At 45.0% G+C, this 144,179-nt stretch overlaps 1 protein-coding gene across 2 annotated transcripts; it reads right to left on the reverse strand.

The window, feature by feature from the left end:
* Positions 1-42,646: 42,646 nt before the first annotated feature.
* On the reverse strand, positions 42,647-112,571 carry SOCS6 (suppressor of cytokine signaling 6). 2 transcript variants are annotated; one of them, XM_082259137.1, is made up of 2 exons: positions 112,531-112,571; positions 42,647-44,705 (listed from the first exon to the last, which is right to left on the reverse strand). In XM_082259137.1, exon 2 carries the CDS (start codon positions 44,580-44,582, stop codon positions 42,978-42,980), a length of 1,605 nt encoding a protein of 534 aa, XP_082115263.1. In that variant the 5' UTR covers positions 44,583-44,705; positions 112,531-112,571; the 3' UTR covers positions 42,647-42,977. The 2 variants fall into 2 exon arrangements, with proteins under 2 accessions (XP_082115263.1, XP_082115262.1); XM_082259136.1 differs by lacking the exon at positions 112,531-112,571 and adding an exon at positions 91,296-91,450.
* Between the last annotated feature and the right edge of the window lie 31,608 nt (positions 112,572-144,179).

Consider the following 144,179-nt stretch of genomic DNA (forward strand, 5'->3'; position numbering starts at 1 on the left):
CAGTGCTTTTTTGAGGACATGTTTGATGTCAGACATGACATCTGAACATGTGTATAGGGGGTATATATAGACATATATGTCTGAATATATACCCCTAGACATATATAGGTGTGATAGTAGCAGAAATAAATGCTTGCGCTAATGAAATCATTTACAGTAATATATTTCTGCTACTATCACACCTCTATATGTCTAGGGGTATATATTCAGACATATATGCCTATATATACCCCCTATACACATGTTCAGATGTTTTGCCTGCCTCAAAAAAAACCCAAAAAATGCCAAAAAAACGCTAGCGTCAAAAAAAAAAAATGCCCAAGTGTGTTTTTGCTGGCATTTTTTGGGGGGGTTTTGGAGGCAGGCAAAACATCTGAACATGTGCACAGTACCACTATACACAAGTTCAGATGTTTTTTCTGACTGCAAAGAACCCAAAAAAATGCCTGCTTTGAAACCGGCAAGGTGTTACAGCAGCAAAGCCATATTCCTGTGCTCAAAGTTTTCTAATACAAACAATCCTTTTTTTTTTCTGGTTCTGGACATGCTACAGAGCTGAAACTTCACAGGTACACCTTTTAGACCCCCCAGACACAAAATCACACAAAAAAAAGTTCTTAAAAATTGTCATTTTTGATAAAAAAGCCAATTATTGAAAAATTAAAAAAAAAATAATAAAAAAATAAATAGATTTTTTGATTTTTACTTTGGATTTCAGATCTGGGGGGTCTAAAAAGTATACATGTGAAGTTTCAGCTCTGTAGCATGTCCAGAACCATTAAAAAAAAGATAATTTGTATTAGAAAACTTTAAGCACAGGAATATGGCTTCTCTGCTGTAACACCTTGCCGGTTTAATAGAAGGCCTTTTTTTGGATTCTTTGCAGTCAGGAAAAACATCTGAACTTGTGTATAGTGGTACTGTGCACAAGTTCTGATGTTTTGCCTGCCTCCAAAAACCCCCAAAAAATGCCAGCAAAAACACACCTGGGCATTTTTTTTTTTGACGCTAGCGTTTTTTTTTGGCATATTTTGGGGTTCTTTTGAGGCAGGCAAAACATCTGAACTTGTGTATAGTGGTATATATACACACATACATATATTTATATACACACCTAGACATATATAGGTGTGATAGTAGCAGAAATATATGCTTGCGCTAATGAAATCATTTACAGTAATATATTTCTGCTACTATCACACTTATATATGTCTAGGTGTGTATATAAATTTATGTATGTGTGTATATATACCACTATACACAAGTTCAGATGTTTTGCCTGCCTCAAAAGAACCCCAAAAAATGCCCAAAAAAACGCTAGCGTCAAAAGAAAAAAATGCCCAGGTGTGTTTTTGCTGGCATTTTTTGGGGGGTTTTGGAGGCAGGCAAAACATCAGAACTTGTGCACAGTACCACTATACACAAGTTCAGATGTTTTGCCTGCCTCAAAAGAACCCCGAAAAATGCCAAAAAAAACGCTAGCGTCAAAAAAAAAATGCCCAGGTGTGTTTTTGCTGGCATTTTTTGGGGGGTTTTGGAGGCAGGCAAAACATCAGAACTTGTGCACAGTACCACTATACACAAGTTCAGATGTTTTTCCTGACTGCAAAGAACCCAAAAAAATGCCTTCTATTAAACCGGCAAGGTGTTACAGCAGAGAAGCCATATTCCTGTGCTTAAAGTTTTCTAATACAAACAATCTTTTTTTTATGGTTCCGGACATGCTACAGAGCTGAAACTTCACATGTACACTTTTTAGACCCCCCAGATCTGAAATCCAAAGTAAAAATCAAAAAATCTCTTTTTTTTTTTTTTTTTTTTTAATTTTTCAATAATTGGCTTTTTTATCAAAAATGACAATTTTTAAGAACTTTTTTTGTGTGATTTTGTGTCTGGGGGGTCTAAAAGGTGTACCTGTGAAGTTTCAGCTCTGTAGCATGTCCAGAACCCCAAAAAAAAGATCATATAAGTGTAAAAGAGGGGTCCCACCATCCCTGCTCTACTGAAAAATGATCTTTTTTCTGGTTCTGGACATGCTACAGAGCTGAAACTTCACAGGTACACTTTTTAGACCCCCCAGACACTAAATCCAAAAAAAGTCATGCCTGCCTCCAAAAATGCCCGATAAATGCAAGAAAAAGCGCCGTAGAGAAGCCGTATTCCTGTTCTAATAAAAATTATAAGAAAATGCTAATTTTTGGGGGGTTCTGGACATGCTACAGAGCTGAAACTTCACATGTACACTTTTTAGACCCCCCAGATACTAAATCCAAAGTAAAAATCAAAAAATCTCTTTTTTTTTTTAATTTTTCAATAATTGGCTTTTTTATCAAAAATTACAATTTTTAAGAACTTTTTTGTGTGTGATTTTGTGTCTGGGGGGTCTAAAAGGTGTACCTGTGAAGTTTCAGCTCTGTAGCATGTCCAGAACCAGAAAAAAAGATCATATAGGTGTTAAAGTTAAAGGAGGCTCCCGAACCACATCCCTGTTCTACTGAAAAATTATCTTTTTTTTTTCATGGTTCTGGACACGCTACAGAGCTGAAACTTCACATGCACACCTTTTAGACCCCCCAGATACTAAATCCAAAGTAAAAATCAAAAAATCTCTTTTTTTTTTTTTTTTTAATTTTTCAATAATTGGCTTTTTTATCAAAAATGACAATTTTTAAGAACTTTTTTTGTGTGATTTTGTGTCTGGGGGGTCTAAAATGTGTACCTGTGAAGTTTCAGCTCTGTAGCATGTCCAGAACCAGAAAAAAAGATCATATAGGTGTTAAAGTTAAAGGAGGCTCCCGAACCACATCCCTGTTCTACTGAAAAATTATCTTTTTTTTTTTTGATTTAAGAACTTTTTTTTTTAAGAACTTTTTTTTGTGTGATTAATAGTTAATGGGGCATGACCCAGAACCCTAGGCACTTTTTAGGGGCATTTATTGGGTTTTGGGGCTTCAAAATGGTGTTTTTTGATTACCGAAGTTCGGGTCCCATTGATTTCAATGGGGTTCTGAAATCCAGGCCGAACTTTCGGCAAGTTCGGATGTTCTGGCCGAACCGAACTTTTCAAAAGTTCGATCATCCTTAGTAGCCGTCACATACATGATGGCTTCCCAGTACAGACATGTCCCACTTTGAGTACTGGCAAATCTCTGTACGCTAGCTCAGAATTAGTCGTAATTATGGCTATTTTCCTAAATTGAGAACTAGTGCCAATTCTTAACGCATCTGTCTGCCATACCAACAGGCTCTTAAAAGGGGAGGTAGGAAGAACTACCTGAATTTGTTGCCGTGATTGCCATTTTATGGACACTGACGCCAATGCTTACCTGAATTAGGTGCAGGTAATTTCTAAGGAAATTACCGCCAAAAAAGTGTTGTAATAGCTTTATTGAATTCCCCAGACTATGCTTCTTCAATTTATTTTGAGCAAACAAGAATTGATCTTATACGCGATATGATTGCTTTTGCATTTGAATGCTTGATGTTTACTTTGATGCTTTATTGGGTTTCCATGATATATAGGGCTATAACAACTAATTGACATAATCGATTATAATCAATTATGAAAATTGTTGTCAATTATTTTCATAATTGATTAGTTGGTCAGCTGATTAGTTGACCTGCATACAGAATGCATTATTTGTTTTAGGGCTGCAACTAACGATTAATTTGTCTGTCGACTAATCTATCGATTATTTTTACGATTAGTCAACTAATTTAACGATTATTTTTATTTTATTTTTTTGGCTTGAGTGTTTTTTTGATTAGGTAATTAATACAGACCCCTCAGTAAGCCCCCTCCCAGTACAGACCCCTCAGTAAGCCCCCCTCCCAGTACAGACCCCTCAGTAAGCCCCCTTCCAGCACAGACCCCTCAGTAAGCCCCCTCCCAGCACAGACCCCTTAGTAAGCCCCCCCTCCCAGTACAGACCCCTCAGTAAGTCCCCCTCACAGTACAGACCCCTCAGTAAGCCCCCTTCCAGCACAGACCCCTCAGTAAGCCCCCTTCCAGCACAGATCCCTCAGTAAGCCCCCTTCCAGCACAGACCCCTCAGTAAGCCCCCTCCCAGCACAGACCCCTCAGTAAGCCCCCTCCCAGCACAGACCCCTCAGTAAGCCTTCCTCCCAGTACAGACCCCTCAGTAAGCCCCCCTCCCAGTACAGACCCCTCAGTAAGCCCCCTCCCAGTACAGATCCCTCAATAACCCCCCTTCCAGCACAGACCCCTCAGTAAGCCCCCTTCCAGCACAGACCCCTCAGTAAGCCCCCTCCCAGTACAGACCCCACAGTAAGCCCCCCTCGCAGTACAGTCCCCTCAGTAAGCCCCCTTCCAGCACAGACCCCTCAGTAATCCCCCTTCCAGCACAGACCCCTCAGTAATCCCCCTCCCAGTACAGACCCCTCAGTAAGCCCCCTCCCAGTACAGACCCCACAGTAAGCCCTCCCACCTAGTACAGACCACTTAGTAAGCCCCCCTCCCAGTACAGACCCCTCAGGCTCACCTGCTGCTGCAGGAGTGGCGTGTGACATCTCGTCTGTGTGGGACAGTGGGAGGGATCAGCCTGCAGCGGCCTCAATCAATGCAGCGGCCCAGCCGGCCATGCTTAAAGCGGCGCTGCAGAAACATCTTGCCGAAAAATCCAACTCTCGTGCACAGTATTCTCCAATGTGCACGGGCATCAAGGGCATTGCATTGGAAGTCTTATTGGAAGTCTCGTACTCACGGCGGAAGTGAAGTTGAAAGAACCGGCCGTATCTTTGGTATGCATGTGACGTCACGTGTTGACGCGTCGACGCCTTTCACGCACGTTGACGATTTTTCATAGTCGACGCTTTGTTGCAGCCCTAATCATACATATCAGAAAATAAAGTGCAGCACACATACAGTTCAGTACCCAGTCCATAAATGTCAGCATACACAATGCAGCATACATACAGCTCAGTACACTGTCCATACATGTCAGTAAGTGCCTTAAAATGTGTGAATGTGTGAGGAGCCATGCCTCATGAGGCATGTAGTCCTGAGCAAGAGAAGGAAGTGAGTGATTCTAAAGGCAGAAGTTTTTTTGTTTTACCTTGATATAGGGGCACTCAATACTATACAATACTTTGCGACTTGCTATATGGGCACTCTGAAGGCAGGAGGAGCCACAAGCGCTGGTGGAGAACCCCAGAAGAGGAGAATCAGGGCTGCTCTGTGCAAAACCATTGCATAGAGCAGGAAAGTGTGACAATTTGTGGTTTATTAAAACAAAACCCAACCTTTACAATCATTTTAAGGGTTCTGTACAGGGACAATCAGCATCTGAACTCAGAGAAACTGGAGGCTGATAGACTGGAAGTAATATAAGGCATTACAATAAAACTTAAAGTAATTGTGCATTATCTTTAAGATGATTATATCTATTAAAATAATTCTCAGACTTTAGCACTACTTTATCATAAGAGATTTGAATCCCCCCTCCACCCTTTATACAGGTGCATCTCATAAAATTTCATCCAAGAGTTCATTTATTTCAGTAATTTTATTCAAAATTTTATTTTTTTTCAAAAAGTTACACAAAACGCATTCTCCTGCGGGAACAAAAAGTCCCTGACCCTTTTCCAAATACGCACCGGCTGAAAAACGCATACATGTGAACGTGTACCTTGGGAAACCATGTTAAATGCACTGTAGTGCGTTTCTGCAAATTGCAAAACCCACCAAAAAGCACATAGGTGTGAACGTAGCATAAAAGCCTTATGCTGGCCATACACGTATCAATTTTCACACAAGAGTATCACTATCAATGACAACTCTTTGTACAATCAATGAATTAAAGAATGTCATTCGAAAATTTCACTTGCTTTTAACATTTAATTTTAACCTGAATGTCATTTCTGAACAAAAACCACATACAGTACATTGCCCAAATATTTGGCCGATCAAGAAAAGTTTTCTATTCTGCTCCTTTAAATTTTCCAGTCACTGTAATTGAAAACAAATGTCGATTTGACCCCACCAACTATTAGAAAATTGTATGAACTTTCTTAAAATTTAAATTTTTCAAAGGGAAAGTTTGTTTGTGTATGGCCAGCATAAAGCTGGGAAAACACAGTCCGAATATTGGCCAGTTCAACAGGAACCAGGCGACATGCAGATCATGTGTACTGCTGTTCTTCCGACAGAAGTTGGTCTAAGGATCTGACCTGTACTTGCAGCTAATGGCTGAGCACTGATTAGCGTGTTCTGTCGGAACAAAGGGCACAGCAGGAGAGATCGTTGAAATAACATCAATCTACCTGCCTATGACAAGGGACCCTGTCATGCATCATAATATATAACAGTACGCCTCCTGGGATATGTGATTTACATATCCCAGGAGGAACAGCCGTCAGTGTGCACATAGTTCATCTAGGTGAATGACATGCATGGGGAGGTGGGGCCAGAGAGTTTTGCTGTCTGAAAAACAGTGTTTTAGGTCTTATTTTTCTAAAAAAATTATTTAAATAAAAATTTTGATCTCGGAGTCTGATGATATGTTCCAGATTCAACCTCTAATAGTATATACATTCACGGGCCACCTTATTAGGTACACCTGTTCAATTGCTTAGTAAAACAAATTGCTAAACAGCCAATCAGATGGAAGCAACTCAAAGGATTTATGCATCTAGACGTGGTGAAGAGGACTTGCTGAAGTTCAAACCGAGCCTCAGAACGGGGAAGAAAGGGGAATTAAGTGACTTTGAACGTGGCATGATTTTTGGTGCAAGATGGGCTGCTCTGAATATTTAAAAAAATGTTGATCTACTGGAATTTTCTTGCGCAACAATCTCTAGGGTTTACGGAGAATGGTCCGAAAAAGACCAAAAATCCAGTGAGCTGCAGTTGTGTAGACAAAAATGTGTTCTTGATGTAAAAGGTCAGAGGTGAATGGGCAGACTGGTTCGAGATAATAGAAAATCAACAGTACCTCAAATAACCACTCATTACAACCAAGGTATGCAGGATACCATATCTGTATACATAACACATCAAACCTTGAAGCAGATGGGTTACAGCAGTAGACCACACCGGGTGCCACTCCTGTCAGCTAAGAACAGGAATCTAAGGTTACAATTTGCACAGGCTCACCAAAATTGGACATTAGAAGATTGGAAAAATATTGCCTGGTCTGATGAGTCTTGATTTCAGCTGCAACATTGAGATGGTAGGGTCAGAATTTGGTGTAAACAACATGAAAGCATGGGTCCATCCTGTTTTGTGTAGAAGGATCAGGCTGGTGGTGGTGTAATGGTGTGAGGGATATTTTTTTGGCACACTTTGGGCTCCTTAGTACCAACTGAGGATCATTTAAATGCAACATACTACTAGACAAATTCACTATCTCAGAAAATTTGAATATTACATAAGACCAATAAAAAAAATATTTTTGAATACAGAAATGTTGGCTTACTGAAAAGTATGTCCATGTACAGTATATTTCGTACTCAATACCTGGTCAGGGCTCCTTTTGCATGAATTATTCTATAAATGCGGCATGGCATGGAGGCGATTAGCCTGTGGCACTGCTGAGGTGTTATAGAAGCCCAGGTTTCTTTGATAATGGCTTTCAGCTCATATGCATTGTTGGGTCTGGGGTCTCTTATATTCCTCTTGACAATACCCCACAGATTCTCTATGGGGTTTAGATCAGGCGAGTTTGCTAGGCAGGTTCAGCAAAGTATCATGCTCTGTCGCTGTTTACGGGCACACGTCATTTTGAGCCATGGAAGGTTTGGTATCCATTTACTCAACTTAACCGCAACCTTTACATTTTACCAAAATTGGGTATTATATTGTCTTAGTGTGCATCAAAAAAATGTTCCTGAAAATATGCAACATAAAAAGCAATGGCCACCATTGAATTCTCTAGGCCCTCTGCTTTGAGAAATTGTATGATGTTTTATGGCAAAAAAATGCTAATTTTATTAGATGTGAAAAATTAGAAACTTGCCTGGGAGACAAGTAGTTAATTATGTGCAGATAACATTAGTAGACATAGGAGTTTTCACCTAACAATGTAATAATATGAAGTTAGGACAGTAAACATGTGCAGCTTAAATGTGTACTCATGGGTTTCTTTGGAGTTCTGCTTTTCATGAAAACATACTTTTTTTTGTAAAAGCTTCTATATCTTCTTGTATATATGCCAGTTTTAAACAATATTAAATCAAAACCATGACAGTTGTTCCCCATAGTGACCAGCCAGATTCCTTGTTTCATGTTGCCAGAGAAGAAAAAAGGTAAAACCTGACTGGTCACCATGAGCATCACCTCCACCAGTTTCGCTTTCCTTCAGATGCCTTCTTTCATGTAAACAAAGGAACTTCATGCAGTCACTCTCCCACTGGCCTCCGAACTTTCTCTGCATTTCCTCTAGTAACTTCAGTAAATTTTGCCTTTGCAGGAAACTTGAAGATACCAGGACTGCAAGCTATTAGGATGAATTCAAACAGATATTTACAATAGCAAAACACTGTGTTGCTTCAGGACAAAAGACCTCCATTCAAAGTTCAGCCTCAGAGAGGAAATTCAGGTGAACGCCCTGGTTGCAACAGAAGCATATGGAAGAAATGGACTGGATAGCGGCACTCCAAAAAATTAGTCCTTTATTGAAGGAAACAAAAATACATGAAGGATAATCATACCACAGTGGAGATGATGACACTGGCAGCTAACACGTTTCGCTCCCAAGCTGGTGCTGTCATAGCTGAAATAATGGGCAAATGTGCAGGTATATATATATACATACACACACACACACACACACATATATATATATATACACACACATACATATACACACACACACACACACACACCAGTGAATATCTCTAGAGATCATTCCAACTAGGCTCACCTGCACATGTCCAATTAGGCAAAATTAAGCAAAATTTGACAACACAAATTAACTATTAGCAACAGGACATGGCCATAGACAGTGAAGGCCATACTTCTGAAACAAATAGAAAATAAAACAAATTAATAAAATGCCAGAAAAATTACTTTGTAACACCGAACTCTCATCAATAAAGTGAAGTAAAATAGTCACACAACACATGTTCATAAATATAGACACATATAAACCCATCATCAACATAAAGGGATACCTTCAGATGAGGGAACAAAGAGTTCCAAAGCTGTCGGCCCCATTTAGGAATATATATATATGTCCTAAATCAAACTAAGGAACAAACAAAACAAACGAAGGAAACAAATAAACAAAGAAACTTCATGCAGTCACTCTCCCATTGGCCTCAGAACTTTCTCCTCATTTCCTCTAGTAACTTCAGTAAATTTTGCCTTTGCAGGAAACCTGAAGATACCAGGACTGCAAGCTATTAGGATGAATTAAAACAGATATTTACAATACCTGTTTAAACTCTCACTGGCAAATACAAAAAAAGACAGACAGACTTTAACTGTAGGTTTACTGTTTTTCTTTGTAAAACAAGACATCAGGGACACCACAATATAAATTGCAGAAACAATTCCATATCCAGGAGATACACCTGTAGTGAACATAGTAATAAATGGTTGTACACAGATATACAATGTGTTTGAGTAATCTCGCGCAGGGTTGTGAATCCCTGGATGCATACAATCTGCGTTTGGGGATTTACGTAGAAGATAGGTATAACTGTGCTCAAATAGTAGCTTCTACATGTATATAATCCATCAGGTGCTAAAGGGGTGTGACCACATGTTAACAACTTGTGTCTATCTTCCCCATATTAGAACTATATCCACTGGAGCATTTGCATTTTTGCGAGTAGGGATGGGCCATTGAGAGACTATTTTAAAACAGTTGACCAGCTTAAAACGGATCCCCACCCAAATCCCACCCCCCACAGTTTTTTCTTTATTTTTTCCCCACTTACTGTAAGGTGGTATCTGCATATTTCAGATACTCACCCACCCAGCATTGTCCCACTGAGATCCTCTAATGCCGTGCCACTTCTCTGTTCCATGCCGCCATTTTCTGACATCAAGAGGCCCACCGGCTATTTGGGGTTCGGCAGGTGGGCCTCCCGATGACGAGCTGATAGACCTGCCTGCCCCCCCCCCGCCCACCGCTCTATTGAATGAAAGTCTATGCCCCCTGGGATATGTGATTTACATATCCCAGGAGGAACAGCCGTCAGTGTGCACATAGTTCATCTAGGTGAATGACATGCATGGGGAGGTGGGGCCAGAGAGTTTTGCTAAAGAAAAAGTAAATAAAACTCCTTTGCAGTTTGCTAGAAAGGGTATACAGCATTGTGCAGAGGGTTCCTCCAGAATTTGTAGTATTAACATGTGGTCGCACCCCTTTAGCACCTGATGGGTTATATACATGTACAAGCTTTTGGGATTTGAGCACAGTTATATCCCACCACTATTGCATTGCAGGTTAGTGGCCAGACCTGAACCTTGTAGATCAAGAAGTGCCAAAATCTGCCCCATATTGGCACTATGTCCACTGGAGAATTTGCATTTCACAGAACAGAGTAGGATCTGTCTATTGAGGAAATACTTTGATGCAGTTGGTCAGCTTAAACATGTATTGCAATATGTGTGACCTAAAAATCCCTGTTTTTAGCAAATTTTGATAGAAAGGGTATATAGCATTGTGCAGCAAGTTCATCCGGACGTTTTGGGGATTTACGAAGACACAGTGTATACCCACATACAGCCATTCATTACTATGGCCAGGTGTACACTGAGGCAGTTTGCCAGCCACAGAAATATGCCCACAATTTATGCTGGATGCCCAAAAGCACCCACTTGCCCGACAAAGGGGCCGTCCTGCATGGCTCCAAAATATCACCATAGGTTTACCATTGCATCATGAAAATAAAGCGTTGGACCCTTTTGAGGAATCCTTGGTGTGTTGTTGACATTTTTTCACTTTCCAGCCTTTGGTCATTACAGCACCCAACATTACTGAATAGCCATGTTTAGAAACATGTGTGTAGGGAATATTGCGTATGGGTAAATTAACTGGTGTGTAGATCCAAAAACAGGGTGTCTAGCTCTGGGATTGAAATCCCTGTGTTCACACCAGGTAAAGAAGGATTTCCAGGCATGAGAGATCTTTCTGGAAGTGGCTTTTCTTGCTTTCAGCAGAGTAGGGATGACAAATTCTGAGAGCCCACTTTCCTTTAAGACCTAGGCTTAAACAGCCATGCTGTTAGGCCATCAACTGAAAAGCAGGATAGAGAGGCCTGAGACAAAGTCAGACTTGTTTGGAAGAGGCCAGGGATTGTTGCCTAGAAATTTTAGTATGTCTGCGTACCAGTTCCTCCTGGACCAATTTGGTGCAATGAGCATCACCAGTTTCTTATCCTGCTATATTTTGCAGAGAAGTCAAGGCAGAATTAACCCTGGGGGGGGGGGGGGGGAGGCATTACCTGGGATAGGGTTCAGGGACTTATAGTATCCAATGCCAGTTATAGTGGATCCTTGTTCTTGGCTACAAACTACTTGTACCTAGAGGCCAGGATGGCCACATCTGGGGTCCCCCATTTCTGAAATAGGAGATGGAAGATATCAGGATAAAAGCTCCAATCCCCTAGGTCCAGGAAGTGACAACTGAGGTAATCTGCTTTGTCCACTACTGGGATATGAACAGCAGAGAGGGTTGGACAGCGTTGCTTTGCCTATGAGATGACATTTATTTCTTTAAGGCTGCCTTACCTTATACACCACTGGTGATGAATACAGGCTAAAATCATTGCACTGTCTGAACAGTACCCTGACCAGGTGACACTGAAGAGAGGGAGTCCAATTATTAGGGGCTAGCTTTATCGCTCTCAGCTCCAGATGGAGAGCTTGGCTTTTCTGGGGGACTGTGGTAGACCACTCCTATAAAGCCCAAGTATTTCTAGACGAAGAGAAGGTTGGAGATCTTTTAAAAATTGATTACCTAACTGAAGGCCTGAAACCTTTGGACATTTGCAGATAGCTGAAGCAAAGAGAAGTCCTTCAAAAGAATATCATCTAGGTAACCTGTTACCAGAGTTCTTAAGAGGGCCGTGAAGAGGTGCAAGTATCTTTGTGAATACTCTGGGTTAAGAGGAAAAGGCCAAATGGGAGTATGACAAAATGGAAGTGTTTGTCTCCTACTGCAAAGCTCTGATGAGGTGGGTAATTGGGAATATGTATGGTTCATCAGCATTTTGAGATATCTACTGTTGCTAAAGTATTCTTGCCTTATGGAAGCAGAAGCTGACCTTACAGAGTCTATGCAAGTTTTTGGAACGTAAAAGTACTTGTTTAATCTCTTGACCTACCCCCCTTTCATGACCAGGCCATTTTTTGTGATACAGCACTATTACATTAACGAAACCCTTGCACGGTCACGCAATGCTGTACCTAAACAAAATTTGTGTCCTTTTTTCCCCCACCCATAGAGCTTTCTTTTGGTGGTATTTAAACACCTCTGCAGTTTTATTTTTTGTTACATAAACAAAACAAAAAAACACTTTATTTTGTTGCTTCCTGCTATAAAACATATCCAATAAACAATTGAAAAAAAAAAAATCAAAATTTATTTAGTAGTCTAGGGCAATATGAATTCTGCTACATGTTTTGGGTAAAAAAACTAAATCCTAATAAGTGTATATTGATTGGTTTGAGCAAAAGTTATAGCGTCTATAAACTATGGATTTTTTTTTTTTGCTAGTAATGGCGGCAATCAGCGACTTATCGTGAGACTATGGTATGGCGGCAGACAGTCCGAACACTAACACTTTTTGGGGACCAGTGAGACTATTACAGTGATCAGTGCTAAAATATTTGCAGTCACTGTACTGACACAGGGCAGGAAAAGGGGTTAACATCAGGGGCAATCAAAGGTTTAAATATGTGCATGACCAGTGCTTTACTGCTGTGGAGGAGGTGCTTGTACTAGGAGAAGGCATGGATCGGTGCCCCTGCTTAGCAGAGACACAAGATCCATGTCTTCTGTAGGTACAGAACGGCAATCTGCTTTCTTTACATATGCAGACTCCTGTTCTGCCTGTGTACCAAAGCATCAGAGGACATTGAGTCTGCTGTACCCGCCGATCAGCTTCCGCTGTGTCTAATCACAGTGAGAGCAGTCGCCAGTGGCACACATGCCCCAGACCTGGAAGTGCAGGATCACGTACAGGTACATGATCCTGCGCAGGAGAGCCGCCTTGTGGCTGTATATTTACAGTATACAGTTGGCAAGCAGTTAACCAGTTCAGCTCTTTGGACATACGAGCAGCCATCAGCTTGTGTGGGTTATGTTTAGCAGACTCCCAGCTTCAACTTGAAAGTAATGTGGCAGCTCGATAGCTGCTAATCATTTTCACAGTGCCAGCAGTGCGGTGCCTCCTCCCCTCCTGTGGTTGCCGGGCACTCCCGCTATTACCGATGCCCAGGAACACAGCCACTAGCTCAGGTAGAGAGACTGCAATGAGACAGAGGTAAATCCATGCCTCAATCTCACATGCAAACAATGAAACCAGTGACGTCACTTCCTGTTTCAGATGCACCATTTCTTGGCTAGTACACCCAGGGGACACATCTAAACAAGGCGATTTGTGCATGGTTACATAGTGTGAGGTGCAGGGGAGACATTTGGGTCTATTAGACCCCTAATATCGCCATAAAAAGAGTACCGGTCACCTGCCCAATACTATCACATAGGGGTTTATTACCCCTTGTGATCGCAATCAAATTAAAAAAAAAAAACAAACAAAAAAAAAGTTTTAAAAAATTAAATAAAATCTATTACAATAAAAAAAAAAAAAATGCCAAATCGCACAAACGTAAGCCCAGGGTGTGCACGCGTATGTAAACCAAGACCATCAGAGTGAGAACAATAATTCTAGCACAAACCGCCCCAGCTAGCGCTAACTGATGAGCTGTAAAATCTTTTAAAGAGTCACCTATGGTGATTTTTGGGCACTATGGCTTTTGTCGATTTTGCGGGCGCACACAATTTTAAGATATAGAATGTTTGGTATCTATTTACTTGATGCAATCTTTTTTTATAATTTATCCAAAAATGGGTATTATATGGGTTTTTTTTTTGCACTAAAATAAATTTAATGATACTTTTTCCTGAAAATGTGCATTTAAGAAACCGTTGCGCAAATATTATGTGACACAAAAATTTCTAACTATCACTTTTTTTATTGTACAGGGCCTCTGCTTTAAGAAAATAGATGCTGTAATGTTCTGGGGGTTGAAGAAATTTTATTGCCAAGCATTAAAGTAGACCTATGGGCAAAACTTAAAAAAATAAAAAATTGGATAGAGTAAGCGGGGGATATAAGCAGCCATATTTATTTTTTCACCATCTGTTTCATTGCAGGGATTTCCCTTCACTTTCTGTCAAATAGGCAAACAGGAAGTGAGAGGAAATCTCTGCAAATTAAGGGAATTTCTTGAGGACCCCAGGTCACCAGAACTAGTGTCCATCTTGGAAGATTTCCCCTCTATTATTTTTCTAGAGACATCCCAAAATTTGGGATTTTTTTTTTTTTATTTAGAACGATAATAGTAAAACAGGACAACTAGAGGGGGTGAATCTCCCTAACGGGGGGGGGGGGGGGGGGCACAGGCAGCAATGAAAACAGGTGTTCTAATCCCACTCCACTCCATCCAAAACTAAAAAAAAAACTGGATTTTTGACTTACCGTAAAATCCTTTTCTCTTAAGCTCATTGACAGACGCAGACTTCTTGATTAATATCAGTAGGGTTATACTGCCCCCTACAGGAGTAGGACACTAGGCAGAAAAAAAGTGCAGGCTACGCCTATAGGCAGTCCCAGGGGGTATACCCTTTCACTTCCCGCTATAGGATGCCAGTTCTGTAACAAAGCAGTGTCAGAGAAATCATACCAACCCAACTCAAAAAAACAGAGGGGCGGGTACTGTGTCTGTCAATGAGCTTAAGAGAAAAGGATTTTACGGTATGTCAAAAATCCAGTTCTCTGTCGCTCATTGACAGACGCAGACTTCTTGATTAATATCAGTAGGGACGTCCCAAAGCAGTGCCATAAATGAGGGGTGGGGCAGCAGAAACAAATCCACAAGGCTAAACATAGCCCACCAGGTAAAACAGGACTCATCGAGACCCATCTGAGAAACACAACCCCTCAAGGGAGACAAAGGGCCCCCTTAAACAGCAGCCTGCTAACTTTGCGGCAAAAAGAGGCATCCGCAGATGCCAGCACATCAACTTTATAAAACTTAGGAAAGGCGCGACCAGACGACCAGGCAGCCGCCTTGCGAACCTGAAGCACAGAAGCCAGACGGCGAAAAACCCCAGAAGGAATTAAGCGCCTGAGCAGAAAGCGCCTTCACAGGGAAAGGAGGAACCTGACCCTTATTGAACCATCCTGTACCACCGTCTGCCTGACCCATTCTGGAAACAGTAGCAGCAGACGCAGGCAACCCTTTCCCAGGGCCATCCGTGAGCACAAAAAAGGAATCTGACTTGCGAAAAAAAGTTTATAGTTGCCAGGTACACACAAAATGCCCGAACCACAACCAAAGCATGTATGCAAGTCTTCGGATGTGTAGGCTGAGGACATAAAGGAGGCAAATAAGACGACTTCATGCAAAGTAAAAAACGGAAACCACCTTCGGAAGGAAGGACAGTCCCGGACGAAGCATCCTGTATCCCTATGCACCATCAGATAGGAAGAACGACAGGACAACGCTGTCAGTATCGACACCCTGCGCGCAGCAGTAATAGCCACAAAGAAAAAAGCCACCTTCAGGGACAAAGTGAGCAAGGGAATCCCCTGAAAATTTGCAAAGGGAGGGGTCTGAAGAACCGACATCACCAAGTAAGGTCCCAAGGTGGTAACGGAGGTCGCACCGGAGATAGCAGGTGTCGCACCACCTGGATGAAGTATGCACCAGGGAAAAAAATGGCCAATAGCCTGAGTAATAATATTATTGCCAAGGCCAAGACATGACCCTCGATATACGCAAGGCCAACCTTGAGAAACTCCCCGTGGAAAGAAGGCAAACAATCGAGCCACGGAGCAAGAGCTTGGGGGAACCCCAAAAGACGCACACCACACAATATACGACTTCCACGTACGATAATCCATCGTTCTAGAAGTCACTTTCCGTAGTGTGAGCAGAGTAGGGATGACTGAAGTAGACAATACCCTTTTCTTCAACACACAGTTATAAACAGCCAAGCAATCAAAGCCATCGACCGTAAAACAGGATGGAAGATTTGGTCCCTGACAGCAGGTCCTCCCTGAGAGGAATTCCCCAGGGAGCGTCTGCGACCAGCCCAACCAGGTCGGCGTATCAAACGAGACCAGTCTGGAACCGCAAGAATGATCGGAATCCCTTCCACCTGTATCCCGCAAGCAGTCACAGTAGTAACCGGAGAGGAGTAAAGGCATACAGCAGCTGATACAGGCCCCCACGGGCCCACCAGCGCATCAGCGGCGTCTACCTGAGAATCCCGGGAGTGGGTCACAATCCGCAGTACATCACTGTTGATCCGGGACGCCAACAGAGCCACATCTGGAGTACCCCAACTTGGGCACAACTGGTGGAACACCTCCGGATGGAGAGACCATTCTCCTGACCGAGGAAATCCGCCAGCCCATTTCCCACTCTTGAAAAGGGAACAGCGGAGAAGGCTAGAACAAGCGTTCCGCCCATCGGAGGATGTCGGCAACTTCCAAGGCCCCAGGGGCAATTAAGGTAGCAATTGACACAAGCCACGGCCGTGGTATAGTCCGATTGAAAGCGCACTGGACAATCCCAAAGACGAGCAGTCCAGCAAAACAGGCAAGACTGATCGCTCCCAGTTCCAGCACAGAAACAGACCAACCTGGACACTTCCAGGGACCAGATTCCCTGAACAGAAAATCCACGAGAACCCCTCCACACCCGGATAGACTGACATCCGTGGTAACAGACCATAAATCGAAAAGGAGGGACTTCCCTGGAGAAGCAGCAGTGACTCCCTGGGCACCAGGCTCAGCTGAATCGGATTTGTCCAAGGAAATGTGAGTATTGTTCCACTCTAGAAGGGTGTCCTGCTGGAGGATTCTCATGTGCAATGAGTGAAAAAGGGTCGCCGCAAAGGATGACACCAGCAGTCCCAGAACACACATACCGGCCCGAAGGGAAGACCATTTGCTGGGCAGCAACAGCTGATTGCAGTCCGAAGCTTGTGGAGTGCGTGCGAAGGAAGAAACACCCTGGCTAAGGGCGCCGACAGTCCCCGCTGTCACAACAGCGCCAGAACCAGAGCCAACCACCTATGTGAAGACCTGAGGAGCAGAAGCGAAACCAAAGGGTAACGCCACAAATAGATAATGTGCCACTCCCACTGCAAAGCGCAGAAAAAACGGTGTCCTGCGCATAGAGGAAGTGAAGGCAGAATCATCGACAGCCATGGAGGCCAGAAAGGCCAATGCAGGGAGGCCAACACCATGTGATGGATTCCATCTTGAAACTTTGAACCAGCATGAACCAGTTCATCTCCTTAAGTCCAGTATAGGACGCTGTCTTGAATCAAGGAGAGCCACGGGGCCGGGAACCGGCAAAGACGTTCCCCCACCCCAGATATGGGTGGGGGTATCCTTCAGGCCGAAGCGGCCATATCCACAGGTCTGGAGAGAACTGATTCTCGTTTTTCCAGACCAGGGTCGCTTGGAACCCCCCGAGGGAGCCTTGAAGGACTTTGCCCCATCGACTGACCCTGAAGGACGAGAGAACTCCCTGTGTGCTGAAAGGAAGGGTCCTCACCAGCGACTGGGGTCAACACCCTTAGTAGCCTATGGGAGAAAGGTACTTTAACCCCCAGCGAGACTTGAAAAAAGTCAGCCAAGGAAGTCCAAAACAGACGATCCCCAGAGGGAAAGATCAGGGAAGCAAGCATCCAAGGCCGATCCGCAGACCAACACTTCAGCCACAACATGCGCCAGAGGACCATGCCCAAAAAGGACAAACAGCCCAGCATGGGAGCAGTGACCAATGCAGGAGCACAAACAACTGCAGCCCTTGCACCAGTTGGTCCAGCAGCTCTGAAACAGCAAGGGGGAGCAGCCTCCCCTCCAGGTCACGGCGTAGTCGCGTAGCCCATGCAGCCAATGTGTGTGACACCAGGGCACCCAGCAACACCAGTCTGAAGCAGGCCCCGCCACAGAGAACACAGTGCGGGACACAGATCCCGCCCTCTGATCCACCAGATCCGCACAGGATGGGGGAACCTCCACCGGGATCACACCAGCTCCATACAGTCTGCATACCGGCGGATCCACCGTAGGTGGCACAAACCACTATGTAATGAGGGACCCTGCAAAAAGATAGCGTTTAGCACCCCCTCAGGCTGGGAGCAGTGTCCAAACCCCAGAGGAACGTTTTGGATGGTCCTACTCTTGTTTGAGCATATTGCCAAGTACGCAGGAAAAGGAAAAACCTTTGCTGCTCTGGAAGGCACGTGAGCGACAATGTAGCCTGCACCTTAGTCGCAGCCGCGTCCTCCATCTAACAGTATCACGCACAGACACTAACAGCGCGTCCACCAGCGCCTAGGCTTGCGAGGCAGTGAAGGCAAAAAGGGGACAGAAGACCCGTGTCAGCAGCAACTGATGCAGACCCAGAGTCTGAGGCATCAGATGAGGAAGGGGTAGGCGGAGGGTGTTTATTAGCACCTTGTCCTTTAAAGGCCACCCCCAACCCGGACACGAATGAATCCAGGGCCACCAAAGTGCATCTATAGCCAGCCTGCGGCCACCTCGAGGGGGTCAGGAAGGGACTCAAGTTCAGCAGGGTCCATTTTACACTAGGGGGACCTGTTAGAAAAGTTGGAGAAAAAAACTTTTCTTTTTAAAAAAAAAAAAACGTCCCGCCACTCTATAGCGCCCCCAAGTGGCCAGGCAGCGCACACTAGAGACCCCCCACAAAGAAAGAGCGAGAGAGACCCCCAAGGCTCATCAACACACAGCCAGATGCACCAGAAGGCCCAGATTGTCGCAGCAGCATGCTGCAGAATATTGCGCCCTGTTCTGGGGAGGTCAGCAGCGATCCTGCTGCAGAGCATTGCGCCCGGGTCTGGGGAGGTCAGCAGCGATCCTGCTGCAGAGTATTGCGCCCGGGTCTGGGGAGATCAGCAGCGATCCTGCCGCCCGGGTCTGGGGAGGGGCTCTGCACGCCTCCAGGAACTCCCATACAATGAACCCAAGCACTGACATATGAGCCGGTGTACCAAGATGGCTGCCGCCATGCAGAGCACATGTAGGCTACAAGAAAATGGCGGCCTGCGGAAAAATGGCAGCCCCCCCGCGGTCCGCAGCGCTAAAGGGGACCCCCGGGGGCCACCCTCGTGCCTACTCACGATCGGCAGATGTGGCTGAAAAAACCCAGGTAGCAACCCCCCGCACGATTGTTCGGGTGTCACCGGCGGCGCACCCCCCGCCCCAATCTGCGGCCTGTAACCCAGATGCAGCCCCCTGGAGTCACCTCCCAACAACCACACTAGTGAGGGGGGGGAGGGGGGGCAGATTGGTGGGGGTGCGTAACAGGACAGAGGGGAACCCGGGATTGTGGGGGTTCTACCATCCCAGGGAGGGGCCCGCGTCCACCCCAAAACCCATCAAGGGGAGAGGGGGGAACAGTTTACTCACCATACCGGAACAGAGCGGGCGCCACTCCAGACAAAACCCCTTGCTCCCAGTGGGGGGGGGGATGTCGGCCAAAAGGGACGCTGCGACGCGGTCGCTGACCGGTCGTATGCGACTCGGCAGGACATTTAACCCGCGGGCCAGTCCCCGTCCAGTGGTACTATGTCGCGGCCGACCCAGCGCAGAGTTAGGGCCTTCACGCGCTCGTAGGCCGGCTGGGGTGACCACTGGATCTCAACATCCAGCCCGTCGCCCAGATCCGGCATAATTGCTTGTAGATTTCACAGAAAAAAAAAACTAGCTAAAAAAAAGGCTTGCCAGGACCAGAGATCCCAGCAAGGAACTTAGGTCCTTACTCCTGACTAGGCAGAAAAAAAAAACTGGCATCCTATAGCAGGAAGTGAAAGGGTATACCCCCTGGGACTGCCCATAGGCGTAGCCAGAACTTTTTTTCTGCCTAGTGTCCTACTCCTGTAGGGGGCAGTATAACCCTACTGATATTAATCAAGAAGTCTGCATCTGTCAATGAGCGACAGAAAACTGAATTTTTGTAAAATCTTACCGTAAAATTCCTTTCTCTGAGTCCTCTGACAGTCGCCGCCCCTCAGTAGTCTTCACCAATGGGTATTGACCTCTTATCCATAGGAGCAAGCTAGGCATAAGACTTGTTAAAAAAAACAAAAAACAAACAAACAATTTGCATAGATACATCTGTAGGGGGCTGTCCCACTGGTCCAATACCCCCCAGCTATCAGCATTCCCAACTCAGTTTGGTAGCAAGCAGTATATAGTCCAAAAAAAACCAAAAGAGGGTGGGGCGGCGACTGTCAGAGGACTCAGAGAAAGGAATTTTACGGTAAGATTTTACAAAAATTCAGTTTTCTCTTACGTCCTCTGACAGTCGCCGCCCCTCAATAGTCTTCACCAATGGGATGTCCCAAAGCAGTGTAGACATAAGGGGTGGGAAGCGCAACCGTCACAAAAGGCAACGCAGCACCCATGTCAGAGAAAGGAACCTTATCTGAACCAGAAAGGCAAACTCTGGGTAACAAAAACAGCTCAACAGGAGCAACAAACCCAGGAAAGCAAATCAACAAAGGGGGAAACAAACCCCAACAGATAGGGACAGGCTAAGCCAAGTCCCCCTCAAGGCACTGCCACGCACAGAACTTTGCGGCCAAAGGAGGCATCTGCCGATGCCAAAACGTCAAGTTTGTAAAATTTGGAAAAAGGTGTGCACAGACGACCAAGTCGCTGCCTTGCACACCTGGGCCACCGAAGCCTGATGTCGGAAAGCCCAGGACGCACTCACCGTTCTGGTAGAGTGCGCCTTTACAGGGAAGGGCGGCACCCGTTCCCTAATTGAGTAGGCCTGTACAATCGTCTGTCTGATCCATTTTGAAATGGTTGCCGCAGACGCAGCCATACCCTTTCCAGGGCCCTCGGGAAGGATGAAGAGAGAATGAGACTTCCTGAAGGATTCAGTAGACGCCAGGTACACCCTGATCGCCCGGACTACATCCAAGGAATGCAAAGCAAACTCCTTAGGATTCTTAGGATTCGCACACAGCGAAGGCAAGACAATATCCTCGTTAAGGTGAAAATCTGAAACCACCTTAGGAAGCAAAGATTGGTTAGGTCGCAAGACCACCTTATCCCTATGAACCACCAGGTAAGGGGAGTGGCAAGACAGAGCCGCCAACTCTGACACTCTGCAGGCAGATGTGATCGCCACCAGAAAGGCAACCTTTCTTGACAGCACAGGCAGAGAAATCTCCCTGATGTTCTCAAAGGGAGGACAGGACCAAATTCAAGTCCCAAGGAGGTAAAGGCGCTCTCCGAGGAGGAGCCAAATGACACACTCCTTGAACAAAGGTGCGTATCAGAGAGTTTGATGCCAAGGGGTGCTGGAAAAGGATTGCCAGTGCAGACAACTAACCCTTAATCGTGGTCAGCGCAAGACGTTGGTCCACACCAGATTGCAGGAAGGCCAACACCCTCGCCACTGAAAAAGAAAAGAGCGAGGATGGACGCCCTTGGACTCACACCAGGCAAAATAAGCCTTCCAGGTAGGGTAATCGATCTTACTGGACGAAGCCTTCCTAGCCTTGAGCAGGGTAGGAATGACAGCCGACGAGAGACCCCGATCTCTCGGGACCTGACTTTCAACAGCCACGCCGTTAAAGCCAGCGACTGTAAAGTAGGATGGAAGATTGGCCCCTGAGACAGTAGATCGTCTCGTAACGGGAGCTGCCGTGGAGGCTCGACGACCAGTTGCATGATGTCCGCGTACCAAGACCGGTGCGGCCAGTCCGGGGCCACCAGAATCACCAACTTCGGTTACGAAACCAACCTGCGAAGGAACCTGGACAACAACTGAATCGGGGGAAGGCATAGATCAGGCGATACTGATTCCGAGACACCACCAGCGCATCCGAGGCGTCTGCCAGAGGATCGCGCGTTCTAGCCACGAACCTTCCCACCTTGTTGTTTAGCCGAGACGCGAACAGATCCACATCCGGGGATCCCCATCGCGCACACAGCATCCGGTATACCTCTGGATGCAGGGACCATTCCCCCTGGTCCAGGGTCTGGCAGCTCAGATAATCGGCCTGCCAGTTCTCCACACCTGGAATGTGAACTGCCGAAATCGCTGGGACCTGGGTCTCGGCCCAAGACAGAATTTTGGTCACTTCCTGGGCTGCCCGGGCACTCCTGGTGCCCCCTTGGTGATTGATGTAAGCCACCGCAGTGGCGTTGTCCGTCTGCACCCGCACAGGGCGGCCCCGAAGATGATCCGACCAATGGAGCAAGCACAGTCTGATCGCTCGCAGTTCCAGGAGGTTTATTGGCAGGGAGGATTCCTCCTCCGACCAAGTGCTCTGGGCAGACAGAGTGCCCAGTACACCACCCCAGCCCGACAGGCTGGCATCCGTAGTGACCACCATCCACAACAACGGCAGGAAGGATTTTCCTTCCGTCAGAGCCAGAGACTGCAGCCACCACAGAAGATCCTCTCTGGCTTGGTAGCTCAAAGAGATCCTCCTTTTCAGGGAATGAGGATGCCTGTCCCACCTGGCCAGAATCTCCGCTTGCAGAGATCGCGTGTGGAACTGTGCAAATGGTATCGCCTCGAAGGCCGACACCATCAACCCCAGGGACGGCATGCAGGTCCTGAGTGATGAGGATTCGTTGTCCCCGAGGGACCTGACCTCGTTCTGTAGAGTCCGGAGCTTGTCCTCCGGCAGAAAGACTTTTGCTTGGGCGGAATTCAGGACCATCCCCAAGTAAGGGAGGCGAACAGAAGGGGACAAAGTCGACTTCTGAAAATTGATGGTCCACCTGAACTCCTGGAGCATCTGAACCGTGGTTGACAGATCCTGTAACAGACACTGGTTGGCCTTCGATCTTAACAGGAGATCATCCAGATATCCCAAGATCGCAATTCCCTGCGCCCGTAACAGGGCCAGAACAGGAGCCAACACTTTGGTAAACACCCTTGGAGCCGAAGCGAGACCGAAAGGTAACGCCACAAACTGATAGTGCTCCTCCGCGATTGCGAATCGGAGATACCTCTAATGACCCTCGAATATGGGGATGTGTAGATACGCATCCTTGAGATCGATGGAAGCCAGAAAATCTCCCGGGCTCAGGGAGGCCACCACCGAGCGGAGGGATTCCATGCGGAATTTTTGAACCCGCACGAAGCGGTTCAGAGCTTTTAAGTCCAGAATCGGACGTACCTTGCCCACCTTTCTGGGCACAGTGAACAGATTCGAGTAAAACCCCCAAAATCTGCCCCGATGCGGCACCGGGACGATTACCCCCTGGGCGAGGAGATCCTGAACCGCCCGATGAAGATCTTGTAAACGATCTGGGGTCAAATGAAGATTTGAGGGAAAGAATCTGTCCGCTGGATGCGAAAGGAATTCGATCTTGTAACCTGATCTAATGATTTCCTGAACTCACCTGTCCAGAATCCGGAGCAGCCAAGGTTCGAGAAAACCACGCAGACGTCCCCCCACTCCTTGAACAGGTGAGGGCGTCCCTTCAGGTCGAGGCAGACTGGGCCACCGTGCCAGCGCGGGCGGCTTTTGACTTGCCCGCCCAAGGCTTCTTCTGGCCACCATGGCCTTTGAAGGACTTGCCCTTGTCCTGTGCCTTGAAGGCCCGAAAGGACCCCTGATTTGGTCTAAAGGAAGGGCCCCGCTTGCCGCGGGAAAACTTACCCTTGGGATTCTGAGGCAGCAGAGTGCTCTTGCCCCCAGTGACCCCTTTAACCAATTCGTCCAGGGAGTCCCCAAAAAGGCGATTCCCCGCATAAGGGATGTCAGACACCATCTTTCTGGAAGTCTGGTCAGCCGACCAGCTCTTTAGCCATACCAATTGACGGGATATCACCGCGACAGCTGATAGTCGTGCGGCTAAAGGGGCCTCATCCAAGGTCGCTTCACACGAACAGAAAAGCCTGAATAATCTGATCCACCATCTCCAAAGTAGCAGGAGGGGCAGAATCAGCCACAAGGGTGCATCTGAGCACCTTGGCCCAATCTACCAAAGCCTGAGACACCATGACGGAGGCAAAAATAGGTTTCATCAAGGAACCGCCACCATATAGGAGTGGCGAGCAAGCGTTTCCATCCGCCTATCCGTAGGGTCCCTAAACACAGAAGAATCCTCCGTGGGCATAAGAGTGGCCTTGTTCAACCTGGACACCGTGTGATCCACTTTAGGGGCCACCGTCCAGCGCGAATCCGTAGGAGACGCAAAGGGGTAACGGAGCTGAAACAGTTTTGGCACCACAAAATTGCGCTTCAAATTGCGCCATTGTTAGTTCACCATTTCGTGAAACTCAGCAGGACAAGGAAACACTTGTGCCACCTTCTGGGTTCTACGGGTCCCAAAAGAAGACAGACCGCTTACCCGGCGGGTTGGACTCATCCTTTAAATGTAGTGTATCTTTTACCGCGGTAATAAGCGCAGACATAGCAGCGCGTTCTCTGGCCGTCCCAGGGGGGAATCATCCCCGTCCTCATCCTCCGCCTCCCCTTTCGACTGAGAGGACTGAGACCCAGGGGGTACACTGTCCATGGCAACCATATCAGACTCTGAATCAGAGGAGTGAGAAAGCCTAGGCCTTTTTCTAGAAGCCCGCTCAGACATCAATAGATTCACCTTGAACGCTAAAGTCTCAGGTGCAGCAGTAATCGCAGAGGATTCAGACGTACCTGAATCATCCACCAAAGCTGGGGGGAATTTGCTGTCCTGGGACTCCATAAAAGCTGTTATGGCGCTCGCCCTTTAAATCGCGATAGCGGCGATCCCACCGCAATAGGAACTAGACTGAAGCACCCCACAGGTAGGAATTAAACTGATAGCCAGGAGATATCCCCCCAAAAAAAGCAATAAAAGACCCCCAGAAGTGTTACCACGCTTGCTGACGATCCGTCTGCATGAGGAAAGGAAGTGATCTCACACCGCTAGAGGCTAAATAGGACTCGGCTAAAGAAAAATGGCTGCTCATAGGAATCAATGGGAGGCTCCGGGAAAATGGCCGCCAAAACACGTGTATAAAGCAAGCGTGCCACACACAAGATGGTGCCCAAAGGGCGCGATACACTACATAGAAAATGGCTGCTGAAGTGCCCTCAGTGAAGCCAGAGCAGCCGCCCATACCCAAAATGGCGGTCCCGCGGTATTTCACCGCTGCGGTCCGCCAATACATGCCTGCACCCCAGTAAAAAAACACAAAAAACAGTGCCACAGGGGTTAGGGACCCCAACAATCCCCCACAGAGCGCCCTGGATGCGATAGTGCCCCCGCAGGGATCAGGAGGAATGAGGGGAGAGCACTCAGCAGACTGTCATCCCCAGACAGAGGCCCCACACAGAATGTACTCACCGTTCCAAGACGACGTGGGCGCCTCTCTGCGATGGGAAGCCTCCCACCCCATGCGGTGGGGGTGCCGTCAGCCAAACAGGACTCTAGCAACACACGAAAACCGCAGTTGAGACATCCTAGCGAGCTGGCCACCTCGCGGGCTTTTGTCCCTGAGGACAGGGACAGGTCATTTGCGAGACCAGGGCATACACATAGCCTGCTAAACGCTCGATGGCGGGCTGGGATACAATCAAGGTTCTCTGTCCTGGGACACCAGGACAACCAGTCTGATTCCCAGTTCCGCAAACGCTGTAGTCTTCCGAAGATCCGACTAGCTAAGCGCAGGAAACAAATAAAAAGCTGGAAGTGTAAAGAAAACACTTGTACATAAAATAAAAGTAATAAAACAGAAGAAAGGCTGAGACTGTAGACCCAGCACAGGGATAGCCCATCTTACTCATAACTAGGCAGAAGACAAACTGAGTTGGGACTGCTGATAGCAGGGGGGTATTGGACCAGTGGGACAACCCCCTACAGGTGTGTCTATGCAAATTGTTTTGTTTTTTAACAAGTCTTATGCCTAGCTTGCTCCTATGGATAAGAGGTCAATATCCATTGTTGAAGACTATTGAGGGGCGGCGACTGTCAGAGGATGCAAGAGAAAAGTTTTGCCTTTAGTTATACTTTAGGATTTTTACATGTATGCGACAAATATAAAAAAAAAAAAAAAAATGCACTGGAGCTGAACTGCTCAAGGATTTCAGGTCTTGGATAGGACAAGATACCCCTATTAGCATCATGACTATCAGAACCTAAAGTTTCTCAGCAGAACATTGCCCAAAGTATGATACGCTTCCGCCACCTTGCCTCCTTCCCATACTGCATCCTGGTACAATTGCACCATTCACATGATGTAAAAAAAAAAGAAAAAAAAAAAAAAAAACACACAACTGGATTTTTGTCTTACCTTTTCTCTGATGTTCATTGACGGACACAGCGTCATATCTTCATTTGACGGATGGGTTATGCTGCCCTTCCTAGAGGACACTAGGCAGAAAAGGGTTTACAAAGTTAACAGAGCTTAACTACGCCTATGGGGCAGTCCCAGGTGGTATACTCCCACTTCCTGCTCTAGAATTTCAGCTTTGTAACAAGCAGTGTCAGAAGAATAACGAACCCAACTCCACAGAGGGGTGGGTGAGGTGTCCATCAATGAACATCAGCGAAAAGGATTTTACGGTAGGACAAAAATCCAGTTTTCTCTTTTGTTCATTGATAGACACAGCATCATATCTTCATTTGATGGATGGGACGCCCAAAAGCAGTATCAGCATGAGGGGTGGGAAACAAACACAGCAGTAAACTATTCCCAACAGGGCTAAACTTAGCCAACCAGGAAAACCAGGAGCTCAATCAGAAACTACTCACCGACCAGAAAAAACACCCTCAAAAGGCAGAAGTCTCTGGCACAGCGGCCTGGAAAACCTTGTGGCCAAAGGCAGCATCTGCAGATGCAAAATATCCACTTTGTAAAACTTAGTTAATGCGTGTACAGACGCCCAGGTGGCCGCTTTGCAAACCTGAACCACTGACGCCTTATGACGGAAAGCCCAGGAGGCACTGAGCACCCTCGTAGAATGTGCCTTAACAGGGAAAGGAGGAACCTGACCCTTAATGGAATAGGCCTGCACCACCGTCTGCCTGATCCATCTTGAAAATGTTCGCAGCAGACGCAGTCTGTCCCTTACAAGGACCCTCCGTAAGAATAAACAAGGAATCCGACTTTCGAATGGATTCAGTCGCCATCAGGTACACCCTGGTGGCCCGAACCACATCCAACGAATGCAAAGCAACCTCCTACGGATGCTTAGGCTTAGGACATAATGAAGGCAACACAATGTCCTCATTCAAATGAACCCCCGAAATGACATTAGGCAGGAAGGACTGATAGGGGCAAAGCACCACTTTGTGTGAACCACCAGATAAGGCGACCGACAGGACAACGTAGCCAACTCCGAGGCCCCGCGTGCAGAAGTAATAGCCACCAAGAAAGCCACTTAATGGAGTTTCCCAAAAATTCTCAAACGGCGGTCTTCGGAGGACCGACCGTACTAGGTTGAGGTCCCACTGAGGCACCACACCAGGGGAGCCAAATGGCTAACTCCCTGCACAAAGGTGTGAACAAAGACCTTTGCCAACGGTCTTTGGAAGAAAACTGCCAAAGCCGAAATCTGGCCCTTAATGTTGCCCAAAGCCAAACGTTGATCTACACTTTTGTAAAAACTCCAGAAGACGCAATACCGAAAAGGGGAAAGTGTGGGTGGGGGGGGGGGGGAATCCACCGAGACTCACACCAAGTAATATATGCTTTCTGAACTCGATGGTAAATTTTAGGAGAAGTAGATTTCTAGCTTTTAACAGGGTAGGAATTACTGATTCCAACAAACCCCTATCTTCAGTACCTGGCTTTCAAATATCCAGGGTGTTAAAGTAATTGACTGTAAAGCAGGATGGAAGATCGGTCCTTGAGACAGAAGATCTTCCCTGTTGGGAAGCCGCCAAGGGGCATTGGCTACCAATCTTACCAGGCCCACGTACCAGGACTGACAAGACCAGTCTGGTGCCACCAGAATCCCTTCTGCCTCAATTCTGTGCAGAAGTCTCGGCAGAAGTTGTATTGGAGGAAAGGCAAAAATCAGGACGATACCAGCCCCAAGGGGTCCCCAGAGCGTCTGCGGCATCCGCCAGAGGATCCCGAGACCTTGCAACGAATCTCGGAACCCTCCAGTTAAGACAAGAGGCCAACAGGTCCACATCCGGTGTCCCCCACTGAAGATAGTTGCTGGAAAACTTCCAGGTGAAGGAACCATTCACCTGGACATAGTGCCTGACGGCGGAGGTAGTCTGCTTGCCAGTTTTCCACCCCTAAAATGTGCACTGCTGATAGCGCCGGAAAAAGACGTTCTGCCCACTGCAGAATTCCAGACACTTCTTTTGCCGCTAGGGCATTTCTGGTGCCCCCTTGATGATTGATATATACCACAGCATGGCGTTTGTTCGATTGAATCCTTACCGGACACCTCTGCAGACAATCCATCCACCAGGACAGGCAAAGTCTGATGGCTCGAATTTCCAGAATGTTGATCGGCAGACTGGAATCCCGAAACCCTGGCCACTTGCAGAGCCTCATCCAGGGAGGTAGCACACATGAACACCAGGGCTTGAGCCAACTGGTCCATTAGTTCAAGCACCGCAGGGGGGAGCCGCTCAGCTTCCAAATTTGCTTTAAGTAGCTTCACTCAGTAACCCATCTGTGACACAAGATTGTTCACAAAAGTAGTTTTCAAAATATAACCCGCTATCACGTGTAAATGGCGGGATAGGGACTCCGCCCGTCTATCCATAGGGTCCGCAAAAGTCGGCGATTCCTCCATCGGAACCACAGTAGACTTATTTAGCCTGGAAACTGGGTGATCCACCTTTAGTGGTACAGTCCACCTAGTGGATACTGCATCTGCAAAAGGGTAACAGCATTTAAAACGCTTAGGCACCACCAGCATGTGCTTGATGCGCCACCATTTTTATCCACAATGGCATGAAACATATCAAGTCAAGGGAAGACACCTGCATACCCAACATTGTAGATTCATCAGCCAATTTTAAAGTTTCCCACACTGAAACTAAGGGTTTCCACCAAGGTGCATTCCTGCACTGTGGCAGATGAGGACAGGTCCTCTTGACCAACAGAATGCAAATATTTCTGCCCCCCAAAAGGTAGGAACCTGCACAGGGTAGTGGAAAAAACAGGGGTTTTGGTCTAGTCCTTCCGAGGAGGCCAGGGGAACCGAGGGAGCCCCGACGGTCTGACCATTCCAGGGAAAGGGCCCACATCCGGCCCAAGACCGCTAGAGGTTTTGGGGGGGACAAATACTCACCATACCATGATACCAGGTGGGCACCATTCCAAAACAGATTACCTCCCAGCTAGGTCCTATTCCTAAAACTAGGCAGAAAAACTGCAATCTGAAGGTAAGGTTTTCTTTCCTGCCTAGTGCCTATTCCTGATTGGAGAAGCATAACCAATGGTAATGAAGATATGGAGCTGCGTCTGTCGATAAAAGATAGAGAAATCCCATTTTCTTTCATTCATTGATGGGACTTCTTAACCACTGGGACATCCCAAAGCAGTGTTAAACATGAGGGGTGTGAACAGCGAAAAAAATTGCCAAGGCCAACTATAGCCAACCAGGTAAACAGGAGCTCAACCACAACAACTGGAGCTCACCTGAAAAAAAAAAAAACAACAACAACAACAATACACCCTCAAAGAGGACCAAATCCACTAAATAGCTGCCTGAAAAAACCTTGCAGCCAAAAAGGAAGAATCCGCAGATGCCAACAGATTCACTTCTTTAGAACTTTGTGAAAATGTGCACTGACGACCTGGAGGCCACCTTGCAAACCTGTTTCACCGACGTCTGATGGAAAGCCCAGGAGGCACTGAGCACTCAAGTAGAATTCACCTTGACAGGGAAAGGAGGAACCTGACCCTGGATGGAATAGACCTGAACCACGGTCTGATCCATCTGGAAATGGTCGCAGAGGAAAAATGGACAACCCTTTGCAAGGTCCATCCGTGAACACAAATAATGAGTCTGACTTCCTAAAACTCCATAGCTGCCAGGTAAACCCTAATTGCCCAGTCCACATCCAAGGCATGCAAAGCAATTTCCTTTGGATGTGTTGGCATAGGATACAGGGAAGGCAACACAACGTCTTCATTCAAATGAAAATCAGACAACCTGAGGAAGGGACGACGGACAGAGGCGAAGAAACACCTCATCTATGAACCACCAGTAAGGTGAACGACAGCACACGGCGCAGAGGTAAAAGCCACCAAAAAGGCCAACTTCTGGGACAGCTTAAGCAAGGGAATCTCCCAAAGATTCTCAAAAATAGGCCTCTGGAGGACTGAGCACCAAATCGAGGTCCCAAGGCGGCAAGAGACCACACTGGAAGTGTCAAATGCATAACTCCCTGAAGAAAAAAGTACACACCAGGGAGTATGTGGCCAAGGGCTGTTGAAATAAGGCCGCTAAGACCGACACCTGACCCTTGATAGTACTCAAGGCCAGCTTCTGCTCAACCCCGTTGAAGGAATGTCAAGATCTTCTGAGCCACCAAACAAGAGCGAGGATGAATCACAAGAGACTCACACCACATAATGTACTTCTTCCACGTAAGACAGTAGATTGTCCTAGGAGTAGGTTTCCTAGCTTTTATCAGGATTGGAAACACTGACTCGCGACTGTAAAGCAGATGGAACATTGGTCCTTGGGACAGCAGATCCTCCCTGAGAGGAAGCTCCCAAGGAACGTCGGCGACCAGCCACACCAGATCAGCGTACCAAGCTCGACGGGGCCAGTCCAGGGTAGGGATGCACCGATCCGACTTTTTTGCTCCCGATCCCGATCTTTTGCTTTGTGAATTCGCCGATCCAGAGTCCGATCCGAAAGTACTGTTTTGTGAGCTCATAACAAAATAATACTTCCGGATCGGTATCGGCAGATACCTTATAACATATGTGCATTCAAAATCTAAAATATCATCAAACACAAAGAATAAAATGTAGTCACAAGAAAAAAAAACTGTTTATTGCTTGAACATACAATAGCAATCAAACAATAAACATTGTAAACTAAAGTGCAAAATCCTGGAAAGTGCAAACAGGAATTTAAATAAAAAAATGCAACATAGTAGCAGCCTGAGCCTCTCTCAAGAAGATTGAATTTCTTCTCTTCTCTCTGTGTAAGGCGTTTTCTCTTCTCATCCACAACACAAACAGTCACAAAGTGCTGAACAGAACACACTAACTTTCTGCATTAGTGGCAGACAGTGCAGGGCAGGCACTGCAGGGGGCAATACAACACCAGCAGCAACAACATAGCAGCCCGATTCCTGTCATGACCAAAAGTTAGTCGAACAACAACTTGATCACACATACAAAATAGCATATTGCAAACATTAGTCCAGTGTCACACACCACCATCACACAGTAATTTGATGGCGGTGTCAGCGTGTGACACAGTGACACTGGTCTACCTGTTCACATTAAAATGCCTTTTGTTTGTGTGATCAAGAAGTTGACTTGATTCACAGTCACACGATGACAATGACACAAACATAACCTGAATGGTCACTTAATTCTCTCTCAGCACCTCAAGATTTGTAGACACTAGACAAGCATTTCTTCTCTTCTCTCTGCTGTGTAAGGCTATTTCTCTTCTCATCCACAAACACAAACTGTGAACAGAACACTCTCTCATTTTTTAGTGCCGGGGGGGCATTGGCAATACAACATAGCAGCAGCAACATAGCAGCCTGAGTCTGACCTGACTAAGTTTGTTGAACAACAACAACTTGATCACACATACAGATGGCATATTGTAAACATGTAGTCCAGTGGCACACCACCATCATCACACAGTAATTTGATGGTGGCATGTGACAGTGACACTGGACTACCTGTTTACATACAAATGCCAATTTGTTTGTGTGATCACACATGACACAAAAATGACAGTATGGTTACTTAATCAGCAGCAATGGCAAATTCTCTCTCATAAAGACAAGCATTTCTGCTCTCTCTGCTGTAAGTCTATTTCTCGTCTCATCCACAATGCTGGAAACGGTGCTGAACACCCTCTCACTTTCTACACTAGTGCAAGGGGCACAGAGGTATTTTGTGGCAGTGGCAGCAAAACAAGGTAATCTGTATTTGTTGACTCCCCAGAACTGGTATGGGTTGTCTGAGGCAGCGATGGTTTTCTCTGCAAAATATCCATGCAATTGGACTGCAGGGCTTGAGCTGCTTGCTGCATTGGGATCTAGTTCAAACTCCTCCACAATGTGGTCAAACTCTTGCATAAAGCTGCTTGGTGCTGCTGCTCCCACCCAAGGGACCTTGTCTTGTGGTTCTGTGGCCTGTGATGCTCCAGCTCTGCTGTTCCTCAAGTCTTCCTCTAGTTCCGCTGTCAGTGCATCTTTTGCATGCTTTGCAGATTGTGCACCTGTAAAGTATCTGAAACAGAAATAATAACGTAGGTTAGGCCAATTATGAAACACTTCATGACACTAACCTGAGGCTGAAAAGTTATTATATATATATATATATATATATATATATATTATATATATATATATATACACACACATATACATACATACATACATACATACATACACACACACACACACACATACATATATATATATATATATATATATATACATAATATACATATACACACACACACACACACACACACACACACACACACACATACATATATATATAATATATAACTTTAATCAACCATCAGCCTCAGGTTTTTTTAGTGTCATCAAGTGTTGGAATTTCAAAATCTTTAAATTTGCAGCAGCATGGCATGGCATCTCATCAAATACAGTAGCACTAGCAGACGTGTTATTGTGGTCGTGGAGAGTAAAAAATCTATAATAGAATCAGATAATGATGAATGACAATGACATTGGTTCTTTTATTGGGTCTATATAATATTAATTTAATATAAAGACCTAAATAAATGAATTATTTATGTCGTCATTCAAATGTCTTATATGATAGATATATTTTATTCTTCTCTCCACAAGAACACTGTCATCTGCTGTATTTGATGAGATGCCATGCTGCAGTGCTGACTGTAAATTTAAAACATAGAAAAATTCTAACACTTGATGGGCTAATGTAATTAGTTAGGTTACACAATCTTCACTTACCTGTCTTTATATCTCGGGTCCAGCAGGGTGGCAAGTGCATATAGGGGGGTTCATGTTCCACAGTGTCGAAGCGTTGACAGCTTGAAGCAGGGTTTTTTCATTGTTTTGATGCCAGCATCCGCATTGCCTTCTTTAGCAAGCATGCGTTTGAGGACGGTGACAGCTGGAATGACGTCAGCGGTGGAGGGAGTTGATGAGCTTACTTTCCTTGTTAGCTCTTCAAATGGTGCTAAAACAATGCTCGTTTTTTTCTAGCAAAGCCAACTGGTTAGTGGTCAGTGTACTGGGCAGGTCATCATGGTCAGCAATGTAAGCACAGAGGACTCGCTTCTGTTCCAGAAGACTATCATCAAGTACGTAGAATTCCACCTTGTTTTGACGTCTTGTTGCAGGCGTTTAGGTTGCATTTGCATCTGGAGCTGGATATCTTGCAGCCTTGAATATGCAAATTGAGAATGTTTAAAATGCCCCACAATTTGTCTACCGATTGCAATGGCATCGCTCACACTCCGTTGTGAAAGTAGCCCCTCATTGACTACAAGCTGCGAGCAAAGCACCCTAAGCTCCGTACCCCCATTTTGTCTATGGCCTTTTTCATGTTGCTTGCATTGTCTGAGTACGACATGCACTTAATTCAAAGGAATGTGTCACTGGTCAAGTATAGCCTTAATTGTAGCTGAAATGGTATCGCTGGTGTGTGAACCATGAAAATGTTTAGCTTGAAGCATTGCACCGTGCAGTGTACAGTTTGTGCCCAACCAGTGGACTGTTAAACTTAAAAACGACATTGGACACACATCAGAGCTCCATATATCTGTAGTAAGCTCATAGCCTTTATATCTTTAATCTCTTTTGAGACGTGTTGGCAAACTTTTTTGTACAGTTCTGGCACTGCGGTCTCAGAAAAATACTTGTGTGATGGAAGAGAGTACCTCGGCTCCAAGTGTTCCAGTAGGCGACAGAAGCCCTCATTTTCAACAACTGACATTGGTTGACCATCTAAAACAATGAATTCCAAAACTTTGTGTTATTGCTGATGCTTTCATACTTTCCATTGGAAACTTTTCACGTCATTGAAATGCATCCTGCAAAGTTTGTTGCTGCTGGGCTGTATTGTCCGCTGCTTTGGTTTTGTTGAGCTGCAGGAATTCAGCGTGCTCCTTAGCGTGGTGTTTCTGGATGTGCCTGATTAAATTTGTAGTATTGAACTTTGCTGTTATACCACCTCCCCTCGAAACATTCACTTTGCAGACATTGCAAACAGCTGTGGAACTCGGCGTGGCGAGTGTGTAATATCTCCACACTGCCGACTCTTTGGCACGCTCCATACCCGACACACACACACACACACACAAGTGAGGCTGATTAATGACGTACAGTTGTGTTCAAAATTATTCAACCCCCACTGAAATTGATTGTTTTGGCCAGTTTGACATTGATTTTGATCATTCAGTCATCCTGCTTACAATTAAATCAAAGAGGCACGTGTAGGTCAGACAAATATAACATTTATAATGAAATATCCACAAATGTCTTTTCTGTGCTCACATCATTAATCAGTTTTATTCAACCCCCAAGTGACATTCAATCTTAGTACTTAGTAAATCATCCTTTTACAGTTAGAACAGCTTTTAAAACGTGAAGCATAGCTTGACACAAGTGTCTTGCAGGTATCTTCGCCCATTCGTCATGGGCAAAAGCCTCCAGTTCATTCACATTCTTAGGCTTGTGCACTGCAACTGCTTTCTTTAAGTCCCACCAGAGGTTCTCAATCGGATTTAAGTCTGGTGACTGTGATGGCCACTCCAAAATGTTCCAGCCTTTAATCTGCAACCATGCTCTAGTGGACTTGGACCTTTCAACAGGACAATGATCCCAAGCATACCTCCAACGTCTCCCAAGCCTCAGGTTTGTGACGGACTGCATCACATTGTCATCCAATATCTCCTGGTACTGAAGAGAATTCATGTTACCTTGCACACGCTGAAGCTTCCCTGTACCTGCAGAAGCAAAACAGCCCTAAAGAATGATTGACCCCCCGCTATGCTTCACAGTAGGCAAGGTGTTCTTTTCTTCATAGGCCTTGTTCTTCCTCCTCCAAACATAGCGTTGAGTTATGGGCCCAAACAGTTCTAATTTTGTTTCATCAGTCCACAGAACACTATCCAAAAACTTCAGTGGTTTGTCCACATGACTTTTGGCATACTGCAGTCGACTCTTCTTATTCTTTGGAGACAGCAAGGGGGTGCGCCTGGGAGTTCTGGCATGGAGGCCTTCATTACGCAGTGTGCACCGTATTGTCTGAGCAGAAACTTCAGTACCCACATCTGACAAATCTTTTCTCAGTTCCTCAGCAGTCACACGGGGACTTTTCTCCACTCTACGCTTCAGGTAGCGCACAGCAGTCGAAGTCAGCATCTTCTTTCTGCCACGACCAGGTAGCGTTTCAACAGTCCCCTTTGCCTTGAATTTGCGAATGATGCTTCCTATGGTGTCTCTTGGTATGTTTAACATCTTTGCAATATTCTTATAGCCATTGCCCTTCCTGTGAAGAGTAATCACCTCTTCTCTTGTCTTCCTGGACCATTCTCTTGAATTCACCATGTTTGTAACCACACCAGTAAATGTCTAGAAGGAGCTGAGTATCACAGTCATTTTAAAGCTGCCTAATTGGTGCTTATTAGGCTTTATTGCTGCTCCCTGACATCCACAGGTGTTTTCAATACCTGATTGAAAACACTTCAATGAACCTCTGTTCTTCAGAGTGGTAGTCTTTAAGGGGTTGAATAATTGTGTCAATGAAGAATTCACAAAATAAACATTTACTACTGTATTACAAAACCAATTGATGTCATTTTAGTTGCATGTGGTTCTTTAAGAAGTCCTTGTAGGATTTCATTCTGAATACAATTACAAATGTACACTAATTCCCTAAAACCCTTTACAGCATTGGGGGTTGAATAATTTTGAACACAACTGTAGGTGCTGCGACGCCCCGGATCGGCCCGTGGGACGGCTAAATTTTACCGATCTCTGATCCAGCCATTTTGCCCGGATCGGGGCCGATTTCCTATCTGAATATCGGATCGGTGCATCCCTAGTCCAGGGCCACTAAAATGACGACCGGAATCCCTTCTGCCTCAATCCTGCGTAGAAGTCTTGGTAGAAGCTTGAGAGGAGGTAAGGCATAAATCAGAAGATATTGACCCCCACGGGGCCACCAGTGCATCTGTGGCGTCCGCCAGAGTATCCTGTGATCGAGCCACAAACCTCTGAACTTTTCTGTTGAGTCAGGAAGCCAACAGATCCACCTCGGGATGCCCCACCAGAGACAACTGATGATACAACGGATTAAACTCCTGCGGATGAAGGGACCACTCTCCTTGGTCCGCCTGCCAACTGAGGTAATCTGCCTGCCAGTTTTCCCCCCCGGGAATGTGTACAGTGGAGAGGGCTGGAACCAAACATTCTGCCCACCTTAGAATGCCGGCTACCTCCACACCTGTCAGGACACACCCTGATTGAGTTGTGGCCTTGGTATTTTCCGATTGAATACGCACTGGACATCCCTGAAGATAATCCGTCCAATGTTCCAGGCACAGTCTGATCACTCGGAGTTCCAAGACATTGATCAGTCGTCTGGAATCTTCCAGTGTCCAAATCCCCTGAGCAAAATGATTACAGAGGACGCCTCCCCAACAGAACAGGCTGGCATCCATGGAGACCACTGTCCAATACAATGAGAGGAAGGTTTTGACCAGCCGAAGTACAAAGCCACTGTATCAGGGACTCTCTCATTCCCCTGGCTCAGCTGGGTCTGAATGTCCAGACTGCGGATTCTTGCACCATTTGGCCAGAATCTCCCTGCAGGGACCTCATATGGAACTGTGGAAATGGAACCGTCTCGAAGGTAGACAGGATCAGGCCCAGCACCTGCATGCAAGTAAAGAGGGATGACCATCTGTTGTTGGACAGCAGGAGAAAAATTGCAGCCTGTAGTTTCTGGAGTTTATCCAGAGGAAGGAGCACTCTCCCTAAGGCGGAGTCCAGAGTAAGACCCAAATAGTCCAGCTTTGTGGACGGAAACAGAACAGACTTCTGAAAATTCAGAATTCAGCCAAACTCTCTCAAGCTCATATGGTGATTTCCAGGTTTTCCACCAGAGCAGTAGGAGACTACGTTCGCAGAAGGAGGCCGTTCAAGTAGCCCAGTACCACAATTCCCCATTGGCATAACACTTTTGTGAAGACCGAGGAGCAGAGGCGAGACCAAAAGGTAACTCCACAAACGGATAATGCTCCTCTCCCACGGCAAGGTGGAGGAAGCGCTGGAGGCTGACACATATTGGAATATGAAGGTAAGCGTCCTTGATGTTGATGGAGGCAAGAAAATCCCCACTGATGCAGGGAAGCCAACACTGTGCGAACTGAATCTATTCTGAACTTCTGCACCCACACAAAGGAGTTCAGCGCCTTGAGTTCCAGAATTGGACCCACCTTGCTTTCCTTCCTGGGGACTGTACACAAGTTTGAGTAAAACCCCTGAAAAAGTTCAGAAGTCTGAACCAGGACCATCAGCCGTAAAGTAAAATGTCTTGCACTGCCCAAAAAAAAAAAAAAAGAGCCTGTAAGCTGCCCGGGGATAGTTGCACATTGGAAGGAAGAACCCAATCTTGTAGCCAGACCGAATGACCTCAAGGACCCACTTGTTCTTGTACTGGGAGAGTCCATGGAACCGGCGAAGAAGTCCCCCACACCATATAGGGGTGAAGGCGCACCTACCTGCTTTAGGGGCCTTGTCCGCGGGTCTGCAAAAGCCCACACTTGACTTGCCAGACCAAGTTCACAGTTCACTTGGATCTTCCAGAGGAGGGCCGAAGGCCTCCGATCCCTTGTCAGTCAACCCTGAGGGACAAAACAACTTCCTATGGAGCAGGAGGGCCCACGTATACGAGGGTCCTTGCCCTAAATAGCCTGCGGAAGAAAGGAACTCTTCCCCCCCGTGAGACCTTTAATGGTGTCATCCAGGGTAGCAACAAACAGGCAATCTCCTTGAAAGGAAGGAAAGAGGAGTCAAGGCCTTTTTAGAAGTCTGGCCACAGACCAGCATTTGAGCCAAAAGACACGCCAAAAGGACCACTGCCGAAACAGAGAGACAAGCCACTAGGGGAGCCGCATCCAAAGAGGCATTCACAGATAAACTGCAGCCCCTGGACCAGCTGGTCTTTCAGCTCCGCAGAGGCAGGGGGGAGCTACTCCCCATCCAGGTCACAGCGTAAAAACTTAGCACACTCGGTCAGAGTCTGCGACACCAGGGCAATTTTAAAAATCGGCCTCAGTGCCGAACCAGCCAGGGTGTACAAATTGTGGGCCACAGCCTCAGCCTTCCTGTCAGCTGGGTTCCTTTAAAGGCTGGGGACTCTTCAACCATTATCATGGTTGCCTTGGAAACCGAAGGGTCCACCACCGATGGAAATGTCCACTTCTTAAGAAGGGACTCCTCATAGGGGAATAGCCTAGTATCTTGCTTGGGGACCCTAAGGGAATGCTTTGGTCGTCCCCACTCTTTAGTGAGAATTCTATCAAAATAGGAGGGGAAAGGGAGCTCATTTACCGCTCTGGATGGCTTGAGAGTGGCAAAGAGAAACTGCGCCCCTGTCACAGCTGCGTCCTCCAACTTTAAGTCTAAAGCACAGATACAATCAGTGCCCCTTTTCATGCGCGGTTGCAGAAGTGAAGGAATTATCTTCACTATCTGAGGATCAGGGCGCCCCAAGTTCGCAGCGGCCGAATTAGATTCAGGATCTGGAGACAGGGAGAGACGGGGAAAGCGGGGGGCGCTTTATGCCAGCTCATCACCCAAAAAACACTTCAACCCAGGACACAAGAGACTCCAAGACCGCCGTCAGTCCATCGATGGATGGATGGGACCAGGAGGGCCCCACAGCCCCAGAGAAGGGAACAGGTGGGGAGATATGCTCCAAAGATTCCATGAGTCACCAGGGGGACCCCACAAAAAAAAGTGTAAAAACGCTGCTAAGGGACAACCCCCAACGCTCTGGCAGCACCAACTGGTTGCCAGGCACAGAGCACCAATCAATCCCCAGCAGAGAGGGAGAGGTCCCCACTAGTCTCACCACCCCGCAGAAACCCGTCACCGCAGCCACCAGGAGAATCTGCACTGCACGAGTGGCGATCAGGAAATTAAAAGATCCAGGAGTAATCCAGAGGATGCGGAGCGACTCCCACTGCCGAGATCGCTGCTCAGAAGGCTCAACTGTCATGGCTGCTACAAGAAAATTGCAGCACCACAAGGCTCCCAGGGACCCAGGAGGGATCCCTAGGCCTCAAGGACAGGCCCAGGCAGGACAGGGGCCCCTGGTAGGAGCCCCAAGCAAGAACAACCCCCCCCACACAGCTGATCTTCCGGGTCGCCTGGTCGCTCCCCCCCTGCTCACATAGAACCCTGTTTCCACCCCAGGAGGTGGGCCAGACCACCCACACAGCACCAGCATAAGTGGGGTAGGATGTAGAGACAGATGAAGGGGGTACCTGACGGGAAGGAGGGGAATCCAGGGGTCCGACCGTCCAAAGGAGGGGCCCACGTCCACTGCAAAACCCTCGGGAGAGAGGGGACAGCTACTCCCCATACCAGGCGGACACGGTTTCCGACAGAACCCCTTTCCATTGAAATGGTGGGCTGTCGGCCAGGAGGAACATTGCAACACGGGCCGAGACCCAGTTGTATGAGACCTCGCGAGGCATTTTAACTCGCAGGCCAGCCCCTGTTTGGTGGGGCTAAGTCATTGCCCATCTAACGCAGGGCTGGGGTCTGCATGCGCTCGCTGGCCAGACTGGGGTGACCACGGAATCTAGATTATCCAGCCCGTCACTCAATCCAGAAGTTGAATGTAGATCTCAGAAAAAAATCCAAAGAAAAAAAATTGCCACTACCACAGATCCCAGCAGGGAACTAGGTCCTTACTCCTGACTAAGCAGAAAAAAAGAAAAAAAAAAAAAAAACTATGGGACAGCCCATAGGTGTAGCCAGACTTTTTTTCTGCCTAGTGTCCTACTCTTGAAGGGGGCAGTATAACCCAATGGTTAAGAAGATCCGGAGCGGTGTGTCAATGAACAAAAGAAATTTCCCTGATCAGGATCTCACTGTGCCAATGTACAGATAGAAATGAGAGCCATTCTGGAGATCTGTGTCAGATCTCCATTCTGGAGATCAGTAAGTATCAGTAAGCCAAGGTTCAATACTGGAAGACAAGATCCTGTTGGTTGTTCATTGCCCTGGCCCAATTAGCTGCGGTCTGGCAAACAAATTTCCACAAAAGCTGGTTGCAGTTAGTTGCGGTTGCTGGTTAGCAGAATCTTTAAATTAAGTAACATCTTCTAAGGTACAGCAAAGTCAACCACAAGTACAGACCATGTTTTGTAAACTTTTTTTTGCTAAAGTTCAGTAAATGTTTTTAATGGGGTGAAAATCTTTTCAGGGTTAACGCAACCATCAATAATTGCTCATTCTATTTGTTCATGAAGGAGGAATGGCCTTTTAGACTTAGCAGGTCACTTAGTACCCAGAGGACATGGTGAGACGGAGGAGAATCGAGTGGGACTGTGGAGATTCACACTATTTAACATGGTAACCACTTTCATTATGACAAAAACAGAATTATATGGTTGTGACTTGATCAGATAATGAGGGGAAAATGGGGACAATCAATAATTTCCACTGACTTTAAAGCATTTCCCATGACATCTTGTTTTTACAGTCAGGAAGTAAATAGGCCCAACAGGATAGGAAATGGATAGAACACCTCCCAGTGTAGTATCTAAAACTAATATAAATCTATTTTGGCCAACACACTTTGAAGGTAAAAATATCAAAACCAAAATTTTTCACAGTTGTCAAATTGCAGCAATCACCATTTAACTAATGCAACACATAAATGCACTTACACGATGACAGGACTATGTGCAATAAGAAGTATTTAACTTTGTAATTGGTTTTAAAAAAAAAAACAAAACAGTGTACTGTTGTGAATGGGGGGGGGGGTAAGATTTACAGAATCTCACTAACACCTCTTTTAGAAAAACCCAAAATAACAGGGATACGGAGGTTCCTAGATGGGATTGAGGAACTCATGGTAAGGGGTATGCAGAACTGAAGATAGGAGACACCGCACTAGATTGATTTATGGACATCAGTAGTACTCTAGGTAAAGATGACCTTTGAGTAAACCCCAAACCTCCAAGTGCAGCCTGCCTGGGAAGCACCTTTCTCCCTGTCCCTATAATGTTTACTTGCAGTCCTTTCCACACAGCCTATGCAAAGAAAAAAATCTATGCTGGATCCCCTTCCCAGTGCACCACATTCCTATTGATAAACCGTACTCTGCTAGACAGCTGAAGGCCGCCATGAGTAGTGCCCATTCATAGGAAGAAATATGGCCATAGCGCACTCGGAAGAGTTCGAAACCGGTGCAGTGGTGGGTAGGACCGCACAGTAAAATTCACAGGAGCAGGGAGAAAGACATTTTACCAGGTCAGAATGCAGAGAGAGATGGGTTTACCAAGGCTTGGTTCACACTGATAAGGTTTGGGATTCCTGTGAATTTTTCTGCACTGCATTACAATCGCACTCCACTTATGCAAACCACTGTTGGCATCAATGTTAATCTAAGAACACCCCAAAACCAGATGTTCAAACCGCAGTGCGATTAGCTGAATCAGGTTGCACCCACAAAAGAAAAAAAAAAAAAAAAAAAAAGGACGCAGGCACCTTTTTCTTGTGGGTGCGTTGAGATTTGAATTACCTCAAAATGCACTGTAAAGAATCACATGATTTGAACAAGAATGCGGTGCGAGTAACCAATCAATAACTTTACAGCCAAGTTGGCCTCTTGCTGACTATAAGGGTGCATTCACATGAGCAGAGGGTTCTTGCAGTAAGAATCAGCTTTTCAAATGTAAAAATTGCACATGGAGCAATTAACTGCAGTTAAGGACAGATGATTGCCACTGGATGCAGACAGTTTACGTCCAGGACTGAACACCTGTCTGTTACTTCAGGTAATTGCTCTTTGCGCGATTACATGCAGAAATCCATTGCCAGCCTGTAATTCATTTGTACAGGCTTCCAAGCCACAGCGGTTCACTTATACATACGATTACAGCTACTGGAATCTGCTATGGGGCCTAATCACCCATGCAATTGCTTTTTTAAAACTTATGGTCAAGGATTAAAAGTAAAAAAAAAAAAAAAAAAAAAAATGTACTTTCAACACAAAGTTAACAAAAGCTGAAATCTACAGTTTTAATTTAATGTCAGTGGTAGTAAATAACACATGGAATGTGTGCTTTTAATGCATAATAATCACAGTAGATAGCAGCTAAGAACATGAAAAAATAGAAGAATCTAGTATTTCACATTGTGATTTTGAATGTTGATAAAAGATGGTGATTTCAGACATCAGATGTTTTAAAACTTTTACTAATTAAAAAAGAAAAGAATAATGCATTACACTAATTTTCCAAACTATATTTGTGTGGCAGCAAAATATTCGGGTAGCAATGAAAGTTTGTAAACTGTATTTAAATCTTTTTTTTTTTGTTCCCAAAGTGCAAAATTGCAAGATTCCCACAAGTTCAGTAGTGCTTTTCCTGTAAATAATCCTTCATTTTGTTTGGCAAAGGGAGTTTCTGAATCAGGTCTATTCGCGTGTACTGACGTATGACGAATCGGCACAGGTACTGCAACGACCGCACCTGCATAAACCGTGATACTGGATTTGTCAATCTAACGGGATAAGTGGCCGATCCCGGTACTCGGGATCTGGAGTAGCAAAATGCTCCATTTTCAGAGTCTCTGATGGAATGTTCTATTAGATCCACTATAGAGGTATGTCCTTCCACATCTGGTTGTTCGTAAAAGCTAAATCTACCATTCGAATGTTCAATTCTAGTGTGAAGTGTTTTGCTATGAGAACGAAAACTTAGGCTTAAAAGGTAACGATCATCAGAACTGTCTCGAACCAAAAAAGAGCCATCTTGAACATTGGCCAGTTTCTCCTCTGCCTCCCAACGTGTTATAGGCCCCCAGTACCAACCTTGTTTGGCAAGTTTTTTAAGCTCCTCAGTAAGACTAGTGACTACCATAGGACCACTATTTTGTACAGAGTCATAAACGCGACCCACACCAGGAGCAGTACTAGGATCAAAATTCAAATGGCACCTCATGTTTTCAGCCATGTGTGCATCTGTGCTATTAAGTCCTGCAAAGTTCCTTTGGACTTGACTATTTTGTACTGGAGGTAGTAATGGTGAAAGTGGAGGGACATCGTTGTGACTTCCCCTGGAGTTCTGAAACAGTACTCCATTAGTACTATGCAACAGACCATTAATAGACTGGTCAACAAAGATGTCCGGAGCCACCACTACATCCGGGGCCACCTGACTTTCCTCTTCGTGAAAACTATTACTTCCAATATGGGAAGGTACTGCAGAAACTTCCATCGGGGATGAACTGTCCAAACAGAAAGTGCGTGACCCTTCCAAAGGATACATTCCCTCATCTAAAGGCACAGTATACTGAATATAGTCCTGAGGCATAAGTCCTATAACTACAGGCACATGTTCATTAATATGTAGATGGAGATCTCCGTTATGAGATTCTGTATTTTTCAACACATTGCTTTGTTCCTGAAAGACATTATCTGCTTGCAACTCATGAAAGTCTTTTCGAACACCATTAAGTGCAGGGCTTGGAGTTGTGGAGTGGACCAATGCCTTCACCTTGACTTCCATTTTTATGCAGGTCTCTTCAGAATTTGTTGGTCGCAAAGGCCATGGTGTTGGACTATAATGGTGGGTTCTAAGTGAAGTTGATCTTAATGATCTCTGAGATCTTACATCTTTGAAAGTTATAGGTGCAGATGAAGAAGAAAATGTGTCGTCTTCTGCTGAGTTCACAGATGTGCTTCCCTTTCCTTTTTGTTTCTGCTTTGCTGAAAGACGTCTTTTTAGTGTTCCCATCAAGCTCTCACTTTTTGGCCTATTTTTGCCACCTTTGTCTTCCTCGTTGTTCATTTCACATCCAGGCAAGTCTTTGCCATAACAACCGCCAAACAGAGAGTCATCTTTCACAAAGTTATTGGTCAATGAAGGCTGCTGTACCATTACAAAATCACTATCCTCTTTGCTTTTATTCAAGTTAAAAGATTTGCGAAATGTTTTCAGACTGATTTTCTTCATTATGGCAAGTGATCAAGTCTGTTGCTTTTGGACTCTTCCAATGGATTCGCCCTAGCACACTGCCATTAATCACTGCTTCTCCTCTTTGTGTAAATGGCGTCATTTAGCTTCTGTAAGCATCACCTGTAAAACACAAAAAGGATATGCAAGAGTCAGATTGGAATGGCTCAAAACATGGCACTGCTTTTCATGTCAACATACCAAGTTTTAACAACACTAAAAAACAGGTCTAGAGAAAGCTCAAAAAAAAAAAAAAAAAAAAAAAAAGGTAGAAGTCAAAAGGCAAGAAACACCACATAGTTCATGCTTGTATATGTATTCTACCTGTATTGTCCACAATCCAAAATCATATCTTGCTTTGATAAGTCACCTGTAACATTTTAAATCGACCCTTCATTTCTACCACAATGTAGTGCTCTTATGCCAAAACTTTACAATACATCTCTCACTGTACAGCCAACCCCCCCCCCCCCCCCCCCCAACACTGAAGAAATGACAATATTCAAGTGTCAATATTCAGGGTCAATATTTTGTGTGGCTACCATTTTCCAGCACTGCCTTAACCCTCTTGGGCATAGAGTTCAGGGGAGCTTCACAGGTAGCCACTAGAGCCCTCTTCCATGCCTCCATAATGACATCATGGAGCTAGTGGATGTTAGAGACTTTGCGCTCCTCCACATTCCGCTTGAGGATGCCCAACAGATGCTCAACAGGGTTTAGGTCTGGAAACATGCTTGGCCAGTCCATCTTTACCCTCAGCTTCTTTAGCAAGGCAGTGGTCTCTTGGAGGCATGTTAGGGATAGTTATGTTGGAATACTGCCCTGCGGCCCAGTCTTCGAAGAGAGAGGATCATGCTTTGCTTCAGTATGTCACAGTACATGTTGGCATTCATGGTTCCCTTAATGAACTGTAGCTCCCCAGTGCCGGCAGCACTCATGCAGCCCCAAACCAAGACACTCCCACCACCATGCCTGACCATAGGCAAGACACGCTTGTCTTTGTACTCTTCACCTGGTTGCCGCCACACACACTTGACACTTGACACTTTTAGAACCAAATCAGACCACAGGACATGGTTCCAGTAATCCATGCCCTTAGTCTGCTTGTCTTCAGAAAAATGTTTGCAGGCTTTCTTGTGCATCTTTAGAAGAGGCTTCCTTCTGGGATGACAGCCATGCAGACCAATTTGATGCAGTGTGCGGCGTATGGTCTGAGCATTGACAGACAGACCACCCACCCCTTCAAACTCTTCAGCAATGCTGACAGCACTCATACGTCTATTTCCAAAAGACAACCTCAGGATATGACGCTGAGCACAGCACGGGTTTACAAATGGGCGATCTTGTCAAACCAATCTCTTAGCATTCTACGAGGAAGTGAGCTGTGAGCTAGATAGGGGGAGACCAGTGGATGTGGTGTACTTGGACTTCGCTAAGGCGTTTGATACAGTTCCCCACAAGCGCTTAATTTATGAAATAAGGTCTGCAGGTATCGACAGCAGGGTTTGCTCTTGGATACGGAATTGGCTAAAAGGCCGTGTCCAAAGGGTAGTAATAAACAGTGCATACTCAGACTGGTCTGAGGTAGTAAGCGGGGTGCCCCAGGGCTCAGTCCTGGGACCAACCTTGTTCAATTTATTCATAAACAGCATTGAGGACGGGATCAGTAGTTCGTTATCAGTTTTTGCAGATGACACAAAATTGGCCAGGGCAATAACTGCACAGCATGAAGCAGATATCCTACAGAATGACCTGGACAAAATTACGGAGTGGGCAACGACATGGCAAATGAGGTTTAATGTGGAGAAGTGTAAGGTTTTGCACTTGGGGACCAAAAACATAAAAACACAATACACGTTAGGAGGGGAACCCTTGGGGGAATCAAAAATGGAGAAGGATCTGGGAGTCTTAGTTGATGATAGATTAGGCAACAGCATGCAATGCCAAGCGGCAGCTTCCAAAGCCAACAGAATATTAGCATGCATAAAGAAAGGGATGTATTCCAGAGATAAGACTATAATCCTTCCACTTAATAAAACTCTGGTCCGACCGCATCTGGAGTATTCTGTCCAGTTCTGGTCGCCAGTCCTCAGGAGGGATGTGTTGGAGCTGGAGAAAGTCCAGAGAAGGGCAACTAAACTGATTAGGGGGTTGGAGGACCTTACCTATGAAGAGCGGCTGCAATCGCTCGATTTATTTTCCCTGGAGAAAAGACGTCTGAGAGGGGACATGATAGCAATTTATAAATATCTTAATGGGGATCTCAGCTTAGAAGAAAAGCTGTTCATTCGAAGGAATTGCATGAGGACTCGAGGACATACAATGCGATTAGAGGAGAAGCGTTTTAACCTCAGGCAACGTGGGGGGTTCTTTACTGTTAGGGCTACAAGATTGTGGAATTGTCTACCACAAGAGGTGGTTTCTGCGGGTAGTATGGTGACTTTCAAAAGACTCTTAGACTTACATCTCAAGGATCAGGAGATTGAGGGCTATGTTAGATGATTACAGTCACACACACCTACACAGGTTGAACTGGATGGACTATTGTCTTTATTCAACCTTACCTACTATGTAACTATGTAATCTTTGATCGACCATGGCGAAGCCTGTTGCGAGTGGAACCGGTCCTGTTAAACCATTGTATGGTCTCGGCCACCGTGTTGCAGCTCAGTTTCAGGGTCCTGGCAATTTACAGCCTAGGCCATCTTTATGTAAAGCAACATTTTTTTTTTTTTTTTCTGATCCTCAGAGAATTCTTTCTCTTACCAAGAAAATTTACATTACAAAACAGAATTTTTAATCAAAACCTTTCCCACGGATAATACTCCAACTGGTTTAACTAATGGCCGGTTCACACCACAAAAAACACAGTCCAGATTTATTACAATCCAGTGCATTTTTTTAGGGATACACGGATACCGGTTATTCGTGCCGATACAGAGTATCTTCAAGAGTACGCGTAAAAGTACTCCCGATACCCAAAAAAAGATTTATTTGCAAAATTGTATAATGGATACAAAGAAAAAATTGTTTTTTTTCTGCAAAGCTTTCAGTAATTATTTGTTTATTCAGCAAACAAAAATAATCCAGTGGTGATTACATATCACCAAAAGAAAGCTCTATTTGTGTGCTACATGACCGCGCAATTGTCATTCAAAAGTGTGACAGTGCTAAAAGCTGAAAATTGTCTTGGGCAGGAAGGGGGTAAAACACGCCCAGTATTGAAGTGGTTAGGCACCAACTACAAAAAATACTGTCTGCCCTTCCAAGGCAATTTTTCATCAGCGGAGAAACCACTATTTGGTCACAAGTGACTATCGATATTCTGCACGTTTCCAGAATAAGGTGAAGACTAAAAACGGGTGCAGCTGAAAACTGTTAGCACAACAGATCAACATACATATTTGGACATGAATTGAAGATCCATGGTGTGCTTGCTGGCAAAAGCTTTGATTCAAAAAGATCACATCACAGCCAAGCAGGTTCCCTTTCTCAGACATGCGTATAAAAAAAAATAAAAAAAAAAAAAGTACAGATAAACAAACATTAAAAAATAAAAAAGGAAACCTTTAATTTGAATACATTGTGCTAAAACTACCCACAGACTGAATGGGGTTGATGGGGAAAAAAAAAATGCTCTAACCTATTTACACAACAGCTGGATGTGATTTATTGTAGGAAGTCTGAGAAAGGCAAAAATCATTATTTCTCCTTTTTTGTTTTTTTTTGTCAAATGGCTTTTCACTTTCTGTAGAGGTTAGTGAATTTTACTGGGGAAATTTTAAAATTACCTCTACAAGTTTAAGGTGCCATGATCCTCTGAAATAATGGGATTTTTGAATTACTGTAAAATCCATTTCTCTAATGTTCATTAACGGACACAGCTACTGACTGATTCTTAACCATTGGGTTATACCACCCCCTTACAGGAGTAGGACAGTGGGCAGGAAAAAATCTTGACTACACCTATGGGCAGTCCCAGGGGATATACACCCACTCTCAGCTATAGGCACTCAGTTTTGTTACAAGCAGTGTCAGAAGAAAGCCAACTCCACAGAGGGGTGGGTGCGGTGTCCGTCAATGAACATCAGATTAAATCGATTTTACGGTAAGTCAAATATCCAATTTTCTCTTTCGTTCATTGACGAACACAGCTCCTTATCTGCTTGACCATTGGGATGTCCCAAAAGCAGTGTCAAACATGAGGGGTGGGAAAAACATCAGAAAAAAATTCCCCAAGGCTAACCATAGCCAAGCAGGTAATATAGAGCTCTACCATAAACTGGAGCACACCTAAAAAACAATACACCCTCAAAGAGGACCAGGTCCTCTAAACAGCAGCCAACAAAACCTTGCGGCCAAAAGAACCACTTTACAAAAAACGTTGTAAAAGTGTACTGACGACCAGGTGGCCGCCTTGCAAACCTGCTTAACTGACGCTTGAAGACGGGAAGACCAGGAGACACTAGGCACCCTAGTAGAGGTCTGTTCGCGAGCGCAAATAGAGAGTCCGATTTCCTAAAATACTCCTTGCCAGGTACATCCTAATTGCCCGGACCACATCCAAGACCTCCAAGGCAATTTCCTTCAAATGTTTAAGCCTAGGACACAGGGAAGGCAACACAATGTCTTCAATCAAATGACAGGAGACCACCTTAGGAAGGAAAGCCTGACAGATGAATCACCATAAAGTGGACAGGATAACGTTGTTAGTTTCGACACCCTGCATGCAGAGGTGATAGCCACCAAAAGGAGGCCACCCTCTGGGGCACCATAAGCAGGGCAACCTCCCAAATATTTTCAAAGAGAAGCTTCAGTAGAGCTGAAAGCACCACATTAAGATTCCAGGGCGGTAATGGAGCCCGCATTGAAGGAACCAAATGCTGGACACCTTGAAGGAAAGGTACGCACCAAGGGAAGTGTGAGGCCAAAGGTTGTTGGAAAAAGACAGCCAAAACCCGATACCAGGCCCTTGATGGTACTAAAGGCCAATTTTTGCTCAACCCCCCATTAAAGAAAGGTTACATAGTTAGTGAGGTTGAAAAAAAAAAAAAAAAAAACACATCAGTCCATCCAGTTCAACCCATTAAGTGTGTGTGCTGCTAACCGTACATTGTATACCCCTTTATGTTGTGGTCTTGAAGATCCGATCCACAGCAAGGACAAACCCCAAAAGACTCGCACCACACAATGTACATCTTCCTTGTATGATGGTAGATATTCCTAGAGGCAGATTTGCTAGCTTTTAACAGTGTAGGAATCACTGATTCAAACAAACCTCTACCCTTCAGCACCTGGCGTTCAACAGCCAAGCCGTTAAAGCTAGCAACTGTAAAGCACGATGGAAGATTGGTCCGTGGGACAGTAGATCCTCCCTGCGAGGAAGTCCAAGGAGAATCCGTGACCAGCCGTACTAGATCAGCATACCAAGACTGGCAAGGCCAGTCTGGAGCCACTAGAACCGGAATCCCCTCTGCCTTAATCCTGCACAGGAGTCGTGGCAGAAGTTAGAGAGGGCAGGAAGTAATCAGTCAGCCCACTTTAGAATGCGGGCTGCTTACCGAGCCGCCAGAACACTTCTTGTGCCCCCATGGTGACCGAACACCCCTGAAGACAATTGTCCAAAATGAGCCATACAAATTCTGATTGCTTGTAGTTCCAGTACACCAAATCTGCAGTCTGGGCTCTGCCACAGTCCAGACGACCTGAACACATCTGTGCTGAGGACGTCTCCCCACCCGGATAGGCTAGTATCCATGGAGACAACCGTCCAGTACATGAGGAGGATTTTCCCTGTCGAAGTGACAGAGTGAAGCCACTTCTAGAGGCCGCGGATCCTTGACCCATTTCACCAGAATCTCTTTAGCAGAGATCTTGTGTGGAACTGTGCAAACAGACAGCCTCGAGGGTGGAACATGCAAGCCCGGCGGGAAGTCTGTCTGCTGAAAAAGAGAAGCTGAATTGCCTCCTGCAATGTCTGGAGTTCGAGGAAGAAACACTGTAGCCATGGAGTCCAGAGTCAGACCCAGATAGGCCCTTTTTTTGTGGACAGAACCAAAAGCAGACTTCTGAATGTTCAGGATCCCACCAAACTCTCTCAGAGTTTGCAGAGCAATCTCCAGTAGCCCATCAGAGCAGTCCGAGACTCCGCTCACAGAAAAAGATCGTCCAGATACCCGTCCACGGCAAAATGGAGGAAGCACTGGCGACCAACACATAATATAAGGATGCTTACCTGCACATTCAAGCCGAAAGAAGCGAGAAGAAACGCCCCAGATGTAGGGATGCCACTACCATGTGAACGGACTCCAATACGGAACTTCTGTACTCACACAAAGCAGCTTAGCGCCTTGAGGTCCAGAATTGGAAGTACCTTGCTTTCCTTTCTGGGGACTGTAAAGAAGTTGGAGTAAAAACTGCCCCAAAGAGACCCCGTAAGTGATCTGGGGACAAGTTCAGGTTGGAAGGAAAAAAAACCTTTCCAGGAAGACAAGACTTAACTCGATCTTGTAGCCAGACAGAATAAAATTTGTGGACCCACTTGTCCTATACCAGGGAGGTCCATGGATCCAGAACAACGTCCCCCCCACCCTAGATACGGGTGAGGGCACCCCTTCATGCAGAGGCAGCCTTGTCCGCAGGTCTGGAAGAGCCTGCTTGTGGCTTGCCAGACCAGGTCCTTTTGGAAACTCTGTAGGCGGCCCCGACTTTGGATCCCTTGTCTTGAGATCCTGAGAGACAAAGAGGCCGCTTAGGAGCCGAGGAGAATGGCTCAAGTCTACGACGGGACTACTTGCACTTTGTATCCTGTGGAAGAAGAGTACTCTTTTCCATGTGAGATTCAATGTCATCCAAAGAGGCGATCTCCTTACAAGGAGGTCAGATAAGGCCTTCTTAGAAGTCTAGTCCGCAGACCAGCATTTCAACCAGACAATACCCCGAAGGACCACTCCTGATACAAACCAAAAAAGGAGCCGCATCCAAAGAAGCAAAAACAGACAAACTGTAGCCCCTGGTCAAACCGGTCCATCAGCTCTGCAAAGACAGTGAGAAGCTATTCTCCCTCCCGGTCCCGGCGTAGAAGCCTAGGCCACTCGGCTATGTTCGTGAGACCAGGGCAATAGTAATTACTGGCTTAATTGCCGAACCAGCCCCAATGCATATATGGCGGGCTAGAGCATCTGCCCTCTTATTAGCTGGATCTGTAAAAGGTGGGAGTCTCCTCCCTAGGGATAAAGGTAACTCAATTTGACCTGGAAATAGGCGAGTCCACTACAGGTGGGACTGTCCACCTTTTACGCAGTAAATCTCATAAGGATAACACACGTAAAAAAACGCCTAGCAACCACTGCGTTTTGAACAACCCCACTGTTTTGTGAAAATGTGAAAATGTTGTCAAGGTAAGCAGAAAGAGGAACATCCTCGCCGCTTTGCAGGGCCAGGGGATGCCAAAAGGAACCGGTGCCTCCAACGCGGCATCAGCCGCAACCTCCATTTTTTTTAAAAGTTTCACACCAACACAAACAATGCATCCACCAGGGCCTATTTAAGCGCGGCTAGAGCAGCAGAGAAATCATCCTTAATATCTGAGCACTCTGTGTGCTTGGACGCACACCCAGTAGTGTCGCTATATACAGACCCATAAAATATAACAATCAGGGAAGGCCGCCAACTGTGATCCCGCAAAAGGGGACGCCGACCAAGGGTCCACAAATGGACCACCTATTGGACCCTGCAAAAAAACAAGGACGTCGTCCTCCATAGGGGACATATTAGTACAAAGCCCCCTTAAAAAGGGGACCACTCGCCGTGCCGCAGACACGCAGGCAGGGTACCCTTGCTAAAGCCAAGCATGTGCCCCACACAATGGCAGCAAGACTCATTAAAAATGAAGCACCCCCACAGCGCCACCTGGTCCGAGGGAGGTGCTAAGCTGATCATATGGCCAAGCAGGCCGTAAGCCGTGGGGGCCCTAAATTGTTGTTGGGGCCCAGCTGCAATTGCACGGAACCTCAGCCTGGCAGATGCCAAAAAGGAAGAGTGGGGGCTTCAGCTACACGCACTACAACTGCAGTACCCAACTCAGCTGCATGGCCTAGTAGGCCACAGACTACATTTTTGAGGGAGCCCAGCCATGGGGCCCAGCAGAGCCGACCACCCAGGGCAGTGGAGAAGGCGGCGGCTTCAACCATCCTCACAGGGGCTGCCTCACAAAGCTTCTGACGAGTAGGCAACAAAGCGCCGCAGCCTAAATTTTTTAGGCAGATCCGGCCACATGAGGCGCGTACCCACAGATGGTAAAATCATCCGCTTCCCCAACAATCGCCGTAGGGAGCCCAGAGGACATTCCTGCCCTAATCACTAACCCCCAGGATGGCAGGGAACCCTGCTTAACCCCCCCCCCCCCATTGTGCACCAGGAAATACGGTCAGCAGCAACTCAAACCAGCCCCCCTGAAGAGCATGTGACAAAGCCAGCTCATCACCTCGCCCCCTCACCCACAGTGACCAAAATTTTAGAGGGGATGGGGGAAATGGAGGTAAACCAGGGGGGTCCGACCATAACAGGGAGGGGGTCCAGGTCCACCCCAAAACCCTCCATGGGTGGGGGGGGGGCAGCTACTTACCACACCAGGAACAGGGTGGGCACCTCGCCGGACAGGACACTGCTCCTTTGTAATGTGGGTTCTGTCGGTCAAAAGGAAACACTGCAGCTCAGGCCGAAGCCAGTTTATATGCGTCCTCCTGAGACGTTTAACTAGCAGGCCAGCCCCCTGTCCAGTGGGGCTATGTCGCAGCCAACCTAGCGCGGAGCTGCGGTCTGCACGCGCTTACTGGCTGGACTGGGGGAACCCCAAGGATCTATATTATTCAGTTCGTCGCACAGTCCGGCACTTGATTGTGAGGACCAGACATCCCAGCAAGGAACTAGGTCCCTACTCCTGACTAGGCAGAAAAAGAAAACTGAGTGCCTATTAGGGAATCAACCAATTATCTGCAAAGCAGATTATCGGAGGGCCGATATTCACTTTTCCCCCAATATATATTGGTATCGGCCCCCGAAACTTGCCGATGTCGTGACGTCACTGCGTATATTGCGCCATGCGCCTCCGTGCACTGGGCCTAACCGTCGGGAGTGTAACACAGCCATACAGTCACTCATCCACAGCAGCCCGCTGCCAGCCAGCCACCCACACCCACAGGCCCTGCACCAGCCAACCACCCACCACAGGGTGCCAGCATGCCACCCACTACTCAACACCCCACAAGGTGCCAGCCAGACAGTTTTTTTTAACCCTATATTACATTTTTGTGGTGTCTTTCTAATTTCAATGGAGATGGATGCAGATAGAAAAAGTAAAAGTGTGATCTGGGACTATTTCTCGTCTCTATCTCCAGGAAAAGCAGCAGTGTGTAACATGTACACAAATAATGTAAGCATGGGATCAGCAATTGCAAAAACCAAAAATACGTCAAATCTTTGGGCCCATCTAAGAGTTTATCATGTTAAAATATATCATGCAGCACAGAAAAAAAAAAAAAAAAAACAAACACAATGAATCACAAAGTTAAAAATACCAGTATTCCAGGCAACTATGACAGATATGTTTCAGAAAAAAAAAAAAAAAAAACACGGGTGGCTAAATTCAGATGGAAGATCCCAACTGCTGGACAGAGTAATCACAGAGATGATGGTCACTGATAACCAGCCATTTACAATGGTGTCTGACTCAGGATTTAAGCGGTTGACGTCCATACTTGAGCCAAGGTACACACTGAAGAGTGACAAGTATTATCGAACAGAAATGCTAGGAAACATTCACCAAAAGGTCGTTGAGAAAGTAAAGGCTTTGCTGAAACCAGAGAATGCTGGCAACTCACTCTCATTCACGACTGACTGCTGGTCAGGAGAAACAGAACCACTAATGAGTCTTACATGCCACTTCATCGACAGCGGATGGACAAGGCACTTGGTGTTGAATACAAAAGTGATGCAAGGATCCCAGACTGGGGAGCACATTAGAGAAAGGTTTCTAGGCATGCTTGAAGACTGGAGAATCACCAAAGACCAAGTGATGCTTGTGGTAAATGATGGTCTGTCAAACTAGAGAGCTTTGCTTGATATAATTGGCATGCAGAAGATGTGCGCAGGCCATTTCCACCATTCAATCCTTGCCAAGCAGCGACTGAGGTGCGTTCAGGAAAACCTTGGCCTACCTAAAAAACAACTTGATTAACGCTGTTCCAACACAATGGAACTCAACATTTCACATGCTGCAAAGAATGCTGGAGCAGAAACGAGCGCTTACCATCTATTACGGTGAATATAGAGGATTTTCTTGTCCTACTGCTGATTTGTGGGACATTGTAGCCAATGTCATTGAGACCCTCCTCCCCATAGAGGAAGGGACACTAGAGGCGAGTCATTACGACTCATCTGTGTCATCTGTCATCACATGTGTGAGTGCTGAAGTTGCTTCTTCAAGAGAATGAAGGACCCAACACACGTGGCACTAAAATATGTAGGCAGGCCATGAGGGACAGCCTCAACAAACATTTTGAGAATCATGAAGCGAATAAAAGTGTTGTGCTTGCATGTCTTTTGGATCCACGATACAAGAATCATGCTTTCTCTTCTGATGACGTATTGGCCAAGGCAAAACAATGGCTGGCAGAAGATATTCAACAGGAGGTTCCTGCCGAAAAGACAAGTCAGGAATAACCGGTTTCTAATGGAGGAGGAGGATGCAGCAAAAAGGGAAAAAATGTCCAAAAAGACAGCCAACAGACAGAAGAGAAACTTCATTGTGGTCGAATAGATGCCATGTTCAGTGTTTTATTGGGGCGTCATGCAGAGGATTCTTCTGAATCTGCAATAATGACCCTGGATGATGAAATTCATCTCTATCTGAAGGAACAAGTAATTGAAAGAAGAAGTGGTGATCCTCTTCAGTGGTGGAAAGAAAATGGAGACACGCTACAAAAAGACTTCTCATGCTAGAAGATACCTACTTCTCATACTAGAAGATAACTTTCTGCTCCCCCTTCCTCGGTACCAATTGAGCATGTTTTTAGTAAAGTGACAGCAATATATGAAAAAAACAGAAGCCGTTTAACTGGTGAATATGCTGAAATGTTATGCTTTCTGCACTATAATATTGTTCTACTTAACTGGGAGTATTGAAAGTGAGTAGTACTAGTGTCCAGTCCACTGCAGCTACTAGATTTAATTGCAGACAGTGAGTGCACTACTGCAGCAGTTTATGTAAATTTTGTTTTGGGAAGCCTTTAGTTATTTTCCCAGCACTTTATTTTTCACAGTTGTCTACTCTTCTAGGACTCATTCATTCATTCACATTGTGAAACTGATGTACCTGCAAGTGAAAGCTGTGCGGTTTTCCTATCAGTTTTCATGCAGGTAAGGTGTGAAGAATGAGCCTTTAATGTTAAAAAAGTTAACAAACATTAACATGATCAGTACTAGATTGGTGTCAAAAATTGTCTATTTTTCAAAACTTGAAAATGTACAAAATATCGGCCCATACCGATACTTAGTGACCAAAATATCGGTCTATCCCTAGTGCCTATAGCTGAGAGTGGGTGTATACCCCCTAGGACTGCCTATAGGCGTAGTTAAGCTATTTCTTGCTTAGTGTCCTACTCCTGTAGGGGGCAGTATGACCCAATGGTTAAGGAGAATCAGGAGCTGTGTCCGTCAATGAACGAAAAGAGAAAAAACTTTTTTTTTTTGTTTTGGTGCCCGTAGCTCCACTCCGTAAAATGTGAATGCCAGCATTGCAAGGCACGAGGCACTCCCAATATAATGAAACATTTCCACTACCAATACATATAAAATAAGAGTTAAACAAGGAATTTCAGGTTTTTAAGCGGTATAAGCAAACAAACATTTATTTTCTTGCAGCTTACCAGTTATTAGATGAATTCATTCTTTTAAAGGCTTTCTTTCTTTAATTTTAACCTGGTGATTTAGCTAGTTAGTCCTATTTTTTTTTTTTTTTTTTTACAGAACAAGCTGTCCTGCTAATGAAGCAGTTCGAGGGTTGAGCCAAACCATTTACAACTGATACTTACTACCGTACTTACAATGATTAGCTTTTATTTATGTAAAACCTTTATCCCAAAAGAAAAAAACTGTTGCTGTAACTGCTTAAAAAGTGTTAGCTGGGGTTCAGCTTTAATTTGTTAGTGTATTTAAATTTGCTAGTACATCTAACACTCCCTTCCCCTCTCCCCACACTGACAATGCTGCTGCCTAAGGGTGTCTAGGTTACTGCTTCATCCAAAATGGGCAATGGAGGCTTTCAAATACAGGAAATGGGTTACTGGCCAGATCACCAGGTTAATAAAAAATAAACTTAATGGAGCCAGTACATTGAATGATTGATAAGCTGCAATACACTAATACATTTGGGTTTAATACCACTTTAAAGTGTGTGCAGTTCAGTGCAGTAAAGCTTTGAAAAATGGCTCAGGGACTTTTTTCCCCACAGGTACAGCAGTACTTTCAAATGAATAGGCTGCTGTGCCTGTGCAAACAAAGGACCTGCACAAGTTTGAATATAGCCTTGTAGAGTCAGTTTTGCAGTGAAAATATAACAAAGCTAAAAGGTCTTCAATATTCAAAGAGGGAAAGCCCTGTGCCAAAACATAACTGCCCCAGGCTGAAAGCAATGAAAATGAATGTAATGCCTTCAGAGATTTACAGAACGGAATAAGAATTGCATCACAACTGCCAGTCTCTACTATGGTCAGCTGCTAAGCAAAGCAAGGTGTAGAAATGTAAGCAGACGGTAAGTTTAAATGTCAATGCTAGGTTCCTGAATACAGTAGGTATAGATCAAGGGTGTCAAACTCAATTTCATCGCGGGCCACATCAGCATTAAGATTGCCCTCAAAGGGCCAGTTATATCTGTAAGTTTAAATGTCCAGAGCACCCCACGCCCCCTTACATGAGATGTCAAGAGCCCCCCCCACCATCGGAAGTCAAGAGTCGACCACCCTTCTATACATCACAATGCACCCCTTACCTTGTGCTGCTGACAGTAAGAAGATGCAGGTGGATCTGGGAAGAAGAAAGAACAGGGTCTGGAGGAGGACTGGAGTCAGCTGAATGCTGAGATCAGGGGAGGCAGAGACAAGGTGGTGTTTGTGGCTGCACAGAGATGCAGGATCTGTAGGAGTTCTGTGCTCCTCTCTGATGCAGACTGCTGAGAAGAGGGGGTGGGTAAAGGTGAGCCTTTCTGCAGCTGCACAGAGAAGCGCTGGATCTGGCAAAGGAGTTCTGTCCTCTCTGCTGCTGACTACTGAGACAAGGTGGGGGGGAAGAAACCAGGGGGGTGCTGCAGCTTAAGGAAAGGTGAGAGGGCCACATGAAATGGCCTGGGGGGCCACATTTTGCCCGCTGGCCTTGTGTTTGACACCTGTGGTATAGATAGTCTGATTGTTAACATCAGTGTGAATTTGATATTATAAAACAGAACTCACAGTACTGATAAGACTGACTGCATAAGGAAGAGCTTTACGAAGCTCAAGAAAATTCCCAGAAGATAGATATCCAGTAGCTACTGCTGATAAACTTTAGTGTAAATAAAAGAGCATATTTACCTGCTTCTAAACAGTTCCTGCAGTCTACAAACTTTGTGGCTCTAGAATGATAAAAAGTGTCTACAGGCATTAGAGTATGCCTGCCAGATACAGAGGTTTACAGTCAGAAAAGGAAACAATTATATGTCCGCAGGCCTCACAAAGTCCTTGTAAAATCATCCAGCAGCCACATTGATGCACAGCCATCTACTAATTCCTTTAGGCACCTTTATTTGTCCACCTCTACCTTAGAAAATATGAACATAAATCGCTGTATAAGGGAAGCATTGCTAAAATGTGTACAATGTCACATATCAAACATAGTGTCTTTTGGCATTACATGCCAAAATTGGGTAATTTAAATGGCTTCTTTTTATTTATTTTTTTTTAAATTTGAGGTTGTGCTCCATGAAAAATGACATCTAAATACTTACAGGATGAAGATAAATAGGCTGCTACACAGTTACAGTGGATTTATCGCATAAGGGCTCAAGCATTCGGCCGTAAGGGGGTTGAACAGTATGCCAGTAATTGCATAAAGACGCACACAAATATTGCGTGTGTGTGCGTGCACACACACAGAGGCAATTACCAGCATGTACTTGCATCCTTAGATTTTTTTTTCCGATGAGGGGCTATAAGCAGCAGTTATGGCTCCTGGGTTCAGTATGGTCTTGTGCAGCTCCCTTAGGGTCAAGTGCATGAGATCTACAAGCTGAACGCAAACTCCTTCCCACCCCTACCAAGCATCCCTGTTGGCAAATGAGACTAAAAAAAAAAAAAAAAAAAAAGGGGATAGTTAACTAAGCGTGTGTCGAATCAAGTTTAAACTTGTATAGAAAGTCAGGATTTGCTTACTACCTCTATATCTGGGTATACTGATCATTTTGACACTTGAGCTTTACGTGTCCAGCAATACAACCCTGTTGTTGCTTTGATATTTTGTTTTTTAGGCCCCTTTCACACGGACATTCTGATTGGGTCCACTTGTTAGTTTTTCAGGTGGACCCGATCTGATCCTCCATTCTGCTCTATGGAGCGGCGGGTGTAAATGGACAGGTGTCAGTTTACACCCGCCTACATCCAATCCGATCTGCCAAAAACAGATGCATGGGGATCAGTTTCCCTTCTGTCTAGCGAATCAGATGGCAGTCGGGTGTAAATGGACAGGCAGCCCGTTTACATCCACCTTCCCATAGAGGAGAGTGGTCTGTGGGCTTAAGCAGACGTGGACCAGCCATCCCCCTGCTCAGTGGGGATCAGCAGAGAGGTCCCCTGCTGAGTAAGCAGATCACAGCTGCAGTCCGCCCCGTGTGAAAAGGGGCCTAAAACTATCAAATATAAACAAGGCTTTCAAGCAAGCTCAATGCTGCTTGAGACCTGCTGACAAATCTTTTTAAAGCAAGAGTGAACACTCCCAAAAAGATACTTAAAAAATATTACTAGCAGCTTTGTAAATGCTTGTGCACACCATTTTTTGGAATAGTATTTACACACTGAAACCTAAGTAAGCAACTTTTCCTGATATATATTGGGACTGCTATGGCTGAACTCCTTCTGAAAATTGCTAGACCCTGGCTGCTATGGTGACCTACTGCTTTAATAATTCAAATTACCAACCTGAAACAGGCATGCTCACCTTGAAAGACAGAATAACGTTAGAAGTCCTTATCTGCATACCTGCTTTGCATAAGTGACAAACAACTGAAGAGGCCAGGAAACTAGCATTTGCAGAATAAGTAGTAGGCAAGGCAACATCCTATATTAACTCTCGAATGCTTCCTTTAAAGTAGAACTATAGTTAAAACTTGTTTTTCCTCATTTTGGATAGCGTAAGAGAGGGTTAGAATTATAACCCGTCAGATTTAGCGAGGGTGAATCCCCTTCACGGGGACACAAACAAAAACTAAGAGGGGTTCTAATCCCTCTCCACATCCATGACAAAACAAAAAAAAAATGTTTCACCTTTAGTTCGCCAACATTATATATTAGAGCTGCACGATTAATCGTATGAAAATCGCGATCTCGATTCACCCCCCCCTGACGATCTAAACCTGACATATGCTCGATTCTTTGCATAGCTGCATAGCTGTGAGGAAGCAGAGAGAACAGCTGTGAAAAAAAAAAAGCCTCCTGGCAAACTGCAATCAGCATCTCCCAGTAACTATAAACAAAATGATTACATTGTATCTTTTCCTTCCCTCTGCCAGGGAGAAAGGAAGTTTAACCTCTTAAAGACTAGACCTTTTTCTGACACTTGTTGCTTGCAAGTTAAAATCATTTTTTTTGCTAGAAAAGTACTTAGAACCCCCAAACATTTTATATATTTTTTAGCAGAGACCCCACAGAATAAAATGGCGATTATTGTAATATTTTATGTCACACTGTATTTGCGCAGCAGTCTTTCAAACGCAATTAATAGACTTTAATGAATAAAAAAAAAAAAAAAACGTAACAATAAAGTTATCCCAATTTTTTTTGTTACACAGAGAATCGTGAGAGAATCGTGATCTTTATTCCAAGCTAAAAAATCGTGATTCTCATTTTGGCCAGAATCGTGCAGCTCTAAATATATATATATATATATATATATATATAAACACACACACACACACACACACACACACACATACATACATATATACACACACACACATACACACACGTACATATACACACATTATATATATATATATATATATATATATATATATATATATATATATATATATATATATATATATATACATATATACATATATACATACATACATACATACATAAACACATTTTTTTTTTTTTTAATGACATTATTCAGTCCCTTATGGGACGAAAGTAAACTAGGCCTGGAACCAAGGCATCTGCCAGTAAGTGTCATGCCAGTTAAGCATGTTGAAAATGAAAATGTTCATAAGCAGGTAGAGCTGCACAATTATTTGTTTAAAAAAAAATGCGATCTCAATTCAACTCCCCTCACGATCTTGATCCAGCATTTCTACGATTCATACAGTGCAGAGCAGCTCTCTGCTCACTCACAGCTGTAAAAAAAAAAAAAAAAAAAAAAAAAAAAAAGCTGGGAGAGAACTATAAACAAAATTATAATTTGGTTCTTTAAGATAAAAGGCATGAACTTCCGTCTGTAAATTAAGCCAGTTTAACCACTTAAGGCTCGTACACATTTGACGAAAATCGGACTAAATATCCTCCAATTTTTCTCTCTCATGCTCAGCGGTCATAACCGTTTTTAGTTCACAGTGCATAATGTTCACGAAATTTTGGGACATTTGTTCCTAGAATTGCGTCATCAACTTCAGATCATGCGCGGTCTTTCCTATCTGATTTTTCTCGGACGTACTGCATGCACATTAAACGAAAACTGGTCGACTGGAGACGGACCATAAAAATTTTGGCGTTTGTCCCTCCGTTTTTTTAGTTGAAAATGTCAGCATCGGCTGCTGAAAGTTGTGTACACACTAGCCGAAAATCGTACGATTTTACCTCGGACAGGAATTTTTCGGCAGATTTTCTACTAGTGTGTACCCCACATTAAGCTCCATTCACATCTTGGCATTCTGGATCACAGGCAGAACGGCCGCAATTCTCCTCGCGATCCAGAATCATGGCAATTTGCTGGGTGCCCCTGAGACTGTTGTCATTTCCAATGGCACCGCAAACGCGGTCCAATTTTGCCGCAATTGCCATCTGACAAATCGCTGTACAGTTCCGCAAACAGAATAACGGGACGCCTGTCTCCCAAAAAAAAAAAGTACAAAAAGTTCTTTTGAATGACAGGCGTCCTGCGATTCTGTTTGCACGTTTTTGCCGCGATTGTCACCGCGCCAAATTCGGGGTGCCATTGGAAGTGACGGGAATGGATTTTAACTTTGTCATCCTGCGATTGGGGATCGCGGGCAGATTTGCCACAATTCTGTCCATGATCCGGAACGCCAAGATGTAAACGAAACCTTAAAGATTACACCGTTTTCTGACACTTGTTTTTCACAAAGTTAAAATCCATATTTTTTGCTAGAAAATTACTGAGAACCCCCAAACACATACATATATATATATATATATATATATATATATATATATATATATATATATATATATATATATATATATATATATATATATATATATATATATATATATATATATATATATATATATATATATATATATATATATATATATATATATATATATATATATATATATATATATATACACACACACACACACACACACACACACACACACATATATTTATTTAGCAATATATATTTATTTATTTTTTAAGCAGAGTCCCTGGAGAATAAAATGGGGGCCATTGCAATACTTTATGTCACACTGTATTTGCGCAACAGTCTTTCAAACGCAATTTTTTGGGAAAAAAAAAACTAAACAGTAAAGTTAGCCCAATTTTTTGCATAATGTGAAAGATGATCTTACGCCAAGAATCGTGATATTTATTCTAAGCCACAAAAAAAAAAAAATCCAGATTTTCATTTTATCCAGAATTGTGCAGCTCTACAAGCAGGTCACAGCTAGCACCTATGATGGAGAACAAATACACTATGTGAAAAAAAGATTTGCCTTGGTGAAGGGACAATAAAAAAAAAAGCTGTCACTGACAGGAATTAATGTGTTCTCAAAAAAAAAAAACCCTACACACATTTGCCATCTATGGCATCTCCATGGCACAAAATTGTGCAAGGAAGGATCAGTTAAAAAATGAGCTTCATGATCCATACTACTGGGAATGCATTACCAAGACCAAGAATTAGGAGCCACTAATTCTCATTAACAAGTCATAGATGTCCCTGTCCCTCCTATACACTGAAGCTGGCACGTGAATGAAATTACGGTGGGCACTAATAAGTTAGGTTTGCTGGCTGACTTTGGTAAAAAAAAAAATCAAATTTGCAAGTTCACAGCCATAGCAGCTTCAGAGAAAGAGGAAAAATTGTTAATAGATTACATTTCAAAATTCAAATAGTACTGTCACCAGAAATTATAAAATGTTTTCTATCAGAGTTCATAAGTTTTTGTCAAAATCCTATTTTTCAACTTATTTAACCACTTGCCGACCGCCGCACGACTATCTACGTGGGCGGTCAGCCCCTCACAGGCAAAGTGACGTAGGTCTACGTCGCTCGCCTGTGAGGGTTTAGGGAGCGAGCGCGCGCCGCCGGAGGCGCGCTCCCGCTCCCGCGTGGTCACGGACCCCCCCGCGCGCGTGACCGGCGGACCCGATCGCCGCCGGCCACTCTGCGATCGGCGGGGGAGAGGGAGAAAGTCAGGCAGCTTGTGTAAACAAGCTGCCTGTCATTCTCCTCTCTGTATGAGAGCTGATCACATGGATCTACTATGTAGATCCATTGATCACTCTGCATACAGTTGAAGCCCCAGCCAATCACAGTTAGAAGCACGCCCCTAGGGACACACACAGCCCCTCCCTCTCAAATAAAGTTAACCCCTTCACTACCAGTGTATTTTTACAGTAACAGTGCATATATATAGCACTGATTACTGTAGAAATGTCACTGGTAACCCCAAAAGTGTCAAAAATGTCAGTCAAGGGTCCGATCTGTCCGCCGCATTGTCGCAGTACCGCAAAAAAAAAATCGCAGATCGCCGCCATTACGCGTTAAAAAAAAAAACAACAAAAATGACAAAAATCTTTCCCTTTGTTAGTAAACGCAATAACTTTTGCGCAAACCAATCAAAATACGCTTTTTGCGATTTTTTTTACCAAACATAGGTAGCATAAAACAAATTGGGCGAAAATATTAAAAAATTTTGATTTTTACATTTATTTTTGGGGGAATTTCATATAAAAAAAAGGGAAAAATATTGCTATTTACGCTCTTTTTTTGTTTATAGCGCGTGATCAAAAAATCGCACAGGTGATCAAATACCGCCAAAAGAAAGCTCTGTTTGTGGGAAAAAAAGGACGCCAAATTCGTTTAGGTACAGCGTCGCACGACCGCGCAATTGTCCGTTAAAGTTACGCAGTGCCGAATCGCAAAATACCCCCTGGTCAGGAAGGGGGTAAAATCTTCCGGGGCTTAAGTGGTTAAATAGTGGATTTAACTAAACACACATAAAACCAAATAAATGTCACATCTTGTGAAAAAAAAAAATCAAATGTCTTTAACCCCTTCGTGCTGAGGGAATGCAAATATGCGGCCTCGGCTTCAGGGAGCTGTACCGGGGTGAGGCCTGCAGCTAGAGGCATCACCCCAGTACCATTGTTTAGAGCCGACGGTCGGCTTTCTTGTAATGAAAACCAATGTGGCTGATTAGCCCCTTGGTTGTGATTATCATTACGAGGAGCGGGATGGGATGTCCCCTTACCCCCCCTCCTGTCGCTGCTCGCCCCGAGGGGAGCCACTAGGAGACTCAAGTGACCAGCCGGCTGGCCAAAGACCCGAAAAGTCAGATTCAGCTTTGATCGGGTCTCCGATGTAAAAACCAGGAAGCGATGTCATGACATCACTTCCGGGTACTAAAGCCTTAACCACTTGCCGAACGGTCACGTTGACCCTACTGCGGCAAAGTGGCTCGATATCGTCCAGAGACGTAGACCTACTCCTCCCCTTGTGGGTGGCGCTCACGCGCCGCTGGAGGCTCGCTTCCGCTGTATTCAGACACAGCGGGAGTCGGGCCAGGGGAGGAGCAGCGGTGATCACCGCCGCTCTTCCCCGATCGTCGGGTTCGAGTGTGGAGATCTCCTAAGTGACAGGCAGGGACAGATGGCAGGAATCAGCATAGCTGAACCTGCGATCTGTGCCTTTGTCACACAGTCCCCTCCCCCCACACACATTAGTAAGCACCAGGCATGCATTAACCCATTGATCACCAATAAAAGTTAAGCCCTTCCCTGCCAGTGTCATTTTTACACTAACAGTGCATATTTATAGCACTGATTAATGTAGTAATGTCACTGGTACCCCCAAAAGTGTCAAAAAGGTCAGTCAAGGGTCCGATCTGTCCGCCGCAATGTCGCAGTCCCGCAAAAAAAAAAAAAAAAAAATTTCGCAGATCGCCGCCATTACTAGTAAAAAAAACAATTAAAAAATGACATAAATTTCCCGTAGTTAGTAGCTGCGATAAATTTTGCGCAAACCAATCAAAAAATACGCTTATTGTGATTTTTTTTTACCAAAAATATGTAGCAGAAAACAAATTGGCCTAAAATATTTAAAACAACATTTGATTTTTACATTTTTTTGGGGGGAATTTCATATTAAAAAAAAAAAAAATGTGAAAAATATTGTCGCTCTTTTTTTGTTTATAGCGCAAAAAGTAAAAATCGAACAGTTGATCAAATACCACTAAAAGAAAGCTCTATTTGTGGGGAAAAAAGGACATACATTGAATTTGGGTACAGCATCGCACGACCGCGCAATTGTCCGTTAAAGTAACGCAGTGCCGAATCGCAAAATATGGCCTGGTCAGGAATGGGGTAAAATCTTCCTGTCTTAAAGCGGTTAAAAATACGCTCATTCAGAATTTTTTTTTTGTCAAAGACATGTAGCTAAATACATTTTGGCCTAAATATATGACAGAAATTGAATATATTGGATATATTTTTTAACTGTCAAAGTAGAAAAATATTGTTATTTTTTCAAAATTGTCCCTTTTTTTTTATTAATATCGCAAAAAATGGAAATTGCACAGGTGATCAAATATCACCAAAAGAAAGCTCCGTTTGTGGGAAAAAAAAAGGACGTAAATTTTGTTTGGGTACAGCGCTGCATGACCGCGCAATTGTCAGTTAAAGTCGCACAGTGCCGAATCGCAAAAAGTGGCCTGGTCGTAGGACAGCAAAATCCTCTGGTGGTAAAGTGGTTAAAAGGAGCCAGATAATAAAAAAAAATAAATAAATAAAAAAAACACCCTGTCCCTACAAGCTCGCGCACACATAAGCAAGTCATGTCCGCATATGTACGGTAAACGTTGTTCAAACTACATGTGAGGTATCGCCACAATCGAGCAAAAGCAATAGTTCCAGCACAAGACCTCCTCTAACAGGTAACAAGTTTTTTTTTTTTTTTTTTAAATATCGCTAATGGAGATTTTTAAGTACCATAGCTTGTCGCCATTCCACAAGTGTGGGAAATTTTAAAGAATGACATGTAAGGTATCTAATTACTCGGCGCGTAACATCTTTCCCATTATACAAAAAAAAAAAATGGGCTAAGCTTTTCTTAAAATTTTCTTCTGGAAATTAATCCACCATAGATTGCTTCTCAAACCACCATAGATTGCTTCTCAGAGGGATAGCATGAGCTGCTGCATATGCAATTGCACCCTAATCCAGCTGCTCATCTTTGCACCCCAAAGCACCCCTCTGCGTTTACTTCTACATGACCTCCTCTGATCACTATTGCACCTCCACAAAGCTGCTGATCTCTGCACACTGCCTCTTTGCACTTTAAAAAATAGTTATCCCCCCCCCCCCTCCCCCTTGAATCTGCTCACTGCTGACCCAGTATTACAGAAACCTGAATGCGGTCCCTGATGAAACATCCAGCATGGCAGTGGCAAGCAGATCTCAAGCTTGCTTCCGTTTGTTTGCATCCACTTGTCTGGCATCATTCTCAGGAGATGATGGTGGGTGGGAACTGGGGGGTGGGGTGAGATTTGCATATGGCGGGTCACAAGATTTACATATGAATTCTGCGCTATTTATATACAAATAGTGCTGTTTACATGGGAATGTCACGCTATTTGCTTTTTTTTTCACAAAGCAGTTGTACACACTGTAGCATCACTGGGCAGAAATAATGACAGGCTCAGGGTCGGGAGGAAAATTACAGGATGCTGCACGGCGGGGGAGAGAAGAAGAATCCCGTCTTCAGCCACTGAAGGAGACACAGTGCAGCGCCTGTAATTTTCCCCCTTTCCCGCCGCACCGATCCCCCTGTGTACCCATCTGTCAGTGGCCCTGAGCAGAGTATCTGATAAGTGTGGAGGGCATACGCTGAGACCACAAACAGGAGTCAGGCTGCAGGTGACACCAGTCTATTTAGAATCTCACTCGACTCCGGCGTCAATTGACGATGTGACTTCATCCATGCCCACCTCAGACACATCCCCCCTGGCCCCAGAGTCATGTGGGAGATGTAGGTCTATAGGGGGGGGGGGGGGGGGTGCGGTGTGGAGGAGATGCACCTAGTAAAGGTTGGCTGGCCAGTGTGCCCTCTTCTTCCTCGCATGCCCACAGAGAGGGCTCCGCATGCCAGCTGTGGCACGCGTGCCATAGGTTTGCCATCTCTGCTAAAAAAAATAGAATACCCAAATATTATATACAAGATACAAGTAATTTTCTAGCAAAAATTAGGATTATTAACTTGTAATAAACATATGTTAGAAAAAGGCTTAGGCTTCAAGGCATTAAATAAAAGGAAGAGATACATTTTTATTAACTTCTTCCGAAGTACGGCTACAGCGCGGACTCGAATTTCTGGCTCCCTGCGTGCTCCCGCGAGCGCGCATCGGGGAAAATCTGTGTCGGCCGTGTCCCTTGGACACAGCCAATCACAGATCGTGGTAAATGGCCAATCACAGCGGCCATTTACCACGTGATTGGCCCAGGCAATGAGAGATGATCTCATATGTAAACATATGAGATCATCTCTCATTGCCAGCTCTCTTCCTCACACAGACTGCGTGTGAGGAAGGAGCAGAGCCAAACAGCCGTTCGGGGACACAGAGGAATGTAATCAGGGCACTGATCAGCAGTGCCCTGATTACACAAGGTAAATAAAATACACTAAGTGCCTGCCATCAGTGCCCATAGTGCTGCCAGTCAGTGCCCATCTAGGCACTGACTGGCAGCACTATGGGCACTGAGTGTGGGCACTGATGGTGCTGCCCATCAATGCTCATCAGTGCCGCCCATCAGTGCCACCCGTCAGTGCCCATCAGTGCCACCTCTCAGTGCCCAGCAGTGCCCATAAGTGCCACCTCATCAGTGCTCATCAGTGCTGCCTCATCAGCGCTCATCAGTGCTGCCTCATCAGCGCACATCAGTGAAGGAGAAAAATTTATTTTCAAAATTTACTCGCAGAAAATAAGAAAAACTTTTTTTTTTTCAAAATTTGTCTTTTTTCTTTTTTTTTTTTGTAAGAAATAAAAAACCCAGATATGATTAAATACCACCAAAAGAAAGCTCTATTTGTTTGAAAAAAAATGATAAAAATTTCATATGGGTACAGTGTAGCATGACCGCGCAATTGTCATTCAAAGCGTGAGAGCGCTGAAAGCTGAAAATTGGCCTGGATAGGAAGGGGGTGAAAGTGCCCGGTAGGCAAGTGGTTAAAATATTCATGTAATTTGCTTAGTTTATACAGTACAAGTAAATTCAGAAAACGGTATCCAAAGTATCACAGTCCTAACAGTAGGCATTTAAATTAGCACGCCAATATATTTTTGTTCTCTTCAGTGTACTGTGATTACAAGAGGGAAAAATGGATGAATCACTGTGTTAACAACAGTTGCTAGGAAGAGTTCTCACAACTCTAGCATGGTATGCAATTAACATAGGTTTATTCTTAGACGGTAAGAAAATTTATTGTCTGTGAAAGTATAAACTGAACCATGGAGGTAAAAAGCAGTGGAAAAAAAAAAAAGTCCACTGCAGAATGCAAACTACTACTATTTCCATTTGCTACATAAATAAACCAACCATATCATATTTTAATCATAGGAATACCACAGATTAATTTTAAAACCCAGATACCTCTAATAAGATATGCGTATAAAAGGTATAAAAAATTATTTCTACATAATGCTTTAGGCTATAAAAATAAAAACACAGCGAAATCAAACAAAACTTTACCATATGCATTGCATAGAAATCTCTTTCAAAACACACGAAGAATAAATTTGTGTGACAAAAAAAAAAAAAAAAAAAAAAAAAAAGGTTATCTGAATATCTTCCATTTCAAAATATAAAGTGGCAAGTCCAAAACACAATGTAACATGCACTTCTATGCAAATGATGATGAATAGCAAAAAAATATATAGTGAAAAAGTATTAGATAGAGATATATCTATCTATTCTAGACAACCTCCCTTTCCTTTCACTTCAAATTTGAGTCCAAAAAAGAAGCAGTTATGATTGGATGAACTAAAGTGCGTGGCTGGATGACATAAGCTGACAGGAATCGGAAGTTAGCGATCTTGGATAGGCATCTGAAGCCAAAGTCTATACCCAAAAAAAACCTACAAGACAATAGCATAATGTGCTAGTATGCATCATACACTAGCACATTATGGAGATACTTAACTTAGAACAAAACCCCCGCAGCGGCGCCCGGTTACCAATGAGGGAGCCGACATGTTCCCTTGGCGTTTCTTCTGGGTTCGAGGGCTCCGGCGCTAAGAGTGATGAGACGCAATGACGTCAATCCCACACATGCATGCAGGAGCCCTCGTGTAACTGATCCCCAATACTTCGGACGAGTATAAACGTTGCAAGTCTTCCAACTCCCAAGTGATGTAGTGAGGATAGCTCCCAGATCCCCAAACATCAGCCTGGACTTAAGGAATAAAACTAATCTCTTTATTGAAGAAGAATACAGGCTTTTTATACACTTGAGAAGTATGTCAGTGATCACCCAAATATTTACCCAAAACAGCACACACAGTTAAGGTGAGACTGAATATCAAATGCATATGAAATTGTATATAGAAACATAATTACCTGAGCTAATCCCCTAGTCATCTGGACAAAAACAATAGGTGAATGGGAATCCCAGACCTAGACAACGTCATAATTAACCACTTTAGGACCGGAGGAATTTCCTGCTTTACGTCCAGGCCACTTTTTGCGATTCGGCACTGTGCGACTTTTAACTGACAATTGCGCGGTCATGCAACGCCCCACCCAAACTAAATTTACGTCCTTTTTTCCCCACAAACAGAGCTTTCTTTTGGTGGTATTTGATCACCTCTGCGCTTTTCATTTTTTGCGATTAATAAAAAAAAGCGTCAATTTTGAAAAAAATAATATTTTTCTACTTTGACAGGTAAAAAACATCCAATATATTAAATTTTTGCCATATATTTAGGCCAAAATGTATTTAGCTACATGTCTTTGACAAAAAATTCTCAATGAGCGTATTTTTAACCGCTTTAAGACCGGAAGATTTTAACCCATTCCTGACCAGGCCATATATTTTGCGATTCGGCACTGCGTTATTTTAATGGACAATTGAGCGGTCATGCGATGCTGTACCCAAATTAAATTTATGTCCTTTTTTTCCCCCACAAATCAAGCTTTCTTTTGGTGGTATTTGATCACCTGTGCGATTTTTTACTTTTTGCGCTATAAACAAAAAATGAGCGACAATTTTGAAAAAACAACAATATTTTTCACATTTTTTAAATGAAATTCCCCCCAAAAAAAAAAAGAAGGGTATTTTGATTGGTTTGCACAAAAGTTATCGCAGCTACTAACTACGGGAAATTTATGTAATTTTTATTGTTTTTTTTTTTAACTAGTAATGGCGGCGATCTGTGATTTTTTTTGCGGGACTGCGACATTGCGGCAGACAGATGGGACCCCTAACTGACATTTTTGACACTTCTGGGGGTACCAGTGACATTACCAGCCACATCTGCCGTTACCGCCAGAAAGCCGACCGCCGGATCTAAAAAGTGGTAACGGGATGATGCCTCTAGCTGCAGGTATCATCCCGGCACAAACACTTCTTGCAGCCAACATAGGGCTACGTCGGTTTGCAAGAAGTGGTTAAAGTGATTTTTTTTTTTTTTTTCTTATAAACAAACATATAACAACAGTATAACAAACATGTTCTACTTACCTGCTCTGTGTAATAGTTTTGCACAGAACAGCCCGATTCCCTTTTTCTTGGGTCCCCCCAGGGACACTTCTGGCTCCTCCTGCTTTCAGAGTGCACCAATAGCAAGCTGCAAATTATAATAGAGAGCCCCTATAGCAAGGTAGAAAAAACTGCCCGTCCCACCGGGAGACCCGAGCAACCAGCCGGCACATCTGCTGTATTCTGCCGATCAAAGACGTATTCGGTGCCGCATATTAGTGCCACCCCATCAGTGTAGGAAAAAAATCTTATCCATTTACAAAATTGTATAAAAAAAAAAAAAAAAAAAAAAAAAGTTTTTTTATGTTAAACTTTTCGGTCTTTTTTTATTTGTTTAGCAAAAAAGAAAAAAAAAAATACCACCAAAAGAAAGCTCTATATGTGGGAAAAAAAAATGACATAAATTTGGTTTAGGTACAGTGTTGCATGACATCACAATTGTCATTCAAAATGCAACAGCGCTAAAAGCTATAAATTGGCCTGGGCAGGAAGGGGGAAAAGTGCCCGGTATTGAAGTGGTTAACTAAATTCTACACCACACTTTAACTACTTCAGTACAGTGCACTTTCACCCCCTTCCTGCCCAGGCCAATTTTCAGCGCTGTCACACTTTGAATGACAATTGAGTGGTCATGTTACACTGTACCCATATGACTTTTATAATTTTTTCACACAAATAGAGCTTTCTTTTGGTGGTCTTTAATCAACGCCGGGTTTTTTTTATTTCTTCCAAAAAAAATTTTTGAAAAAAAAAAAAAAAAAAAAAGATAACGTTTTTCTTATTTTCTGTGAGTACATTCTGAAAATAACGGAAATTTTTGTAAAATCTTACCGTAAAATTCCTTTCTCTGAGTCCCCTGACAGTCGCCGCCCACTCAAGTCTTCACCAATGGGTATTGACCTTTGCTCCGCAGGAGTAGCTAGGCAACAAGAATTGTTAATAAAAGCTTTTAGCATAGACACACCCCTAGGGGCTGTCCCCTCAGTCAATACCTCCCTGCACCAGCATTCCCAACTCAGCTTGGTAGCATAGCAGTAAGAGTACACAAAAACCCCAAGAGGGGCGGGGGCGGCGACTGTCGGAGGACTCAGAGAAAGGAATTTTACGGTAAGATTTTACAAAAATTCAGTTTTCTCTTACGTCCTCCGACAGTCGCCGCCCACTCACAAGTCTTCACCAATGGGATGTCCCAAAGCAGTGTAGACATGAGGGGTGGGAGACGCAACCGTAGAAAAGGCAACGCAGTACCCACATCAGAGAAAGGAACCTTACCATAGTAAGAGAACCAACTGGGCAACAGGAAAACGTGCTCAACAGGAGCAACAACCCAGGAAAACCAGTAAACCAGGGGTAAAACACCCCAATAACCAAGGGCCCAAAAAAACAAACAAAAAAGGGTCCCTAAGAAACTGCCGCACTGAGAACTTTACGGCCAAAGGAGGCATCGGCCGATGCCTGAACATCCACCTTATAAGGTGTGAATGGACGACCAAGTCCCCGCCTTACACACCTGGGCCACAGAAGCCTGATGACAGTAAGCCCAAGACGTACTCAAAGATCTGGTAGAGTGCGCCTTCACAGGGAAGGGAGGAACCTTCCCCTTCAAGGCATAGGCTTGCTCAATGGTCTGTCTGATCCATTTGGCGATGGTCGCAGCCGACGCCGCCATGCCCTTCCGAGGTCCCTCAGGAAGGACAAAGAGGGAATCCGACTTGCGAAAGGATTTAGTGGACGACAGGTAAACCCTGATAGCCCGAACAACATCCAAAGAATGCAAGGCAACCTCCTTCGGATGCTTAGGCTTCGCGCAGAGCGAAGGCAAGACAATGTTTTCATTAAGGTGAAACTCCAAGATCCTTTTCGGAAGAAAGGATGGGTTAGGTCGCAAGACCACCATATCCTTGTGAATCACCAGGTAGGGAGAGCTGCAGGACAAAGCCGCCAGCTCCGACACCCTGCGAGCCGAAGTGATCGCCACCAAAAAGGCAACCTTTTTGGACAACAGAGACAACGAGATCTCCCTGATCTTTTCAAAGGGAGCCTGTTGTAACACGGACAGAACTAAGTTCAAGTCCCATGGAGGCAAAGGTTCCCTCCTAGGAGGGGCCAAATGTCACACCCCCTGAACAAAGGTGCTAATCAATGAATTAGACGCCACAGGGCGTTGAAAGAGAACGGCCAGCGCAGAAATCTGACCCTTAATCGTGGCCAACGCCAAACGCTGGTCCACTCCAGTTTGGAGGAAAGCCAACACTCTCGACACCGAGTATGAGCGAGGGGAATACTCCCTGGACTCACACCAGGCAAAGTATGCTTTCCAAGTACGGTAGTAAATTTTCCCTGAAGAGGCTTTTCTAGCCTTGATCAAAGTGGGAATGACCTCAGGGGAGAGACCCCTATCCTTCAGGACCTGGCTTTCAACAGCCAGGCCGTTAAAGCCAGCGACTGTAAAGCAGGATGGAATATCGGCCCTTGAGACACAAGGTCTTCCCGAAGCGGCAGGCGCTACGGAGCGTCGACTGCCAGATTTACGAGGTCTGCGTACCAAGACCGGCGAGGCCAGTCCGGTGCCACCAGAATCACTGCATGCTGTTCCGAGGCTAATCTGGGAAGCAGCCTGGACAGTAGTTGAATCGGGGGAAAGGCATACATCAGACGATACTGATGCCAGGGCGCCACTAACGCGTCCGAGGCGTCCGCCCGAGGATCGCGCGTTCTTGCCACGAACCTTTCCACCTTGTTGTTTAGACGAGACGCGAACGGGTCCACATCTGGAGAACCCCACTTCGCGCACAACATCTGTAAGACATCCGGGTGAAGGGACCATTCCCCCTGGTCCAGGGTCTGGCGACTCAGATAGCCCGCCTGCCAGTTCTCCACCCGTGGTATGTGAACTGCCGTTATCGCCGGGACGCGCGTCTCGGCCCAAGACAATGTCGGCCACTTCCCGAGCCGCCCGGGCACTCCTGGTGCCCCCTTGATGGTTGATATAGGCCACCGCGGCGGCATTGTCCGTCTGAACCCAAACTGGACGGCCCCGAAGCCGGTCCGTCCATCGCAGAAGGCAAAGCTTTATCGCCCTCAATTCCAGAATGTTGATCGGAAGGGAGTACTCCTCCGACCAAGTTCCCTGGGCGGACAAAACGCACAGAACACCACCCCAGCCCGACAGGCTGGCATCCGTGGTGATCACCGTCCACAAGAATGGACGAAAAGACTTGCCTCCCGACACCGCCGGGGACTGGAGCCACCACAGAAGATCCCTTCTGGTGCTTTGGCTCAACGAGATCCGCAGATCCAGGGATTGCGGCCGCCCGTCCCACTCGGCAAGAATCTCCGCTTGGAGACCCCGCGTGTGAAACTGGGCAAAGGGGATCGCCTCGAAAGCCGAGACCATTAAACCTAGACATCTCATGCATGTCCGGAGAGACGAGTGCCGGTTGTCCCTGAGGGACCTGACCTCGTCCTGAAGTGTCTGAAGCTTGTCTTCCGGTAGGAAGACCTTCGCTTGGACAGAGTCCAGAATCATTCCCAGGTAGGGAAGACGAACCGAAGTCGACTTCGGAATGTTTATGGTCCAACCGAACTCCTGCAGTGTCCGCATCGTGGTGGACAGGTCGGTCACCAGGCTCTGACTGGCGTTTGACCTTATCAGGATATCGTCCAGATACCCCAAGACAGCAATGCCCTGTGCTCGTAACAGGGCCAGAACCGGCGCCAGCACCTTGGTAAAAACCCGCGGAGCCGAAGCGAGACCGAAAGGTAACGCCACGAATTGGTAGTGATCCTCTGCAATGGCGAATCGAAGGTACCTCTGGTGACCCTCGAAAATGGGGATGTGTAGGTACGCATCCTTCAGATCGATGGAGGCCATGAATGCCCCCGGACTCAGGGCAGCCACCACTGAGCGCAGGGATTCCATGCGGAACTTGCGAACCCGCACAAAGCGGTTCAGAGCTTTCAAGTCCAGAATTGGACGCACCTTGCCCTCCTTTCTGGGCACAGTGAACAGATTGGAGTAAAACCCCCTGAAATCTGTCCCGATGAGGCACCGGAACAACCACCCCCTGGGCCCGCAGGTCCCGCACCGCCAGGTGCAGATCCTGCAAGCGCTCCAGAGACAGCTGAAGATTTGAGGGAAAAAATCTGCCCGCCGGCCGAGAGAGAAATTCGATCTTGTAACCAGATCGAACAATTTCCTGAACCCATCTGTCCCGAATGCGGGTCAGCCAAGGTTGCAGGACACCGCGCAGACATCCCCCCCACCCCAGAAAACGGGTGAGGGCGCCCCTTCAGGCGGAATTGGTATGGGAAGTCGAACCGGACTGACCAGACTTCTGCTTACCTGCCCACGGCTTCTTCTGGGAGCCTTGGCCTTTGAAGGGCTTGCCCTTGGATTGCGACCTAAAGGCACGAAAGGACCCCTGAGAGGGCCTAAGCGAGGAATTCCGTTTACCACGGAAGGACTTATGCTTGTGAGACTGGGGTAAGAGAGTACTCTTGCCCCCCGTAACCCCTTTAATCAGAGTATCCAAAGCCTCGCCAAAAAGGCGAGATCCCGCGTAGGGAAAATCCGCCAGCGTCTTGCGAGAAGATTGGTCGACCGACCAACTTTTCAGCCATATCAGACGACGGTTCAGTATCGCCACGCTGGACAGGCGCGCAGCCAAGGGAGCTAAATTCAAGTCCGCATCACACAAGTACATGACACCCTGATGGATCTGATCCACCATAGCCAACGTGGTAGGCGGAGCCGAATCAGCCACCAGGGTGCGCCTGAGCATCTTCGTCCAATCTGCAACAGCCTGTGCCGCCATAATGGAAGCAAAAATAGGCTTCAGCATAGAACCAGCAACCATATAGGCATGACGGGCAAGAGACTCCAGCCTCCTGTCCGTAGGGTCCCGGAAAACCGGGGTATCCTCAGAAGGAACCGCAGTAGCCTTGTTCAAAATGGCCACCGCGTGATCCACCTGAGGCGCCACACACCAACGCTCGTCGGTGGAGGGCGCAAATGGATAAAGCAGTTTAAACTTACTTGGCACAGTAAAGGGCTTCTTTAAATTGTGCCACTGCTCATTAACAGTATGATGAAATTCCGCAGGGCAGGGAAAAACCTGCGCTGATTTTCGAGTTCTCTGTGTTCCAAAAGAGGACACCCTAGCAGGAGGAGTAGGCTCATCCTCTAGGTGCAAGGTATCTTTAATGGAGGCAATCAGCTCATTCATGAGTGCAAGCTCTTCAGGCGAGCCAGGGGGAGAAACATCAACCCCCTCCACCTCTGCCTCCCCCTCGGACCCCATAAGGTCCAAAGATGAGCGGGACCCTGAGAAGGGTACGCCAGCCACAGCAGCCACATCGCCCTCTGAATCAGAGGAAATGGATAACCTGGCCCTTTTTGCGGATCGATCAGCCATCAGCATCTGCACCTGAGAAACCAAGGACGCCACCACCGCGGCCAGATCACAAGAATGGACGAAAAGACTTGCCTCCCGACACCGCCGGGGACTGGAGCCACCACAGAAGTTCCCTTCTGGTGCTTTGGCTCAACGAGATCCGCAGATCCAGGGATTGCGGCCGCCCGTCCCACTCGGCAAGAATCTCCGCTTGGAGACCCCGCGTGTGAAACTGGGCAAAGGGGATCGCCTCGAAAGCCGAGACCATTAAACCTAGACATCTCATGCATGTCCGGAGAGACGAGTGCCGGTTGTCCCTGAGGGACCTGACCTCGTCCTGAAGTGTCCGAAGCTTGTCTTCCGGTAGGAAGACCTTCGCTTGAACAGAGTCCAGAATCATTCCCAGGTAGGGAAGACGAACCGAAGTCGACTTCGGAATGTTTATGGTCCAACCGAACTCCTGCAGTGTCCGCATCGTGGTGGACAGGTCGGTCACCAGGCTCTGACTGGCGTTTGACCTTATCAGGATATCGTCCAGATACCCCAAGACAGCAATGCCCTGTGCTCGTAACAGGGCCAGAACCGGCGCCAGCACCTTGGTAAAAACCCGCGGAGCCGAAGCGAGACCGAAAGGTAACGCCACGAATTGGTAGTGATCCTCCGCAATGGCAAATCGAAGGTACCTCTGGTGACCCTCGAAAATGGGGATGTGTAGGTACGCATCCTTCAGATCAGCCCCCTCGGGGGGTGCAGCAGCCCCCTGGTCCCCCACCAGGGCGGGGGGAAACTTGCTATCCTGAGAATCCATGCCCCAGCAATGAAAAGGAAAAAAAAAAAAAAAAAAAAAAGGTACTGGCCCTTTAACACCACGGCGAGCGCAGCCCACCGTACACTACTGTATGCACCGATCCCACAGGGATAGAGAACACTGAGCAAGGAATGACAGGACAAAGAAGGTAAAAACCTGGAGAGAGCACAACAGGCTGCTGCCACCGATCGCTGTTCCCAGAGAAAGAGGAAGTGATGCAATAGCTGGCTGACTGATATAGCCTATGAGGCTCCGCAAACATGGCCGCTCGGCTGAGGGATGAGGCTACAGGAAAATGGCGCCGACACGTGCTCGAACGAGCGCGGCCCGCCAAAATGGCGGCGAATGGCACCAAAACACGGCGCTGTACAGGGACAGGGCCGGCCACAGCATATATGCAAAAAAATTGACGGATCGCAGCAGCGGCCGCCGCACAACACATGTCTGTACCTAAATCTGCACCCAGAGCATAACTCACAGCAGAGCAGGATGGCCCCCCCTCGCAGCCCACAGGCAATGTCAGCCATACAGGGATCTGACAGGGAGCCCGCATTTACACAGACATGGGGGGGTTCTACACAGCCACAGACTGACACCCACACAGAAGGTCCCCACACAGAAGGTGCTTACCGTAACAGATGGCGCGCCGCAGCCAGGACGCTTGTGGACTGCAGCCATAGACCGCAGCATGGCGTCCAGTGAGGTAGCCACCTCACAGGCAGCATCCCTGCAGCGAACAGGGATGGGTCGTTCAATGTGCCAGGGCAAACCTAAGCTGAACGCTCGATGGCAGGCTGGGGATCCGTCTGGCATCTGGCACTGGGTCCGAGACCCAGCTCCGCATGAACATCTCCATCCGAAGAACCCTAAACTAAAGCTGACAAAATAACAGCTAGTAAAGAAAAGAAAAATACTTGAAATAAAATCAAAAAGGGTAGAAGGCTGAGACTGAAGCCCCAGCACAGGAAAGCCTGCTACTCCTAAGCTAGGCAAGATCAAACTGAGTTGGGAATGCTGGTGCAGGGAGGTATTGACTGAGGGGACAGCCCCTAGGGGTGTGTCTATGCTAAAAGCTTTTGTTATTAACAATTCTTGTTGCCTAGCTACTCCTGCGGAGCAAAGGTCAATACCCATTGGTGAAGACTTGTGAGTGGGCGGCGACTGTCGGAGGACGAAAGAGAAAAGTAATTTTTCTCCTTCACTGATGTGCACCGATAGGCTGCACTGATGAGGTACTAATATGCCGCACTGATGGGCACCGATAGGCGGCACAGATGAGCAGGCACTTACTGGCAACACTATGGGCCCTGATGATGGGTGCGGTGGGCACTGTTTGAGTTTTAATCAGGGCACTGAGGATCAGTGCCCTGATTACCTTTTCTAGGTTCCCTTTTGAGGAGGAGCCACTGATCGGCTCTCCTCATCACACACTCAGACAGTGTGAGGCGATGAGAGCCAGTAAACGGCACTTCCTCATTTACATGTGACCGGCTATGATTGAACACAGCCGATCACATGAGTAAAGAGCCAAGTCATTGGCTCTTTACCAAGATCGTGATCACGCCGTGTCCCATCAACACGGCACGGCCACCATCGCCGCACTGCGGGCGTGCGAGAGAGGCTACTCATATGATGGCGTCCCAGAACAATAGCTGCACCGCTAGGTTATTATCCGATCAATCTAAACAATTATCGGCCAACTAAATCGATGCAGCCCTAGTCCAGTTGTCTGCAGCAATATCGCAGTCCTGCTATTAGTCGCTGATCGCCGCCATTACTAGTATACAAAAAAAAAAAAATCAAATAAAATTCCAGTTTACACCCCATAGTTTGAAGATGCTATAACCTGTTGCACAAACTAATCAGTATATGCTTAGTGAGATTTTTTTTTTTTTTCAATCAAAAATCTGTAGAATGCATTTTGGACTAAATTTATGAAGAAATTACATTTTTTTTTTGGACATGTTTTATAGCAGGGAGAAAAAATAAATGGATAATTTAGAAAAAAAAAAAAAAAAAAAAAAAAAATGTATTTTCTTGTTTATAGCACAAAACAAAAAAATGCAGGGGTAATCAAATATCACCAAAAGAAAGCTCCATTTGTAGGGAAGAAATGACAACTATTTTATCTGGAGTACAGCATTGCATGACTGCACAATTGTTAGTTAAAATAATGCAGTGACATATCTAAAAAAAAAAAAAAAAAAAAAAAAAATGGCCTGGTCATGGGGGGGGGGGGGGTGAATCTTCCTGAGGTCAAGTGGTTATTTATTCAATTTTGTTTACAATTTGCATGGTAGTGCGGGTAACTCTGGTATTGTATAATGCTTTGGGCCAGTGATAGCGAAAATTGGCACCCCAGATGTTTTGAAACTACATTTCCCATGATGCTCATGCACTCTGCAATGCAGTCGAGCATGATAGGAAATGTAGTTCCAAAATATCTGGGGTGCCAAGGATCACCATCACAGCGTTTGGGCTATATTCAAAGCTTGCACACTATTTCATGTGTTGCTGTATATTGCATTAATGTAGCTCATTCACTCTAAACAAGCCTCAACCCAAAAAAACACCATAACCACTTTTGCGAATTCTCATCCGTACATAATGGTGTACTGAAGTGCAGCCATGGCCAAAAGTTGTGCAAATGATGCAAAAATTACATTTCACAAAGTCTGCTACTTCAGTGTTTTTAGATCTTTTTGTCAGATGTTACTATTATTATAAATGCAAGCATTTCATAGATGTGAAAGAAGATTTGACAATTACATTAAGTTTATGCAAAGAATCAATATTTTCAGCGTTGACCCTTTATTTTCAAGGCCTCTGCAATTCGCCCTGGCATGCTGTCAATCAACTTCTGGGCTACATTGTGAATGAGGGCAGCCTATTCTTGCATAATCAATAGATGGGAAAGCGTAGCACCAAAAAAGGTTAGACCATCATCTTTTTAGAAGGACAATCATGTGCAAAGCAATCATAAGTATAAACAATTCATAAAGCAGAGATGACCAAAGAAAAACAAAAAGTGATAAGAAAACCCAAATATAAAAAATATTCATAAGTGAAAATGGGGTGTGACATTTGGCACTGACATCTTGCTGCTGTGCGGTGGTGCGATTCTGAGTCACCAGCAACTGCCCAAGTGAGTTTTTTTTTTACCGTTTTTATCTTTGGAACAATAAACCTACTACACTATGAAATCCCAGGCTGTGGAAAAGTCCCACACATGTGGTATCGCCATACTGAAGGAGGAATAGCAGAATGCATTTTTGGGTGTAGTTGCTAGTATGCCAATGCCAATGAAGGGCGTGAGAAATAACTTTGTAATTTGACCATTTTGTAAAGAAAAAAAAATCTTAATTTTGCAAAGAATTGTGGAAAAAAATTACAACTTCAAAAAAAACTCACAATGCCTCTAATAATTGCCTGGAATGTCTGCTTTCAAAAAAGGGATCATTTGGGGGGTATTTGTACTTTACTGGCTTGTTAGAGTCTCAAGAAATGAGATAGGCCGTCAGTACATCAGGTGTAAACAATTTTCAATGATTGGCACCTTAGCTTGTATACTCTATAACCTTAACAAAGACCAAAAATGTATACTAAGGCCACTTTCCCACTATCCCGTCTGTCAGACGGATTCCATTTTTCCAAGCGGGGGATCGAGCCACCGATCCCCCGCTGAGCAGGAGGATGACAGCTGTGTCTCCGCGCTGTGTGCGGAGACACAGCTGTCAGTTCCCCATGCATCTCTATGGGGGAAATCGGATGGGAACGGACCGTCCGTCCGTTCTCATCCAGATTTGACGGATCGGATGTCAGCGGACATGTCTCCGCTGACATCTGATCCCCCATAGAGATGCATGGGGGGACCGTTCAGATCCGCCAAAAAAAACGGACAGGCGGATCTGAACGGTCCGCCTGTGTGAAAGGGACCTTTTTTGGGTTATTGTTACTAAAGATATGTAGCAGTATAAAGGTTGGCCAAAATTTAAGAAAAATTACTAGAATTTGCAAAATTCTAAAACCAAAAACGAAGAAAAATACATTTTTTAAACAAAAGTTTCAGTCTTTTTTCATTTATAGCGCAAAAAATGTAAAAACCCAAAGATGATTAAATACCACCAAAATAAAGCTCTCTTTGTGTGGAAAAAAAGGACGAAAATGTCATATGGGTACAGTGTTTCATGTCTGAGTAATTGTCATTCAAAATGTGAGAGCACTGAAAGCTGAAAATTGGTCTGGTTAGGAAGGGGATTTAAGTGCCCAGTGGGTAAGTGGTTAAATTAATTTTAGCACTCACAAAACACAACTGGATACCCAATTTGTTGGTAAAATATAAAGAATTATGTTAAGTAAATAGATACTAAGCTTGTCAAAGCTTAAAATTCTACACACCCGAGAAATGGCAACAAGTTACAGTACCTAACGCGGTCCATAGGTGATGGTTCAAAATACTTTACTGGTATAGCTTTCAGTCATTAATTACCCAAAATTTTTGCTATCACTCCAACTTTCAAAATGGTTGTGTAGTGCAGTCACTGATTACATATGCATAATGCTGTACCTACACACATGCATGTGTGTATATAGGGGAACACCAGACACCATTGTGGTGTGTAGTGGAGGTCCTTCTCAATGCTGTAAAAAGTGATCAGATCACTTTTACCCCAAGACGATCACCGGATGAGAAAAAAAAAAAAAATAATTGTATCAGGACCATGGCTGAAGCATGGATTCGTGAAATAAATTCCCATCAGCACATTTATATATGTATGGTGACTGAAGTGGTTAATTAAACATCACTAGCAAACCTTCATCCTTTTGGTTTCACTGTGACCATAATTCACAAAAAGCATCATTTCAACCACCACAGTATATTATCCTGGTGATGCTCAATTAAAAGCGAACTATCTGAAAGGAAAACAGAAGCACACACCAACAGACAGCCCAACCAAGAGTAATATCAGCTTTAGCTTGTCTCCTCAACACCCCTCTAACAAGTTAGAGCACTCTTGATTGGACGGTCTGCGCTTCATTGTTTCTTCCCGATAGTTATCTTAGGTTTTAAGCTTTGTTCATACAGAGTTACTTAAGTCTACACCTGCCATGTTTTTTTACAGGGAATGCACAGGTGTTCCGTGCAACCAGTCCCATTCATGTCAACATAGGTTGCAGTAGCTGCACAGATACAGTCGCTGCTCTCATTTGTTTTCTGTGGGGGTGTACGGCCCCGACTGTAGAAAGCGTGAGTGTTAGCAATAAATTGACACCCAAGTTCTGCTTGTCCTGAAGGATCATGGGACATATAGTTTCAGGAAACTATGTGGGCAGAAAAGAAAACTTCCCCCAAGCACACTGGACTTGCAAACAACCCTAGTAAGAAGCGTTGATATCACAGGTAATAAGCGAAAATGCTATATACCAGAACTAGAAGGAAAAAATAAATTAAAAGGAAAAAAGTGAGTGCGCTAGCAGATCTAAATATAGAAGATAAAGTTAGGCAGGGTGATGACCCTGGTGTTGAACCACTTGCCGACCGCCCGTTGCAGTTTTACTGCGGCAGGCTGGCTCAGTGATTCGATATAGGGGGTACGTCGGTTCACAGGAGTGGTGCTGGGGGGCGAGCGTGCGCCGCGAAGAGAGGACGGTCAGCTGTTGTAAACACAGCTGACCGTTCTTTCTGAAATTATCACAGAGCGTCTGTGATCCTTCTATATAGGATCACAGGTAGGGCTGAAACAACCAATCGATTAATCGATTATAAAAATAGTTGTCAACTATTTTCAAAATGGATTAATCGGTCAGCCAATTCGTTGTCCTGCATACAGAATGCATTATTTATTTACATATCAGAAAATACAGTGCAACGCACATACAGCTTACTACACGGCCCATATATGTCAGTAGATGGCAGAGAACTTGTGAATGTGTGAGGAGCAATGCCTCATGTGAAATGTAGTCCTGGGCATGAGAAGGAACCAAGTGATTCTAAAAGGCAGAGGTTTTTTTTTTTTTTTTAACCTTGCTATATACCTTGCTTACAATCACTTTAGGGGCTCTGTGCAGGGAAGATCAGCATATGAACCCAGAGAAGGTGTAGGATGATAGACTAGAGGTGATATAAGGCATTACAATTACATTTAGAGTAAAAGTTTACTAGTATACTAGTATTGCGCATTATATTTAAAATCATTATATCCATGAAAAAAAAAAAAAAAAGTCTCAGCTGTTAGAACTACTATAATATATAAAAGTTATTTTCCCCCCTCCACCCTTCATATAGCTTTAGGTTTGACTCCCAATTAAAATATCCTGCATATCTGACTTCTGGGCATATTTATTTATATACATACACATTGTATCACTGTAGAAATTATAATTATATTACAGTAGCGATTATCTGCTGTTTTTTTTTTTTTTTTTTTTTTACTATAAGACCCCGTTCACACTGAGGCGATCCGACTTGCCGGGGGGGACCTGTGAAGTCGCGGTGCACAGCGCGCACCGCGACCTCGGAGCGACATGCACGGACTTCATATCATTGAAGTCAATGCAGGTCGCCCCAAAGTAGTACAGGACCCTTTTTCTAAGTCGAAGCGACTTGTGTCGCTCCTATTAGAACGGGTCCTGTGCTAATCTATGGCAGGCGACCCACAGCGACTTGTCAGGCGACCAAGTCGCCTGACAAGTCGCCCCAGTGTGAACCGGCTCTAAAGGGCTATTTTTTACCCCATCATGACAGGTGATAACTGCTACTAAATGTCTTATGCTGCCCATACATGTATTGGATTTTTGGACAAAAATATTCGCATCAATATTTATACAAAAATTATTTGTATATTTGTTGAATGGACGAGTGTTGTTTGAAAATTCCACTTGCATTTAACATTCAATTTTAAAATGAATATAACTCCTGAGCAAAAACCACATACAGTATTTGAAGATTTGTCCGTCCGGCATACGATCTTGGAGGTCACGTGGTCACGCCCGGCGTGACCACGTGACCTCTGAGATAGTCATCGCATGCCAGACGTATATCGGTTCAGTATCGGGTGGGAGGGAGATGGAGAGGGTGAGAGACAGAGCAGTATTGAATGGATGCCGAACAAAGGGTTATCACCCAAGTATCACTTACAGCAAGTGGGTGAGAGATACCGATCTGCCAGCAGATTTGCTAATGTGGAATTGCTTATATCTTTAATTTGTACAATTAACATTTGTAAACGGAATTATGCTATGCGACATAATTTCACCCTTACGTGAGCAATATTTAGAATAGCGGCCGGTTCTGCAGACCCTTTTACATCTGTCACATGTGCTCAGGGTGAACTTGCTCTCATCTGTGAAAAGCACAGGGCGCCAGTGGTGGATCTGCCAATTCTGGTGGTCAATGGCAAATGCCAATCGAGATCCACAGTGCCGGGCAGTGAGCACAGGGGACACTAGAGGACGTCAGGCCCTCAGGCCACCCTCAAGAAGTCGGTTTCTTATTGTTTGGTCAGAGACATTAACACCAGTGGCCTGCTGGAGGTCATTTTGTAGGGCTCTGGAAGAGCTCATCCTGTTCTTCCTTGCACAAAGGAGCAGATATTGGATCTGCTGATGGGTGGTTAAAGCGGTTGTAAACCCTATAAAAAAAAAAACCTGCAAGACAAAGGCATAATGAGCTAGTATGCATCGCATACTAGCCCATTATGTGTAACTTACCTTAAAACGAAGCCCCGACACGGACCCCCGGACATCGATGCGGGCGCTGCCATGATCCCTCGTCGTCTCTTCCGGGTTCGGCGGCTCCGGCGCGCTGATTGGCCGGAAGAGACGGCTCCAGCGCGCTGATTGGCCGGAGCCGCGATGACGTCACTCCCGCGCATGCGCGCGGGAGTGATTTTTCCGGCAAGCTCCCGGCAACTTAATTGAAGGTCCCCCCGGACCTCCAGAGCGCGCGAGCGGCTGCATGCACTGTAAATATCTCCTAAACCATGCCGGTTTAGGAGATATTATTTGTACCTACAGGTAAGCCTTATTATAGGCTTACCTGTAGGTAAAAGTGTCAAAAAGCGGGATACAACCGCTTTAAGGACCTTCTACGGCCCTGTCCAGCTTTCCCAGAGTAACTGCCTGTCTTCTGGAATCTCCTCTATGCTCTTGAGACTGTGCTGGGGGAACACAGCTAACCTGGCAATGGCACGTATTGATGTGACATCCTGGAGGAGTTGGGACTGCCTGGGCAACCTCTATAGGGTCCAGGTATCGCCTCATGCTACCAGTAGTGACAATGACCCTAGCCAAATGTAAAACTAGTGAAAAACAAACAGTCAGAAAAGATGAGTAGGGAAAAAAAGGTCAGTAGCTTCCACCTTTAAAACCATTCCTGTTTTGGAGGTCGGCTCACCGTTGCCCATCTAGTGCATCTGGTAATTTCATTAGCACCAAGGCAGTTGAAACTGATAACAACCACCTCTGCTACTTAACTGACCAGGTCAATATCCCAGCAGTTTAATTGACTTGATGATATACCTCTGATTCCTTTACTTTTTTTTGATCAGTGTATATTTTCAGCCAATAGCGCTTTTGAGGGTATTCCTTACCAGGTAAAGATCACCAACCAAATGGACTTGCAGATGGTAAACCCATTCCACAGAATACTTTTACAGTGAGCGATGTTCACACTTTCACCTTCTTCCAAGTGTTTAAAGGGGGTACGAAAATAACTGACCGCCGATACTGGAGGCAGCAACACACTACAGACCCCCACCCATGAAAAGCAGGGGCTCTGTACTCAGCAAAATGGTGGGAATCCACCCGTAAAACTCTTATTTAGGACAGAGGTCTCTGCGTTCATGCAGCAAGCCCATCCCCCCGACAGTTAGAAAGCACCCCTGCTGTTAACCCCTTCCCTGCCAGTGTCATTAGTACAGCAACAGTGCATATTTTTAGCATGAGCAATATCCTTTGATAATGTCCAATAGGACAAAATGCGTCAGAAGCTTCCAGTAGACTTCTTCATCCCATTTTTGTATTGCCTGTAACCATGTGATGTTTGAAAGTGCAAGTCTTTACTTTTTTATTAAAAGTTATTTAGCAATATTACGCTACGTGCACCTTTTTCTTGGCTTCCACGTGGTCTGGTCTATGAGAGATTTCCACCTCTCCCCCTACCATCCCATGAGCCCAGAATTACATCCCTGGATTATGGATCATCATACAAGTCTGGTTGGTCTGTTTGTCATATGATAATACAGGCCCACAGCATCTGGTGAGCGCCCATTTCATATATTCATCTGGTGACGGGACGCTTTTTCACTTTAAAGTCACTATTGTGTTTGCTATCAAGACTCATCACATTTTGGGACTTTATTTCACCTTTATTATCCATGTATATGGGACTTTATTCGATCCAGTTATTTGGTTTCAATTGTTTAGGTTATCACTTGATTATTTTTTGAATATGTTTATTCACGTCACATTTGTTTAGCGCTGCACTCATCCCTTACTGTAGTAATGTCACTGATCCCCCCAAAAGTGCCAAAAATGTCAGTTTGGTGTCCGATCTGTCCAACGTAACGTCACAGTCCCACACAAATCGCTGATCGCCACCATTACTAGTAAAAAAAATAAATAAAAATGACAAATCTTTCGCCTAGTTTGTAGACACCATAACTTTTGCGCAAACCAATCCATATACACTTATTGGGATTTTTTTTACCAAAAATATGTAGAATACAAATTCACCTAAAATTATAAAAAAAAATATTTTTTTTTGAGGGGGGGGGGGGGGTATATAGCAGAAAGAAAAAAAAAAATCTTGTTTCTTTTTTTCTGCTTATAGTACAGAAAATTTAAAATCGCAGAGGTGATCAAATACGGTACCTCCAAAATAAAGCTCTATTTGTGGGAAAAAAGGATGTCAATTTGATTAGGGTGCAGCATCGCATTACCACAGCTAAAGTAACGTAGTGCCGTATCGCAAAAGATGGCCTAGTCATTAAGGGGGTAAATCCTTCCGGCCCAGAAGTGGTTAATGAGACATGCATGTCCCCTCTGGGCTCCACTGAATGTATTGCATTACATCCCTTCCCACCTATGCTAGTCAGGGAAAGTGACGTCATACACGCTGCTTTCCAGGTCACCAACAAGAAGGGGAGGAAAGCGGATGTGTGAGAGCTCTCTTACCTCCCCTCCATCCACCATGTCAGGCCCAGGCCCACAGGTCAGCCAGCAGAGCCCAGAATACATGGCAGGGGCGCTCGTTAGGGAGTTTGTGAGAGCAATTGAGGGAATGCTTCCACCTGACAGACAGGAATCTGCTTGTCAATTTTACACACAATCCCAGTGGCTGCGGCCACTGGCTTGTGTGAAATCCCCCCCGCTGTCAGGTCCGTGCAAAAGGGTTAATACAGGAAATGCATTAAATTAAAAAAGGTTTAGGCTTTAGAACCACTTTAACCACTTGCCGCCCGCCCGCCCACCGTCAAATGACAGCGGAGCGGTGCGGCTCTCATTCTGGGATGATGTCATACGACGGTGCCCCAGAACGGCCGCTCTGGAGCGTAGTGTGGCAATTGTGGCAGCGCCGTGTTCGTAGGACATTGAGCGACCACAATCTTTACCCATGTGATCGGCTGTGTCCAATCACAGCCGGTTGCATGTAAATGAGGAAGTGCCATTTACCAGCTCACCTCGCCTCACACTGTCAGAGTGTGTGGCGAGGAGAGCCGATCAGCGGCTCCTCCTCAGAGGGAAGTCCAGGAAAGGTAATCAGGGCACTGATCATCAGTGCCCTGATTACAGTAAACTACAATAGTGCCCAATCAATGCCTAGTGACACAAAACAGTGCCCAATCAATGCCCCTCAGTGTCCTCTATCAGTGCCCATTAGTGATGCCAGTCAGTGCCAATTCATCTCTGCTGCTGGTCAGTGCCTCCTATCAGTGCCCATCATTGCAGCTGACAAATTTACTGACAAATGAGGAAAAACTGTTTTTTTTTTTTAATTTTCTGTCTTTTCTTTTTTTTTTAGTAAAAAAAAAAAAAAAACAGTGGTGATTAAATGCCACCAAAAGAAAGCTCTATTTGTGTGAAAACAATGATAAAAACTTTAATTTGGGTACAGCATTGTATGACCAGGCAATTGTCATTCAAAGTGTGACAGCGCTGAAAGCTGAAAATTGGCATGGGCAGGAAGGGGGTGAAAGTGCACTGTATTGACGTGGTTAAGCAATGGATGTCTATAAAATGTGTCACTAACTCCTCATTACTGTCTAGGGGGGACCAGGAGAAGCACTATTTACTTGCCAGATACTCTGCTTCTGTGGACTCCTTTGTGCTGATAGACTGGTCTCTTGGGCTGACAGCCTCTTCTCCCCTACACTCCAGCAGTTTAAGATCCTCCGACATCATTAAGACTGAAGCAGGCAACCCAGTCCTGCAATGGCCATGAAGACATAAGAGCAAGGAGAGCATCTTCTGCTGGGGACAGGTGGGGAGGGGAATCAAGTAGGTTAACCTACTATGGACTGCCCCACGCAGATATACTGTGGCAGGGTAGCCCTCTTGCTGGAAATCACTTACCTGTACCTGTTATTGGACACAGAAAGAGCCAATCAGTGCTAAAAGTATTTACTGTCACTGTACTAATGACACCGACAGGGAATGGGTTAACATCAGGGGGGATCAAGGGGTTAAACATGTGGTCAACATGTGTTACTGTGTGCGTGGTTTTTATTTCCACATTGCTTAGGTCAGAAGAGAATCCTGTGTTTGTTTACCTACCTTCGGTAATGTCCAGAGCTGGTCATCAGGTGACCAATCATTGTCTGGCACCCATTGATTGGCTGCTGCACGACCCAATCTCAGAACAGCTTGGGCGCGCTCCCTACTTTTACAGGCAGATCACATACTAGGTACATAATCCTGCACAGGAGAGCTTCCTTTATGTATATGGTCAGCAAGCGGTTATAAAGTTAGACATTTTTTTATCTTGATGCATTCCATGATAAAATAGAGAGAAGATAAAAAGCCTTCTGTGTGCAGCAGCCCCCGTCATACTTACCTCAGTCCCCTCCAATCCAGCAATGTTGAGAGATCTGGCTTCCCAGACTCTCCCTCCTCATTGGCTGAGACAGCAGCGAAGCGCCGCTGGCTCCTGCTGCTGTCAAAGTCAGTGAGCCAATGAGGAGAGAGGGGGATGGGGCCTTGGCCGCAGCTCTGTGTCTGAATGGAAACAGTAAGCAGTGGCTGGAGTCGCCCTATAGCTGTGAGGGCACTAAACAGGAGGGAGAGGCCAGGAGCACCGAAGAGTGACCCGAGAACAGGAGGATCTGGGCTTCTCTGTACAAAACCAACACAGCAGCCAAGTAGAACATGTTTTTTTTTTTTTTAAATAACAGAGGGCTATAGTATCACTTTAATGCAGGGGTCTCAAACTGGTGGCCCTCCAGCTGTTGCAGGACTAAAATTCCCATGATGCATTGCAAGGCTGACAGGAACAAGCATTACTCCCATAGGCAGAGGCATGATGGGGCTTGTAGCTCTGCAACAGCTGGAGGGCTGCTAGTTTTAGACCCCTGCTTTAATGCATTAAAGTGGAGTTCCGGGCACAAAAACATTTTTTCAATGAAAATACCCCCGGGACAGTCAGGGCTAGTACATTCCACAATGGCTAGCCTCTGATCTGTCCCGGGTCGCACTTACCTGCAAGAACAAATACTCACTTTTAACATTTCTTCTCCAGCGTTGCCATCTCTGTTGTGGGCAGCTGAAGCCAGCGCGATCCTTTTCTGCGTCCTCTTCCGTGTCTTCTTCTCCCAGAATGCGCCTGCACCGGCCCCTCTCGTCACTTCCGGTACGGCGTGCCCAGAAGCTGTTTAGCAGGGAATGCGGCGTCGCACCGGAAGTGACGAGCGGGGCCGGTGCATTGATTCCTGGGAGCGATGACGTTCAGCTCCCAGGAATCATTGCAAACCGATAGTGATAGCGCAGGCCGCGGCCGCCGAGGGAGGAAATGGAAGAAAAGGTGAGTATATCTTTCTACAATAACAAGGCAAGTAAAAAAAGGATAACTATCCATTTCTGTTTCAGGTGAGGAAAAGCAAGCGGATTGATCGATTTTGTGGCCGGAGCTCCCCTTTAAGGAAAAAAAAAAAAAAACACCACATCTTTCTGTACTGCAGGAGCCCCCCAGTCCTCCCTTTATTCTTGCCTGAGCCCGATCCAGCTATGTGCATGAGAGCTACGGGTCTCTCCACTGTCTCCCTCCTCACTGAGCAGCTTCATAGCAGCGGCAGTCATTGGCTCTCACAGCTGTCAATCAAATACCATGACGACGGAGTGGGGCCAAGTTGCCTGGGCTAGGCGCAGACTGGGCGGCTCGGGAGCAAGCACATATGGGTGCCCCCAGGAAAAGTAGCTTTCTCTGGGGGGCACTTGCCGATAAGCCAGCGGGGGATCCCAGAAAAGGAGGATCAGGGCAAACGATTGCACAGAGCAGGTAAGTATAAGGTGTTATTTGGTTTAAAAAAAAAAACAAAGGTTACTAGTCACTTTAAGCACTGTTGTGGTAGAAGCTCTGCCCCTCCAAATCACTCACCTGGGTCATTGTGTGACAGAAAGGAAACACCAGCAACAAGTGTCATGTGTGGAAGTCAGGCTGTAATTACACACCAAGGCTGAGATATCACTCAGGTAATAAAGCAATAGAAGCCATAAGGCCTGTATAGCAGAGAAGCCAGGGCCAGCCACTGCACAGCTGCCTCCCTCCCCACTATACATACAGGGATGGAGGAGGTGTGTACTGGAGGGGGGGGGGGGTGGTTGTTTACATAAAAACAAAGACACAATTCTCCACAATAGTGTTCCCAGAAAAGGGCTACCCCCGTCAAATACCCCCCATTACTATCCTCCCAGCCCAGCAGGCCTTCTCCTCACCACAAAGCCTTCCAAGCGGGCCTCTCCCAGCACCCTCCCCGCGGCGTCTCCTCCCCGGCCTAGCCGACAACCTCACACAAACTTCCCAAAGGAGCTGCTGCCCGTCCCCTCACCTCATGACGGTCTCCGCGGCTGCTTGTGCCACTCCGTGCCCGGCCTTCTCCAGCCCCTCACAAAGACCCAATCCTCTGCTCCGTGCGGCCCCACAGAGCCGGCCATGAGAGGAGGAGCAGGACTGGCGCCGCGAAACTACAACTCCCAGCGACCCCCGCGGCAAGGCACGGGAGACAGTCAAACTGTGCAACTTTATTGCTACGCAGCTGAGGAGGACACAGCCGTGTGGAGGCTCACTGCCCTGCACATACAGGAGAGAGAGAGAGAATGAGAGCCCATTATTGTAAAAGCTCACTCATACCTCAGGGTTTGCTGGCTCCAAGCAGAACTGAAGGCAAAACTTTTTATTGGTTTTGGATAAGGAAGAGAGGAGTAAGAATATAGTTTTTTTTATTGCATTCTATGTTCTGGTTACCATTGAGAGTTAAAGTTTTTTTTTGGATATTTGGTTTTTAGTGCTGTAACCACTTCAAGACCAGGCCTATTTCTGACATTTGTTATTTACAAGTTAAAGCGGAGTTCCGGCCTCAAAATCAACCGCTGAAAAATAAATGGATAATTACGATTTTTATTTTTTTTTTGTTTACTTACTTTGTTATTGAAGAAAATATACTCACCTTTCTTCCACTTCCTCTCACTGCGGCCGCGGTCACTCCCTCCTTGCATTGATTCCTGGGAGCTGAACGTCATCGCTCCCAGGAATCAATGCGACGGCACCGGCCCCACTTGTCAGTTCTGGCGCAGGCGCGTCATTCCCTGCTAAACAGCTTCTGGGCATGCCCAGAAGCTGTGGAGGGATGACGCAACCGTACCGGAAGTGACGAGCGGGGCCGATGCAGGCGCATTCTGGGAGAAGAGGACGCAGAAGAGGGCGCGCTGGCTTCAGCTGCCCACATTCGAGATGGCAGCGCTGGAGAAAAAATTTTCAAGGTAAGTATTTCTTCTAAAAGGTAAGTGCGACCCGGGACAGTTCAGAGGCTATCCATTGTAGAATGTACTTGCCCTGACTGTCCCAGGGGTATTTTTATCTAAATTTCACCCCCGAGGCCCGTAACTCCGCTTTAAAATCTCTATTTTTTTATTTTTTTTTGCTAGAAAGTTACTCAGAACTTCCAAACATATATATATATATATTTTTAGCAGTGACCCTAGAGCAGGGGTGTCAAATTAAATTTAATCACGGGCCACATCAGCATTATAGTTGCCCTCAAAGGGCTGGTTATATAGGTGTCCAGAGCACCCCATCCCTCTACACCCTTACACGAGATGGCAAGAGCCCCCCCCCCCCACCATCAGAGGTCAAGAGTCACCCACCCTTCTTTATATCACAATGCACCCCCTACGTTGTGCTGCTGCCAGGAAAATGATGCGGGTGGATCTGGGAAGAAGAAAGAGCAGGGTCTGGAGGAGGACCAGAGGAGGGCTGGAGTCAGCTTCCAGAGTCTGCTAAATGCTGAGACCAGGGGAGGCCGAGGCAAGGTGGTGTTGCGGCTGCGCAGAGAGGTGCAGGGTCTGTAGGAGTGTGGCAGTACCTGGAAAGCTTCTAAAATGGGGGATAAATAGAAGTCTTTTAACCTCGCTAGCGGTATCCCCGAGCGTGACTCGGGGTACGAATTTTCTGCTATTAGCGGTATCCCCGAGTCACGCTCGGGGTCAATGGGCAGAGCGTGCAGACAGTGCAGACAGCGCAGCGGAGCTTCTCTTACCTTATCCTGGCGATCCAGCGATGAGCTCTCATTGCTGTGACCGCCAGTGAGATCTCCGCCGCTCGTCTGTCGGTAGGAGGACTTCCTGGTTCCGTTCCCTGCAGCAGCAATGCTGCATGGGAGCGGAACTGGGAGTAAAAATCAAAGTAACACAAACATATAAAAGGGAGGTGATACAGTGTAATCTGAGAGGATTACACTGTATCACTTTGGTAAAAAGTGGTAAAAGACACAGTGCCCTCTCAGTGCCCCCTTGCCATTGTCCTTTGCGTGAATAAAAATAATTGGAAAATGGCATCAAAAAAGCGCTGTCCCGCATATGCGCTTTTGGATGAGCTGAGCGACAGCGACACGGAGCTGCTCGCAGAACAGAGCAACAGTGAGTCGTGCGGAGATCTGTCATCTGACTCTGGCACCGACACTGATCCCGAAAGTGACGCTGACCTAGGTGATGTGCGCACTTGGTGCCCTTTAGACAGCGACGCGGACCAGGCAGCGCCCCCGAGATTCCCTTTCACTGGTTCTCCGGGGATGAAGGTTGACGTGGAGAGAGACAACCCCCTGGCGTACCTCAAGTTATTCCTAACGGAGGAGGTAATTCTAAAGATAGTCGCTGAAACCAATCGTTACCAGGAGCAGCAGTCCGCTACGCTGCGCGCCAAATTTTCCCGTTCCAGAAAATGGGAACCAGTCAGTAGCGAGGACATCTGGAAGTTTCTAGGACTCATCATCCTTCAGGGGGTGGTGGGAAAACCACTCCAAAAATGGTATTGGACCACGAATAAGATGCTGGCCACTCCATTTTTTGGCACAGTGATGTCCGAGTACCGTTTTTCTCTGATAATGAAAAATTTGCATTTTGCCAACAACGAGGAGTTTGATGAGGCCACACATCCTGCGCCCAAACTCAAGAAAATCTGGGAGGTGTACCAAACGATCGTCAAAAACTTCCAGCAGACCTATGTGCCAGACAGGGATGTTTGTGTGGACGAAAGTCTCATGGCCTACAAGGGACGCCTGAGCTGGATCCAATATATTGCATCGAAAAGAGCGCGGTTCGGGATCAAATCTTACATGCTCTGTGAGTCGTCCACAGGATATATATGGAATGCTGTAATTTATACCGGGAAAGGTACAAAGTTCTATCCCAAGTACAGCGGCTATGGGATGGCCACATCCTCTGTCCTTTCACTGCTGGACCCCCTTTTGAACCAGGGATATTGCGTTACAACAGATAACTTTTATACCTCTCCGGAACTATTTGAAGTTTTTCTCCGAAACAAAACAGATGGGTATGGCACTGTTAGGCCAAACCGGCGGGACATGCCATCTATGTTTAGCAAGAAAAAGCTAAAAAAAGGAGAGATGGTTGCCTTTCAAAAGGGTAAAATGATGGCAATGCGGTGGTGAGACAAAAAGGACGTGTGTCTCATGAGCACCGTGCACAACACCACCACTGCCATGGTCCGCACAAAACATGGAATAGATATGCAGAAGCCGCAAGTCGTGATCGACTACAATCACACAATGGGAGGTGTCGATCGAGCCGATCAGGCAATGACCTTTTACCCGGCGATGCGGAAGCAACAAAAAAAGTATTACAAAAAGATTTTTAGGCATCTCCTTGAACAGTGCCTCTGGAACGCCTATATTCTTTACAAAGCCAACACTGCCATACCCCTCGTTCATTCGGACTTTATCTGGAAGGTGGCTGAGCAGATTTTCATCAACCACCCGACACCATCATCAGTATCTGCAAACAGACCCGGACGACGTGCTGTTTATGTTGGCAATCCAGAGCGCCTGACAGGCCGTCATTTTGTGGACTTTGTACCGCCCACCCCAAAAAAGTTGGCGCCTACCAGGATGTGCGTCATCTGCTGTTCTAAAAAGGATGGCAATGGAAGAAAAGTCCGAAAGGAAACAAGGTACTATTGCCCAGATTGCAATGTCGGACTTTGTCTAGTGCCCTGCTTCAAACTTTTTCACACTCAGGATGTGTATTGAATTTCTTTGACAAATTTCATTATTTTTCCTTGCCTTCTTGAATAAAATTCTATTATTGATTGGATTATAATTCCATAAGAATTGTAGGCCTTTAATACATAACGCCAAATTTCCATGGAAAGAATTGTACCGCTTTTGGAACAGAATCCTGACAGAATCATACCGCTAGGGAGGTTAAGACAAATGGTAGATTCTGTGGTACTACAGAGACCATGCCAGTCAAGCTGCGCATTTGAGGGCCCCACCTTCTCCCTCATATTTTCCTCTCTAGCCTCCCAAGAACTACAGAATACAAATAATGAGAATACAGATAAGAGTGAAGGCCAGGGATGTAATTGCTACACAGATGTGCAGGAGTCATCGGTAGGGGGAGGATATGTATTGTATTGCTGCCAAGCTAGTTAGGGAAATATGTATCTGTGACGTAACTGCTGTAACTGTTGTTTCCTATATGTGATGTACACGCTTTTTTGCTCACTTAGCAAGCGGGCATGAGCCAGGCAAAGCCATTTCCACCAGCGAATAAAAATGTTTGATTCTGAAGCCTGAGTCCAAGAAATTCATTCTGGGTTTCAATTTATTTGCTGCAACAGGAGGAGTTCTGTCCTCCTCTCTGCTGCGGACTGCTGATGGGGGGGGGGCTGAAGATGAGACCTTCTGCAGCTGCACAGAGAAGCACAGGATCTGGCAAAGGAATTCTGGCCCCTCTGTTGTCAACTACTGAGACAAGGTGGAGGCAAAGACAAGGGGGGTCCCGCAGCTGCAGGAGAGGTGTGAGGGCTGCATTTGGCCCGCTGGCCTTGTGTTTTGACACATGCCCTAGAGAATAAAATGGCAGTTGTTGCAATATTTTATGTCACAATGTATTTGTCTTTTAGCAGTCTTTCAATTACAATTTCTTTATGAAAAAAACCTAACATGTCACGCTTTAAAATTGCGAACATTCGGGGAATTGTGTAAAACTATGGTAATTCAAAATATCCATAGGTGACACTCTATACATTTCTATCGGTTACGATCGGTTTATCGGTTATGTGTTTAGAGTTACAGATGAGGTCTAATGCTAGAAATATTGCTCTTGCTCTAACGATCGCAGTGATATCTCACATGTGTGATTTGAACACTGTATACATTTGCAGGCGCGACTTACGTTTACGTTTTCTTTGTTGCGCGAGCTCAGGGGATGGCACACTTTAATTTTTTTTTTCTTACTCATTTTATTTATTTTTTTTTTTTTTTTACATTGTCCCATTAAAAAAAAATTCTGATCACTGTTATTGCTGTCACATGGAATGTAAACATTCCATGTGACAGTATTAGGCAGTGACAGGTACTCTTTATGGAGGGATCTGGGGTCTAAAAGACCCCAAACCCCTCCACTGAAAGAGTATTAAAAATGCCAAGATCGGCATTTTTGAATACTGTCATTTTTTTTAAATCAGCGCCATTAGCTGCCAAGTAAACCTGAAGTGGCGTCATTTTCGGGTTTCTACATCAGAGACCCGTTTAACCACTTAAGCCCTGGAAGATTTTACCCCCTTCCTGACCAGGGCATTTTTTGTGATTCGGCACTGCATGACTTTAACAGACAATTGCGCGGTCGTGCGATGCTGTACCAAAACGAATTTGACGTCCTTTTTTTCCCCACAAACAGAGCTTTCTTTTGGTGGTATTTGATCACCTGTGCAATTTTTACTTTTTGCGCTATAAACAAAAAAAGAGCGTCAATTTTGCAAAAATAACAATATTTTTCACATTTTTTATATGAATTCCCCCAAAAAATGTAAAAATCAAAATTTTTTAACATTTTTGGCCAATTTGTTTTCTGCTACATATGTTTGGTAAAAAAAAAATCGCAAAAAGCGTATTTTGATTGGTTTGCGCAAAAGTTATTGCGTTTACTAACTAAGGGAAAGATTTCTGTCATTTTTGGTGGTTTTTTTTTAACACGTAATGGCGGCGATCTGCAATTTTTTTTGCGGTACTGCGACATTGCGGCGGACAGATCGGACCCTTGACTGACATTTTTGACACTTTTGGGGTTACCAGTGACATTACTGCAGTAATCAGTGCTATACATATGCACTGTTACTGCAAAATGACACTGGCAGGGAAGGGGTTAACTTTATTGGGGAAGGAGGGGTTAAGTGTATTCCTAGGGGCATGCTTCTTACTGTGATTGGACATGGCTACTGGTGTAGGAACAGTGATTAACGGTCCTACATAGTAGAACCGTATGATCACCATTCCTACACAGGGGAGAATGACAGGCGGCTTGTTTACATCAGCCGCCTGCCTTTCTCCCTTCATGGCGGACGATTGCGAGTGACCGGCGGACATCGGGTCCGCCGGTCACATGCATGGACCTCCCAGGGAACGAGCCGGGGCAGGCGCGCGCCTCTGCGGGCGCGCGCATGCCCGCTATTGGCTCACAAGCAAGTAACAGGCTAGTGACGTACCGGTACGTCACTTTGCCTGGCCGGGGCTGACCGCCGCAGTATATGTACTTGCGGCGGTCGGCAACCGGTTAAAGCTGAATCCGGCTTTGTTGGGGACGCTGGTCAGCTGGCAGATGTGCCGACTGGTGGCTCGGGTCTCCTGGTAGGATGGGAAAGCCCCGCTGAAGTGACAGAAGGAGGGGGGATGTCCTCTCCTGCTCCTTGTAATAACTGCCTAGCAGCTGATTAGCCGCATCAGTTATTACTAGAAAGCCGGCTGTCCTTTTTAAAAATGGTACTGCGGTGATGCCTGCAGCTGCAGGCATTATTTTTTAAAACCACTTCAGCAAAATGAGGCACAAGTATGTGATTTTGCAGGAAGTAGTTAAAGTGAAACTAAAGTCTCATTTTTTTTCCTTTAAAAATAAAAAACATGTTATACTTACCTGCTTTGAGCAGTAGTTTTTCACACAGCAGCCCCCAACCTCCTCTTCTCGGGTCCCTCTTTGGCTCCACTGGCCAATCCCTCCTGTCGAGTGGCCCCACAGCAAGCCACTTGCTATGATGGCACGCGACTTGAGCTGTAGCTCCCTGTGTCCATTCAGACACAGTGTCGCAGTTTGCCCCCTTCCTCCTGATTGGCTAACTGACTTTGATTGACAACATGGAGGCTGCTTCTGTGTCTTAGCCAATCAGGAGGGGCCGGTGTTCTAAAATTTAGTCAGACTCATGAAAATTCCGGACCTCGTCACTTCCGGCTGGTGCGAGCCCCGGTGCGCATGCGCACAAGGTCCGAGGCAATTTTAAGACTTAGCGAACAGCTGATTGAGAGGAGGAGGGGCTGAGGTGGGACGCACACACCGCCGCGGGAAAATTGCTGTCACGCGCGAACCAAAGCTGCTAGAGACCCTAATATTGTATTGCAGGTAGCCAAGACGCTCCCCTACAGCTGATAGAAATTTGGGGTCTCAAGGATGAAAGGGCGCGGAGCAGTGACCCCGAGGCCCGGTTCACCTCAGCCCCTCCTCCTCTCAATCAGCTGTTCGCCAAGTCTTAGAATTGCCTCGGACCTTGTGCGCATGCGCACCGGGGCTCGCACCAGCCGGAAGTGACGAGGTCCGGAATTTTCATGGGTCCGACTAAATTTTAGAACACCGGAACGCACATCACTCAGGTTAGCATTAGGGGGCTGAGAGGGGCTACTGCACACAGAAGGTTTTTTATCTTAATGTACAAATTCTGGGTTCATAGGCGGCTCTCTAATTAGGCAAATTAGGCGGTCGCCTAAGGCCTCGCACCTACAAGGGCCTCGCGGCCAGTGGCGGAGCGACAACATTTAGAAGGGCCCAGTCAGGGAAATCTCCCAAGTAAAAGATTGTTTTAAATCCTCTGAAATAAAAGTTGCAGCAGTGTGCTGCAGTCCCTTCACTGCAGCTGCCAGGTGTCTGTTGTCCGCTGACACTTACCCCGCCTTCTCTGCCTGGGGATTGGCCGTCTGATCATGTAATCCTAAGATGTGGAGGAATCGGTGGGCGTGTACCTGCATCAGTAGGAAGTGACTGCCTGGTCAGCTCACTCTGCTATCATTGGTTGTTGCTCTGGGAGGAGAGCTCTGCCCTGGCCCAGGAACATACAGGTAACCAGGCCCCGACTTGACACTCTGCAGGCTGGTCATAGATTTGTGGTGTCTACTACGCAAAGGTTGTGAGTAGCCCCAGGGAAGTTGGAAGAGTCCTAAAATGGTTGGTGGAGGAGAAGAAGAAGGCCCTGAGTGGCTGGGGGAGGAGAGGGTGGCTGGAAGAGAAGGAGAGGGTCCCTGGGTGACTAGGGGAAAAGGAGAGGGTCCCTGGGTTGCTAGGGGTAAAGGAGAGGGTCCCTGGGTGGCTAGGGGTAAAGGAGAGGGCCCCTGGGTGGCTAGGGAAAAAGGAGAGGGCCCCTGGGTGGCTAGGGGAAAAGGAGAGGGCTCCTGGGTGGCTAGGGGAAAAGGAGAGGGCCCTGGGTGGCTAGGGGAAAAGGAGAGGGCCCCTGGGTGGCTAGGGGAAAAGGAGAGGGCCCCTGGGTGGCTAGGGGAAAAGGAGAGGGCTCCTGGGTGGCTAGGGGAAAAGGAGAGGGCCCTGGGTGGCTAGGGGAAAAGGAGAGGGCCCCTGGGTGGCTAGGGGAAAAGGAGAGGGCCCCTGGGTGGCTAGGGGAAAATGAGAGGGCCCCTGGGTGGCTAGGGGAAAAGGAGAGGGCTCCTGGGTGGCTAGGGGAAGTGGAGAGGGCCCCTGGGTGGCTGAAGGAGAAGGAGAGGGCCCCTGGGTGGCTAAGGGAGGAGAGGGCCCCTGGGTGGCTGAGGGAGAAAGAGAGGACCCCCTGGGTGGCTGGGGGAAAATGAGAGGGCCCATAGGTGGCTGGGGGAGAAGGCAAGGGCCCCTGGGTGGCTGGGGGAGGAGAGGGCTCCTGAGTGGCTGGGGAGAAGGAGAGGGCCCCTTGGTGGCTAGGGGAAAAGGAGAGGGCCCCTGGGTGGCTGGGGGAGAAGGAGAGGGGCCCTGGGTGGCTGGGGCAGAAGGAGAGGGCCCCTGGGTGGCTGGGGTAGGAGAGGGCCCCTGGGTGGCTGGGTTAGAAGGAGAGGGCCTCTGGGTGGCTGGGGTAGAAGGAGAGGGCCTCTGGGTGGCTGGGGTAGAAGGAGAGGGCCCCTGGGTGGCTGGAGGAGAAGAAGAAGAGAGCCCCTGGGTGGCTGGGGGAGAGGGCCCCTGGTGGCTGGGGGAGAAGGAGAGGGCCCCTGGGTTGCTGGGGGAGAAGGAGAGGGCCCCTGGGTGGCTGGGGGAGAAGGAGAGGGCCCCTGGGTGGCTGGGGAAAAAGGAGAGGGCCCCTGGGTGGCTGGGGAAAAAGGAGAGGGCCCCTGGGTGGCTAGGGGAAAATGAGAGGGCCCCTGGGTGGCTAGGGGAAAATGAGAGGGCCCTGGGTGGCTAGGGGAAAAGGAGAGGGCCCCTGGGTGGCTAGGGGAAAAGGAGAGGGCCCCTGGGTGGCTGGGTTAGAAGGAGAGGGCCTCTGGGTGGCTGGGGTAGAAGGAGAGGGCCTCTGGGTGGCTGGGGTAGAAGGAGAGGGCCCCTGGGTGGCTGGAGGAGAAGAAGAAGAGAGCCCCCGGGTGGCTGGGGGAGAGGGCCCCTGGTGGCTGGGGGAGAAGGAGAGGGCCCCTGGGTTGCTGGGGGAGAAGGAGAGGGCCCCTGGGTGGCTGGGGGAGAAGGAGAGGGCCCCTGGGTGGCTGGGGGAGAAGGAGAGGGCCCCTGGGTGGCTGGGGAAAAAGGAGAGGGCCCCTGGGTGGCTAGGGGAAAATGAGAGGGCCCCTGGGTGGCTAGGGGAAAATGAGAGGGCCCTGGGTGGCTAGGGGGAAAGGAGAGGGCCCCTGGGTGGCTAGGGGAAAAGGAGAGGGCCCCTGGGTGGCTAGGGGAAAAGGAGAGGGCCCCTGGGTGGCTAGGGGAAAAGGAGAGGGCCCCTGGGTGGCTAGGGGAAAAGGAGAGAGCCCCTGGGTGGCTAGGGGAAAAGGAGAGGGCCCCTGGGTGGCTAGGGGAAAAGGAGAGGACTCCTGGGTGGCTAGGGGAAGTGGAGAGGGCCCCTGGGTGGCTGAAGGAGAAGGAGAGGGCCCCTGGGTGGCTAAGGGAGGAGAGGGCCCCTGGGTGGCTGAGGGAGAAAGAGAGGGCCCTGGGTGGCTGGGGGAAAATGAGAGGGCCCCTAGGTGGCTGGGGGAGAAGGCAAGGGCCCCTGGGTGGCTGGGGGAGGAGAGGGCTCCTGAGTGGCTGGGGAGAAGGAGAGGGCCCCTTGGTGGCTAGGGGAAAAGGAGAGGGCCCCTGGGTGGCTGGGGGAGAAGGAGAGGGCCCCTGGGGGGCTGGGGTAGGAGAGGGCCCCTGGGTGGCTGGGTTAGAAGGAGAGGGCCTCTGGGTGGCTGGGGTAGAAGGAGAGGGCCCCTGGGTGGCTGGAGGAGAAGAAGAAGAGAGCCCCTGGGTGGCTGGGGGAAAGGGCCCCTGGGTGGCTGGGGGAGAGGGAGGGGGCCCCTGGTGGCTGGGGAGAGGGAGGGGTCCCTGGTGGCTGGGGGAGAAGGAGAGGGCCCCTGGGTTGCTGGGGGAGAAGGAGAGGGCCCCTGGGTGGCTGGGGGAGAAGGACCCGGAGTGGCTGGGGGAGAAGGACAGGGCCCCTGGGTGGCTGGAGGAGAAGGAGAGGGCCCCTGGGTGGTTGGAGGAGAACGAGAGGGCCCCTGGTGGCTGGAGGAGAAGGAGAGGGACCCTGGGTGGCTGAAGGAGGAGAAGGAGAGGGACCCTGGGTGGCTGAAGGAGGAGAAGGAGAGTGACCCTGGGTGGCTGAAGGAGGAGAAAGAGAGGGACCCTGGGTGGCTGGAGGAGAAGGAGAGGGACCCTGGGTGGCTGGAGGAGAAGGAGAGGGCCCCTGGGTGGCTGGAGGAGGAGAAGGAGAGGGCCCCTGGGTGGCTGGAGGAAAAGGAGGGGGCCCCTGGGTAGCTGGGGAAGAAGGAGAGGGCCCCTGGGTGGCTGAGGAAGAAGAGTCAGTTGCCAGGGAAGAGAGTGGAGCTGAGCCAGTCCTGCATATCTGACATCAAAGCCAAACATCGTGGAGCTGGAGCCCTTTGCCCTACACAATGACAGCACCCGAGGTGGAAGGTGAGGGGTAGCGGGGCTGTGACATTATATAGCATATGGACTCTGTACATTATTGGTAGTTTTGGTTGGAGTTGTCCTTTAGATGTTTAACTCTGTTGTTTCCCCCCCCCCCCCCAGCTGTGAGGGACTGAGGAATGACATCCCACTATTCTGGGACTTATAGTCCCAGAACAGAGGGCACTACAAGTTCCAGAATAGCAGACTGCCATGCCTTAGTCCCCACAGAGGGCACTACAAGTCTTAGCATAGCAGGCAGTAGTTCCTCAGTCCCCTACAGAGAGCAGTCCAAGTCCAAGCATAGCAGGCTTCCATTCCTCAGGGAGGAATGGCAGTGCACTACACTGGAATTTACATTGCCCTCTGTGGGGACTCAGGTATGGCAGCCTTCTGCAGTGGGACTTGTCATGCCCTAGACTGTGGCAGACTGAGGAAGGGAAGTGTAAGGGGGTCTCTTGAAACTCTGATGCAAGGAGGAGCTTTGGTGACCACAGAGTTCCATTTTACACCAGAGTCCCCAGCTTTCCCCCTCAAATCAGGGTTCCCAGAACTCTCCTTACATCAGAGTCTCCAGCATTCCCCCTTAAATCGGGGTTCCCAGAACTCCCCTTACTTCAGAGTCCCCAACATTCCCCCTAAATCAGGGTTCCCAGAACTCCTCTTACATCAGAGTGTTCAGATTTCCCTCTTTCAGTGTAAGGGGGAAACTCTGGAGACTCTGATGTAAAGGGGGCTCTGTGAAATTTGATTTAAGAGGGGGACTCTAATGTAAAGAGGAATTCTGTGGACTCTGATGTAAGGAAGAGATGCTGGGGGGGGGGGATCTGATTTAAAGGAGAACTCTTATGTAAGGGGGGACACTGAACTCTGATGTAAGGAGGGACTCAGGAAATCATGACCTATAGGGAAATGCTAGCGACTGTGATGTAAAAGCAGACATATATATACATACATACATACCCGATGTTTAATGATCTTTGATTAAAGAAGAATTGGTCAGAGAAAATTCTAGAAACTGTGAATTCATAGTACAAAGGGCTCTTAATATATGCAATTTATACAGTTAATTTTTATCGCTTGAATTATTTTTCCTATTATGGGTGTGAGTGGGGCCTCATGTCCAAGTTTTGCCTTAGGCCTCACAAAGCCTAGAGCCGCCTCTGTCTGGGTTGTCCCCAAAAAATAAATAAAGGGGAAATCTTCCAATGAGAACACTAGTTCTGGTCACCTGTGGGTCCCCAGGTTATTCCCTTTCCTCTAACTTTATGTTTGGCTATGGGACAGGAAGTGAAGGTAAATCTCCCCAATGGGTCAAAGATGGCAAAAACAAACCTAATAGGGGTTATAACCTTACCTTACCCTTACCAAAATAATGAAAAATAAAATGTTTTGCCTATAGTTTTTTTTTTTAAATTAACCAACTGGCCTAAGGAACCCACTTCATGACCAGGCAATTTTTTGCAATACGACACCGTATTACTTTAACTGACAATTGCGTGGTCGTGCAACGCTGTACCCAACTAAAATGTTTGTCTTTTTTCCCACAAATAGATCTTTCTTTTGGTGGTATTTGATCACCTCTGCTTTTTTTGCACTAGAAATAAAAAAAAAAAAACAACAACAATTTAAAAAAAATAAAATAATAATTTTCTGCTATAAAACATCCAATAGAACCATTGAAAAAAATCACATTTCATCATAAATTTAATCATAAATTTAGTGCAATATGTATTCTGCTACTTGTCTTGAGTTAAAAAAAAAAAAAATCCCAATAGGTCTATATTGATAATATAATGCTAACGTTATAGCATCTGCAAACTATGGGATATATACTGGAATTTTTATTTATTTATATTTTTTTATACAAATAATGGCAGCGATCAGCGACCTATAGCAGGACTGTGATATTGCGTCGGACAATGGGACACCAACTGACACTTTGTGGGAACCAGTGACACTAACACAGGGATCAGTGCTAAAACATGCACTGTCACTTTACTGACACTGGCTGGGACAGGGTTAAACATCTAGGGCGATCAAAGGGTTAAATATGTGCCTAGCCGGTGTTTGTGTGTAATATATGTGCTGTTTTTACTTAGGGATGTGATGGATTTTGGGAAAGAAAAATCCATTACTTCCCCCCCTGTCAGGACAGAGCTCGGCATTGTTTACATATTCAGATCTCCATCCAGCCGCTCTCCTCAACGATCAGTGGGTGCCTTCGGACATCCATTGGCTGGCACCAGCTGACCGGCTTCTGCTGTGACGAATCACAGCAAAAGCGGTGCACCACCCTACCTATCATTGCAGAAACACGTGTATATATATATATATGTGATTCTGCGCAGGGCAGATGCCCTGTAGCAGTAAATCAAGTGGTTAATCTCAATATTCTCGTGCATATTTGTTCTAGAAAAGATTGCAGGTTTCATATAAAAAGATAATTCCAAGGCCTGATTTATTTTATATATAGCTGCCAACTGTCCTTGATTTCTAGGATCAGTTCCAAGTGTTGGTGGTTTGGCCCTTCCTGACAATCAAATTATCAATTTTTATGAATGTTGCAGCGCAGCTTACTATTTTTTATTACCTTGGACATTTTAGAAATGAGATGAGCTATTAATGTTTATATTTATCAACATGGCCTGAGAAATTACATTTTTAAACATATCACATGCCGCTCCAGGTGAGATCAGGCTCCACATTCCATAGCTATATACTGTATCTCAGATTCTAGCTCAGCTTGTCCCCACCAAAGCAATCAATTATACCAGCAACAGGAACACCTCACACTTGGATGCAAAAGAATCTTCTTTATTAAAATAACCAGCAGGTACAAGCACCAGCATTTTCTCAAAGAAAAAAGTGCTGTGCCTAGCACAAAATGCGTCAGTACTTGTTCCTGCTGGCAATTTTATTAAAGGAAGAATGTTATTTTGCATCTCTATGTGCAATGTTCCTGTTGCTGGTACAATTGAACTTTACATCTTTGTTTAACCGCTTGCCAACCATATACTGTGTATATATATATATATATAGTGGCAAGGTGGTTCTCCTGTGAAAAATCACGTCCCTTTACGTGATTCAGCACTTCCGGGTCTGGGGCACGCACCGCCGGCGACCCGCTTCCACTGTGAGTGGACACAGCGGGAGCCAATCAGCGGGTCTGCCTATGTAAACAAGGCAGATCACCATTCTGTGTAAAGGGAAGGTATTGATCCTGTGTTTCTGCTAACCAGGAACACAGATCTCTGCCTTCTCACAGTACAAGCACATCCCCCACAGTTAGTAAGCACTCCCTAGGAACACATTTAACCCTTTGATCACCCCTGATGTAAACCCCTTCCCTGCCAGTGTCATTAGTACAGTGCATATTTTTAGCACTGATCACTGTATTGGTGTCCCTGGTCCCCCAAAAAAGTGTCACTTAGGGTTTTTTTACTAAAGCTAGAGAGGGCAAAATTTGTCACAATTCTGCAGAGAAACCAATCAGCTTCCAGATTTTATTGCTAAAGTATAATTTAACAAGCTGAGGTTAGAAGTAGGGATGATCGAACTTTCTAAAAGTTCAGTTCGATCAGAACACCCGAACTTCCCGAAAGTTCGGGTCCGGATTCCAGAACCCCGTTGCAATCAATGGGACCCGAACTTCAGTAATCAAAAAACACAATTTTGAAGCCCTAAAACCAAATAAATGCCCCTAAAAAGTGCCTGGGGTTCTGGGTCATGCCCCAGGGACTATTAATCACACAAAAAAAAGTTCTTAAAAATTGTAGTTTTTGATAGAGAGCCAATTATTGAAAAAATTATTGAAAAAAAAAATGAGATTTCTTTGGATTTAGTGTCTGGGGGGTCTAAAAAGTGTAGTTTCAGCTCTGTAGCATGTCCAGAACCAGAAAAAAAAAGATTGTTTGTCTTAGAATTGCAGTAGAGCAGGGATAGGGCTCCGCTATTTTCACACCTGGCCGTTTTTGTTGCAGGCGTTTATTGGGCTTTTTTGTGGACTTTGGAGGCAGGCATGATATCTGAACTTCTGTGTAGGGGTATATATATATATACACACACACATATATGTATATATACACATACACACATATAGGTGTGAAAGTAGCGGAGCCCTATGCCTGCAAATATTTTCATTAGCGCAGGCATAGGGTTCTGCTACTTTCACACCTATATATGTGTATGTGTATATATACCCCTATACAGAAGTTCAGATGTTATGCCTGCCTCCAAAGACGCCCAAAAAATGCCCAAAAAAACGCCTGCAACAAAAACGCCCAGGTGTGTTGTTGCAGGCGTTTTTTTGGGCATTTTTTGGGCGTCTTTGGAGGCAGGCATAACATATGAACTTCTGTATAGGGGTATATATACACACACACACATATATGTATATATACACATACACACATATAGGTGTGATAGGAGCGGAGCCCTATGCCTGCAAATAATTTCATTAGCGTAGGCATAGGGTTCTGCTACTTTCACACCTATATGTGTGTATGTGTATATATACATATATGTGTGTGTGTATATATATACCTCCACAGAAGTTCAGATGTCATGCCTGCCTCCAAAGACGTCCAGAAAAAAGCACAATAAACGCCTGCAACAAAAACGGCCAGGTGTGAAAGTAGCGGAGCCATATGCCTGCTCTACTGCAATTCTAAGACAAACAATCTTTTTTCTATGGCGGTCACCCTGTCATGGAAGAGTTTGGTCACCCTGCCATAGTAGTCAGAGTCAGTTCACCCTACACTGCACTACGGTCACCCTGACACTTAACACTTTCCCTACAGAAACTAGATTATTGAATCTAACTATAGTGGAAAATAGTACCCTAACTACACTAGATATCCCTTTCCTCACACTAATAATTGCTAAATGACACTTTTGAAGCAGGATTAACAGAACTGCTTCCACTCTCTTCCACAGCCCCTGTATTACAGTGCTAGAGATTTGGCGGGGCTATGTTATAAACTGGGGGACGTATTCACTACTGATTGGCCTCTGGACCCCCTAGTCACTCCAATCACATTCCTAGCATCCTCCTGCCCCCTCAGTTGGCTTTTACTGATGGTTCTGGTCCAATCATGGGCTTTTAAAGCCCAGTTCTTGTCCCATTGCATTTTGGTCGGTTCTGGTTGCCGAATTCCGAACTTTTTCCGCACAAAGTTCGGAATTCGGCCAGTCAATGTTCGGGTCGAACCGATGGTCGACCCGAACCGTTCGATCGTCCCTAGTTAGAAGCTGATTTGTTTCTCTGCAGAATTGTAACTCATTTTGCCCTCTCTAGCTTTATAAAAATAAACCCCTTAGTGTCCGATTTGTCTGCCGCAATGTCACAGTCCCGCTATAGGTCACTGATCGCTGTCATTAATAATAATAAATGAATTCAAATTCTATAAAAATATCCCATAGTTTGAAAATGCTATAACTTTTATTTACAAACGATGGGATATATCTTTGATTTTTTTTTTATACTAGTATTGGCAGTGATCAACGACTTATAGTGGGACTGCAATAGTGCGGCAGGCAATCTGACACTAACTGGGGCAATCAAGGGGTTAACTGTGTTCTTAACAATGTGTAATATGTTTACTGTTTTTATTGATTTGAAAAAAAAAAACGGCACATCGCTGCTGACTGTAGAGAGTGCTGTGTTGTTTATCAACACAGAGCTCTCTTCTGTCATTCTCTCAGCCGATCAGCGGGTTCCGCCATAAATCATTGATGGGATGACAGCACAGCCTAGGCGGTGGGTGCTTGCAGCCTACCTGTAAATGCTGCATCACATACATGTACGTGATCCAGCACAGCAGGGCAGCTCTGCTGCAGTATATCTAGGGTAGGGCGTCCGCAAGTGGTTAAACACACCTCTGTTAGTCTATGTGTCCATGAACACATAGGCGTTTACAGGCATATTAGAAGAGGAGCATTTACAGGCAGAAAAAAACAAAACATCCCCAGCATGTTCAGGAGAGGAGCAGTTGAGCAGAAAAATGCTTGACAAACGTAAACGAGTCTAAACGTACTTAAATGCTAGACACATTTAGCTCTTGAGTGTTTTATTCATTTCAGTGGCCAGAATAAATTAAAGGAGTTGTAAAGTCAGAAGGTTTTTTTTACCTTAATGCATTCTATGCATTAAGATAAAAAGTCTTCTTTGTGTAGCAGCACCCCTAATACTTACTTGAGCACCATCTCTATCCAGCAATGTCCACGAGTCCCTCGGCCGTCCGGAACTCTCCCTCCTGATTGGCTGATACACAGCCGCAGCGCCATTGTCTTTCGCCGCTGTCAATCAAAGTCAGTTAGCCAATCCGGAGAGAGATGGGGTGGGGCCGAACTGTAGCTCCATGTGTGAATGGAAACACAAAGCTGCAGCTCGGCACAGGTGCCCCAAAAGCAAGCTGCTTGCTGTGTAGGCACTCGGCAGCAGGAAGGGGCCAGAAGCTCTGAAAAGGGACCCAAGAAGAGGAGGATCCGGGCCACTCTGTACAAAACCAACTGCACAGAGGAGGTAAGTATAACATTTTTGTTTTTAAAATGAGACTTTACAATCACTTTATTATTCTGGCTAATGGAATCCATTAATGCTCAAACATTTGACATGCCTAAATGTATATGCAATACGTGGCTTTAGATGCGTTTCTTAACCCCTTCGTGCAGGCGCCTTCAGGCCCTTTAAGGGGCTTCAGATGCCGGGAAGTGGGGCAGGGTTTATGATTATGTGACAGTCGTGATTGGCTGTCATGGCAGTCACATGATCGATCACAAGCATCGATTGGGAGCTTTCCGTTAGCTGTGCTCATCCGTTGAGAGGCCGCATTATTGCTTATTGTGTTTTGTAGGCGTGAAGGGGTTAAGAAGCTTTTCCTCCCGGGAGCAATAGGCATTCAGAGGAGAAATTGGAACGCCCTGTGTGCATGAGTCCTAAAGGTATATTCAGGCTCTGAACACAGAAATGTATTCATTGCAAATCCATGGTCACAAGAGGCTTCAATGTTGCTTTCAAGGTTTGTGTCAGTATTACACGAAGCCAAGCTGAATGAATGCACAAGTGTGTACTAACTATTCTGTACAGTACACCCTCTTGTACCCAGACCGCTGCAGTTAGCAGGTCAGAAAACCTCAACAAATATTCATCTGTACAAACTTTAAAGGGAATGTTTTGCCAAGCTCTTATATGAATTAGAACACAAATTAGATGCTTTATTTTTAGGTCCTTATGTAGTGGGCTATATGGTAATAGTAGCTGGTAAAGCAGAGTTTGTAACCATTGACCCTCAGTATTAGCAGCCAACAGCTTTATTACTGATACGATTTGTGCAGGCTTGATTTATTTGTGCCCAACATAGTCCCAACACAAAGACAAGGTAATAATTTGCCTTGTTACCCAGGGTGTCAGTTCACATCACTGTGTTGCTGTGGTGTTCACCGAATACATTTTCTACATGCAGTACTTTTTCCAGTGCAGGGGTTGCAGCAGGAAACCACCACATCCCAAAACCACTGTGTGAACAGAATGTAATGAAATGTTTCTTGTGACATTTCAATAACGTTCTAACAAAAAGAAAAAGGTAAATAGTGCGGTGTGTCTGGATAGGCATTTTGCCACTGTATCCTCCTAGAACACCCCAGCGACTGGTGTGAAGCCCTTAGGCTCCATGTACACGGGACGTTGGAAATGGCCGTTTAGGAGCAGTTGGGCTTTTTTTCAGAAGCCCCTGAACGCAGCTCCATGTTATCTTATCTGTCCATGTACACATGGTTGTTTACAGTCATTTGCAGGCAGTTGCGTTCAGGGACTTTTTTTAGAACGCAATTATTTGCGTTCGAACGTGTGTTTCCCGGCGTTACAAACGCGACCGAACCCGGCCGAACGCGATGACCCGTGGTTAGTGTTCACGTTTTTCCATTTTAAAGGGGAATAAATTTTGACCTCTAGGAACGGTTCTAAACGCAAACGCCCACAAACGCCCACAAACGCCCACTAAACGCGGCTGCAAACGCGACCTAACGGACGTTTGAAACGTCCTAAAAATTCCAGCATTCAAAGGGACTTTTAACAACGTCCCGTGTACATGGAGCCTTAAAGAGGTTGTAAACCTCAAGAAAAAATGAAAAAACTCTGAAAGACCAAGGCATAATAAACTAGTGTGCATCGCATACTAGCTCACTATGAAATACTTACCTTAGAACGAAGCCCCCGCAGCGCCGCCCGCTTACTGGTGACACAGCCGACATGTTTAGCCGTCTTCCGGGTTCGCGTCCTCTGGCCATCTGATTGGCCCGGAGCCGCGATGATATCACTACCACGCATGCGCGCAGAAGCCGCTGTTCACGGCACAGGGCTCTGAAAAAACATCATGGGCGGCCGTTCCTTCAGAGCGCATGCGCCAGTGATGTCACTGGCTGCATGCAAAGTAAATATACCCTAAACGGCACATGTTTTAGGAGATATTTACAGTACCTATAGGTAAGTTTTATAATAGGCTTACCTGTAGGTACAAGTTACAGAGGAAGCTTTACTTTCTCTTTAAAGCTGAACTAAACCCCTCTTGTCAATTTCAGGCAAGGAAGCTGCCATCTTGGCCACTGTTTGATCTTCACCTGCCATGATGCTGCACATGTGATCAGTTATGACCCCAGCCATTTGATGGTTTGACAAATTGGTTGAGAGCACGAGAAAATGTGACAGTTACATTTCTGGCACGTGCCGGAATGTAACTGTTTTTTAAAACTGTTAAATCAATGGGTTTAGTTCCGTTTTAAACCGTCCATACATGGATCGAAATCCAGCTGGTTCAGCAGGGACTGGACGAATTTTGATTTGATCTATCAATTGACTTGTGTACAACCAGTCTGCTGGAAATTATTCTCTCGATCAGCACAACCAGCTTTAGCCGGCGGTACTGATTAGTATATTCCAACAATGGGGAAATCTCCCTGCTGTCAGTATACAATAGCGCTACAGAAGGGGTTCACACATCGGGTGTGTGGAATCGAGTAATTTTCTTTAGTTAAAAATGCCCCATTACCTGTTCCCCAATCCCTAAACACTTACCAATCCAGTACTGTATCAGCTGAAGCACAACGCTCTCAGGAGACACAGAAAGTAGGAGGAGCTGCTGCTGCCAGCCAAACTGCTGTGAGGAGGAGGCAGGGTGTGTCTAAAAAAAACACAAACAGCCCAGCTTAGGGTGTGTATATGGATGCACACAGCCCAGCTCGGGAGCACACCTTCATTGGTACCCCTTAACACACGATTTGGTGAGGGGGCACCTGTAGGAATGAGGAGAGGAGAGCCCTGGCAGGGGACTCCAGAAGAGGAGTTAAGTAAATATAAAAAATCCATTAAAAATACTTTAAAGCTGCACAGTTTGTTTTTATCCACAGGCACCCCTTACCTGAATGGGCAGGTTTTTTGTAAAGGTGAACTAACCCTTTATTGTCTTACTCTGGAAGCTATAAAAAGAGGATCCTCACATACAATTTCAATAATCTTTACAGTTATGAGAAGCAAAAGATGAAAACATGTCTTTCTATGATACAAATCAAATAATTTTTTTTCCCAAATTTCTGGAAAAAGAACCTCAGGCTGCTGAACTCCCATGGGTAAAGGGCAATTAGCCGAGCAGCTGTCCTTTGTAGCACAGGAACTATACAGAAAAAAAAAGTAGATACAATCTGAAATCTTTCCAACTAGAATAGTAAATGGCATAAAGAGAACACACACACCATATAGCAGGGATCCTCAAACTACGGCCCTCCAGCTGTTGCGGAACTATACATCCCATGAGGCATTGTAAAACTCTTACATTCACAGACATGACTAGGCAGGCATGATGGGAATTGTAGTTCCTGAACAACTGGAGGGCCATAGTTTGAAGACCCCTGCCATATAGTATTGAAAACTACTATAAATGTGCAAATGTGTCTTGAGGTGGGGGTTGGGGCAGTTGAAAGATGGGGGGACAGCACCCCTCATTTGAATGCCTCGGTGAACTCAAGGCTTTTATTTACATAAAATAAAATCTCTGTCACCAAATGTATGGTAACACTCATACTGCTGTCATTCATCGTGCAGCAATAGATATGTAGCTAGCAAAAAGGAGAAGGAACTAATATAAAGAAAAAGATAAATTTGGCTGCTGCATGTTTAGATATAAGTAGTGATAGCAGAAAATAGGATGTAGAACGTTCTTAGACTTTACGTGCTTAAAAGCAATGCACTAAATAAATGTTATCGCTTCTAACAGCTTACGGTAAATTTAAAAGTATGAATTCCCCCCATTTATTCATTTTAATATATTTTTTGAAGATCTTATTACTAATATTAGATGTAAGAACATGTAAAGGTATTGACAGGGTGGAAAGAATATTCTGTAAAATGGAACAATGTGGTAGAAAATGAATGCAAAGTTGAGTTACCTTGTATAAATATTGTCCTTCCACTAGCTTGTCAGCCTTAAACATTGCTGTTTAGGATGCCATCTGTGGGTTTTTAATAACTTGTTTGGAATGTGTTGACAACTGATACTACTTTGCCAGGAAGTGACCTTAGCCCTCTGTCCCTTGAGATATGCCATTACCTCTGTGGGCTACCAGTCATATGATTTTTGCAAAATTAGATGTGTTCCATTTCGATACATTCACCATTCAGGTGCACCCTGTCTCAGATCACTGAACATTTAAAAGTTGTGTGCATGTTTCTTCTAAACAGAGAAGAAGACAAAGTTTTCAAATGAAAAGCAAAATATAAAAATAGTATTATATAACCCACTGCAAAGCTACCGAATATTCTTTATTTTTAACTTTTAATTAATTCACTCTTGCTCTCTCTCTTTTTGAGACCCTAGAAAACTAGAAGGTTCTGACCTTATCCATTGTTTTTAATCTCCACCCTATAGCTCTTATCTCTCTAAAGCCCCTTACACACACGTTGAAAATTGGCAGGGTATTTTCGGCCAACGTCTGATCTGCCGATTTTCGGCTTGTTAGTATGATGCTTCCGACAACCAACTCCAACTTTTCGGCCCGAAAAAAATCTGGTGTGCAGACTATAAAATTTTTGTTGGCCGTCAACACAACGGCCGATTTTCGTGCAGTCAGTACAGATTTCGACAGGGAAAAATCTGATGAGCAAGTTTGGGCATGCTCACTGAAGAAAAAACACAAAGAAAACAAACCAACACATGACATCACTTCTGAAGTAGAATTTTGTTGGCCAAGAAAATTCGTGTGCAGTCTAGGCACATTCCAACCAACAAAACACAACTTGGACAAAAGTCGGACGATCGGTCGGCCGATAATCGTTGCGTGTGTACCAGGCTTTAGGTCCTCTTTTCCATTACTAATTGATCACTTATTTGGTCCTCCCCTCTCCCTTCCTTCCGCTTTGATTTCCCTCAAACATCTTCTCAGAGTTTTTGCTCATATGCGCAAGCCAGCTTGGATGTACATTCAAAGAAGCAAAAAGAAGAAAAACATGTTAGTCCCTCTTAGAACATTTATCAGTCAGCTACTAATAGTCTCCACAATCAGAAGGACAGAGTGCTTTCATCCCATAACAGGAAGTTCCTAAACAAGGAGCTTATGGGCTCTTTCACACGGGTGATCCGATCAGATCCGCCTGTCAGTTTTTTAGGCGGATCTGATCGGATCCTCCATGCAGCTCTAAGGGGCAGCGGATGTCAGCGGAGACATCTCCGCTGACATCCGCTGCCATCTGTATCCGATCCTGTCCGTGAAATCTGGACGGAAACCCTATTTTTCCATCCGTTCAGGGATCGGATCGGATCGGATCGGATGAGAGTGGACAGGCGGTCCACTGTCATCCGATCCCCCATAGAGAGCAGCGGGAGCTGTGACACCTCCCTCTCCGCACTGCAAGTGGAGACGGAGCTGTCATCCGCTGGCTCAGCGGGGATCGGCGGATCGATCCCCGCTGAGCAGCACGGATCCGCCTACGGAGGCGTACCGTGTGAAAGAGCCCTTAGGCAGGATTACCAAGCGTTATTTTAGTGAAAGCTTTAGATGACTAAATTGGCCCTAGTATGTATGAATGTGATGTAGGGACCTTAGACTGTAAGGTCCTTGAGGGCAGGGACTGATGTGAATATACAATATATACTGTATGTAAAGCACTGCATAAATTGATGGCGCTATATAAGTGCCTGAAATAAATAAATAAAATAAATATAAAAAGTTGTACATTAATTTTGTAATTACTTTCAAGCATAACTTTAAATTTGGGAACTCCTGGAGGTCTTGCCATAATGTGCAAAAATGTACACTTACCTCCCAAATTGGCCACCTTCAGCAATGCGATGTCAACACTTTCTATCACCGCTGCCACTGATGCCTTTTCCCAAGTCTGGAGTCTTCAGCTGTTCTTATTGGCTGGCAAGGAATGACATAACTCCTGCGCATGCACACAGGACTAGGTTCATTCTGGCACCCATGTAATGCCAAGATTGTACACTGAGCTGTAAATCTTAAAAACAAAAAAGTACCTGCTAGTGATTAAACAAAAAAAAAGCATGCCACACTTTTCTAAGCAATGTGAAGCATCACCAATCAGGAGAGATACATCGTATTGGCTGTGGCTTCAGTCAGAAGAGCTTTCTCCTGATTGGCCAGGCCTCTGGCGCTCTGGGTGAAACCTTGGAAATGCCATATAGTATCTTGTTAGAAAGGAGACGTAATGCTGGTTCCTTAGAGAGGTGAAGGTGACATTAACTCCACCTTTGTGGGATCTCCTCAGTCATCGAAGTCCTGGTTTCAGTGGAAATCAGAAGATAATTTTTTATTTTTTTTTTGCCAGGTGAGTAGCCAACACATCAAATGCAAGGACCATGATCTGTCTTCAGGCCCGAAGCCCTTAGAGTATATTCGATTAAATACTGGAGTTTTCCACAAGAAATCTTGAAGTTGAAGATTTAGTGAAACTCATATCTTTGAGATGGATCAGCCTAATGAGTAGCTAGCGACCGGAGCATCTGTTCAGGACCAGAGGTTAGAGCAGCACAACATGGAAATAATTTGGTGGCAGAGGCAGACAAAGTTTGTAGCACTGTCAGGAAAGGGCTCTACTGCTGGTGGCACTGTAGCTCCCAGATCCAAAGGCTGCAGCTCCAGCATCCACCAGCGGGTGTTGGGTGTCTCCCAGCAGCCAGCAGCTAGCAGCCAGAGGCTTGTATCATTAGCCATCACCTGATGCTCATTGCAGGAAATATATCTAAGTCCTGTCTGTCCTGCTCTGGTTGCATTGGTGTTTTGGCCTCCATGTGCCCCTGACCTGCGATCCTGAATCCTTTCCCTGAACCTGGACCCTTGCCCTGTAGCCTGATCCCTTTCCACCTGCTCTCTCTATTTCCTGTTACCCTTTCCCTGTCCTGTCTTGCTCCCAGTACCCTCTGCTTGATCTCCTGTATATGACTCTGGCTCTGTTATTATTATGATTTTGTATTCCCTACTTGCTGTATATACTTAGCTTAGGCAGTTGTTCATTGTGTGTCACTATTTGTGTGGTTGTCTGTTTTTTTTTACACAATTTGGTATTTGGTGCGTTTACATCTATGTTATTCACTTATCTTTAAAATAAATGTTATTACTTCACACTGTACTTGTACCAGATATTCTCTGTGGCAGTCCACCCATTTCTGGTCACACTTGATCCTGACATAGCACAAAGGCCAGTCCTGACCAGAGGTGGCTGCACAGGGAAGCCATCTTGGCTCCACTGTTGTTTGTGGCAAGATGCATCCTGAGGAGGTTGTATACTTTTCTTTGCTAGTAACAAAGAAGAAGGAATACTGCTGCCAGATATTGATGGAGTGGGCCAGAGATCAGCTGTTGGAAGGTATTGGTCTTGCTCATTCTCTAGTTGATCAGGGCAGGATGGCGTTTGGAGATGTTCAGCCATTGATTCAGGTTTGTGCGGAAATGGCTTTGTCCAGTATTCCTAAAGGCAGTGATTACTTTTCTCTCCCCGTCAGTATGGCTCAGGAAGAATCACTTGCATAGGTATTGGAGGATAACTCTGCCTATTTCTTTGACTATAAAGCATGTTCCCAACAGGTGCTAGTGGAGCATATTAACGCAGTGCAGTCTCTTGTCAGAGAGGCAGCGTTTAAACTGAATTTTGTTCAAACGTTACTACAAGCATGGTCAGATATATTGCACTCAGCCTTAGTTAGCTTGCATCAGCAGATTCCTGCTGCTAGACACCCGCCTTCTCAAGTATCTCTCTCTCCTTCATCCTCAACAACCACAGTTGCCGCCCAGTATACCCTGCTACCAACTATGTGTCAGTACCCTTTTTTAATGCTTTAAACCCATTGAAGAGCACCTTGTCAGGGTTACCTCCGGCAGGTATCCCTCAAGGGTGATTAGATTGGCTGGTTGCACTAAGGAATCAGGACACAAATGAATAAGGTGCAAATACATTTAATAAATAAGTGACTGCTCTCATAGGTCTCAGATTTACTGGCTGTTCCCTCTTCATTCATAATTATTTTTAAGATTGCTACTATAGGGCCTAATACTGATGAAACAAGATTTTTCAGGAAGCTGTCCTCTATGATTTGTGCAATTTGGGTATCCTGCACTCTAAACCCTCCTCCCTGCATTTTGTTCAAGATCTATAATAAACTCTAAAAAGACACCTAGACTGTGCCCGAATTTGTTGGTGTACTTCTGGGACTGAACACAGGGTAGGCCACCTCTGAACAGGCAAGGGTGATCAAAGTTAATTCCAGTGGTACCTCTGGGGGTTAGGGCTACAGGAACATACCAAAGCATAAATAAACATACTGCTTTTGTAGCACACTCCTCACCTAGTATCAGTAGATATCCCTTTATTCCACTTTATGTAAAAAAGATAAACAATAAATGCACTGGGCAGCACAGTTCTTTAGTGGTTATCACCTATGCTTTAAACATAAGCAAAGGTAATATCAGCGCAAATGGACAATAAATGACTGTAAAAAGCGGCTGAACTCTCAGGTCAAAGATACAATTCCTGTCTAACAGTCTATACAATACAATAGAGCAGCGCTGACGGATAGAAAAGAACAAATGAATGAATTCCAGTGGTGACAAAAACAGAAATAGTCCATGCAATGCCCGTGATGAAAGGTGACACACACTTTCTGGTTGGAGAGACAGGTGCTCTTTGTGCTTTCACATCCACCACCAAGTGAAATGGCCTCTCACCTTAAACCTGCTTATAATGAGCGTGTAACTCGAGCACTCATGGAACGATCATCCCCTCTGGGTAGAAGACTGATTGGATCTGTCTCACTCTTGCACTCCACAACATAAGGACCTCACACTGATCTTAGGCAGACTTGAGCCAGCAGCTCCCCTCATGGCCATGAAACAGGGAAAAAAACGGGCAAGCCCACAAACCAACCATGTCCTGTGGGGCTCACTGTAGAGGTGTGCGGGGCAGGAAGAGGAGAGACAGCAGCGCTGCTTGGAGAGAATCGTGATCTTTATTCCAAGCTAAAAAATCGTGATTCTCATTTTGGCCAGAATCGTGCAGCTCTAGTATCATGCTATGGGCTTGCCATGTGAATGTGAATACAGTCCTAGTAAAGTCTGCATGCAGTAAACAATGCTGCTAGTTAGATGTCCAGTCTCTATGTGCTCAGCCTCTGCTAGCAGCAACAGGTTAATGGCAGCAGTGTCCTCTCACCAGTCCCAGCGATACAGCAACAGGGGTCCAGTTGTTCAGATATCAGCTCACTTCTGGATCTAGGTTGGGCCACTCTGGTCCTCAACACATGGCCACAGGCTTGTAGCAGGTTGAGGTACACACAGGATCAGCGATGTTCACACCTCGGTCTCCTCGCAGCAAAGAGGAAATTCCTCGGTATACAGCCTGGGAAAATACAGCTCTCTCTTTCTTTATACCTGGCTTGGCATTGGGAATTGTAGTCTAATAGTCCCTAACCGCCATAGTAAAGATTATTTCCCAAACTTAATCTTCAATGATTCAATGCTGCCAATCATCAAGTCTCTTGAGCTCCTTCTGCTTGTCAGCTCCCCCAAGGCAAAGTAGTGTTAATCTACTACGACCTGCAGCACAGTGTCCTAAATCATTCTCTGTCACTAGCCAAGCACCTGGCTACAAATAAATAAAAAATGCACCCATATTGAAAAAAGAAAAAAATGTGCATTTACTATTTACTTTTTTTCACTAAAGCCTGCAAAACTTTGCAACCACAATCAGTACTTTGCAGGCTCAATGCATTGGCTACTGCAGACTATCCCTCCAGCTCCAGGTCTGTACAGAAATACAGATCTTTAGTTAGGGGGTTGACAGAAGTAATCAATGGACAACAAGTGTGGTGACAATACCACACATGGTATCCATTAACATCTAAGAGTCCCTTTGCCGACATGTAGTGTTCCATTCACAGATCTATTTGAATTGGTCTGTGAATGAATAACAAGGCACCTTCATAGTTATGTAGTTTTACAAAAATACAGGGTTTGTCCGCCACACTGGTTACAAGACATTTTGCCTTGCTGTGCGATGGGACTGCACTGGAATAGCTGCCCAAAGCAGTCGCACAGCACCTTATGTGAAATTTACCAAAGTTCTGCTCTAAATGAGTAATACAAAGCTAAGCATTTGCATTGCAGGTAGGTGTGTGCAGCGTGGTCCAGCGGCAATAATTCACACAGGTGCAACAAGCAATTTCTATTGAAGCAATGTAGCCACAGTTCTATTGGTAACTTTGGGAGAAAATATGGAACATTGGGTCTTTGAATATGCCAAATGAGAACACCAAAAAAATATATAAAATGTATAATTTTTATTATTGTAAAAATTCCAAAAATAAAGACAATGCCATTTTTTTGTTAAAAACAACAATTATACATAGAAAAACCTCTTGATAATTCCAGCTTACGTGTGTATCAGATATAAATGCAAAGATAAATGGTCACGCGTTTCGTGGGGTCAACCACTACTTCAGGACCATACATGTATTGTGATTATTATATCTTAGGCTTTTACTAAAACTAAAGAGAGAAAGAGAAAAGAAACAACAAAGAAAAAAACTACAAAATATCCATATATATTTATCAATATGTAAATCATTCAATGAAAACATAAAAGATATGTAATCAAAAAACATTTACAAAAAATTCTTAAACTGCCTTCAGTGATCATAGAGGGGGGAAAAAAAAAAAAAAAACACCCACCCTTAAGCTTCAAATTACTTAGTAAGTATTAGAGTAACGAACCCTACATATTCTTTGGAGGATACCTCAAAAATGATGATCAGAGAAATATAGCATTATCAAAATTGACCACAATAATTTACCTATAATCCAAAGTGGGGGGTTGATTGTACCGTATATTCGTCACTCATATACATAAAGAGGAAAGAAAGGAAGAGGCACAGGTGGAGATTTAGTCTTAAGATTCTTTGCCTACTGACCCATGGGATAATATCCAAACCTACAGATCCACGTAGCACAATAGCAATCAGGAATCATGTTAAAAAGTTATGCATTTGTGTGTGTATATATATATATATATATATATATATATATATATATATATATATATATATAGTGTCTCACAAAAGTGAGTACACCCCTCACATTTATGTAAATATTTTATTTTTAACTTTTCATGTGACAGCACTGAAGAAATTACACTTTGTTACAATGTAAAGTAGTGAGTGTACAGCTTGTATAACAGTGTAAATTTGCTGTCCCCTCAAAATAACTCAACACACAGCCATTAATGTCTAAACTACTGGCAAGGAAAGTGAGTACACCCCTAAGTCAAAATGTCCAAATTGGGCCCAAAGTGTCAATATTTTCTGTGGCCACCATTATTTTCAGCACTGCCTTAACCCTCATGGGCATGGAGTTCACCACGGCTTCACAGGTTGCCACTGGAGTCCTCTTCCACTCCTCCATGAGGACATCACGGAGCTGGTGGATGTTAGAGACCTTGCACTCTTCCACCTTCCATTTGATGATGCCCCATAGATGCTCAATAGGGTTTGGGTCTGGAGACATGCTTGGCCAATTCATCACCTTTTATCCTCAGGTTCTTTAGCAAGGCAGTGGTTGTCTTGGAGGTGTGTTTTGGGTTCTTTATCATTTTGGAATACTGCCCTGGGGCCCAGTCTCCAAATGGAGGGGATCATGCTCTGCTTCAGTATGTCACAGTGCATGTTGGCATTCATGGTTCCCTCAATGGACTGTAGCTCCTCACTTTAAGACACATCACTCTCTATACCAGAGACAATGATCTTCAAAATAGTAGAGCAGGGGTCTCCAAAACTTCCTAAACAAAGGGACAGTTTACATCTGGAGTACAAAACGTCCCAGCGTCCGTGGGAGTAAGCAACCCCCCCCCCCCCCATCATTGGTGTCAGTGGGAAGAACTGTGCCCCGTCATTGGTGTCAATGGGTCTAATTGTTGGTGCCATTTGGGAGGAATTGTGCCCCATCATTGGTGTCATTGGGCCCTTTTTTTGGTTCCATTGGGAGGAATTGTGCTCCATCATTGGTATCATTGGGCCTCATTGTTGTATTATTGGAAGAAATTGTGCCCCGTCATTGGTGTCATTGAGCCCCATTGTTGGTGTCATTGGGAGGACTGTGCCCCTTTGTTGCTGTCTTTGAGCCCCATTGTTGGTGTCATTGGGACTAATGTGCCCCTTCGTTGCTGTCATTAAGCCCCATTGTTGGTGTCATTGAGAGGAATTGTGCCCTTCATTGTTGTCAGTGAATAAAAAAGCACCCCAAGGGCCGGTTAAAAGCAGGCAAAGGACCACATCTGGCCCCTGGGCTGTTGTTTGGAGACCACTGGTATAGAGAGTAAATCTCCCCAGAGGACACAGGCAGCAATACATATGTGAAAGGTGTCTCAACACTTCTACACTCTATCCAAAACTATTTATCTCATTTATAGCATTTATCTCTAATGTTACTGTTCCAAAGGTGATTCGGCCTAATATTAAGAGCCACTGGTTCCATTGTTGAGTCTCAGTACGGTAATAACTGTAATGCAAATTGCTCCCTCTTTTAGAAGCTCACATGTCATTTTGCCAGCTGTTAATGGACAGGTATACTGTATGAGATGCCTCAGCTAAAAGTTTTATTTATTTCTACCTATAATTATAGAATCATAATATACTGTATACATGGCTGCTAATATTTCTTATGTATTCCTAAATAGCAATACCATAATAACTTTCTTCTCAGGATTGCATTTTGCTGTGCAAGGTAAAAGAGCATATTCTACCTGTCATCGATCCTCTATAGTAGAAATGTCATCAAGAAATGGTTACAAATAAAAAGGACCCTGAGAGATCAGTGCCTATTACTGCACATCATTGTCTATTGATCCTCATCATATTAAAGTGCCCTCAGAGATTGTTGTCCATTATTTCTCATTACTTTTCATCCAGGCACTAACTTCTAACAAAAGACAGCTTCTGCCTTTTTTTTCTCTTTTTTTTCCAAGCAAAGAACAATTATAACCCCTGTCACTACTTAATGAGATTCTGGCATTTGTGTTCAGTTTGTATATGTCAATAAAACTATTAGCCACAAGTATGAATATATAATAGACCCCTTTACCAGATCACCAGGGAGAGGGCTGCAGATTTCACAAGCCATATCTTCCTTTTGGGTATCAAGGGTGTCAGCCTGGTACCTATCAGCAATGCTTTGGGAAAAGTGCCTATTCCACTTAGAGCATAAATGGCATTTTAGATGGTATTAGCATAACAAGGAGCCATGTGTTCACTTTCCCTGGATGCCAGCCCACATGCCACATTAAAAAAAGGGTGGCATCTTCAGAGGCTGCGGGTAAACTCTCTATTTGTGAAGCTGTGTACTTTATTTTTGTCCATCAGTACTATTGCATTACGATAGGAACACAACATGCAATACTAAATTTACGCCAGTTTGGAACCAGTAAGAAGTTTGTAAAACACAATTTACCTACACTAAATTGTCAAAAGTATTGGGACACCTGGCCTTTACACGCACTTTACATGAACTTTAATGGCATCCCAGTCTTAGTCCGTAGGGTTCAATTGAGTTGGCCCACCCTTTGCAGCTATAACAGCTTCAACTTTTCTGGGAAGGCTGTCCACAAGGTTTAGGAGTGTATCTATGGATATGTTTGACCATTCTTCCAAAAGCTCATTTGTGAGGTCAGGCACTGATATTGGACGAGAAGGCCTGGCTCGAAGTCTCCGTTCTAATTAAGTTCTATCAAGTTGAGGTCAGGACTCTGTGCAGGCCAGTCAAGTTCCTGCACCGTAACTCACTCATCCATGTCTTTATGGACCTTGCTTTGTGCACTCATGTTGGAACAGAAAGGGGCCATCCCCAAACTGTTTCCACAAAGTTGGGAGCATGAAATTGTCCAAAATGTCTTGGTATGCTGACGTCTTAAGAGTTCCCTTCACTGGAACTAAGGGGCCAAGCCCAACCCCTGAAAAACAACCCCACCCAATAATCCCCCCTCCACTAAATGATTTGGACCAGTGTACAAAGCAAAGTCCATAAAACATAGAGAGAGAGATGTGAATCGTGTATGGCTGGCCTTACTGCCCATAGCTTTTTTTGTGTTATATCAACACTCACCAGCCACTTTATTAGGTACACCTTGCTAATACTGGGTTAGACCCCCTTTTACCTTCAGAACTGCCTTAACTCAAGGCACAGATTCAACAAGGTGTTGGAAACATTCTTTCGAGATTTTGATCCATATTGACATGATTACATTATGCAGTTGCTGCAGATTTGTTGGCTGCAGATCCATGATGCTAATCTCCCGTTCCACCACATCCCAAAGGTTCACTATTGGATTGATATCTGGTGACTATGGAGGCCATTGAAGTACAGTAAAGTGCGGCTCTCCTGGGTCCAGCGACGTAGACCTACGTCGCTGGAGTTTATGTGATTCTGGCGGCGCAGCTCGCTCCCGCTGTGTTTAGTAGGGCCGGGGGAGTGTAACGCTCCTGCGTTTCATGTATGGTGTGGATTTTCAGCTGCAGAAATATTCCACTTCAGTAGTCATGTAAGAGAGATGCTGAGATACCATTCCCAACCTCAATGACTCATCATGTGTGGAAGGTCTTAATTCAGCTAGTAAATACACACACTCAACAAGCTGGTTCCTAGAGTGACTTTATGTATGTAGTAACACAGTGATGAAGATTTAAGAGACAGGTTGAGTGGAGGTGGTAGGTGACAGACACTTGAAGGTAAGACAGTAGCAGATGGATGCAGGTAGGTTTAGCAATCATGTATGGTAGCAGATGACAGAGTAGCAGGTGGACATACAAGAGAGATCAACCCAGTGCAGGAATAAGTAGCAGTAGTCTTAAGAGCTAGCAATCTAGATATGCAGATGTGATAAATAGTCTTTACTATGCAGAGCTAAATAGTGTAAGCTTACTATAAGTTTATAGAGGGTTCCCCTGCGGGGTACTTAGCACTAATAGCAATACAGCCGAAGGTTGGTTCAGGAGGAGCGGATGATCCGGAAGCGGGATGCAGGGATCAGCGCAGCGAGGTTCCGTCAGCGAGGTATGCTTGCAAGCACGAAAGCTTCAAGCCAAGTTAGCATCCAGGTAAGGGTGTTTGAACAAACACATGTGAGTGAGAACCGGCGCTTTAAATAGACATCTAGTCCGGCGCTGAGTGATGACAGCTTCAGTCTTAAAGGTGTATGCGCACCTTTCCAAAAGAGAATGGTGGGGCGCATACACTTGTGAAAAGAGTAATTTAGGGTACCAAAGGTACCGGAACATTACAGGGAGGAGAGGCGGCGATTGTGGCCTCCCTCCCCTGATCGTCGTAGAAACGGTGATAAGACCCACCTGCTTATGTAAACAAAGCAGGCGGATCTTCTCAGTGACAGACATGAGGAGATAACAGGATTCAGCATAGATGAACCTGCGATCTCTGTCTCTGTCACAGAAACCCCCCCCCCCCCCACGTCAGTAAGCATGAAGCATACATTTAACCCCTTGATCACCAAAAGTGCTAACCCCTTCCCTGCCAGTGTCATTATTACAGTAACAGTGCATATTGTTAGCACTGATTACTGTAGTAATGTCACTGATCCCCCCCCCAAAAGTGTCAAAAATGTCAGTTAGGGGTCCGATCTGTCCGTCGCAATGTCACAGTCCCGCAATAAATCGCAGATCACCGCCATTACAAGTAAAAAAAAAAAAAAAACAATAAAAATTACATAAATCTTTCCCGTAGTTAGTAAATGCGATAACTTTTGCACAAGCCACTCAAAATACGCTTACTGCGATTTTTTTTTTTTTTACCAAAAATATGTAGCAGAAAACAAATTGGCCTAAAATGTTAAAAAAAATAGATTTTAAATTTTTTTGGGAATGTTATATAGCAGAATGTGAAAAATATTGTTTTTTTTTTCAAAATTGTCGCTCTTTTTTTGTTTATAGCGCAAAAATTAAAAATTGCATAGTTGATCAAATACCACCAAAAGAAAGCTCTATTTGTGGGAAGAAAAGGACGTAAATTTAATTTGGGTACAGTGTTGCACGACCGCGCAATTGTCCGTTAAAATAACACAGTGCCAAATCGCAAAATAGGGCCTGGTCAGGAAGGGGGTAAAATATTCCGGTCTTAAAGTGGTTAAACAATATGATCCTTAAGTCCGTAAACTCGCTCTTTCACTGAGCAGAGTCCTGAGTGTAAGCTTGGGCCATTATGGCGGCAATAGCACTTATCCCTTGTGGGGGCGGGGGCTATGTTGTAGTCTCTCAAAAGGAGAAGATGTCTTGTGTTATCAGCTAGCTCTTTAGTGATGCACTTGAAGTTGTTTGACAAGCAGGATGAGATAAAGTAGGCTTAGAGTGTCTGGGTGAGCAGGGTGAACACTGTGGCTGCTCATTTGAAAGTAAGTGTGGCACAAATTTCTTCTACAGGTTACTACAGGTAAACAGCTACAGTGTCTGCATGCAGTGTCCTTTTGTTGGTAAAGAAATTAGGCAGGTGCCTGCCCACCCATCCCAGCGATCTTTCGTGATTAGAAGTGGTGGGAGTACTCCTTAGCAAGCCTCTGCAGAGCCTGACTCAAGGGATGGCACTCAACCTCGTGTCGTGCTGCGCTGCATCCCATCAGGATCTGGCATGGATGTAACAAGAGCAGCAATTGTTAGTATAGATATAGACTATATCTGCACTAACCACGCCAATTGAGCTTGTACACAAGTCGTTTTTATCCTGGGAACTACCATTTTAACTGCTGACTATTCACTGGATTGCTGTAAGTGTTTAGTAACCTTTTCTCAAAATAAAAAGTGTTTTACACTATGTGGACCCCCTTTTTCATCCTTATTGGCCTCGTCTTAGGAACACCAGGGGTTTGTTTGGCCAGCCATGTTTCCTTCCTTTCTGGTCTAACCACTAAGTGATTCGGAGTGCTGAATCATTATTTAAATGCTTACAGTATCTAGACTCCCATAGTGTGGAATCTAAAGATCTGGTAAGCTCACATCCTGCTTATTATCATGGTGGAGGTGCACCAGGTGGATATTCATCTAAACAATCACATTTCTTTGGATATTACTTCACTGGACTTTCTTTTCATCTGTCAATATGCACTTTAGTATTCAAGAACTATATTAACACAGACAGGGGGACTCAGGCCTTGGCCTTGAGGAGGGAGACAGCGGCGGGAGTTGCTGCTCTCGTGCACATTGCTGGATTGGATTGGGCGCAGGTGAGAAAAAGGGGGGGGGGGGTCTGGGGGGGAGCTGCAGCACAAAAGGTTCTTCACCTTAATGCATATAATGCATTAAGGTGAAAAACCTTAAGGCGTTAGAACCATTTTAATGCAGAGAATGCATTAAGGTAAAAACCTTAAACCTTTAAACCACTTTCACCACTTGCCGACCGCTAGCAGTACATATACTGCGGCAGGCCGGCTCTGTCCCACGAAACGACATAACTGTACGTCGCTTCGTGGGACTGTGTGGGGGCACGCGTGCCTTTTCACCACAGGGGAACCAACCAGCGGGCCTCGCAGCCACGATTGCCACCGGGCACCTGTGATTGCTCCCAGTGGAGACAGAATGGCGGTCTGCCATTGTAAAAATGGCAGACCGCTGTTCTGTCAGTAATGAAAACAAGGATCCTGTGTTCCTCTTATTTAGGAACACAGGTCCCTGTGTTCATTCAGTAAATACATCCCCTCTACAGTTAAAAAGCACCCCCTAGGGACACATTTAACCCTGTGATCTCCCCTGGCATTAACCCTAACCCCCTCCCTGCCAGTGCCATTAGTACAGTAACAGTGCATATTCTTAGCACTGATTACTGTAGTAATGTTATTGGTCCCCCCAAAAGTGTCAAAAATATCAGTTAGGTGCCCTATCGGTCTTCCACAATGTCACAGTCCCGCTAAAAATCTCTGATTGCCGCCATTACTAGTAAAAAAAATAAAAATTACATAAATCTTTCCCCTAGTTTGCAGACACGATAAGTTTTGTGCAAACCAATCTATATAGACACTTATTGGGATTTCGTTTACCAATCAGAATACAAATTGGCCTATAATGATGAAAAAATTATTTGTTGAGAATGTTTTATAGCAAAAAGTAAAAAATATAGTTTTTTTTTTTTTAGCTTTTTGGACGCCATGGTCATTCTCAATTTTCCAGGCACAAAGACCTGGAAAAGCACAGGCAGGGCACTGGAAAAGTCACCAGGTGCAATCCTGTGGTGAAATGGCATGATACAGTGTAATCTGCTAGGATCACAGCTTTGTATCATGTCATTTAGTGTATTTACACTTTTGAATTTGCCACCGGTTCCACCCACCTGCGTCACAACGCTCGCAGGGAAGGGAACCGGAAGGCAAGTGCCGGCAATCGGCCATGCACAGAGCGGGGAGAGAGTGTGAGGACGGCGGGGAGGACGGTGAGGGATCACAGGGAAGGTGAGTAACATTGCAGGGTAATCCCGAGTGTGGCTCTGGGTTACCGCTTTTGGTACTGAAAGTTAACCCCGAGCCACACTCGAAAATACCGCCAGGGGGGTTAAAATAATGCAGTGCTGTATCGCAAAAAATGGCCTGGTCATTAAGGGTGCAAATCCTTCCGGTCCAGAAGTGGTTAAATATCCCCACTAAGGACACATACAACCATATTAATTTGACAGATGTTAACCTTTCCCTAATCTATCAAAAAAAAAGTGAAGCTTTGCTTTTACTATGCTTCATTCAGTTAGTCAGCAAGCACATAATTAAGTTGATAGCCAAAATATTACAGCCAGACTAACACCTAACTATGTGAAAATCAATGCAGTTGGAAACAATGCCTTTGTAACAATATGGCATTTTGTAGTTCCTACGCCTTTGATAGTTCTATTTATAATTTTGCCAGTGTAGAATAACTGCCTTCTATGTCAGCTTGTAAAAAAACACTGCGTTACATGCTGCTATAGCAAAAAAAAGTGTTGTGATATACTGCTGTCTGCTATCTGACCAAGCACTCCCTCCCTGTAGTATCTGGTATTTGTGCTGTGATGAGAATGGGATCCTGCTGTCATTAAGAAAAAAAGTAGGAGGATTGGAGAACTGTGCACAGGAGGGAATATAGTGAAATAGCATCTTCCAGCAAAATTGCTTTCTTAAAATGTACATCTGCATCTATATACAGAAAAACAACTGAGTTTGTGTGTTTGTGCCTGGTTACAGTATATGTTCCAGAGCGCTGTGTAGTGTTGTTGGAATGGCATAAAAAAATTATTTTTGAAATGTGGAAGTTACAGAATATAGTTAAGGGGAATGTCCGTTTGTGCAAAGGCTTTCAAAAAATATTAAAGTTAAAGGTTTAAAGCGATTTAAGGAACATACACAATAATAAACAAAATAACAATATACTTAAAAACAACAATATTTGTTAGTCCATAGATAACATTTAAAAACACCATCTAAAAACATGTGATCAATGCTACCAAGTTTGGTATACAACCAGCAGAGCCAAAAGCGGTGGTGGGATTGTTGCGTTTCGCCCAGATTGGGCTTCTTCAGGATTCACTTAAAGCTCACATAGTATATTAACCCAAAATAGCTAATATAGCGAAAGGTGGATAGAGAGGCCGAGTCACAATAACTGTACCCCAAATGGTTTTAGGAAAAGGTTTAGGTTTTCTTGATAGTAATTATGTTCAACCAGAAAAGGAGCCCGCCTTAAAAGCCACTAGACCAGGGCAGAGTGATGAAAGGGGATCGTGGTCATAGCCTTGGATGGGAATTCCACCAGCCATCTACATGGGTCATAAACAGTGGCAACCTTATATATCACCAAGGAGGCAACAAGAAGTGCCGCAGACTCAGCCCAAATGACAGCAGTAGAAACGCCCTACACCTTCCACTTGCACAAGTTCTCCCACTCAACCTTTTTCAAAGGTTTAAAGTGACCTTCTGCTTTGCCCACAAATAAAAAAGCAACAGGATCACTTTAAAGTCAGCAGAATCTAATTTAGGGATCTTACCCAGAAGTGTCCATATTCTTAAGGGGTCTGGGGACCAAATAATGGAGGTAAAGGACTAGTTTTTAAAAGTAGGAGGAGTGTCGGGCTCAGAGCTGAGCAGGGAGTCGGAAGAGGGTTTCAAATGGTGCAGAAGCAAGCAGTGTTGGAAAAAGGTTGCAGGGGGCACAGAGGTGGGCAGTGTTGGAAAGCATTGCAGTTAGAGCTGCACGATTCTGGCCAAAATGAGAATCACGATTTTTTAGCTTGGAATAAAGATCACGATTCTCTCACGATTCTCTGTGTAACAAAAAAAAATTGGGATAACTTTACTGTTACCTTTTTTATTTTTATTCATTAAAGTCTATTAATTGCGTTTGAAAGACTGCTGCACAAATACAGTGTGACATAAAATATTACAACAATCGCCATTTTATTCTGTAGGGTCTCTGCTAAAAAAAATATATAAAATGTTTGGGGGTTCTAAGTACTTTTCTAGCAAAAAAACCTGATTTTAACTTGCAAGCAACAAATGTCAGAAAAAGATCCAGTCTTTAAGAGGTTAAACTTCCTTTCTCCCTGGCAGAGGGAAGGAAAAGATACAATGTAATCATTTTTGTTTATAGTTACTGGGAGACTTTGCTGATAGCCGTTTGTTTGCCGGGAGGCTTTTTTTTTTTTTTTTTCCCACAGCTGTTCTCTCTGCTATGCAGCTATGCAAAGAATCAAGCATATTTCAGGGTTAGATCGTCAGGAGGGGTGAATCGAGAATCGCAATTTTCATACGATTAATCGTGCAGCTCTAATTGCAGTTAGTGCAAAGGTGAGCAGCTTTGGAAGATGGGTTGAAGATAAATGGTTAAAGGACAAACATACTAAATGTACCGTTGTTCTTAAAGAGTTACTGTCACCTCATCAATGCTGGACAATGTAATAGTGTATACTTTTGGTGCAATTGTCGTTTAACCAATGCTTCTCACCCCCTTGAGTGCAGTCCACCAGCTAAAATACCTTCCTTCCTCCTCGATCCAGTGATCTATAATGTATGACCATGCTCAGCCTTTTCTCCAAAAAGTCTACACCAGGACAAACTCTTAGAGCAAATATGCACCCAGGTCCCTATGTATTCTTATTGACAATCCTATAAAACAAAATATATAATGACTGCCGGATCCAAAGAAAAACGGTTTTGAGTCTCCAGTCATCTAACTATTAGATTATAACAACTGAAAAAATCTGTATAACAGACTCTACAAACCACAATCCAAAATAGCCTGCCATCTGCTCCAATCAGGATCCAAATAAATAAAGAAGGATAACTCTCCTGTATGTACAATTCCATTTATTTGGATCCTCATTGGAGCAGAAGGCAGGCTTAAAGACACACAGTGATTTTGAGCAACCGTTTGATCTCACATTGTGAACATTGATGATATGTTTCCGAAAGATTTATGCTCTATATAAAGACAGCAGATCTGCTCTTGCACATCCTATATAGGGATATTTGTGGATTATATACATAATCATCTGCGCTCTTCAATGGCCTAGCTTTCTGCAACCCAATGGCACTTTATACAATTTTAATGGTAATTTGAATGTGGAGAAACAGAGTTTTTTATGGGGTTATAACATGGTTGTTTATTGTGTGTTATCTTGTGCAAAACATAATAAATATTGATATGGAGTATAAGAAGCAGTTTCTTGAAGCATTATAATGAGAATGTAGTTGGCTATTTTAGATTGTGGTTTGTAGAGCCTGTAAAGTTTTTTTTATTTCTGTGGGCAATCCCTATTAACGGCTGCACAGTAAAACTCACCCATAGGAATGTTTTAGCTGGATGGCTTGGCCGCTCTGCCAAAATCACTGGGTCAAGGAGAAATGTAGGTTGGTGGGCTATTGTTAGGGGGTATGAAATAATTAAAGGGCAGTTATACAAAGTGCAGTTGACCTGAAAACACTCCTCACTCTTGCAGTTATATATTATATATTTATGGAAATTGTTTTGTAACCTGCTCATTGCCCTCTGTACATATATATAAAAAAAATATATATATATATATATATATATATATATATATATATACATACACACACACACACACGGTGGGGGAAATAATTATTTGATCCCTGACAGATTTTGTAAGTTTGCCCACTTACAAAGAAATGAAGGGTCTATAATTTTTTTTTAATAGAGTATGGAATGGTTAAAAACCCTGCAAGGATTTTGGCAGATGTCTGTGTCCCATTATTATTATTATTTACCCTCACTTTCTGTCTCAGAGACACAACAGGAAGTAGAAAGCAATCCCCACTTAGACAGTTGCCACTGAAACAGGTGTTTCCATGGCAAGTTTTCAATTCACCTCTTTGGTTGTCTTGGGGACGACTAACTTTTTGATTTCCCATTACTTTTTCTCAGGGGAACAAATGATCATCAGGACACAGAGAGAGGGTAAATCTACCCAACAGGGATACAAAGGCAATAAAAACTCAACAGGGATTCTAACCCTTCCCTTACTGTATTTAAAACTAAAATAAAGAGTTTTGGCTTTAGATACACTTTATAGACCTATACCAAGGACAATTGCATATTCTCCCATCCCTCCTATGAATCATTTACTGAATTTAGGTGGCCAGAAAAAGAAAACAAAATAAGGAAAAAGAGTTATCACGTTTTAACTTTTTTAATGGTTGGTGTTTTTCTGCTGCCCATGGCATTGCCCCATGAATACCATGTTAACCACTTTACCACCGGAGGATTTTGCTGTCTTACGTCCAGGCCACTTTTTGTGATTCGGCACTGTGTGACTTTAACTGACAATTGCGCTTTCTTTTGGTGGTATTTGATCACCTGTGCGATTTTTACTTTTTGCGCTATAAACAAAAAAATAGCGTAAATTTTGAAAAAATAACAATATTTTTCACATTTTTTTTATATGAAATTCTCCCCAAAAAAATGTAAAAATCAAAATTTTTTTACATTTTTTGGCCAATTTGTTTTCTGCTACCTATGTTTGGTAAAAAAATCACAATAAGCGTATTTTGATTGGTTTGCGCAAAAGTTATTGCGTTTACTAACTAAGGGAAAGATTTCTGTCATTTTTGGTGTTTTTTTTAATGTGGCGATCTGCGATTTTTTTTTTTTTTTTTTTGCGGGACTGCGACATTGCGGCGGACAGATCGGACCCTTGACTGACATTTTTGACAATTTTGGGGGTACCAATGACATTACTACAGTAATCGGTGCTATAAATATGCACTGTTACTGTAAAAATGACACTGGCAGGGAAGGGGTTAATTTTATTGGAGAGGGAGGGGTTAATGTATGCCTGGTGCTTACTAACGTGTGTGGGGGGAGGTGACTGAGTGACACAGGGACAGATCGCATGTTCAGCTATGCTGAACCCTGCAATCTGTCACTGTCTGTCACTTAGGAGATCCGCCTGCTTTGTTTACACAAGCGGGCGGATCTCCAAACTCGATTCCCCGACGATCGGGGAAGAGCAGCGGCGGTCGCCGCCGCTCCTCCCCTGCCCCGACTCCGCTGTGAATGAATACAGTGGGAGCGAGCCTCCGGCGGCACACGTGCGCCGCCCACAAGGGGAGGAGTCCAGCGACGTAGGTCTACGTCGCTGGACGATAACTAACCACTTTGCCGCAGTAGAGCTCGAGTGAGCGGTCGGCAAGTGGTTAATAAAACAAATCTTGCGTGTAATAAAATCTGTTGATCTGTACCTGAAATAATCCTGATGTCTTCTATACTTTTATAAATAGACTGTAGACACTTTTTGGTTAAAATTGATTGTAGCGATGACCCCTGAAGGAGCTGCTGATGTTCCTCTTACCTGTTCAGAGACTGCCCACCCTGTGTACAGTCCCAGTAGCACACCAACAAATTCAGGTGCCAGTGTGGAGGTCTTTTGGGGTCTTCCTTTTTTATTTATTTTTTTTTTTATATCTACCAAAAATATATAAAATAGGGCCATATGCACATGTTATGCAAGGATATTGTACAAAGGAGTCAATAGAAGAACAAGGAAAACCAATATGAGATCTATATGACATATTCTAAAGGGGGAATTCTCATTGGTGGGGGGGTAAATGAGTTTGAAGGATGTCTTGTAAGGTCAATATGGATTATAATTGTTTTAAAGAGTAGGAAGAGTAGAATCATATAAGGCTAGGTCCTAAGGCTCCCATATGGCTTCAAAAAGAGGAACAATGTCACTATGACGAGCAGTCAGATGCTTCATTCTCCTAACCTTCACTATGTTTGACAAAGAGGAAGTTTTGGTGGATAGCCAATGTAGGGTAATGGTTCTCCTGGCTGCTGTCAAGATGTGGACAGTTAGTGTTTTGGCGTGTTTGGATAGGCTTGAAAGAAGTAGGCCTAGTAGAAGGTGAAGAGGCTCAAGAGGAAGGGATACCTTTAGGAGTTGCTGTAAAAGAGTGAGGACTTCTCTCCAAAAAGGTTTAATATATCCACAGAGCCAAAATATATTAAATAGAGTTCTGACATTTTGGCCACTTCTCCAGCAGACAGCAGAGACGTTCGGATCTTGAACTTGGAGAACTTCAGGTGTTTTGCACCAAAACACCATATTTTGTGTAAGTATTTTCCTTGCAAACTACACATCTAGATGACTTGGAAGTAGAGTCCCTGGTTTTGGGACCTTGCCACGCTCCTGCCTGTGCCCTGTACTCTATTCATCCTGTGGGTGTATGACCCAGCCTGTCTAACTCTGCTACTCTGCCTGCTTTCACCAGTACCTGCCTATTACCCTGCTGGTCCAGCTGACCTACAGTCTGCTACCAGCAGCTGTCTCAGCTCCCGCTGTTGCCAGCACAAGCCTGCTTCGGTCTGTGGCCTACCAGCTTGCCTGCTACTAGAGCCTTCTGACAACTTCTGTTCAAACGGTTTTTATTAAGGCAGAAGGAATGTAGTACAAAACAATACCAATAGGTAATAGTGGTGCATAACAGATTAATACACGTCAAAAATGACATTATGAACAGCAGGTAGTAGCATAACAATCAGGTTAAGGAATAGGAAAGGGGCAAGCTGGGCGCCCGGTATACAGGTACAAAGGATAAACACAGTGCACAAGGGCGGCTGGGGGTAGGGCAAAAAGGGAGGTCGTAGTGCAGCAACAGTTGGTGGCCTTCTGACAACTTCATCTGCCCAACATGTACACCTGTCCTGCTGCTAGCAAGACTTGTGCCACTCTGTACCTCCTGTTTACACTACCAGGGGCCCCCAAGTCATAGGTGTAAGAGAAGCCTTCCTCATCATATCAGGCTCTGCTACCAGGTACGTGATACTGGGTCAGCCTCTTAGGGATTGGCTAGAGTAAGATAACTATTCAAAACTCCAGTGATTGATCCTTCCACACTATTGCTGGAACATTCTTCTGGCAGCAGACAAGAGCAATGAAACCACCAGGTTTAGGGAAAACCTGAACAGACCTGAAAAATGAACTGCAGCTCAGCTGGTTACAGCAAAGCTTTATTCTAAATGTAGCCAGCTCAGTGCTACAATAGTGTTGGTGTCAGAATCATTGTTTTGTTAGTAAGCTGAGAACTCTTGCTTTCTGATGTAACAGAGTAGTTCCCAAACACACCCATTGCAGGATAACTTTCTGCTTCTCATCTGGAATTGCTCTTCGAAGAAAACCTGACAAAAGAGGAAAAAAAACTTCACCTTGCGAAAGGAGAGAGCAGAAGTGACTGGTCTACATTAAAGCAAACCCCTGCACAGAGGCAAAGTGCAGTAATTGTTTCATGCTGGATTACTGCACAAATCTAGAAAAAATGCACAAAACACACTAGGAGTTAAGTAAGAACAGACATGGATCCAGTATTTAGATAATATCTGTTTAGCATAGATTTCATCCCTTGGCTGGCCCAAGAAATTGTGCTGCCTATGTCCAAGAATAAAATGCTGCCCCCCCCCCCCCAAAAAAAAAAAAAAAATCATGCTCACTAAAAGGCTCCCACATCCATTCTTTTATATAAATATAAAATTTAGAAAATATTATAGTTACTTCCATACCTCACCAATGGACTGGTCCACCAAACACTCACTGTCTGTTTTCAGTCCTCCTGTGTCTCACACCATCTTAGAAGATCCAGCCTGCCCTGCATAGAATGGAGTGCCCTGATGTCTGACGTCATTGCGCACACCATGATTATGCGAAGGACATTCCCCAGAGGAGACGCTCCCCATCCTCATACTCATTAGTTTGCACTACAGGCGGCAGTATGAGATCGGGAAATGCCGCCTGTTACGTGCCGTAAACTGATGACACACAAAACTGCTGGAAAATAAAAACTTGGGAGTCAATTTTCTGCCCCTCTCCAAGTGCCACCTGGGTCCAATGGACCCAGCGGGACCCATGGTAGGGCTGGCCCTGTTTCATTCTAAAAATATACAGGCAGGAATCTACTACGAGCATATATGTATTCAGGCCCTGTTCACACCTGAGCATTTTTCAGCTTGTAAAATGCTCATCTCTGAAGTTCCAAAATGCCCAACAAGCAAAATCCCATTAATTTTAATGGCCCCTGTTCACATATGAGCGTTTTGTTGCCTGAAGCAAAACGCCTGAAGCTCAAAAAAGTACATGAGCTTCTTTTTTGGCAGATTACAAGCGTTTTTGGTCAGATGTCACCTGAAAAAAACGCACAAAAAACGCCTGAAAAGCGCAAAAGAAAAGACTGAAAACGATACGCTCTGGTGTGAATGGAACCTGAGGCCCTGTTCACATCTGAGCATTTTTCAGCTCTTAAAACGCTCATCTCTGAAGTTCCAAAATGCCCAACAAGAAAAATCCCATTCATTTCAATGGCCTCTGTTCACATATGAGCGTTTTGTCGCCTGAAGCAAAACTCCTGAAGCTCAAAAACATTTCCAAACACCTGCAAAAAAGCCTGAAAAACACCCAAAACAAAAGACCTGTAAAAATAGCAACGTCTAGATGTGAATGTAGTCCATTTACACCTGAGCGTATCGTTTTCAGGCATTTTTTGGGGCGTTTTTTTCAGGCGTTTTTTGCAGGTGTTTGGAGGTAGGCATTGACATCTAACAAAAACACTTGTAATCTGCCAAAAAAGAAGCTCATGTACAAAGCTTCAGGCATTTTGCTTGAGGTGACAAAATGCTCATGCGTGAACAGGGGCCATTGAAATGAATGTTGGGAAAAGGGGAATGGGTTTCAAGGACCCCCCTTTTCCTCATGGGATTACCGCAGCGGGAGGTTTCTAGGTTCCCCCTGCAGGTGAGGGCGTGGTTACATAAAGGTGGTACCTGATAGGTGGGAACTTTGGAGGCTATTAGAAGCTTCTGGAAGCCCTCTGGGGTCTATAAATATTAGGTGCTGACTGAAAACTGGCGCCAGACGTCGCGGGATATGAGAAGCTGCAGAGCTCAGACAAGAGTTATTTTCTGTGGCGGTCGGCGGTTTACCTCAGGTTGAAGACTCTGCTCAGACAGCTGATAGAAAGGGCTGAAGCTGAAGGTGGAGAGGCGTGGATTCGGCATTGTTTGAGCCTGCTTGCGTGGCATGAGGAGACTGGTGAGATAGCTGGAGTGAGCGGTATGTCACCTCAAGCGGTGGAAGGCTGTATTGAAGAAGCAGGCAGCGGTGCGGAGTCTGTGAGGGAAGATATTGAGGCGGTGACTAAGGAGCAGCAAGGTGGAGGGAGAAGTGGAGCTGGGCGAGGCAGAAGGAAGAGGAATGAAGAAGCCATATAGCCCACGGCCAGTGCGCAGCAAAGCGGAAGAAAGGAGGGAGGAGTTGGAAGACAAGAAGAAAAGAGGCTGTGAGAAGAGTAAAGGGGCAGAGCAGAAGACATATAGGTCCCGCTGGGAGGTGGGGACAGAAGTAAACCTGCCTGAACACCAAAGGAGAAGAGAAGACCTAGATTATGCAAGGCGGGACGCTGTGGGTGTTAACACAGGTCCTGGCAGAAGAGGTGTGGCTTCAATTAATGAGGCTGAAGTAATTGAAGACCAAGACAGGCTAAGTAGTGGTGAGTGTGGGCAGCTAGGTGTGTTGTCCTCATTGTCAGCAACTTTGTTGCAACTTGTGAATAAATTGTCAGCAGCCCCCACAACTGATAGGAATGATGATTTTGCATCAGTATGGGGGGGGGGGGGGGGTGAGAATAGGGCAACACATACGAATGGTAATGAATTAAAGCTGCCAATAAAAGCACCAGCGAATTGGTGTGTGAGTAAAGAGGCGGGTAGAGACCCTTCACCAGAGATTGAAAAATCATATAGAGAGGTGATGCCTTGTATACTGTCGCCGCTTGGTTTTCATGTGCCCATGGGCATAAAGGAGAAGCTCTGGCGGAGAGAGTATATTGAATTATTTTCCTTACTCCCTAGTCAAAAAGAATATTATTTAAAGGAAAAAAACGAGGAGGATAAAAAGAAGCCGGTACCTAGATCCTTCAACAATTGGCTTCAAGCCTTTGTAACATTGTCCAGCATTCTATGTGAAAAGTTTCCTGAGCTTAGTACAGGTTTATTCCAGCACATAGAGATAATACTGGAAGCCTATAGAAATTTTGGTGGACTAGGTTGGTTTTTCTATGATGAGGCCTTCAGACAAAAAATGGCAGTACATGCAAGTATGGCTTGGGGTAGTAAGGATGTGGGTCTCTGGCTGAACCTATTTGTTCCCCAGAGACCTAATTTGCCCCGCTTGAACAGTACAGTGGTGAGTAACCAGGCCGGGGGCTACAAGAAAGGTATTTGCTTTGTATTTAATGACACGCAATGCAGGTGGCCGAATTCTTGTAAATTTCGGCATGAGTGTGCTTTTTGCACGGGACCTCACCCAATAAGCAAATGTTTCAAAAAATTGTCTCAGCAATCTGGAAGGGATAGTTTTCAAAAAAGCCAAAACGCCAGTGAAATTGGAAAACATGGAGCCATGGCTGTGCAGTTACCCAGACCAAGTGACAGCACAGCTAATTAGACAAGGCTTTATGTCTGGTTTTAACTTGCCAGTTTTTGAAGGTTTAGGCTGTAGTTGGGTGCAGAATTTAAAATCGGTAAATGAATTTTCGGATATTGTTAGAAACAAATTAATTAAAGAGTTACAAGAAGGAAGAATAGCAGGTCCATTCAGTTTTCCTGCTTTTCCAAATTTTCGCTTGTCACCACTTGGAATCATACCTAAGAAGGAGTTAGGCAGTTATAGATTAATACATCATCTATCCTATCCAAAAAAATGTTCCCTGAATGATCAATTTAGTGAAGACCTGTGTTCTGTCACATATACTTCTTTTGAGGAAGCGATTGGTAAATTGCAAAAAATAGGTCAGGCGGCTTTGATGGCAAAGGCCGACATAAAATCAGCATTTAGATTGCTGCCAATCAATCCAGAGAGTTTTAACTCCAATTTGAAGGTATGTACTTTTTTGACAAATGTTTACCAATGGGTTGCTCTATTTCGTGCGCATACTTTGAGAGTTTTTCGTCATTTGTGGAGTGGGTAGTGGCAAAAGAAGCAAGATCGAGTAATCTAGTGCATTATTTGGACGATTACCTATTTATAGGAAGACCAGACTCTCAAGAGTGTGTAGTTTTGCTTGAGAAGTTCTTTGAAGTATGCAGGAAATTTGGCATCCCATTGGCAGAGGATAAAACAGTGTATCCTACCACTTGCATTGAATTCCTAGGGATAACAATAGATTCAGTAAATATGGAGTATAGATTACCTCAAGGAAAAATTGAAAGCATTTGCAGTACAATTGCAAAGGTAATTGGGCTTAAAAAGGTTACTGTAAAGAACATGCAGCAGCTGTTGGGTTTGTTGGCATTTGCAACGAGGGTACTCCCAATGGGGCGTATTTTCTCTCACAGGATGTATTTAGCGATTGCAGGTCTTACAAACCCATACGCGCATATTAGGGTTACAGCAGAATTGAAAGAGGACCTCTTAGTTTGGCAAATATTTTTGAGAGAATTCAATGGGAGATCAGCGTGGCAGGAAGAATTTATCATCGATCAGGATTTTAGTTTATATTCTGATGCTGCAGGATCTGTTGGTTTTGGTACAATATGGAGAACGCATTGGTGTGCAGCAAGATGGCCATTAGAATGGTTTAAGAACGGTTTAGTTAAGAATATAGTTTTATTGGAACTATTTCCTATAATTGTTGCTATAGAGCTGTGGGGTCCTTATTTTAAGAACAAGAGGATTCTATGCTCTACTGACAACCAGGGAGTGGTATATGCAGTAAATTGTCTAACATCGGGTCCAAACCGGTGATTCGTCTGTTAAGATATTTGGTTTATAAATGCTTGTGCCTTAATTTGTGGGTAAAAGCGAAGTATGTAAGAGGAAAAAGTAATGTGGTAGCTGATGCTTTATCGAGATTTCACATGAATCATTTCTTCCAGCTTTTTCCAGAAGCAGACGCGGAAGGATCTACTTGCCCCCCGCAACTATGGGATATAGTGTGATCGCGGATAACGTTATAAAGTCGCTGGCTCCTTCGACCTGGTTGGGTTACAGGGCAGCATGGTTATTATGGCTGTCTTTTTTGAATTCGATTGGCATAAGAAAGTTTGAAGTGTCTGAAAGTCTAGCTTTGTTATTTGTGAACAATTTAATGGAAAAGAGGTACTCCTGGTCCCATATTAATAAGGTTGTATCAGGAGTATCTTTTTTCTTGCAGCTGCACTCATTTCCTTCATTAGCGAAGTTTTTCTCTATAAGACAAGCGTTGAAAGGGTATAAAAAGAATAACCTAGCAGTAGATAAAAGAAAGCCTATTACAGTTCAGATGCTAAGCGAGTTATGTGTAGGCTTGGACAAAATTTGTTATTCACCGTTTGAGGCTGATATGTTTAGGGCAGCGTTTTCAATTTGCTTTTTCGCGGCCCTGAGGATATCAGAATTAGTTCCAAAAAATAGAAAAGGTAAGGATGGTTTAAGGATTGATAATGTTTGGGCTGCTTCAGAGGGCATTAAGATATTCTTGCAGCGGTCAAAGACGGATCAGGAAGGTAAGGGTTGTTGGATTACTTTAGCAAGGTGTGTTAAAAGGTTGGTATGCCCAGTGAGTTTGCTAAACAAATATTTACTTGATAGACCAAAGCAGGAAGGTTTTTTATTTATCCATCAGGATGGTTGGCCCATGACTAGATTTCAATTCCAGTCAGTATTGAAAAAAGTGGTAAGATATTTTAAGTTAAATGATGTAGTAATATCGTCACATTCATTCCGAATAGGAGCAGCCACTGAGGCTGCAAGGTTAGGTTTAAAAACTGAGAAAATTAAGCAAATTGGAAGATGGAAGTCAAATGCATTTAAGTTGTATGTGAGACCTAACTATATTTTTTGAATTACCTAGGTATTCACCGGATAGTGTGGATAGTCGGACATTCATATATCTTTTGGGCGAAAAGAAGAGCAGCTACTAGAAGCTATACTGAATCCCTTGGTTTGGATACAAGTTTATATACCGTTTGCTGGCATGGAATTAGGGGTATGGTGTGGGCGGATCTTTTGACAGAATTAGGAATTATGGCAGGTATGTATTCCCACTCCGATGTATTGATAATACATTTGGGTGGGAATGACACAGGGCATAAGAGAACGTTGGATCTGGTTTTTCAGATGAAACACTATGTCCGAACGATAAAAGCTATATACCCTAGCTCAGTGGTGGTTTTTTCCGAAATCATTCCCAGGTTGCAGTGGACAAGTTTAAGTGTTGGCCGGTATGGGGATAAGATTCGTAAAAGAATCAATAGAATAATGGAGAAGTTCATGTCTTTGGGTTATGGGTTTTCCTTTCGCCATTTAGAATTAGAAGGCAACATTAAAGGGTTGTATAGGGGCGATGGGATTCATTTGTCCGAAATAGGGATGGATATATTCAATAACAATCTCCAGGCATGCATTGAGAAGGCCGCGGTTTGGGGGTAGACAGAGGAGGTGCTAGGTGCACATCCTCTGTCTGTTTGGGGACAGTGTAAGAATATGGTGATATGGTTATTCAGCTCGAGCTTTAATAGCTGAGTTGAAATTTGGTTTGGAAGTTAAAAGTTATAAGTTATGTCGTTATTCATGTGAAGTTGAAGTTTAATAAAAGTGTAATATTTTGAAAACCAATTAATAAAGGCCGTGGCCAAAAGTTTTGCCAGTAAGAAGTCTAATTGTGTTATTTGCATGTCTGGAGATTGTTGGAGAATAAATAATGCTGCGTGTTATCCCATGTTGGGAAAAGGGGAATGGGTTTCAAGGACCCCCCTTTTCCTCATGGGATTACCGCAGCGGGAGGTTTCTAGGTTCCCCCTGCAGGTGAGGGCATGGTTACATAAAGGTGGTACCTGATAGGTGGGAACTTTGGAGGCTACTAGAAGCTTCTGGAAGCCCACTGGGGTCTATAAATATTAGGTGCTGACTGAAAACTGGTGCCAGACTTCGCGGGATATGGGAAGCTGCAGAGCTCACCCCCCCCCCCCCTGTCGCGGCCTTGTTAATGTGGTGGGTCACCTTTTCGTAAGAAAAGGGGGACAGTGTAAGAATATGGTGATATGGTTATTCAGCTCGAGCTTTAATAGCTGAGTTGAAATTTGGTTTGGAAGTTAAAAGTTATAAGTTATGTCTTTATTCATGTGAAGTTGAAGTTTAATAAAAGTGTAATATTTTGAAAACCAATTAATAAAGGCCGTTGCCAAAAGTTTTGCCAGTAAGAAGTCTAATTGTGTTATTTGCATGTCTGGAGATTGTTGGAGAATAAATAATGCTGCGTGTTATCCCATGGGATTTTGCTTGTTGGGCATTTTGAGACTTCAGAGATGAGCGTTTTACGAGCTTAAAAACGCTCAGGTGTGAACAAGGCCTTTGAGATAGAAGTTTGTGTTATAAACAATACAAGAAAACATAGGACTGGGTAAAATGTTATACCGTATAGGTGAAAATGATATTTCGATTTTTCTGCGTTGTATAACCCCTAACTCAAAAGTGGAATTACACTTCAAATAGCCATTAAACAATTGAAGGTCGCCAATAAATATACCTGTTCACTGGATTAATGGCACCAGCAGGATATTCTTAGCTAATCCTCCTGTGTATAGTGACAGTGGCTAGCACATCAGATGGGAACAGATGCTCATAGAGGGAGATTTACATTATGTTATTAAACCTAATCTATATCATGCAGCCATAGTCTGCTTTGAGTGAAATATAACATTTCAAAGGTAATTGCTGCTTTTTATGGAAAATACCACAAAATGTTGTGCATCACCCTTTGTCACGTAAACAATAAAAATCATCCAATAAGCATTTACAGAGAGCTGCCATTTTGAACATCTGTTCACATCTGCTTTAGACACAACAAAAACAAGCCAGGTCTGCGCCTTGATAAATCTTCTAGACTTTTTTTTTTCAGCGTTCACCCTGGTGAGCTGATACAAGCAGCAGCCTGAAAAATTATGCAGGTTTTTCACACCCTTTAGTAATTTGACCCCTAGGAGTTAGAATGAATTAGTAGCATTGCTAAATGCACATTTCTCATTAATACCATCTGTCACCTCCTAGAAAATTCACTTTCCCAAATGGAATTAAAGAGCCAATAAAAAGCAAGGCAGCATAGATTTTATTGCTTTATAACTGAACATTACACTTTTGGCATGCTGTGACAATGGATTTATTCTATATGTAGCTTGCATGTTTCCCTTACAGAAATGTTTTCATATACTTTCCTGGCAGTGTCTATAGGAATATTATATTACATCTTCATAAGCTCTCTCTGTTGTGTACTGCTCACTTGATTGTGCAGCATAAACAGCTAGAAGGGAAATGAAAAATGATGATCTCCTTATGGTGGTGTTTTCTCGTCCAACAAAAGCTTTAGAAGACAGTGGTTTAAGAAAGCCTTCACCTTGAAAGGGTATCATGTAGTAAACAAAGATAAGGACATTTGATCTACAAATTTTAAAAGGGCATTACAAATTCTTGGCTAGTAAACACTGTAATTAAAAAAAAAAAATCATTACTAGCATTAAATGTTGGGAAATTTATCTTGAGAGCTATCAGCTTAAAGTGGAAGTTAACTTCCATCACTGACTTTTACCTATAGGTAAGCCTATAATAAGGCTTAGCTATGGGTAGTGTAAATATATCCTAAATGTGCACCATTTAGGAGATATTTATTGTACATGCAGCCAGTGACATTACTGGCACATGTGTTCAGAAGGAACGGCCACCCAGTGCCATCTTAAGAGCATTAAAGGGCCCTGGGCAATGCAGTGCACTGGGGCCCTGCCTACACAATCACCCACGAGAATAAAAATGCAAATTATTGATAAGGCGATATTTATTGGTACAGCAGTGCCAGGCTAATGACAGCTTCCAATTTCGGCTGCTGGGTTTTGTGAACACACACATGGACGGGAGTCAGACTCAACTGCTTTGTCTGTGCCTGTTTCCATGAAGGCGGACAGACATTCCTGCAGTTGTGAGCTCCTCCTCCATGGCCCAAGTGGCCTGACAGCAGCGCAGGGCCGACAGGCATTTTCCACCTGCTAGGTTTGACAGCGGGATGCACATGGGAATCCGGACTAATGCTTGGCTGGGGCTGGATCGCAAGTGGGGCCTTCCAGCATAGTGGGGCCCCCGGGCAACTGCCCATTTGGTAAGATGGCCCTGCGGCCACCCGTGCCGTTCATTCAGAGCCCTGTCCTGTAAACGGCAGCTCCCATGCGCATGTGCGGGAGTGACGTCATCGTGGCTCTGGCCAGTCACAGACCAAGAGTCCTCGAACCTGGAAGCAAGATGGGGGAAGATAGAAGTGGCCTCCAGCTCTGACATCTGGGCCTTGTTTTAAGGTAAGTTTAACATAATGTGCTAGTATGTGATGCATATTAGCACATTGTGACTTTACCTTGCAGGGTAAAAAAAAAGTCCAGCAGTTTACAACTGCTTTAAAGAGGAGTTGTAGTCTCAAAAAAACTGAAATCAGCAGCTACAAATACTGTAGCTGCTGATTTTTAAAGCAATTGTAGAGACTGAAGGTTTTTTATCCTAATGCATTCTATGTGTTAAAATGCAAAGTCTTCTGTGTGAAGCAGCCTCCCCAGCAACCCCTAATACTTACATGACCCCCATCTCTGTCCAGCGATATCCAGGAGTCCCTTGGCTCTCCCTCCTAAATGGCTGAGACACAGCAGCGGCACCATCGGCTCCCCCGGCTGTCAATCAAAGTCAGTTAGCTAATCAGGAGAGAGAGAGGGCAGGGCTTAATCACAGCTTTTTGTCTGAATGGACACACAGGGCTGCAGCTCGGCTCAGGTGTCCCCAAAGCAAGCTGCTTGCTGTGGGGGCACTCAACAGTAGGGAGGAGCCAAGAGAAGCAAAGAGGGACCTGAGAAGAGGAGGATCTGGGCTGCACAGAGGAGGTAAGTATAACATATTTATTTATTTTTTAAAACAAGACTTTACTCTCAATTTAATATAAGGACACTTACCTGTCCAGGGATCCAGTGATGTCAGCACCTGAGCTTATTCTGCAATTGGCACCTGAGCTTATTCAGGCG

This window comes from Pelophylax lessonae, assembly GCF_965119305.1.
Source record: "Pelophylax lessonae genome assembly, chromosome: 5".
Classification (NCBI taxonomy): domain Eukaryota; kingdom Metazoa; phylum Chordata; class Amphibia; order Anura; family Ranidae; genus Pelophylax; species Pelophylax lessonae.

Excerpts from the sequence above, each read along its gene's own strand:
- SOCS6 (XM_082259137.1), bottom strand. The coding sequence starts at position 44,582 with ATGAAGAAAATCAGTCTGAAAACATTTCGCAAATCTTTTAACTTGAAT.